Consider the following 140,784-nt stretch of genomic DNA (forward strand, 5'->3'; position numbering starts at 1 on the left):
ATATTTAGAAAAATGAACCTGGACCTGGACGCGGTGCGTAGCGCGCTGCAGACGGATTCGTTCGCACAATCCAAGATGGAGGAGGTGCGAAGAGGCACAGCGAAGGACGACGAGTTCCAGATACGCGACGGACTGCTCATCCGCAAAGGGGCTCTCTACGTACCGGGAGACGACCTCCGCGCGAAAGTCCTGCAGCAGTTACACGACGCGCCCAGCGCTGGGCATTTCGGCAAGGACAAGACGGCGGAATTAGTAACCAGAGACTTTTGGTGGCCCAAGATGAGGGGAGAAGTCGCGGATTACGTCTCTAGGTGTGACACATGCCAAAGGGCCAAACCAGTACACAGGAAGCCGGCGGGATTGCTGGAACCGCTACAGACGCCGCTCGAACCGTGGGAGAAAGTGGCCCTGGACTTTGTCACAGATCTGCCCAGCTCGCGAGGCAAAACAGCGGTACTTGTGGTCGTAGACCTGTTCACCAAGATGGCGCACTTCATTCCTTGCGCAAATGTGGCCACAGCGGAACAGACCGCCAAGCTGTTCATAGACCACGTGTTCAAAGTTCACGGCTTACCGCGGTCCATCCTGTCCGACCGGGGTCGCCAATTCGTCTCGAGCTTCTGGCAGAAGCTGCTGGGCATCCTGAACGTCAAGATCAACTTAGCGTCGGCACGACACCCGCAGACCAACGGACAAGCGGAGAGGGTCAACGCCATCATGCAGCAGTACCTGCGATGCTACGCGAATCAACAGCCCTCGACCTGGGTGGACTACCTACCGCTGGCCGAGTTTGCCTACAACAACACGAAGCACGGGTCTACAGGGGTGACACCGTTCTTCGCCAACAATGGGCGGCATCCCAGAACCTTCCCGGGGTTAGAGACGAAGGGGGAGGGGGAGCCACGGGGAGCAGAGCACTTAGCAGCAGAGTTACAGGAGGTCCACAAGCAACTCCGAAGGCACTTGGAACTAGCAAAACACGCCTACAAAATGCAGGCAGACAGGCACAGGAGAGTCGGGGAAGACATCCAGGTGGGGGACTGGGTCTGGTTAGCAGCCCAGGCAGTGCCGGCCAGAACATTAGCTAAGAAGAAGCTCAGACACAAGCAGCTGGGGCCTTACCAAGTCGCGGCACAAATCAATCCAGTGGCCTTCCGGTTGACACTCCCGGAGGGCTCCAGAATGCACCCGGTCTTTCATAGGTCAGTGCTCACACCCTACAAGGAACCCCACAGGTTTCAGGCGCCAGGGAACGCGCCAGACCCACTCAGCAAATCGCCAACAGGGGAGGGGTCACCGAGGGCGGCGCCACTCAACGAGGTCACGGAGATTTTAGACTCGAGATGGGGGGAAGAGGGAGTTGAATATCTCCTCGCCAGGGAAGGTACCCCGGCCAGCTCCAACAGGTGGGTACCGTACTATGCCGTGGAGGAGCACTACCTCAAAGACGAGTTCCATGCACTCTTCCCACACAGACCTATGCCGGCAGATTATTTTGACGACTGTCTTTTCACACCCACACTTTCAGCCAGTACGTTCCAGGGGTTCTCATCAGCTGAGGAAACGGCGCCAGAAACAAGCTCCCCGGAGGGATCACTCTCGGGGTTTGTCACAGACCGCTCTTATTGGTGGGACAATCAACCGGAGGTGGGGTGGAGCAGGGAACTGCTGAGGGGGCCCTTACACGCAGCCTCACCCGAGGTACCAGGGGGAGGGAAGGACATGGACGTGTTGGGGGAGGATCCTGGGTTCGAGCACAACTGCAGAGAGATGGAAGCAGAGGAGATCGACGTCGACGAGCCCATTGCGGGCTGGCCGGATCCCGCTGGCCGGCTGCACACCAGGGGGAAAGAACGGTATCCCGCACTCACCCCCACAGCACTGGAGCACCCGGAACCCGCACCCGAAGAGGGGGAGGGGGGAAGGGGGGCTTCGAGGGGGGGATGGATGTCAGGGGCGCAGGAGCAGAAGCACAGGGGAGAGAGGAAATGGAGAGCGAAGGGGAAGAATCCGAGGGCAGCGTAGGGGAGTATGACAGTGACCCGAGAGATTCCATGAGCTTCTCCAGCGAATCAGAAGATTCCCAGAAGGGGGCGCCGATGGTCAGGGCAAGGGGGGTCCCAGGGGGGACGCACCAGAAACAAGGGGCCAGCGGGGACTCCCAAAGCAGCAGCGGGAGATCAGGACCAGCTTCCCCACCAGAGCGTAGTGGGGGGGGGGAACAGTCCCATGTGTCAGGACCAGCCTCTCCTCCAGCGGGGAGAGAAGATGAGTCAGGGCTGACCACGCCTCTATCGGAGAGTGGGGGAACGGAGGGGAGGTCAGGTCCAGCTAGCCTCCCCGAAGGGGGAAGCAGTGACAGGAGCAGTGTAACGGTCAGGAGGAAGGTTGCCAGCTGGGCGCGCGCGCCAAGTTCGAATGTACAGGCGCGCGGGACAGCAGAAAACCCGGATTGGGAACCAGGTCCTAAAGCCCGCCAGAGGCAGGGGGAAGACTCAGGGGACTCAGCGTCAGAAGAGTCTAGGAAGGGCGAGACCCCGACGGACAGGCGGAACCAGAGGAGGAAAGAGCAAAGGAAGAGGTGGAGCAAGGCTAGAGTCTTAAACTGGTGTCTGGGGGGAGGAGATTCAGACGGAGCTTCAGCGGTCTAGAGTTTGAGACGTAGAGCTGCACGCTGCGGCTGTGAAAGCGAAACTGAACTTCAATAAAGACTTTCGTACATAACAACAAACCGGCGTTGGTCCTTTGTGAGCTGGGACCTCGGGCAGCTCTGACAAGCGCCATCAAGTTTTTAAATTGAAAAAGCATTCTACTAGGTTCAGAGATGTGGGATTCAGAATCTGCCCCCACAAACTCTCCCATATACAGTTCCAGCTCCCAGCCGTGCCCTCTTCCCCTCATGTATAAACTTGTCTGTTGTGTGTTGCCATATTTTGAATTGCTGAGGCATAATTACAATTGGCAACACTGGAAGAGAAATAAAAAGCTCAGTTGGTTCTCTTCTTTGGTAACACCCCTGAATCATTTTCCTCCTCTGTTCCACCAATCTTTGTGGGAATAATAAATACTGTAAGGATTTCTGAGATAATGCACGTGAAAGCTCAATACAGTAAATGTATGCCTTTTTTTCTGTCATGGTGGAGCACAGACATTTTGATTTCATTTAAAAAAAATGTTTCTGGTTGCTTGGTGTTAATTTTTAATTTTTTCCTTTCTGTGGTTGCTCTGTTTAGTTGCATCACGTCAGCTAGTCTTTAGGATTCAAGACATAAACCTATACATGCTTACTCAGAAGTGTCTTACTATGTTCAGTTGGGCTTACTCACAGGTGAGTGTGCATAGGTTTGAAGACTTAGCTGCCATCCCAGGTTATCTGTAAAATTCATATCCAGACTGGATATTGAATGCATCTTCTCTCTGTCAACATGAACACATGTTGATGTGTGCACACTGCAAGTCCCCATGCAATACAGAGGTGGCCTTTTTGCATACTAAGGGAGGAAAGCTTGTTTCGAACTGTATATTGTAAGGCAATAATGTTTCTCCCAACCATATCTATTTTAAACTTTATTTCATTCCATTTATCTGTTGGAGATAAATGGGTTGTACCTAATCCCTTTCCTCACACGTTTTTCCCTCACAACAAGCCTGTAAGGTAGGTTTGGCTGAGAGGTTGTAATTGGCTCAAGGTGACCATGTAAGCTTCATGGGGAAGCCAATATCTGAGTGTGTTATTATGTAGGGGGCAACACAGAGCTCACACAACGATCCTTGGTATCAGAACAGGTAACCTCTTGAAAGTTCCAGAGGGCACAAAACACCACAGCTTGATTTTTGTGTGCTTCATTGCATGAGGGCTACAAAGTGGTTGTATTTAGAAGTCAGACTTTGCACTTTTCCCAGATAAAGCAAAATTTTGCCCACACCACCACCTCCATCTCACTAAACCGGTGGCAAAGTGGGGTGCCAATCTGTGGCTCATCTCAGGTACCCAAATGTCTTGTTCTAGCCCTGACAGCTGGTGCACGCACTGTGCAAAGAGGTGAGTTTTCTTTGGGCAGTAAATAACAGCAGAATGCGATCAGGACATTCTCAACACTTACTCAACATTAGATACAGTTACAGAAAGGTAGCCGTGTTGGTCTGCCATAGTCAAAACAAAAAAAATTTTCCCCTTCTAGTAGCACCTTAAAGACCAACTAAGTTAGTTCTTGGTATGAGCTTTCGTGTGCAGAAGTGTGCATGCACACGAAAGTTCATACCAAGAACTAACTTAGTTGGTCTTTAAGGTGCTACTGGAAGGAAAAAAAATTTTTTGTTTCAACATTAGATAGACTGTGAGCAGATGTTTCAGCAAGTCATGCACACGGTCAGGGTTCTATTGGGAGAGCACTTCACATCCCCAAACAACAATTTTTAGAGGCTTTTCTCGAAATGCCCGCCTTTGGTGTCTCCTGTCTCCATGGCTCAGGTGATTCTCAAGGCATTATGAATACTACAGGCATTGTACACATTCAAAATGAAAAGTATATGCTTACTTTTTATATACTAGAACCTCTGTAGGGCAGCTTGAATATTCAGTGTATCTGATGTTGCATTTTGAATCTGACAAGGACCAAGGTAACTGAACAACTTCCAGATATGTAAAGTTATTACTTGGCTAGTTATATTGCATGCCCATCCATCCAGGGTCTATTTTTATTTCTTATCTAACTTTATGAAGTTGTATCACAGTTGATTGTTAACCATTCAGGCATGTTGTAGTAGTGAAAGTAATAGTGTCGTTGGCATATAGTAAACAAAGGGATTTCTGCTACCGGATAATCTCAAACATATGGTTTGGGGAGAGACATATGGTGTTCTTCAGATAAAGAACACATCCTTGTCTTACCCTTGCCTTTATTAGAATGAAGTTGGTAAGATTTACCTTGGGATTACATGTAATATCTGTTTTTGGTGTTTGTTTGTTTTTTAAAAGCTGTCCCTAGAGTTAATCTCTTTTGAATCAAAAACAGACTTAAGATATACAGTAGAGAGAATATAGTTTTCCTGTTTGATGTTAGAAAATACAGGCTGAAAAATATTTCAGCCCTCTGCTTCCTGGCACAGAAACATGAATCTTACCATATTGGCCCAAATATAAGCCACACCCAAATATAAGCTGCACCTTTAAAATTCAGGGGGGGGAGGGGAGAGAGAATACCCAAATATAAGCCGCTCCCTTAAAATTCTGTGGGCACTCACACCCATTCTGTTTTACCGTATGTCTGTTTCAGCAGCGGTATCATAAAACCCAATTTTTGTAGGGTCGCAAAACTTTTCACGGTCGAAATTTGGAAAAAAAGTGAGGCTTATATTCAGACCAATACAGTAATAGTTTTTATAGAGAATTCCCTGATAACCACTGCCATGTCATGGATCACATCCATGTCCACACACCCCTGTCCACCCAGTGCTTTTTGGAGTCCTGCCTTTCAATACTAGGAGGCCTTGGAGCTGAGATTCTTGCGCAATGGGGTTGGACCTTTGAGTTGAGGGTAGTGAAGGTTTTTGGAAACACCATCGGAAAATCTAGAGGACGTTTATTTCTTATCATTGCCTTTGGTCCATCCTGGCAGGGAAGTGATGTGGTCTGTAACTGTGTACTGGGTAGTTTGCAGCTGTAATTCTTGTAAAAGTTATGTTTAATGTGCATAAAAAGCTATGTTTGTGTGCCTCATGTATGAAACTTAATAGTTTACATTTGCAGAGAACTGTAGCAAGTGCAAAAGGCGCATGCACAAAGCTGTGAAAAAAGGGTGGAGTCTTTTTTTCAATATTATGTAAACTGAACTCATCCCTGGATCTCTCTCTGAGGCTGCCAGCATACTGAAGAAGCAAGTTGCTTATCTGAATCTCTCTCTGGGGCCAGAGAGAATAAGTAAGAACCCTAAATAAAACTGGGCTGCATTGCTGGTTGCTTAACAGCAGCCTATTGATTTGTATTTGCAACTTTTTTTGGTAACAAGCTTCAAGATAGTTTGCAGTAAACCCTCGAACTCCTTCCTTGGTGTGGAGCTTAGTGATGCCGACTCGGCACAAGCTCCAGAGCAGGGGATTCCGGATCTGGAGGGAATGCTCCACCAAATCCAGAGAGGGCATCCCCCAGAACCCCCGTTCTCCACGGCGGCGCCAGGAAGCCACGGACCTGGGACTTTGGCAGGGCAGCCCGCGCCCAGGCGCGCCGCCGAAGGCTTGCAAAGGAAGACTATTCAAGCGCAGCCTTCTTTTCGATCCAGCTAGCCCCGACTTTTGGAGAGCGTGCGCACAGCGGAGCGGGGCTGGCTCGCCCTTAATAAGCATGCACACGATCGGGCTACACCTCTTTCTCCCCACCTCCCGCCGAGAGGCCGGCAACTCCCCCCGCGGCCGCCTGTCTCTCCGCCGGGAAGCGGCCCTGGCAGTCCTGCGCGGCGAGCGCTCCTTCCGAGGGAAGCGCGCGTCCAGGCCAGGCTCGCCTTCGCTCCGAGCAGGCCGAGGCAGGCAGGGCTAGGGCGGGCGGGGCGCTGCCGCCGCTGTCCTGGGCACAGGAAGCGGAAAGCGCCGCTGCAGCCGCCGAGTCGGAGCCTGGAGCTGAGCCGGAGCCGGAGGCGGCGGGCGGGCTGGGAGGCTGGCGCGTTGCGCGCTCCGTCCACCGGGAGCTGCAGGATGGCGCGGCGGCGGGCGAGAGGTCAGTCGCCTTCTTCCTTCTCTTCCTCCTCCTCCTCCTCCTCCTCCTCCAGGGCGCGGCTTCTCCCACTCCTTCGCCCCGGGCAGGGACCCGTCCGCCAGCCAGGCGCGATCCTCCTGGCAGAGCCCCGGAGCTTCTTTCGCCCTCTGCGCGCCCGGGAGCCGAGACCCTCTTGCCTCTGCCTCTCCAGCTCCCCCCGCCGCCCTCAGCCCGACTGTACTTTCGGGCACCCGGGAGGGAAAGTGCCGGTCTGTGCGCCAGCCTCTCCCTTTCGCTGGAGGAGCAGGCCTGACTGCCGCTTCCCGTTGAGCCCGGGGCTGGTGGGGGGCCCTGTTCCAAACCGGGGCGGCCGGGAACCGCAGCTTCTGAATTTGTGTGGCTTGAGCTCTGGGCTAGAACAAGTTGTCATCCGCTTTGCAGAGTAACCCACTGGGCTACTTTTTCTGCTAGCTTGGACGCATCCTTGCCATTGCATCTGGGCATGGCTTGCTTTTACCCCATGCTACAGACTGGTGCCAACTCTGGGGGTGCAAGCAGCATTAGCTGACGCACCCTGTTTAATGAGTGGAGATGTACCCTGATCTGCAGGGATCTGTAGGGAGAAGGGCAGCGATGAGTGCCTTCTGGTTGGGGCACTGTTGCTTGAAATTGCCTTGGGCACCTCGTGGCAATGGACCCCCAGCCCCAGGGGCCTTTTGCAAGGCCAGCAGGAAGCATGCAGGGCTGAGCGTCGCTACACCCACCCACCCTTGTCCACCCTTCCTGGGACAGTTGGGACCCTCTCCTGGAAAGTGAGAGCACTTTCAGGGAGCAGCATCCATCTGCTGTTTTTGCTTTCAAGCTGGAAAGCTGGCAGGGGTGGGCAGGCAACAGTTTGGTCGGCTTGGCCAAGGCTATTCAGCTGCCTTTGCCATGCAGCTGCCAAACAACCTCCAGCCGTCTTCCCAACTTTGGAAGCTGGCAAGGACAGGGAGCGTGACTAACTGGGTGCTGCTGGCATGGGAGGTCTCCAGGTTGACCCTTTGCGCCACCATGGCCAGGTTGCTGGCAACCACTTCCTACCCTTGGAGCTTTGGACGGGAGGATTCCTTCCCACTTTCAGCAGGGACAACTATGATCTCCACCCAGCTCTGCAGCCCCAGAGTTGGGAGGAATGCTGGCTGCTTGTCGCGCTTACCAGGAGGTGCCACCGCAAGTTGCCATAGTGAGCCTGGCGAGGGGAATTGTTGAAGGCTGGTTCCTCCCACATTCCTTCCTTTACAGGCACAGTTACTGCAAAGTGAATGGTGTTTTAGGGAGTCATTAACCAAAATAGGCTAATTCCAGGCAAAAGCCTTGAGCAACACCCTATCCTGGAGGTTGCTTGGAAACTTGGGCAGACGTCTAGTGCTGGTTATGATTTGGGATTGCAAGATTTCTTGCAGTAATGCTAGGTACTTTCTAAAGCCTTTGTTTGATTGTATGAGTGAGTTCCATGTAGGAAATGCAAAAATATCAGCATGAAAAGACAATGTAAGAAATCAATCCATTGCACAAATACTTAGCTACACTGTGGGTTCTGGCTTATACACCAGTGTGTCTCAGAATCTGCTTAGATATTATGCATAGAATTAGGTTGCATGCAACCAGTGATTCAACAGGTCTTTCCTACAGTAGAGAAAATATTCCCTTGATGAATGGAAAGTGTGTTGCCCCGTAAAACTCTGGTGTTAAGTAAAAACAAGCTGTTTGATGCAAGTTCGAAAATACTGCATCTATAAGGTAGCCCTGTGTGCCAATTTAATAGTCTCAGTTCAGACTGTTTAGCTGGAAAAGACTGTAAAGCCTTAAGGAGAAATCAGTTATGTTCAATTTTATGAAGGGAATATCCTTCAAAAACCTCTGAGCTTGTGCTGTTGGGTGCCTTTAGTAATGTATTGTTGTGAGTTACATCTGCCTAAGAAGAATATTATTAGACTTTATTTTCATTTATTTGCATAACTTATTTACACAGTACCCTTAGTTAAAAGTAATGTCATGGTGGTTGACAAAATATACAGCTATAGCACCCAGGGTTTGGGAAGGAAGGTGGAAAAACCTTACAAATGCCTAGGTGAGTTGATGTTTTGCCTCTTGCTGTAAATCTGCTGAAATAGCTGGTGCCTGATGGAACTCGGAAGGGAGATCATTCCTCAAGGTGGGCGCCATCACAGCTGCTGTCTGGACCACTTAGATAATAAACTAAATTGGGTATCATCAAGATGAAGCTTGTCTCGTTTTACCAGCTGACTACAGAAATGGTGGTAGAAGAGATACCTCGTTCCATTTCATTCAAAAGCTTATAACAGAAACAGCTCCAGAGAGGTTGATATGTTAGTCTGTTAAAGCAATCAGGGGGAAAATGTCTTGTGTGACTTCAAAGACCAACTGAAAATTTATTGTGCCATAAGCTTTCATGGAGAAGAGCGATTCAGCTCTAGTGCTCAGTGTTTAATTCTTGAGGGTGCAAAACAATTCTGCTTTTCAGCAGAGGGCAGCAGCTGCAGGATAGTCCAGCATTACACACACAAGTTGCAGGTGGATGTTAATAATTGGTGGCAAAACACACTCGGGTTTGGTTAGGGTGCTTTTGCGTATAGAATAGAGACTGGAATAAGCAGCGCAAACACTTTTTTTCAGAAGTTCTTTATGAAAGCACTAATGTCAGCGCTGCCCAAGGTCCCAGCTCACACAAGACCAACGCTGCTTCTTCCTCAAGTAAAAAAGTCTTTATTGAAGTTCAGTTTCATTTCCAGACGCGCAGCGCGCAACGCTACGTCTATACCTTAGACCGTCGAAGTTCCATCTGAATCTCCTCCCCCCTGACACCAGTTTAAGATTCTAGCCTTACTCCACCTCTTCCTCTGTTCCTTCCTTCTCTGGGTCCTCCTGCTAGTCGGAGTCTCAGCCCTCCTAGACTCCTCTGACGCTGAGTCCCCTGACTCTTCCCCCTCCCTCCTTCGGGCTTTCGGACCTGGCTCCCAATCCGGGTCTTCTGCTGTCCCGCGCTCCTCCACATTTGAACTTGGTGCGCGCGGGCAGCCTCCCACTTTCCTTCTGACCGTTACACTTGTGTCACTGCTCCCTCTTTCGGGGAGGCTAGCTGGACCTGGCCTTCCCTCCGTTTCCCCACTTCCCGATGGGGGCGTGGTTACCCCTGACTCATCTTCTCTCCCCGCTGGAGGAGAAGCTGGTCCTGACTCATGTGACTCTTCCCCCCCAGTGTGCTCTGGTGGGGGAACTGGTCCTGATCCTCCGCTGCTCCCTTGGGAATCCCCTCTGGTCCCTTGTTTATGGAGCGTCCCCCCTGGGACCCCCCTCGCCCTTACCATAGGCGCCCCCTTCTGGGAATCTTCTGATTCGCTGGAGAAGCTCATGGAATCTCTCGGGTCACTGTCATATTCCCCTACGCTCCCCTCTGATTCCTCTCCTCCGCTCTCTATTTGCTCTCTCCCCTGCTCTTCTGCTCCTGAGCCTCTGACAACTAATATTAACAATGTTAGAATCTTAAGCAACATTAATGCATCTGATGTCCATGAAACCTTATAGTAACAGTGCAGTCCTTTACTCAGAAATAGAATCATAGAATTGTAGATTTGGAAGGTAGGCAAAGGGTCATCCAGTCTAACCCTCTGCAATGCAGGAATCAAGATACTAGATACATTAGTTCACGTACTGCTTCTTTGCTGAGTGAATTGCAGGTGACCACCCAGTGTGAGAATAAGCAGCACTTGAACCCATGGCCTTCAGAGATGCTGGCAAGCTCTTTAACCGCCAGACCACTTTGCCTCTCATAGTTTTCACTATATTCATTGACACCAAATGTCACAAGATTATTTGTTGTTCTAATAAATATTTGTAATGCTTCCCAACCAATTTAACTCCTAAACTTTATATTTTTAGATTTTTAGTTAAGCTTCCAGCTTCCCTCTCCAATGCAGACCAAGGTGATTTCAGCGCTTTCTGTCATTGCCTACACTGAATCATATATTGGCTTAATAAACTAAGATATGAATGAGCCTTTTGCTTCTTACATGTAGCTCCTTTGCCCCTCCCTTTGCGATGTGAGCTGTCAAGTCAGGAAGCGTCTAAAGAACTACAGTTCCCCATTTAATCTGAACCGGGGGACTGCAGTTTCCAGCCATGAAACAAGGCAAGATATAGAACCAAATTTAAACCATGGTTTACGGTGCAATTATATATGATAAGCAGCTTAGCTCAGTTGGTTAGAGCATGGTGCAGACGTGTTCACTCAAAAGTAAGTCTCACTGAGTTGAGTAGAGCTTACTCCCAGAATAGTGAGTCTCGGATAATAGCCTGGCTTGTTCCAAATCATGCTTCAGACAAAATGGTAATTATGGCTAATTATAGACTTCTTGTTTTGATTGTTCATGACACAAAGGGAGGACCATAAGAGCTATTTGCTTGGGCAGAAGTCTTGTTGGTTCGTATCTCAGCTTACTGAGCAGAGATGATTATCCAAACCATTGTGGTCTGGTTCACACAGAATGCTGGTTCAGAGATGGTTTAGGTTGACATGCATAGACCACAGTGAACCTTAAATTAGTTTGACATTTTACTTTTAGTTCTACCAGGTGATCAATAAGAAAGGCTTTGCTGCATTGCCTTAGCAGGTCCTGAGTGATACAGCAGGGTTGTGTTTTGATTAGTGTCTCCAGAGTCCTGGCTGCAGCATTCTGATAACAGACTCTTCTCTTGGTTGTGACCCTCACTCTAAATGTATCCTGACTTTATACTGTCTCAGTGATATTTTTTTTAAAAAAAGTTTATCCACCTTGTATGCAGTTTCTTTGCCCGCTACATGGTCATTTCATTTTTTGGTCTTATTTTATGTATGGGCCATTGTAAAACACAACCTTCCTTCAGTCGTCTCCCCCCCCCCCCCCTTCAGTCATCTTTTGAACACATTAAACAAAACCAAAAGCTTTCGAAAATCGCAATGATTACTTCCTAAATTCAGATGCCGCCCTTCCAGTGTGCAAGGTAAAAATCACCAATCCAAGATTAAGAAAATGCACAAGAGAAACCTCAAATTGAACAACAGCATGTTGCATGGTATAGTGCTATACTGATCAGAGTACAGCAGATCTAGGTGTGACTTCATCCTCTTTATTCATATGTTCAGATAGTTAAGGGCCAAATTGCATGGAAACTTCAGCAGATGTAACAATCGTCCTCTCATCGTGAGAAAAAATTCTGAGAAATTCTACCTGGACAGCATTTTCAAGCCCGTTTCCCGGCTCTGTCTGGGAAAATCCAGACGTATGGCAGCCCTATTTTCAACACACAACTATTAAAGGCACCCCAGGTTCAGAGTGTTTGAATATTAATCCCCAAAAGCAGGAAAAGCACCACTGCAGGAGAACCTAGTATTTGTTTGTGTTTAATAGTCCATCTCATTATTAATATTTACTTTCCTAGGTTTATGTTGAAGATGCTTCCCTAGAACTGAAGACTGAAATTACTGTTCTCTCAAAATTTTGGGCGGATTATCAAAAATCGGAGTCAACCACCAAAACACTTTCTTCGGACTTAGTGGCCTGCTTGGGTGCCTTTGTCTTCTGTTCCCCGGCTTCTCTTCCACCATGGATACTGAGTCAACCTACTCTGGATATTCCCACTATTCAGGTCACTCCAAAAAGGCCCAGAGACAAGGGTATGAATACTTTTTATTGCAGATCTGGTCTAGAATCTGCCTTCTTCCTTCAGTTGTGTAATGAAACTTTTGTACTGCTTGACACTTGTTTGTCTTGGTGAATGCTCCAGCACAAATCCACAAAAAGAGAGCACGGTCTATGGGAGAGCCCTGAATGCTTTCTTTGGGGCTTATTGTGTCTCTGCTTCCACACAGGACTGGAATGGGGATAGCTGTGGCCCTTCAGATGTTCTTGGGAGTCCAGCACCCATCAGTACCAGCCAGCATGGCCAATGGTCCGGGTAATGAGAATTATAGTCCAGTGTGATATAGGGGATAGGATGTTGCCTTTTCATTATAATGCTTTTGACCCACATAGTCAGGATACCTCATTCCCTTTGCCATCTTCCATCATATTGCCACTTTCTGCAATACCTAAGGCCCCAGCTACACAATTCCCAGAGTTCCCTAGGAAGAGGGATTGACTGTTAGTGGAATTAGGTATCCCCTTAAGGTTGTGGCCCTGCAAAACATTGCCCCCTGCTCCCAACTCAGTCTCCTCAGACAAATACCATGGTGAGGGGGATTCAAAGGCACCAAGAGATCAAGGCGAACCAACAGAGGCTTATTAACCTCTCCTTTCCCCAACATAGGTCATTATGCAAGTGACCAAGGCTGTCTCATTGCCAAAAGTTGGCCTGAATCTCACTTGTAACAGAGCTAGAAAAGTCTCCTCCTCCAAGGGTGCCTGGAGTTGTCTTATAAATATTCCCTTTTTTAAATTATATTTTATTCCATTTCACCATTTTAAACAATTTTGTATTTTCCCTTATTTTTGTCGACTTCCTACCCCATTTTCCAAGGAGTTGTTGTTTCTCCCCTTCTGCTGCACCCTGTATTCTATAATCAGATCATAACCACAATATTATAATCTAATTACTTCTGCTGCTCATAGCTCAAATCCTGCTCACGAGTTCATCATGCTGTAATCTTTGTTTAAATAGTCCAAAAAGGCATCCGTTCTTCCATAAGGCCTATAAATCTTCCTGTTTGCTGCAGAAGTTTGAAGTAGCCCAGTAGTTCCCAGTTAGGGGTCCACCCATCTTGTATTTGTGCACTTGCGCAAAAAAAAATGAGAGGCACAAATACAAGATGGGTGACACCTGGCTTGAGAGCAGTACATGTGAAAAGGATCTAGGAGTCTTGGTTGACCACAAACTTGACATGAGCCAACAGTGTGACGCGGCAGCTAAAAAAGCCAATGCAATTCTGGGCTGCATCAATAGGAGTATAGCATCTAGATCAAGGGAAGTAATAGTGCCACTGTATTCTGCTCTGGTCAGACCTCACCTGGAGTACTGTGTCCAGTTCTGGGCACCACAGTTCAAGAAGGACACTGACAAACTGGAACGTGTCCAGAGGAGGGCAACCAAAATGGTCAAAGGCCTGGAAACGATGCCTTATGAGGAATGGCTAAGGGAGCTGGGCATGTTTAGCCTGGAGAAGAGGAGGTTAAGGGGTGATATGATAGCCATGTTCAAATATATAAAAGGATGTCACATAGAGGAGGGAGAAAGGTTGTTTTCTGCTGCTCCAGAGAAGCGGACACGGAGCAATGGATCCAAACTGCAGGAAAGAAGATTCCACCTAAACATTAGGAAGAACTTCCTGACAGTAAGAGCTGTTTGACAGTGGAATTTGCTACCAAGGAGTGTGGTGGAGTCTCCTTCTTTGAAGCAGAGGCTTGACAACCATATGTCAGGAGTGCTCCGATGGTGTTTCCTGCTTGGCAGGGGGTTGGACTCGATGGCCCTTGTGGTCTCTTCCAACTCTATGAGTCTATGAGTCTATGACCCTGGGGGTCTGTGGAATGCACCCAGGGGGGTCTGCGGCCCCATCCCTTGCCTCCCCCCAACTGATTTTTTTGTCATTTTTTGCATGGTAATATCAAATTTTTATGTTTGTTTTAGCACTGTTTATGTCTGTTTTGGCACTGTTCGATTTTTCAATATATTGGCCAAAATCGGTTTTGAAATCGCACTGCGATAACAATTTTGACCTGGCAATATGCAGCAATATATCACTTCTCACGCAAGGGAGAGCAGGGCAGCTGATGCCAAGGCACTGCCGGTGTCACACAATGATCTCAGCACGCTGCTGATCTGAGCTGCCTTCCTTCACGCTGACGGAGAACAGGGCAGCTGATCGCCCTCACTTCAAGGCACCGTGGCACTTCCTTCCCCTGGCACTGAGGCGGAGCAGCTTTCCTTCGTCAGCCCCTAATAAGGAAACAGATTAGGGATGAGCGACATCTGGTTTTCAACATCGTGCTATATCAGCAGCTAAACATCGTGATATTCTGCTACATCGCTGGACATATATACAGTGGATGCTCGGGTTGTGAATGTGATCCAGGCGGGATGCATGTTCGCAACCCGCAGCGTCCGCAACCTCAGCGGCACGTCTGCGCATGCGCGGGTTGCAATTTGGCGCTTCTGCACATGCACAAAGTGTGCTTTTGCGCATGTGCGACCACCAAAACCCAGACGTAACCCATTTCAGTACTTCTGGTACTGCCAAGGTAACTACCATAGAGTTATCAAAATTTTCAAAAAGTTTTGGGGGGAGTGTCCGTGGCTTGGCTTTTGAAAAATCGGGGGTCCTCAGTAATTAGCTAATTGGGAATCACAGACGTAGCATAATTCCCTGCCCCAGATTTTCTATAAAACGTATTTCCAAAGGGGCTTGCTGTAACTGGTGCTTGTTGGTTTGAGTGATTCCTTTTAAAGTCCGTTTGAAGTTTGCAGAGGAAGAAACCGCTCTGTTTTCAGCAAGTGGTTTGAATTCAATCGGATTCCTGTAAAACTGGCTTCAGCTGCCCATCGGCTGATCTGTGCTTAGAACATGCCCCTTTGGAGACAGGCTTCCAGCCCCAGTGGGGGTCCCTGTAAGGAACATTCCTGATAGCCCCTTCGTAGACGCCTCTGCACCTTCCCCACGGCTGACGTCACATAGAACGTTAGGAGTGCGGCAATTGGACATGGTGTGGCCTTGCAGGCCAAACTGGGACTTGTGCCAGGTTTAATTAAGCTTGTCCAGTCCACACTACATCTAACAATCTGTGGGGGTGGGAAATCCCAGAAGTGTCATTCTTTCAAGTGGTGTCCGTTATCAATGCATATCAAAATGACTATGTATTATAAAACAACTATTTAAACAAATTTTTCAGTCACATGTCCAACGTACCACATAAAAACAAGATTCCAAAGAATCTCTTTGACTTCCCTCCTCCCCTTTGTGGGTCCTATTGTTAATCATTTCCTCCTGCATCTTTTATGATAATCCAACTTCTTTTAACTCTCCATTATGTCTAAAATTCACCATTAAACTACAAGTGGTATTCCAATCCTACTAATGATTTTAACTGTTTACAATGGTTTTTAAGATAAGTTACAAATTTCCCCCATTCCTTATTAAATTTTTGGTCTTCCTGATTTCTGATTCTTCCAGTCATTTTGGCGTAATCCATCAACTTGATCTGCCATTCTTCTCTGCTAGGAGCTTTATCTTCTTTCCATCTCTAAACAAGCTTTTTTTCAACTCCTCACTCTCTCTGATCCACCTGGTCTCTCTCTATACTTTTTGTGCAGAATCACTTCCCAATGGCTTTTCTCGTAATCTGCGCCCTTCCCTCCATTTCACTAAGTTTCTCTCCCTACTCTCTTACTTGGTTCCACGTCCATTGATCCATTTTTCCTTTTTCAACTTTTACAAAAGAAAAAAAAATGACAGTTAACTATATAGTTTCAGAAGTCCATAGGCCCCCTTGAATTTAGACATAGTCTCTCAGGGGATGGGGTTTCTGTGCTACTTGACTTGCCTGAGTCTTTATCTGTTTTACTACAGGAGGCGTAATTCTTTACAGGTGGGTAACAAGATACTTTTTTCAAGTGGTGTTGATTATCATTAAGGATCGAGCAGGAGTATTCTGAAACAAAAAAATTTCTTTTCTGCCAGCTCTCTCTGACCCTCCTCTCTCTTTACCTTTTGTGCAGAATCACTTCCCAGTAGCTGTTCCCTTAACTTGTACCTTCCCTCTATGTCACTTAAGTTTCTCTCTTTGAGTGCTGTCCTAGCTCTCTTACTTTGTTCCCCATCCCTTAATAATCTCTACCAAGCAGTGGCATAGCATGGGGGGGGCTGAGGGGGCCATCGCCCTAGGCCCAGTATTTTTTGGGGGGAGGGCACATCATGGCGCCTTGCCGTGTCTCGAGCTGTTGTGTCCTTGAAGCAACAGGCGTGCAGCCTGGCCCCTGCGAGCCCAGCACTGCTTTTGGGAGCGGCGCTGCTTGCAGGGAGGGCACTGTGAGCTATTGTGTTCTTTTCGCGGCTCCCTCCAGCTGGGAAGGGGAGCTGAGAAGAATGCCCAGCATCATTTTTGTGACTCTTGCAAAACAACGCTGGACTCACGGGGCGCCGTCAGTGTGTCTGTTTTGCAGCACTGGGCAGGGCAGGGGTCGCTCCGGTGGCATGCCCTGCCCCCATAGCCCTCCCCACCCACGGCACATTTTTTTGAGGGGGCACAATGCCCACACACCCTTCCCCACGCCCCTGCCTGTCCCTGGTGGCAATCAGGGATGCAGTGCCCCTGCTACCAAGAAAACGCCCTAACCCTGAGCCTTGCTCGGAAGAAATGTTAAATGGAAAATACATATCCTTTGAAATGCAAGCTACCAAATAATGCAGTACACAGACACCATCAGTCAAAAGATCTGAATTTGTATTGGCCATCATTATATACCCGGAATAAGTGTTCTGGAATCTGTTCCTTCAGTGCTAGAGAGGAACACTTTCTTGCTTCTTCTAACCACCATGGTTAACTGCTAGTCACAGGGATGCCCAAGTGAGGAAGATAAATTAAGTCAACAGCTGCTTTCAGTAAGTTACTGGCCAAAACCATAGTCAATCAAGTAAATGTTGGACTTGTAGGGTATTAGCTATTCTGCCTAATACTAAGGCTTCAGTATCTGAAGAAGCTGCATACACACGAAAGCTCATACCAATAACAAACTTAGTTGGTCTCTAAGGTGCTACTGGAAGGAATTTTTTTATTTTGTTTCAAAAAAGGCCTCAGGCAGTTCTGAGGGAGGGAAAAGTTACTTTGTCATACGTAAATTTGTCAGCTCAAGCAACTAAAGAAAAGTTTTTTAAAAGAAATGAAATTATACCATTGAATGCTGGGCTTTCCCCAGACTGACAGCCCCAGTGCAGTACAACTTACTGCCTGACCAGAAGTTCTCTGTCTTGGATATGTTTTGAACCTTGGACAAGAGAGAAATTTAAGATTTGGCTGCCAGCGATGGTTAGCGTATGTGTGGGTTGGTGTGAGATTCCAGTTCTGTACAGATGGGAGAATTTGAGCCTGCCAAGACTCTCATCCTGCTGCGGCTTCCCTTGTGGGGGGTGTGTGTGTGTTTGTGTATATAGACTCCTAAGTGAGAGCTGTCAACCAGATTCCAGAATATTTGAAGGGCTTGCCATGCAATGTCCTCAGAAGCGCTTGTTGGAGGCAGCAGATTATGGATGACCTGTTGCCAGTGAGGTCACCAAAGGTTAATGAAATAAGATCTCCTCAGATCTTCCTTACTGAGGTGATACTTCGCAGCAATGCTATACTGCACTTCCTTCATAATCTTCTTAGACCTCCTGAGGAATTGGGTGGCTATGCAACGTGGCCCTTTCTCTTCTTGGGAACACTTGAAAAGCCTTTGCATGCCAATTTATTTTATTTCATTGACATTTGTGTGTGTGTGTGTGTGTGTAGTGCTATTTCTCTAGAAAAAGAGGTGCCGGAACTCACCATGAACTCATTCTCTTAGAATATCAAGAGGTACTGGAACTGAGTTCTGACAAGTTCTGTCTGAAAAAATGCCCTGTGTATAAGTATAAATATGCATGTCTGCTTTTATACTGTTCATTGAAGGACAGAACAATCAGCATGTGAAACATTTTCTCCTTTTTATTTTTTAAATGGAAAAAGAAGTCGGGACAGGCACAAATCACCACGAAGTAAAGATGGAAGCCGATCAGAGAAATCTGTTACCATTCAAGCGCCAACAGCAGAGCCATTGCTGGGGAATGATTCTTCTCGGGCAGAAGAAGCTCAGGTAAGAGCAGCAGAAGATGGGCTGCAGGTGCAGGATTTTGTGGGCAGTGAATATCTTGGCACCTTGCTATTATTACTGTTGCTGTAAATGTGTTTTTCAGGCTAATGTCATTTCAGGTGTGGCAGCAATATGCTTAGATTAACTCTTGATTTTGTTGCTGACATGCTCCTGATACGACATTTTTATGGCAAAGGCTGTCACAGAATTGCCTTGGAAGCTTTAGAAGCTATCAGCTGATCATGCCTACCTTCAAAGGTTGCAGACTGGGAATATTTAAATGTGCCTAAATGCTTTTGACCAATGCTCCAGTGTCCGGTTGTAATCTGAGTTATTCTTGACACAGGATGCTGCACTATAAATAGCACATATTTGAAAAATATTTTTCAACTGATATGTCTGGGTGGACTGACTGCTAATGGCTTCCATAGGATCTGATGCTTTCTGACTGCAAACAAAAATAGCACAACTCATTTCTCCTGTACCACTCACTAGGGACTTCAGAACTCATTCACATTCTCTCTCTGTCTCTCTCTTTCTCTCTTACACACACTCTTCTGCCTTGTTGCAGAAATCTCTGGTGAGGCCCACTTGGGTGGGAATCTTGTTATTTGAATCTAACAGATGTTCAGTTTCTTTGCCACTCCTGGTAAACCTGACTTTTAGACAAACAAGCCAACCAGGCCCTTAGGAGAGTAGTCAAACAACCAAATGTGTCTTGGACTTGACAGCCAAGGTAATTCAGTTCAGAGTTGGACATGCATTTGAGAGATTGCCTCACCTCTGCCTCAGACTGCCTTGAACTTGCCTTGGGCGAGTCTTTTGCCATCTTTAAAAATAAGACTTCCAATGGCTTGCCTTAAAGAAAATGTGCTTTTCAGTTTTGGAAGGGCTGTGGAAAAGTTTACCAGTATGCAAGATTCACCTTGCATATGGTACCTTGCAAAAGTTCTCTAATCCAAAAATGTTTTGCAAATTGCTGAAGGGCAATGGGGAAGCAGTGGCTGGCTTATTGCCATCTTTCTGTGTACCGTATTTTTCGCTCTATAACACGCACCTGACCATAACACGCACATCGTTTTTAGAGGAGTAAAACAAGGGGGGAAAATTCTGAATGAAACAGTGGATGTATCATTTTTGTGCCTCATGCTGTGGCCACAGACATGTGATCTGATGGTGAGCTTGGGGTAGCCCAATGCAAAAATCCTGAGGATCCATGTGGATCCATGCTTTGTAACCACATTTTTGCTCCACTGCAGCCCCAGGCAACAGTGGGTGCGTGATTTGTTTGGTGCAGGCTGCAGCCATGGACATGCTATGTGATCTGATGGTGAATTTGGGGTGACCCAATGCAAAGATCCTGAGGATCCATGTGGATCCATGCTTTGTAACCACGTTTTTGCACCACTGCAGCCCCAGGCAACAGTGGGTGTGTGATTTGTTTGGTGCAGGCTGCAGCCATGGACATGCTATGTGATCTGATGGTGAATTTGGGGTGACCCAATGCAAAGATCCTGAGGATCCATGTGGATCCATGCTTTGTAACCACGTTTTTGCACCACTGCAGCCCCAGGCAACAGTGGGTGTGTGATTTGTTTGGTGCAGGCTGCAGCCATGGACATGCTATGTGATCTGATGGTGAATTTGGGGTGACCCAATGCAAAGATCCTGAGGATCCATGTGGATCCATGCTTTGTAACCACGTTTTTGCACCACTGCAGCCCCAGGCAACAGTGGGTGTGTGATTTGTTTGGTGCAGGCTGCAGCCATGGACATGCTATGTGATCTGATGGTGAATTTGGGGTGACCCAATGCAAAGATCCTGAGGATCCATGTGGATCCATGCTTTGTAACCACGTTTTTGCACCACTGCAGCCCCAGGCAACAGTGGGTGTGTGATTTGTTTGGTGCAGGCTGCAGCCATGGACATGCTATGTGATCTGATGGTGAATTTGGGGTGACCCAATGCAAAGATCCTGAGGATCCATGTGGATCCATGCTTTGTAACCACGTATTTGCACCAGTGTGCAGAGAAGCAGCTGGCTAAGAATGCAGGAGAGGGGTATAACGGGAGGGAGGAAAGGAAGGCAAAAGTCCCCCACACACACCCAAGCCAGCCCCCCCCTCTCCCACCTCCATGTTTTCCCTAAAATGCTTCCCTGGACGCAGCACCACCGGAGGACGGAGATCCTTTCCTTTCCCCTCTGCTTGCCTGGAGGGAAGGGGTTGCCTGGAGGAGAGGGGATTTGCCTGCTCTTTGTTCCGTTTGAGCAAACAGCAACCGAAACAGAAGAGGGTGGGCAGTAGGACCCTGAGGCAGAATGCAGGAAAGCAACAGCTTCCTCTCTCACGGAGCTCCCTCCTCCCTTCTCCCTGACGCGCGCGATTGGATTTTTGTCTGATTTTTCCTCTGCGCTTGGGAGGGTCGGCTCCAGGGACCCCCCACATTCGCTCAATAACACGCACAGACATTTCCCCTTACTTTTTAGGAGAAAAAATCTGCGTGTTATAGAGAGAAAAGTACGGTAGTTTCATTGGCCTTTGGCTAAGATGACGTGGGGAGAAAGATCTACCAATTATATGTACCATTAGAAGTTTACTGCAATTTGCAGCGCACTGGAGTAAGCGAAAGACCTTTGGCAATCTAATTTCCTAAATGGCAGCTCTATTTCAGATCCATACTTGGCAGACTAAATGTCTTGACACCTAGAACAGGAGTACATGGGCACAGCGCAACATTGGTGATGATACCTGACACTATATTTGGTAAACATTGCAAGATAAAAAGCTTCTGCCACTGGCTACTTGTGATGTCTACAGTGGCCAAGGAAACTTCCCAGGGAGTAGAGTGTTGGATGATCCAGGTTTAAATCCTCAGCCATGAAAATCCTTAGGGATGTTGATTAGCCCAAAGCTAATTATGCCCTATCTCAGAACTAGCTGATAGGATAAAATGGATGAGGGACCGAAACAATGGCAGCGTTTGCACATCCTAAAAAACTAGACTGTCTATGAATAAGTCTGATGCCTCCTTCCCTGGAGAGAATGGAATAAACAAACAGAACTCTTGGATTCCCATTTTGTGGCTCCCTAAGCCACAAACTTGAGCCATAGTTTGGTGTTGACTTGTTGATCATGGCTTGTTGGGGAGCAGCAAACCATGGTCCATGGTTCAGATGTAATGGAAGGCCAAGACTTCCTGGTTTGTGTATCCTGCTCACACTACAGGAGGAACAAAGTGCTGTATGAGCTATCAGGCAATGTGTGCTCTGCTTGCTCTTAGTAAAAAGCTAAAGGGACCCCTGACCATTAATCCAGTCGTGGCCGACTCTGGGGTTGCGACGCTCATCTTGTTTATTGGCCAAGGGAGCCAGCGTACAGCTTCTGGGTCATGTGGCCAGCATGACTAAGCCGCTTCTGGCGAACCAGAGCAGCGCACAGAAATGCCATTTACCTTCCTGCCAGAGCGGTACCTATTTATCTACTTGCACTTTGACATGCTTTTGAACTGCTAGGTTGGCAGGAGCAGGGAGCGAGCAACGGGAGCTCACCCTGTCGCGGGGATTCGAACCGCCGACCTTCTGATCGGCAAGTCCTAGGCTCTGTGGTTTAACCCACAGCGCCACCCGCGTCCCTTCTTAGTAAACCATGCTAAACCCAAAAGATTGGCTTTATTGTGATGTGCAAACATGTATGTTCTCCAAGGAGGAATGCAGGAATAATTATTTTTAACAATAGTGTATAATGATGACATCTCACAGGTTTTTTTGGTAATTAGTGTATTAGGCCTATTACAGTGGTACCTTGGGTTACAGATGCTTCAGGTTACAGACACTTCAGGTTACAGACTCTGCTAACCCACAAATAGTACCTCAGGTTAAGAACTTTGCTTCAGGATGAGAACAGAAATCGTGCGACGGCAGCGGGAAGCCCCATTAGCTAAAGTGGTACCTCAGGTCAAGAACAGTTTCAGGTTAAGAACGGACCTCCGGAACGAATTAAGTTCTTAACCCGAGGTACTACTGTAATTGTTCTTCCTCGTAACAATATCTTTTAACTATGTGACTCGTCAACTGACCAAATCTTTTTTGACCACTTAGATGTCAAGTATAACTACTGAGGGATGAGTAACTGGCTGAGATGTTTCCCCCCATTTTAAAGTGAAGTATGCTCTTCACAAAAGTAAAGCTAACAGTGAGAGTATGGGAGGGAAGCTGTGTGGTTTACTGTTTTCCCAGGTGGCTATGAGGACAGTCAACTGAGGAAATCGGGAAACATCCTATGGAAAGGCTTTTGCCTATTTCTCCAGGGCATCCTATTCAGTGTGGGGAAGCCATAAATGCAGAGGGCATAGCTTGCTCTGGTCTCTTGTCGGCTGTGTAGGTTCATAGGCCCATGCATCTTGACTGGGGGATTGGAGGCCCTGAACTAGCCCTCTTCGCCTGCAAAACGAGGGCCATCTGAAAGTGTCCTGACTATAGGAGTTACAGATAGGTAGCCGTGGCAGTGTATCTGAAGAAGTGTGCATGCACTCGAAAGCTCATACCAAGAACTAACTTAGTTGGTCTTTAAGGTGCTACTGGAAGGAAAAAAAAATTTGTTCTGACTATAGGAGTTGCTTATGAACGTGTTCTCTTCTTTTCTGCTTAGGATGACAACTGGGGTGAGACCACAACTGCCATCACAGGTACCTCTGAACATAGCATGTCCCAGGAGGACATTTCCAGGATCAGCAAGGACTTGGAGGACAGCGTTGGCGTAGAGTGCAAGCGCTATTTTCTCTTGACGTTGGCTGCTGTTCTGGGACTCCTCGTCTTCCTCACCCCTGTTGCCTTCATTCTGCTCCCGCAGATCCTGCGGAGGACTGAGTTAGAGCCATGTGGCACTGCTTGTGAGGGACTCTTCATCTCTGTGGCTTTCAAACTCCTCATCCTCTTGATTGGCACCTGGGCTCTCTTCTTCCGCCAGCCCAAGGCTGACCTCCCCAGGGTGTTTGTCTTTCGCACCCTCATTTTGGTCCTCTTATTTCTGCTGGTGTTTTCTTACTGGCTCTTTTATGGCGTCCGCATTTTGGAATCCAAGGACATCAGTTACCAGGGGATTGTACAGTTTGCTGTGTCGCTGGTGGACGCTCTTCTTTTTGTCCACTATCTCGCCATTGTGGTGCTGGAACTGAGGCAGCTGCAACCAATGTTCACGGTCAAGGTGGTTCGATCGACAGACGGAGAATCACGCTATTATAGCCTGGGACACTTGAGGTAGGTCAAAGCAGATTTGGGAAGCCAGAGCAGCAATTTGCATTTAATCTCTACTTCCTGCTTTATTTTTTAAAGGTGGAGGTTTTTTTATTTAATAGATACAAAATTTAAACTGAAGCCAGAAGAGAAACAGAATTCATCAAGCTGAATGAATCTCCCCTTTTTAATTTTGGTCTTTAGCTCAGTTTCTGCAGCCCATTTACATGTACAGTCATACCTCGGAAGTCGAATGGAATCAGTTCCGGAAGTCCGTTCAACTTCCAAAATATTCGGAAACCAACACACAGCTTCCGATTGGCTGCAGGAAGCTCCTGCAGCCAATCGAAAGCAGCAGAAGTTGCATCGGACGTTCGGGTTCCAAAGAACGTTTGCAAACCGGAACACTCACTTCCAGGTTTGCGGCGTTCGGGAGCCAAAACGTTCAACTTGTAAGGCGTTCGGGATCCAAGATACGACTGTAGTTCCTTCACAAGTTTTGCTGGTGTTTGTTGAAAACAGCTTCAGCTTGTTTTAAGTTGTGTAAGAACCCCATTTTTAGGCTCCCCACCTTGCCTCTGTGTGGGATCTAGCCCTGGTCACAGATTTGCGTCCGTGTGTGGGATTAAATGCAGGAGTAGGACTGGACCTCCTGGCCCTGCCCCCCACGTCATGAACCCCCCAGCTGCGTAGTGACCCATGCATATAGCACCAATGTCCGAAAAAAGAGAGCCCTTCCCTCATTGGTTTCCATGCAGTTTGGGACTACCTACTGCACAAGCTCCTTCTTCCTTCTCTGGTGGGGGCAGGGTACCATTGAAAGCACTGGGCAGTCTCTTACCTGAGGAGAACTTTGAAAGTGTGGTTGTCAGCTATCTCTCTCACTCTCAGCCAGCACTGCAAACAAGGTGGCATTAGCTGGTGAAGTTCTCTGTCCTTTACAGTTTCGCAGCTGTACAATCTAAAGGTAGTAAAGGAGGTGTGGCAGCAACATGGAGCCGCAACCCGATGGTGCTGCTTAGTAAGCATGCAGGGCTAGAAGCTTCATATCTGTTCTGAATGGAAGGCGCACCAGTTGGTGAGGAACAAAAATGCCATGTTCTGTCAGTTTGGTTAGATAGGGAAGGGAACAGTTGGCTTTCCAGATGTTGGATTCCATCTCCCTTCAGCCCCAGCTTGCAAGGCCAATTGTCAGAGATAGTGGGGCTTAGAGTCCAAAAACATCTGGAGGAAGAGCCCCATGTCACTGGACAGCAGCTGTGGTGTTGAATGTTTAAATACTCACCTGGATAAAATGCTGTCTCCGTATCCAAAGCCTGGCATGTTGAGGAAAAGGTTAACCTAGAACCTTCTCTGTGATTTTGTGTGTGTTATGTTTTAGCACTATTTTATTGCATTTTGTTCCTATGTTTTACACCCACCCACCCACACACACACACACACACCCCACACACAGGGTTTGCATATAACAGTTCTTAACAGCTTTGGACTTCTGGGCTCTCCCCCCCCCCCCATATTAAGACATGATCTGCAGATTATGCTGATTACATACCTGGACTGTACCATTTCAGATTGTAGGATGTATGGGGTTAAGCATCCCATGTAAAATATTTTATTTATGTAGTAAACTAGCACATTAGAACGAGTGCTATAGTTGTAGCCCTTGCTGTGATGTGTTCACTTTATTACATCTGGGAAGTCTATACGTGAGGAAACACTCAGAAAGTTGTCTTCCCCCAAGCTCGCACACATGCCACCTGAAATGGAATTGCCCAAATTCCGCCGCCACACTTCATGCAGTAATATGTAACATCAGCATTTAGATGAATCTGTTTAAACGAAAAGCAAAAAACTGGCAAAGGATGAATCAGTCTAAACTCTGGGTGGCTACCATACCAGCTGGGGTGAAATTGAGCTGAAGCTGTGCTCTTCTTTGTGTGTGTCCTCGTTTTCTTCTCTTTTTCCCCCAAAGTGGGTTGCTCCAGAGAAGCACATCAGGTGTCGAGAGGCATAGTAAGGCTTGAATCAGATTTGCTGTAGCTCAGGAGTTTGAAATCATAAGCTGCAGTTGGCAATGGGGAACAAAAGGGACAGAGGGAAAATCTCATTCTTTGAATGAGCAATGGAGGGTGTTGTAACAAGAGGTTGCATGAACCGTAAAATTGCATTTGGCTTCAGAACATTTTCACACAAGGTTTTTCAGGTATACACCTAAAACCACGTAACAGGCACATGTATAATCCAAGTACACATGAGCGAGCCAGGATTGGCTGGAGTTTTCTGTTGTCTGTACGTTTGCCGACAAACCTGTCTATGCCTCTACTTATTCTGGACTATGACTTTGGTACATTACCAACCTTCAAGAGGGTGTACCTTTGTTTTCTAGTCTTTCAGTCCGTCATTTTCTCCTCTGCCCGTTGTCCATTCATGATAGTCTAGATGCCTCAGAGGAATAATGGGTTAGAGAGATGCACAGTATATTTGTCTGTAAACACGAATGACTAAAGTTCCCTTCAGGTATTACTGTCTTGGAAACTGGGCTGTGTGCTTAAGCCCTGACCCAGAGGTACACATTACAGTGGTACCTCGGGTTACAGACGCTTCAGGTTACATACTCTTCAGGTTACAGACTCTGCTAACCCAGAAATAGTGCTTCAGGTTAAGAACTTTGCTTCAGGATAAGAACAGAAATTGGGCTCTGGTGGCGCGGCAGCAGCAGAAGGCCCCATTAGCTAAAGTGGTCTTCAGGTTAAGAACAGTTTCAGGTTAAGAACGAACCTCTGGAACGAATTAAGTACTTAACCCAAGGTACCACTGTAGTGTCTCAGCCCCTCACACGATGAGAGTGGTGTGCCTTTTGTGTCTATGAAGGCTTCCAGTACAATTGAGAACCTTGATCTTGTGAGGTTCTCAATTATGTGGGCTAAATGCGTGGCCCCACTGTGCTTCTGTTGCCTCTTCAGGTCAGTAATTCCTGAAAAGAGCTACACTTTCAGGCAGTGTATGAAATTCCCCAGGTGCCATGCACGGGTCCAATTGCACCTGTGTGGAGATTTTTGGGCACCAGGTTGCAACTGACATCTCCGTCAAGCCAGCAAAAGACACACGCCTGGGTGTCCTCCATCATTACATCAAGGAAAGTAAGTTCAGGGCTGAGTACAGATCTATTTCACTGTGCTGTAGCCTTTCCACAGGCCACCCAAACGGAACTCACAGACCACAATTTACAAACCTCTACCTTAGTCCATCGTTAATGCCATTTCCCCTGTGTGTGTTTCTCCGCCTTGCACACTGACAAGTGAATTGTTGCAAGAGAAGCTGCAGTCAGGCAATGCAGTTACCGGTAAGATCCTAGAACCGTTGCATTGGGAGGATCCCGAGGGCCATCTAGTCAACCCCCAAGCAGATAGACATTGCTTTGTGGCAGCCGCAGTCCAGGTATAAGGTTGCATTTGGCACCTAGCTTATATATCTGAGTTTCTAATTCTGCCCTCAAGGTGCCTGTGGAATGCTGTGGCTTGGTGCCACTTTCTTCATTCCTTGGAAGGGACATGAGATTGCTGAGAATGTGAAGCATTTGTTGTTGGTTCTCTTAGGGTGGCTGCTGTTTGGTCTTCACTTTGTATTTGTTGTACATTGCTGGATCTCTCTAGTACAGGAATCCCCACCAGGGCATCCACAGGCCCTTGTGCAATTTTTATGCTATTTTTTCTTTTAATTGCAGGCACTTCCTCCACCTGTGGAGGGGCTTTTCTTTTTTTCTTTTTTTGGTGGGGTGGTCAATTATGCTGTGTATGTGTGTGCCTGAGAGAGATGCTCTTGGGCAAAAAGAGAGGGAAAGATGTATATGCAACTGTATAGTGTATGACGGAGAGATGCATGTGCTGCTAGTAAGCTTTTCCCTAAGCAATAGGGAAGTTTTACAATTTTCCTCTCCCTGCAATTGCCCTTGCGCTGAGAGTGGTAAAAAGGGGGCTGGACTGAAGAACCAAGTGAATCTTTATATGGTGCCCCCTTTCCTACTGCTTGACTGATCAATAGGAGGGTTCATTGTTGGCCATGTAAGCGGAGGCAGCAGGCCAGAACTAGCCCAGGCAGAAGATCACACAAGAAATAGGGGAAAGGCATGTTTCTTGGACACTGTACATGCTGCCCAGAGAATGTGCATACTGCTAGAACAGGGATGTCCAACAGGTCGATCGTGATCAACTGGTCGATCCCTGGGAGGTTTTGGTCGATTGCTGGCTTCTCCATCCAGCCCTGGCCCCTCGCCCCATCCTCTAGATAGCCAGAACGGAAGTTGGCCTTGCTGCGAGGCTTACTGTTTCATTAGCGATTTCTAGGTGAGTGACTTTATTCATTTATTCCTTTGCCCTGCTCCCCCCCAAAAGGGACGTTCCCCCCTAAAAAAAAAAGCTCAAAAAAGGGGTAGATCACTGCCAGTTTTTAATTGTAGATCGCAGTCTCTTGGAAGTTGGACGTCCTTGTGCTAGGAGAATCTACAAAATGCATTGCAAATACGTACTTTCCCTAAGGCCTGTTTGGAATTACAGCATATGTGATGTCAGGTGTGGGAAAACTGAGACGTAATTGCCAGTGTGCAGTCAGGAGACTTTTGCATTGGCAAGACAGCGCAGGTTTTGGCTCTACTCAATCAGCTAAGGGGCAGTAGGGCCTAAAGCTTAAGGCACTTTAGAGCACCTCACAGGGCTCTTTACCAGCCCTGCATAGTGCTTTAAAGTACCTGGCTTTGGGACTTCAAGGGTGCTCAATCTTGCTGGATCAGAAACAGTGCTTTCAACAGCAGTATGCTTTTTCTCTGTTTCTCCTATTCAGTGTCCCTGCAGCCCACACTGTTCAAAGCCCAGCATGTGCCGAGTGCAAATGAAACTCTATAGGATCTCGATAAGGTGCTGCTCCTGGAGTAATGAATGATCTGGCTGTTCACTGGCATTGCTGTGTGAATATGAGTGGGCTTTTAATTCCCTCCAGTTCCAACAAGATCTTATTCTCAAAGGTTCATAGGGTTGCAGCCCCGAGTTCAACTTTTCTTGAAAAATTGCTTAAGCTCATCTGAACTTTTGTGTATTCTTGCCTCTTACTATATATCAACACCAGTTTGGCTCAGAATAAAGCATCTACTCTTCTAGGTTTGTGGATAAGCACTGCCACTGAGAGCAAAGTAAGTTGGCTACTAGAGCCTGATTTTCACCTAAGCATTTTATCTGTTCATTTTCCTCCTTGGTGCTTCTTCTTCTTGTCTCCCCTGTATTGACCTCTCAGGATTATCAATAGAAAATACTTCTAGTTCAGCACTGTCAGTTGGTGGTTGGGGAAGAGCAGTTGAAATAACAGCTGACTTAGTTCAGCTTGTTCTCCTTCCTTGTGTGCAAGTGTAGGGCAAAAAGAGGTTTGGCACGCTGGCTGCACTCTTTGGAAGCCTTTCAAGATCAGGAGTTGGAAATGGTTTCTGTGGCCCAGCGGTTTCCTGAGGAATTCGGGCTGCGTTAACTAGTGCGCTAAAATGTTTAAAACTAAATAAATAAAAAGCTTAACTGTGGAAGTTGTTTGATCAGTCTGTTAAGAAAGATGCATCCTCAAAACTAAAGGATTAAGAATATCAGACCTCTTTTTTGCATTCTTTTTGAAAATATAAGAGCTTCAAGATCCTTTCACAACCCCCTGAACATTTCACGTACCTCATGCTTACCCTGAGAAGTGTAAAGCATTTTGCCTTAGGATTAGTTTCTCCTTTCTAAGCCCCTCCTGATGACCAGATCACTAGTCATGCCTGATTTATAAACAGTGTAACTTGAGGACCACCACAACAGATACTCTGGCGAGACTTAAGAAGACTGCTTAATCTTGAAAATATTATTTGAAAGATTAATGGCCCCATCTCCTTCCTGGTCCTTTCTGTGTGTCAGAGGGAGATCTGGCAGATTCTGCTTCTCTCAGCAGAGTAGTGGCAGAAACTGCACCTGCCAACCTCCTCTCTTCCTGCCTGCAGGCAAACAGTGAGGGCTCGTCCACCCAGGGCCGGATTTAGGTTTGATGAGACCCTAAGCTACTGAAGGTAATGGGGCCCTTTATATGTCCAGCTGTTCTTTGTCAACAACAAATTGTCACTGTTTTTTTGTGTTGAATATATGCTATGGTAATTTGTGGACCTAACAGGTATCTAAAGCCATTTACACATAACAAAATACAGCGGTACCTCGGGATGCGAACGGGATCCGTTCCGGAGCCCCGTTTGTATCCTGAATGAAACGTAAGACGCGACGGCGCACGTGCACAGGGCGCGTTTTGCCGCTTCCACACATGCATGTGACGTCATTTTGAGCGTTTGTGCATGCACGAGTGGCGAAACCCGGAAGTATCACACTCCGTTACTTCTGGGTTGCCGCAGAGCGCAATCCGAAAGCACTCAACGTGAAGCACATTCAACCCGAGGTATGACTGTATGTATTTCATCAAAGTAATTGTTAAAAAGTCCATGCAGAATGCAAAGTCCATGCAGAATGTAGGCACCCTATATATAGAAATGAGCAAACGAGTGATATTTTAGGGAGCGAGCTAGCAGGAGGGGACCATGACTTACATCATAGGAGCCTACACAACACAAAACATTGTTGCTGTATGTAGGTTTTATTTTATTTGTTTTTTATCTTATATTTTGGAAATGTACATCCAGTTTTTCCCCTTTAATTTTTTGGGGGCCCCCCAAGCGAGTGGGGCGCTACGCTTGTTTAGCTTATACATACCTCCGGCACTGTGTCTACCCCTCTGTTTGCCCTGCTGCTTCCCCCCAAGGAAACCTGCAATTTACCGCTGAATCGGACCAAATGGCCATTAGGTTTTCCATGGATTGCATTCAGTGGTAGACAGCATGTTTTTCTGGGGGGAGCTGCGGGGCAAACACAGAACTGCTCAGACCCATGCTTTCTAGGCATGGGGCGATGGGAAGTGTGGATGAGCCCTGGCTGTTACTTCTATCCAAATAGCCGATCCATCAAGCTCATTTCTGCTCAATGCACTCTTGTCTTTTTGCACATATAGAGTTGCTCTGGAAGTGTCTCTCCTCTATGCCTGAAACTTTTGAATATCAATATGTTTGGGATTCCTTCCATTCTTTTTGAGAAAGTGAGTGGATTTGCCCTTAGTAAACTGTCTTTCAAAAAATGCTCTCTCTGTGCTTCTCATGGAAAGCGGGGAGGGGTGAATAAAACAAATGCAAGGTGTATATATATTTTTAAAAGGTGGAATAAATTTGTATGCACAAGACTTTCCAGCACTCCTGGCACCTGATGAAGTTTTAGAACAGCACATACTACTATAGCTGCCGCCTTACTTGCCAGATCATGCTCTGACATGACCCACTTGCTGAGTTCACTGCAAGAAGGGGAGTGCTGATGCTGGAGTCTACTAGCACAGCAGAAGGCTAGACAAGACTGAAGCAAGTTGTTGCAACGTCAAAGTGAAATTGCATGCCTGCTTCTGAAACACCCCATAAAAAAATCAAAAGATTTATAGCCCAGCAAGCCTGGTTTTCTACAACCATTATGCATGGTATCATAAGTTTTTCCTTCTTAATTACTGTGGAAGGGCAATTCGTTGGTGGCCAGGGAGTTTTAAAAAGAACCTTGCAGAACAATTCTGTATGGGTCTATTCAGAAGTAAACCTTATTGGGTTCAATATAGCTTAAAGGTAAAGGTAAAGGTACCCCTGACCGTTAGGTCCAGTCGTGGACAGCTCTGGGGTTGCGACGCTCATCTCGCTCTATAGGCTGAGGGAGCCAGCATTGGTCTGCAGACAGCGGACTTGTGGGTCATGTGGGCAGCATGACTAAGCCGCTTCTGGCGAACCAGAGCAGTGCACGGAAACACCGTTTACCTTCCCGCCAGAGCGGTACCTGTTTATCTACTTGCACTTTGATGTGCTTTTGAACTGCTAGGTGGGCAGGAGCTGGGACCGAACAATGAGAGCTCACCCCGTTGCAGAGATTCGAACCGCTGACCTTCTGATTAGCAAGCCTAGGCTCTGTGGTTTAGACCACAGCGCCACCCGCGTCCCCACTCAATATAGCTTACTCCCAATTAAGTCGGTATAGGATTGCAATCCTAACATGTCAGGGCTGGGGAAGTCTTCCCAATGGCCTGTGGTTTTTCTCCAGCCTGCTGAAGTCAACATCATCTAGCTATGGAGGGAGAGAAGATGAATAACACAAGGGCTCTCCTTGCATAAGTGCCCTGGGGAGCCGCCATAGATCAGTCCTACCCAGGAGAGGAAAGCCATTCAGACAGCACACATTTCCTTGCCCTTATCAAAGCTTCTTCTTTCAAATGCAGTAGTTGGCATAGTGGGACAACTATCTTACAAAATTGCTTCCAGCAGCACATATTTTGATGCCTGAGGTGGAAAATCCAAGATGTGTCCCCTTCTTTCACTTCATCCCCATGCTGGGGAACCAGCCCCCCCCAATACATTTAATAACACTGCCTGTGATGTTCTCTCCAATGCACCAGTATAATGTGGTGTTCCTTAACAATCACAGGGTAGTTTCCATATTTACTTTATCGTGGTCCTGTTCTGTTCTAGGTGCCTCACACATAGCTGCTATGTGCAGTCTCTTTGCTTTCCTTGCATGCTGCTGAGGCGCATAAACCCCTGACATAAACCTCTCAGGTGGTTTCCCTATGAAGCATAGCAAACCTCTTAAAGGGATATCACCACATCTCCCTCTTTTTTTAATAATAATACTAAAAACTGATAAACAAAAAATGTAATGCAGGAATAGTAACACATAATCACTTTCAGTGAGTCCTTCTGGCTTTCTTATGGCTCTGTTGGACCTCCCTTAGCTGTACAGTATTCCAGTTCCTGGTGCCTATTTGCCATGTCCAGGGCAGCTGTTTACCAGCTCCATCTGGTACGCAGGCTGAGACCCTACCTGCCCGCAGACTGCCTCGCCAGAGTGGTGCTTGGACTACTGCAATGCGCTCTACGTGGGACTACCTTTGAAGGTGACCCGGAAACTACAACTAATCCAGAACCCGGCATCTAGACTGGTGACTGGGAGCGGCCGCCGAGACCACATAACACCAGTCTTGAAAGACCTACATTGGCTCCCAGTACGTTTCCGAGCACAATTCAAAGTGCTGGTGCTGACCTTTAAAGCCCTAAACGGCCTCGGTCCAGTATATCTCAAGGAGCGTCTCCACCCCCATCATTTTACCCGGACACTGAAGTCCAGCACTGAGGGCCTTCTGTCGGTTCCCTTACTGCGAGAAGCCAAGTTACAGGGAACCAGGCAGAGGGCCTTCTCGGCAGTGGCGCCCTCCCTGTGGAACGCCCTCCCACTAGATGTCAAAGAGAACAACAACTTCCAGACTTTCAGAAGACATCTGAAGGCAGCCCTGTTTAGGGAAGCTTTTAATGTTTGATGTATTACAGTATTTTAATATTTTTTTGGAAGCTGCCCAGAGTGGCTGGGGAAGCCCAGCCAGATGGGCGGGGCATAAATAAATTATTATTATTATTATTATTATTATTATTATTATTATTATTATTATTATTATTATACTGTTTTGTTTTGCTGAGTTTTGGGGAGTTGTTTCTCTGCCTTCTTCCCCTGTCATGGATTTGAGTCCCTCATTTGGTGCAGAGTGGTGTTGGTTGTCCATCATTGTTTCTGAGTGAATAATAATAATAATAATAACAACAATAATAACAATAATAATAATAATATTGAATCAGTAGGAGATGCCTTCTCTTCCATCGTGTGATCGCTTCATATGATATTGAAGCCACTTAGGGGTGGAACACTGTCTGTTCCCCTTTTGGATTTCCATTCCTACAGTGGTACCTTGGGTTACAAACGCTTCAGCTTACAAACGCTTCAGGTTACAGACTCCGCTAACCCGGAAGTAGTACCTCGGGTTAAGAACTTTACCTCAGGATGAGAACAGAAATCATGTGGTGGCAGCGGGAGGCCCCATTAGCTAAAGTGGTACCTCAGGTTAAGAACAGTTTCACCTTAAGAACGGACCTCCGGAATGAATTAAGTTCTTAACCAGAGGTACCACTGTATTGGAACTCAGCACATAATTTTCTTGAAGTGATGGCAAGTCTTTGGTACCCTTATCGTATTACCATTTCCCCTCAGCCTTGCACAGATTTTTGCATGGGTAGATGTCAGCATCACATTGACCTTGCAGTGCAAATTGTTTCGCAGGCATAAGCCAAATGGAAGCCCCTTGAAACAGCAGCTTCCACAGAGTGAGTTAAAAGTGCACAGCTTTGCCCTTTCCCTAACTAGGAGCACCTGTCCAAACCCTGCAGATGCATCCCAAGTGGAGAAACACCTGGCACCTGCCGTATCCCCAGAGTTCATCCCTTGTGGGGATGAGAAAGTGACATACTTGTTCAGTTGTTTGGGATCCAGGCATAACAGCAGGCAGCTTTTTCTCACAATTACTAAAGGATGCAGCCCGGGAGCTGGCTCTTCTGCCTTTCAACAGTGCCCAGTGCGGTTAGTCTGCCTAGCTCCTCTTTCAACCTTTTTCTTACGGCTAGGGGCACATTTCTTGAGACAGGAATGGTAGGTGTGTAACCTTTTTCTCTGTGGTGTTTGCTGTCTTAATCAGGTTTAGGTCTCAGCATGCTTTTAACCCTATGATGGGCACTGGTGATGTTGGCACGGTTACAAGCTGCACTTGCATGGCATTGCCCTTGTGTTTAATTACTAGTTCACACATGCCCTTGTCTGGAATGGGGGCTATCTTCAAAGTTTTTAGATTAAACTTCTTGTACTCTAAATAGAGGGGCTTGACTTGCATTTTGTAACTTTATTGTGTGGCCCCATGTCTACCTTAAATGTTACCGTGTCGAGGGAAATGATCTGGTCTTGTGATGTTTCATCCTCTTGCAGCTTGCCAGTGCAGAAATCTTCCCCACACTCACCCGTGCAGTTGCTAACTTCACCATGCAGAGCATGAACTCTCCGTTGGTGATACTGCGTCTTGTGGCTTTAATTGCAGACCCTTGAAAATAGGGCAGCTGCTTGCGTATGTTGCAACGTATGCTGGGCACTTCAGCCACATTTGGTGCACAGCTTTTTCCTGTTTTCTTCTTTGTGTCTTGCTCCAGTTGCTTGCTTCCACTTGGAGCTCTCAGTTTTGTTTGGTTTCTGCGTGGACTTGTGGGCTGGTGCTTTCCAAATTCCTAGGCCTTCTCTAGGGTCCTGCTTGCCTTGTAATGTTTTGCATTCCCTGCACTGTTGCTTCAGCTGTTTTGCAAATTCTGAATGCCTTTTCTAATGCGGGATCAGCATTTTCCAGCAGCCTTTTCTGGATGCTGTTGTCTTGGATTCCCAGTACATACTAGCTGCTCTCTCAGGCAGGTTTCAGTTAACTCTCCATAATTGCATGTTTCCATAGCAGGCTGAGAACAGCCACAAAAGCCTCAACCGTTTCTCTCTCTCCGTCTCATTTTGAATGTACAATGTTCAAAGGTATCATTCCTTTTAGGGAGGCAGTTTTCCTCAAACCTTTCCTGTGCCAACTTGTAGTTAAGTTTTTTTCAGTGGCAGAACGTTGTAAGCCATTGCATAGATACATTGCTTCTTTGTCCACTACATTGAGAAAGAAAGGGAACTGTCTTCTGACTGTGCATCATCCATTTCTGTTTTTACCCAGCATCACATAGAAGTCAAAGGCTTGTTTAAAATGTTGCCAGCCTTCTGCTTCATTGCTGGAGAGGCTCAGTATAGTTGGTAGTCCTAAATCAACATTCTTACTTTCCTTGACTTCTCTTCTCTTCTAACCAGACAGGTTTTTCTGGAGACATCCCACACCTGCTACCGTTTTCTTAGATGCACCTATAAAGTCTGATACCAGATTTCTTCAATATAATGTTGCTTCGTTTATTTAACTATTGGGGGGGGGTCATGTCACAATTTACCTTCTCGTGGTTCTGTTCTAGGTGTCTCTCACACAGCTCCCACCTACAGTCTCCCTTCACCCCACCTGCCCCCAAAATATAACAGACCTCTTAAAGGGGACATTGCCACACTTGCTTTTAATGGCACTGACACTCAGTTATATGAAGTGGATGCCTCAGTTTGACTTCTTTTAGACCTGGCCAGCGGGGAAAGGGTTTGTGTGTTACATTAGAGATGTTATCCTATAGAATTGTAGAGTTGGAAGGGACCCTGAGGGTCATCTAGTCTAGGAATATGCAGCTGCCCCATATGGGGATCAAACCTGCAACCTTGGCGTTAACAGCACCTTGCTCTGACCAACTGAGCTATCCCTGTTGCTTTTAGCAACAGAAATTAGTCTGGAAATTAGCATGGAAAGAGAGGGCTAATGTGTCCCTTTCTGTGGCATTAATAACCCACAGTTTAATCTGGCCAGTAGCCAAATAACTTTGGGAGCACCTTCTCACTGTTTCATTCATTAGCTGAACGCCTTTGCAAGCTTTTCTCTCTGCTGAGATGGTTTCCATTCTTTGCTGCCTCTTGGTAGTGTTTGCTCATAGAAGTGAATACCTGTGTGGGAAGAGAAGGGTGTGTACATGCGCTAACGTTGGGTGGGGGGTGGTTCCCATTCCTTTATGGCTCGTAACATGCAGCTGAGTTACAAAGGGTGGTGCGTCTCCTTGATGTGGGCAGGAAGGTTTAAGCAATGCAGCCCCAGGGGGCTGTTTCAGGCATGTGCTCATTCTGCAAATGATTGTGACCTTTCTGGTTTTCTTGTTGGTGCCATCCATGTAATTAAGGTCTGCTCCTCCTTGCATTTCAGCTGCCGCCTCTCTTTAGTGGGCAAAGGAGCAAGTAAAAAAAGGAAGGGGGTTAGAAAACCAGAAGCCTCATTGGACCCAGCCAATGATGCTTCTTTTGTATGTAGATGGTTCAGCAAAAAAAGGAACACAAAGAACTTACGTATTTCTCCTTAGTTGACAGCCACAAGATGGTTATATGCATGCAAGTAGAGATTACAAATAACACCAACAATAAATGAATGGAGTGGGGTGAAATGGGACATTTCTTTAATGGCCAAATTGAGCCATTTTATCGGGGGTGGGGGGAGAGAGCAACAGTATATTTTTGATAAAACTTGAAACCCATTTACTTCGAGAATCAAAGGAGAAATAGAAATTATTTTAAATGATACTATTATGAGAAACAATAATATTTGTAATGGAATAGCTTGGTAACGGTGTCTGTTTTATAAGATGTTAAATTAATAGAGAAGTAAAATCATTTCATGTGTTAGGAGTTTAAGATACCGGAATAATACATATAAATGTGTATATACTATGGGCTGTGACCCCATTTGCTTCTCTTGCCAGCCATACCTTCCCGTCAAAAGAAAGTATTTCTTTACACATAGTGCATAGTTGAACTATGGAATTTGCTCCTGTAGGGGACAATGATGGCCACCAACTTATTTGGCTTTAAAAGAGGATTGGAGAAGCCCATGGAGGAGAGGGCTCTCAGTGGTTACTAGCTGGGATGGCTATGTTTTGCCTGCACAGCTGGAGGCAATAGTTCTTCCGAATACCAGTTGCTGGAAAGCACAGGACAGGAGAGTGTTCTTATGCTCAGATTTCTCACAGGTATCTCGTAGGTCACCGTGAGAACAGCATGCTGGACTAGATAGATGGCCATTGAGCTGAGCCAGCAGGCTCTTCTTACGTTCTAACCCTCTGCCCCCCTGGCCAACCCCTTCCCCTAACCCCTAACCCACCATATTTCCATTGCTCACCTGAACTGCTTACCTGCCCACATCTCTGTCCTCTGGTTCCCTCCTCCTTACCTTGCCTGGGCTGCTTGCCTGGGTAGCCTGCACAGTCACATCTCCATCCTCCAGAACCCTCCTCCTTGCCTCGCCTACCACCCTGATCACCTGCCTGCGTCTCCCTCCTTCAGATTGCTCTGCCTCACCCAGACTCCTTGCCTGATCCACTTGCTTGCTTGCTTCACACATCTCCATCCTCAGGCTCCCTCCACTCCTCACCTGTGCCTTCATGTTCGTCCTCCAGATACCCTCTCCTCTCCTCACCTGGGCTGCCCTCCAATGGACCAGCAGCTCCCCATATTGAAGGTCCCTTCCAATTCTACTCTTCTAGGATTCTATTATTTTATCATCCAGTATCAGCTGTCTGTGGCCAAGCAAACTGCAGCATGATTATATCCTTATAGTTTTATTAGAGAGAAAGCTCTCATAGTAATTAATATAGAATAGATAATATATGTATCAATGCAATAAAAATAAAAAGCAACCAATACAAAAATATTAGGACTTATTAAGTTGCAAATGGTGTTACCAAGCTTTGTTATCAATGCTTGTATAAACAAATGATTTGATTTGCCTCTGAAGTTTTAAAATAAAGGAAAAGGGAGAACTATGAGCCAAAATAGATGGTGGTGAACGATCACCAATAATAATAAAATTATTATTACTTGATCTCTCAGTAATTATAGCTTAAAACAGCTGCACGTAATCCCCCTCCCTGCCCCCAAATTAGGTTGGTGTTGAGATGCTGGGAGAGGGAAGGTTTAACCCATGGGTAGGCGAAGTAAGGCCCGGGGGCCGGATCCGGCCCAATCGCCTTCTCAATCCGGCCCGCGGACGGTCCGGGAATCAGCGTGTTTTTACATGAGTAGAATGTGTCCTTTTATTTAAAATGCACCTCTGGGTTATTTGTGGGGCAGAGGATTTCATTCTTCTTTTTCCAAAATATAGTCCGGCCTCCCACAAGGTCTGAGGGACAGTGGACCGGCCTCCTGCTGAAAAAGTTTGCTGACCCCTGGTTTAACCTTTCTCCTGAACACTTTTCCTGATCTAAATCATACGTGATACCTATATGGGGCTCCTCTGGGAAACACATAACTTTTGATCAGGGAAATTGTAGTGTACTTATGTGTAGGGGGAAGGGTTAAAAAGAAAATTTCCCCTGCTACTGCAGCCCCACCCAAACCCTCCCACTAACGTACAGAGAGAATTTCTTAAAAGTTTTAAAACAGCGGCAACAACACAGCCCTGTCCTCTAATTACAATAAGCTGGAGAAAAACCAGTGTTGGCGGAGGCTTCTGAGAAGCATTGCAGATGGGTTCTCTTGCGCATACACTCAAGAGCATTGCAGTTACATGGTGGGGGGTGGAACATGGTTCTTGGAAGGCTGAGTCTTTCTTTCTTTCTTCTTAAACTTTTTTATTTCATTTTAATACATCACATACAAAAAAGAAATATAGAAATAAACAAAGGCTGAGTCTTTCACTGAACCAGTTTGGTGGTGAGAAATTAAAAGGCACAATAGTGGCTCTTCAGACACAATGCATAAACAAGTTAAAAACAGCTGCTTTATTTTCCTGGCACTATAATGAGTAGACCTGAGGTGACCTAGGCAGCTTTCGCCAACCTTGGGTCCCCAGATTTTGCTCCCATCATCCCTGACCCCTGGTTCTGCTGGCTAGGGATGAAGGGCATTGTAATCTAACAACAGAAAGTCTTTATGTGAGTTAGGCTTTCCTTGGGTTTGTGCTTGCCAAAATACAGAGAGACTATGGAAGTTGTTCTCATATATTGTGGTTTTCATGAACTACATTTTTGATAGATATATATATATATTTCTTCCCATTTCTCTTTCCAGTATCCAGCGTGCTGCTTTAGTCGTTCTGGAAAATTACCACAGAGACTTTTCTGTCTACAACCCACTGTTGTTAACAGCTTCCAAAGCACGTGCAGAGAAGCACATGGCGGGTCTGAAGGTCTACAATGTCGATGGTAGGTTGAGAGAGGGCAGATTAATTGGTGGTAATGTGTGGAAGCTGCTCTATGTCTTTCCCCCTTTTGCTTGACCTGGACTGCAGGAAAGTCAGGCTGCCATCCCAACCCTTCCCTTGCCTCTGTTAGGATCCAAGGTTGAAGCTTTCAGCTTATTTTTCACATGCTGAGAGATAGATTTTGGATGATGGACACAGAGCATCATTACCCCTCCTTGAGGATAATTGAGCCCCCAAAGACTGCCTGGTGCCGCCTATAGATGTCCACACATTGGCATGACTATCTGGAGGGAAGAGCTATTCACACATAGGCTTCTACCTGCAAAATATCACACCAATGCGTGGACCTCTGTAGCTGAGACTGGACAGCATGCCCAGAGACGTGCAAAGTCTCCAGTAATCATCTGGTGCTCCTATCACATGAGTAATGAATGATGAGGGTCTTGTATTTCTCCGCCTTGCCCAAATGTAATGTTTCCAGGTGGGGACCCTTGAACAAAAAGTGTTAAACAGCTCAGAGTCACCTGAGCACTTAACTTCATGGTACACATTTCTCTCTCTCTCTCCCTGCCCCGTCTCAACATTAACACTCACTTCCTTGATACCGTAAGGCAGATTGGGGGAAGCCATGGTCCTTCAGATGCTGTTAGACTAATAATTCCCATCGCCCTTGGCCACTTCCCACACTGGCTGGCGTTGATGGTAGTTGAGTCAAACAATGTCTGGAGGGCACCAAATCAGCTACTTCTGCTCCAAGATGTGGTTATAGGCAAGCTCGTTTCCCTTAAAGATGCTGGTGAACTTCTCCACACTTGGACTTGTTGAAGAATGTGGAGCTTGCCTTAGAGCAGTGAGCAGCTCAGCTCAACATCTGAATCAGAGATGAAATCCTTGCTTTTGTCCCACCAGCCACTGGCCCCAAACCCCCTCTCCCTTTCCGAACAAGCAGTTGTGGAAACAGCCAGTGCACAGGGAAAGGGGGACCTTTCCCCATTCCCTCCAATCACTTCTTCACTCTTGGGTGCTAGGTGTCAAGACCAGGGAACTATGCAAGCTTGGGAGACTTGCCCATCTTCCATTCCCCTTTCTTGCCTTAATTTTGCTTTTTGTTTTTATTTTCCAGCTCAATCATAGCCATCATTTCTAGGCTTGCAAAAGGGATCCTTTTAACTAGGTGTTGACTAGCCTATAGGCAATATTCATACACACCCCAGTAATTTCTAGTGCCCCCCCAGGCCCGCAACAACTTGGCTTCATTTTATTTTGTGTGTGTGCCAAGCAGCAGAGGACATTGTTGAGCAAAGTGGTTTCGACCCCTCCATCAAGACCAGCACAGTGATGTGTGTATGGGGTGCATGCCTGTTTGCAGGTCCCCCCGCCACTCTGCTGAGTGTGTGTATGTCTCTGCCTGCCTTCTTGCCTTCCTGTCTGTACACCCCCTGCCCCTGCTGCGTGGAAGTGAATGTGTGGACATCTGCCTGTGCATATGGGTGGTGAGTGTGTGCTGGTCACACCCACTGCTGGCATGCAGACCTTGGGTGCATGGTCAGTGGAGTCCTCAAACGGTTAGCCAATGCAGCTTTGACCTCTTTTCCCCTTCTCTCTGGAGTGAAAATGAGACAATCCCATAAAAAACTGGGCAAATCCAGGACTCTTGCGTAGCTGTGATTAGGAAGCAACATGCTTCTCTCTCCACCCCCAAGCAAATGCAAGGAGGAGACAACAGTTCTTGTCTTTGGCATTCAGTATGAGCCCAGAAGTACTTTCTCCAGATTAATGAGATGAGTTCATTTCTTACATCTCTGCCCTCAGCAGTTTGCTAGTCAAGGAAACTCACACGGCCATTTTGACCTTTGAAAAGCATACTGTTCTTTTAGTTTACAGAATGTCTACTTTTTATGTACTTCTGCACATTGCGTCTTTTGTTAAAAATGAGATGATGGTGCTCATATAATGATAAACATTCTGTGGGTGGCGGCACAAAATGGCTGCCACGGGCAGCAAAAGAAGAGGTGTCAGGACTCTGTACCATTGAGTCCTGTCACAAAAAGCCCTGCTTCTTCTGTATGGCCAGGGAGCCTTCTCAGTCCATGGAAAACATGATCTTATTTTGGGGTGGGCCCATTTTGCTTCCAAACTAATTGGTGCATACCAACCAGAGCTCGCTCTCAAAAGGGGTCTGTCCCTCCTATCACCTCCCCCACCCCAATGGGGAGATGTGAAAGCTCCCAGGACAAAAACAGCTTGTAACCCCCCCTTCCCTATTTAGGATGAGAGCCAAACTATAGATGTGATGGGAGACCTGGACACATTTGGGGAGGGACCATAGCCCTTCCCAGAGAGCTGGACAGCACATTCCTTGCATACAGAGTATCTTGGGTTCAGGCCCTGGCATTAAAAAGAAAAAGGATTCCAAGGCTTGGAATATCCTTGGAGAGCCATTGAAGGTTGGAGCAGACAAGTAGAGAAACCCAGGGGCCAACGGCAGCATCCCATGTCCTGCTTGTCTGGTAGGGGCCATCTTGCTTTACTGTGCCTGTTTCTGCCTAAAGAATCTTTCACCGGTTTTGAGAAGTTTATTTTATTTTGTCTGGCACTGCTTCGCTTTGTTTTTTGTCCGTCTTATGTCACTTGATGTTCTTATTTTCTGTCTTTGTTTTTTTCCTTTTGAATCTCTCCCCTCCCATTTCCCCTTTCACATTCCCTCTTTCTTGTCGCTGAATTGCCATGTGCTCCAGCTGCCCTTGTGGCCAAACTGAAAATGCATTTAGCAGATGGTAAGTAGCATCTTTGGTGTATGTGTCCTCTGTCTAAGTGTATTCACTCAGTTCCGGTTCTGTGCTGCTGCTGTATCTTTCTGTAAAAGTTGGTTATACGGAGGTTACATCTTAAGTTCCCTTTCCTGGTTTACATTTTGTTCTGCTGATTTCAGTACATGAGGGGAAAAACATCCCTTTACTGCACTTCTGCACCCCAAGGGAATATTTGTGGTCGGAAAGTATTTTTCCTTTTAGGAATAAGGGGGGAAATGAAAGGTGGTGTTAGGTTATCACCGTTGTTGGCAAGCTGACGGGCTTTTCTTTCTTAATTCTCAGTCTTTCTGCTCTCTTTCAAGGGCCAGATAACAGTGCAGCGGGGCAGTCCAGGGCCATGATTGCTGCTGCAGCGCACCGCAGAGACTCCAGTCACAATGAGCTCTATTACGAAGAAGCAGACCACGAGCGCAGGGTCCGAAAACGTCGAGCAAGGCAAGAATTTTATCTGCAGGCCAACCACGGGAGATGATACAATTCTTCCTTAGTCTGGAATGGGAGTGGGGATGATACAGAGTTCCTATTTATTTATTAAATTTTTATACCACCCTTCATCAAAAGATCTCAGGGCGGTTCACAGAAGAAAATACAAGATAAAACTCAAGTAAATAATTACAACAAAGCAATAACGCCTTCCCCCTTCCCACAGATACATTTAAAAGGCTGTAGGATATTAATCAGCCAAAGGCCTGGTTGGATAGGAACGCTTTTGCCTGGCACCTAAAAATATATAATGAAGGAGGCGAACCCTCCTGAGGAGAGGGTTCCACAAATGGGGAGCCACTACAGAAAAGGCCCGTTCTCATGTTGCCACCCTCCGAACCTCACATGGAAGACACACACAAAGAAGGGCCTCGGATGATGAATGCAGAGTCCAGGATGGTTTATATGGGGAGAAGCAGTCCCTGAGGAATTGCTGCAGTCCTGAGCCGTTCAAGGCTTTTATAGGTCAAAATCAACACTTTGAATTGGGCCTGGAAACTAATTGGTAGCTAGTGCAGTCGGGCCAGGATTGGTGTGCTATGCTCAAACCACTTACACCCATCCCAATAGATGTGTGCTGCGCCCTTAACTGGGGAAGATAAATGAGAGAGACCGGTGCCAAGCAAGATGAAATGGCAAAAGCCATTGCATGTTCAGAGAGGCAACTGAGACTAGAGTGGAGTGCATGGCTCAGCACAGCTGGCTGGATTGGGAAAGGACAACACACACCCGAGTTTCCCTGGCTTAGGCAAAAAGGAATGTCTTTCCTTGCGGACTGGACTCACAACTTCTCCGGTACATCTCCAAGATGTAGCCAATGTGCTGCAAAGCAAGAATGGAGGGATGGAGCAGAGCTGGGGTTAGACATAGTTCCTAGCTAAAGTGGAGGTAGTGGGATGGGCTGTTCTCATCATGCTATCTTCCCAGAGCATTCTGATTTCTCTCTGGGGGCTTTCTGACAACCTCCTTAGCAAACGCAGGCTAGTGTGGTGTAGTGGTTAAGTGCGGTAGATTCATAATCTGGTGAACCAGGTTCACGTCTCCACTCCTCCACATGCAGCTGCTGGGTGACCTTGGGCCAGTCACACTTCTCTGAAGTCTCTCAGCCTCACTCACCTCACAGAGTGTTTGTTGTGGGGGAGGAAGGGAAAGGAGAATGTGAGCCGCTTTGAGACTCCTTCGGGTAGTGATAAAGTGGGATATCAAATCCAAACTCCTCCTCCTCCTCCTCCTCCTCCTCCTCCTCCTCCTCCTCCTCCTCTTCTTCTTCTTCTTCTTCTTCTTCTTCTTCTTCTTCTTCTATTGCAGTTTGCCATGTACTTGTTAACCTTCCTGCTTTTCGCAATCCAGGACAAGCAGCAACACTAGGAAGTGTCTAGTGGCCCACCAAGGGCTTAAATCACAGCTAATGGGCTGTGTTTGGCCTGGCTGATCACAAGTACTGTGTGTCTTACTCTCAGTAAATCCTTCCCATTTTTTGACGTGCTCACTGCCCCTTCCTACAGCTATTCAGGTGTTTCTAGCAGCACATTCAACCTTGCTAAGAGCTTGTGTGAAAGCTCTTGGCTGAAAGAGTGGAGCTATGTTTAACTGTCAGCTCTGCCTCTAACTAGATGGCCTCAGGCTGTCTCTCTTAGACCTTACCCTAGTCTACTACAGTTGCACCTCAGAAGTTGAACGGAATCTGTTCTGGAGGTCCGCTCGACTTCCAAAACGTTCAGAAACCAAGGCACAACTCCCATTGGCTGCAGGAAGCTCCGGAAGCTTCATCAGACTTTGGGGTTCTAAAGAATGTTGCAGACCGGAACACTCACTTCTGGGTTTGCAGCGTTTGGGAGGCAAAACGTTTGACTCACAAGGCGTTCGACTTCTGAGGTCGACTGTATGGGTTTTTATAAGGCTTACAACACAGTAATGCGTTCACAGCACTTTGAACACAAAGCGGTCGGAGAGTGTTAAGTGTTCTTCAGTTGTTTGTGATAACCAACCTGTCTTTGCTGCATACGCGTCATTCACTCACAAAACGCAGGGTCCAAAACGCAGAGTCCAAGTACCACAGGATACTACAGTGCCACAAGGAACTTGGGGTCCATCTCCTCCACAGAGGCTCCAGAAATGAAATCCTGCGATTGCCAAGCTCAGGTTGTTCTTTAAAAGGCAGGATCTGCCTTGAGATGCATACAGTGAAGCTCCCTGATGGTGAAATTATTTTCTATCACAAGAATATATATTTAAGCATGTGCATTGTGCAAACAGAAAAGGGGGGCTGGGAAATGAAAAGGTTGGGGATTCTAGAGCAGGAGGGCATTCGCAGAGGCGGCCAATCATCAGAGCCTTTAGTGCTTCAAATTGGTACCAAAGCATTAAACTTCAACATTTGTGCCAAAGAGAATTGGGATTGGGAGGATCCTGTTCTCTCAGCCGTTGCTTCATACGGCTGCCTGGTATCATGGAGCTGAGTCACTTGCTTTTTGGAAATAGAACATCATTGCAACCAGGGAGGTAACAGAGCGAGAAGATCTTGATCCGTCTTTAGTTTATGTCTATGCCTCAGTTTATACGCTCAGCCAGGGTGACAAAGATATTGCCTGCGGAGGATAATGAAGCAGAACCCACCCTTTTGCCACACTGACAACATGTATGTAGCAAGCCACCCACCACAGTCTTTTTCCAACTCAGTTAATTTTGTGAACTGGGACTGTGCCCTTGTGTCAAGAGTTCATGCTGGAGGCCATCTGCGTAGGGGAGGAGAAGGGCTTGCCCCAGTCCTCCACCGCTGTGCTGTTTTCAGTGCCAAATCCTGCTGAACATTTACTGACTATCAGCAACTGACATTCCTTCTCAGACCCATTAACTAGCTCCCCCTCTAGACAGCCACAAGTTCCTTCTGCCCAGCGGTGTACTCAGTTCGTGTGTCAGTATTTTGCTGGCTTCAAATAAGCATACAGTATATATATTAAAAACCTTCCCGGAGAGAGTTTGAATTCATCAGTAAACAATATTTGATTATGTGTTTAGGCGGGGCAGATTCAAGCAGAGGCCAAAGAGTGGGAAAGACCGGATGAATTACACGCAAAGATTTCCTGAAGGGATCCCTTGCTGGTTTTTGTTTTTGTTTTTATCTCTCTGAGTGGAGCTTCCGGTCATCTCCGAGTCTTCTATATTTACAGCCTGTCAGGCTGACAAGATTTACTCCTGGCTTCATTCTTTCACAGGAAATTTAGTAATGGGATTCTTATGGCCAAACTACACGTGACATTAATCACACCTCCTTGTTCTTTTTAAAGCATGCATGACACTTCTGCTGTTGTATTGAAGGGAAGGCAGTTGGGCCCAGTCCCTAATCCAATGTCATGCTCTCTATCTAAACAGGAAGCCTGGGTCAGTTTCCCAGAATGCCCGCCCTGGGCTGCAGATAGCAGGGGTTGGGGCAGGAAGCTGCTGGCGCAGGGTCTTGATTGGGTATCTGTGCCACTGCTTTCCTGCCGAAATAAAAGTGGCTGGGATGAACGCCCTTTAAAAAAATGTGAACTGCAGTTTACCTTTTTGTGATCTGAAGGCCAAGCTAGGAGAGATGGAGATTATTGTGTACTGTTTAAACTGTTTCCAAAGCAGCTGTAGGTAGCGATCAGGGTGGCCACACAGGGAAGGAGCTCAATAGCAAATAACAAGGAGGCAGTTCAGTCAGGAAAATGCATGACATAGGAAGCTACTGTATACAGAGTTGGACCATCTAGCTCTGTACAGTTGGCACTGAGCAGCAACAGCTCTCCAGGGATTCATGCAGGATTCCCAGCCCCTCCTGGAGATGCCAGGGATCAAATATGGGACCTTCTGCATGCAAATGAGATGCTCTGCCACTGAGCTATGACCATTCCCTGCTGTCCCCTGAGAAGGAGATGCCAGGGATCAAATATGGGACCTTCTGCATGCAAATGAGATGCTCTGCCACTGAGCTATGACCATTCCCTGCTGTCCCCTGAGAAGGAGATGCCAGGGATCAAATATGGGACCTTCTGCATGCAAATGAGATGCTCTGCCACTGAGCTATGACCATTCCCTGCTGTCCCCTGAGAAGGGTCAGATCCCCCCCACCCTGCAGTTCTGTTCTAATGCAATTTCCTTCACTTAAAAAAAATGAAAAGGGATGGGAAATTAATTATTCACCTCTAACTATGATGAGGTGTAAAAAGAAAAAAATGAGCTGCTTCTTTATTTAGCATCATATATGCATGCAAGTCTTTGCAAAGAACAAGAGGACAGGATTAACAGTCTTCCTTTGAGTTCTGCTGTCCTTCCTTCCTCCAGTTTCCTGGCAGCTCTGGTTGCTTGCAGATCTTCCTTGCATTTGCTAGGCACTGTCCGGAGTTTGTTTGCTCAGCTGCACAAAACCAGGGGGTGTTTAGCAAAGGTTCCTGCCCTGCAGATTAAGAGAGCTGAACATAGTCACTCGAGCAAGCTGCCTGGAGTGCAAGGGAAGGGGCCCACCCTGGCTCCAGTCTTCTCCAATGGAGGCAACAGCTGTGGAAACCACAGACCTAAAGATATCGGGTGGTTTTCAGGGCTGCCCGATTATAAGTCTGGAATTTTCATCACAGAGCCACAATATTCTCTGTTTTTGCTTAGAGCTCTTGCAGGTGGAGAAAAGAACCCAGTTGTATCCATGCTTGGCACTCAACCTCTTCTCTCTCTCACAGCCACGCCACCACCACAGGGAAAGGCCCAGAGTGGCAGAGTCCGTGTCCTAGATTCAGTTCCCAGCTTCCCAGTGGGTACCTGGGAAAGATATTTCTCTGTTAACTTAGGCAGCTGCTACCAGACAGTGTGAAGTAGATGGCACAGAGCTAGATCGATTGATTGATTATATTTCTATGCCATTTTTCATTCACATGAATCGCAAACTGGCTTACAAGCAATAAATAACATAATACAACATCACAAATAATACAGAAATCATATATGATAATGGAAAAATCATCAGTTAACCAATTACAAATGCTATTCACAAAACAACTTTAAAAAAGCTAAATAGCACAATTACAACAAAAGTTATATTTTAGGATTCACTGCATAATCTATAAAACAACATTAACAAAATAGCAACCAAAAAATAAATAAGGCCCTGTTGATTTCATACACACACTTCCCCACCTGTGTGACTTACAATCTTCCACTCCATGCAGTTCATTGAAAGACACACACACCCAATGCCCATGGCAGCAACTCCATTCTGAAGGCTCCCAGGGCAGGAGGGTGGGGCAAGGCAGGTGGAAGAAGCCGTTGCCTGGTGGGCAGCACAGAGTTTCACCCCCTTCACTGTTCTTCCTCTGGAAACAGCTCCATTATGGAGACTGGAGGGCCTCAAGTCTTCACAGGCCACTTTTTCTCAAATACCCCAGGGACGTGATTGCTGTGTGGCTTAGCAGTTTTCCTCTCTTGCCTAGCAAAACTCGGCATCTCTGCAGTCTCTCATGCCCTCCCTAATTTCGAGGGGTCTGCTCTCTTCTCCACCCTTCAGGCGAAGGGGAAGTTGCAGCATGAACCTGCACAGAGGTTGGTGCACTTGAGCCAGCCAGAATCAGTGGGCATGCGTAACTTTTGCATGCAATTGTCCCTGGCTGGGACAACAACAGAGAGGACCTGGCCACCCTGCTTGGACCTCCCTACTCATGTCGTGTTGGAATGTTATATTAAATATACTTTTCATATCATTTGGATGAGGTTAGCTGTCCATACAGATAAGCATCAGATGAAAGTACTGCTGTGGATGGGCAGCCCCTATAATGTTGGGAACATTATGCAAAGCAAGCTGGACCACATTGCTTTAGTTCAGTTTACCCTGAATGTTAATCCTTGTTCATGTCCTTTGGCATGCAGGCTTGTGGTAGCAGTTGAAGAAGCTTTCACCCACATTAAGCGCCTTCAGACAGAGGAGCAGCCGAAAGCCCCAGGTGACGTGATGGATCCCCGCGAGGCAGCTCAAGCCATCTTCCCCTCCATGGCAAGAGTGCTGCAGAAGTACCTCCGCACTACAAGGCAGCAGCACTACCATACCATGGAGAGCATCCTGCAACATCTGGCCTTCTGCATTGCCAACAACATGACACCAAAGGTACTGCAGGAAGGCCACTATTGGCACAGAATTCAGCTGTCTGAGCATCTCAGCTTTCTTTTACACATTGCTAACCATTGCCACAGGTTGCAAGGATATGCTTGAAAGTGTGTAGACACCCAGTAGGGACAGGGTTGCTGAATTCTACTTTTTTTGTGTGCAAAAGTCTTCATTTATTCATTTTATGAAATTCAGTGTTACGGGATAATTGGCCATCCCTTGCTCTGCTCACTTAGGAACACCCTTTTCCCTTTGCTGACCACATCCCCACACTTGGTACCCTACTCCCCCCCCTTGGGTTTGTTTCTAGAGAACAAGAAGGGAGTCACAAAGGGGGTTGCAAACATTAGGATTCTGCTGCCTTGCACAGTGCCAAGCTGTGCACGTCCTTGTTTTGCCTGCTGGCAGTCCCCGTGTCAGCTGGGTTGTGTTGAGCCTGAAGCGAAGGCCTTCCTGCTCCATAGGGAGACAATGTCCAAAAGTGTGGGTTCCTCTGCTCTTGGGCCTTCTTCGCTGCAAGAGAGCCCCTCAAACTGCTTCCAGGAGGTTTCTCTGCCAAGTGAGAGAGCACCTCCTGATTCCTTCCTCCTTTCTTTGTGTGAAGAATACGGAAGGAGTCAGGCTTTCTCACTTGGAAGCCCCAAACTTTGTATAGCATCTCTAAGGCAGTGTTAGAAGCTCAGAGATATAAGCTAGGGGCCAAATCACTTCATAAACCAGGGTTGCAGTTGCCAAAACTGAATGTCTGGTTGGCGTTTTGGGGCAATACGGCTCTAAAATCTTATTTTTCAAATGATGGACTGACTGTGATTAATTGTCAGTTAAACATTTGGCTCGTTCAGATGACTCCCTTGAGCTAGGTTAAGAACTTTGAGAACTTTATCCAGTGACTGTCCATATATATATTGGCATATTCCTATGTCTTTTTCTTAATGGTGACATGGAACATTCTTAATGTAAGAACATTATTCACAACTGTGAACAGAGCAGTGGAGTGGAGTAAGGGAAAACAAGCTACAACAATTAACTGTAATATTGTTCACTGCTGCTGCTCAGGCTGCACAGAAGCAGCATTTTGGTTCTTGAAATTCATTCTGATTGTGCAGATAGAATGTAACTGATAGAATTCCACAGGATGTGGTATTGGTGTGTGAAAACAAGTCAAGATTAAATGACCCCCAGGCATGCACCTCCAGATGGTGGAGATAGGTTGCAAGTGGCCAATAGTCAAACTGTGCCTGGTGTCTGGCTAATTTCAAACACTGCTCTAGGGCTACATGCTAGATAGCGTTGGTGTTTGCTGGAGCTTTTGGTTTTTGGGAAAGGAGGGAAGAAAACATGGTTGTGCTGTGAAACTTCCTGTGGAACGGTATCTCTTCCTCTTTTTTTGTGCCCCTCCCAATTTCCCAGAGATGGTTCCTTCATTCTGCCATCAGAATATCTCCTGAATATCAACCCCCCCCCGCTTCCCATTTTAAGAAAAGATGCTACTGGGTGCTAAAGATAGCACACGAGGGCTGCTCTCAGCCTGCCCTCTGAAAAGGCAGATGAGAAGATAAGACAGTTCCACAGGTAGCTTTTGGAACACAGCCCTGAGGGCAGCATGGGAGGGGCTGCTCCCTTCTCTTTTCGTAGGAGGGAGAGTAGGCGCTCATCTGGGAACAATTCATATTCACAGGTGAGTGGTTATCAGCCACCCTGGCTTATAGAGATTGAGCAAATGGCACGGAAGATTGAAGCACAGCTGAACAGTGCAGTCACAAATTTCCCTTTGCTTGCTTGCAGCGTTTTCTGCCTTCCATCTTGCCTCATTACAGAGCGTCATCTGCACATGGGCAAACGCCTTATCACTCCTAGAAATCTCCAGATTCTGCTGCCATTATGGACAGGTGCATTTCCAGGTGTCTCTGTAGGCACACAGAACCACAAGTTCTAGATAGCAACCCTGATATTAATGTCCTCTTTACAGTTTTGCCCTTGGGCTCTACATTCACAATGGAGTGGCTATTCTTCAGCTTCCTGTCTTGAGTCCGTCCATCTGCTAAGTGATCTAACCAGGATAATTACCAGGAGTTTTAGTGTGCATGGGAACAGTTTATTGGCTCTGCTCTTCACAGCAGTGAGTTCTCAACAAGCTTCTGGCAGAGTTTCTCTGCCACACCCCAGTGTTTGCACTGAATAAAATAGAAATGGTATCGAGCAAGCACCTGAAAGCATAACTTGTTCTTCCAGGTGTGTAAGCCAATGCCCTTTGCTTCCCAGCCGGTATTTTGTCAGCTGTCTTTGCTTTTGCTCAACAGAGTTCTGCAAGTCAAGGATAGGGCCCTTCAGTAAAGAGTTGGAAGGGCGAGGGGCTGCTGGTCACATGGATCTGGTGTGGAGAAAATGACCTCGATCCTGCGCTGTTGGCAGAGCAGCTCATTTCATTGGGCCTGAGTGATACTGCTTTTGTAGTTCCTCTAAAACTTCAAAGTCTTCCTTTGCTTATGGCAGATAACATAGAGACCTGGAAAGGGGACTAGACGAAACTACAAGGGACATTGTCCTGTATAATCAAATTAAATTGGCAGTTGTATTTTTTGAGCTGAAAAGTTACTGGACAACACTGGACCTCATTTTCCCTTCTTTCTTTTCCCAACTGCTTTTCTCTAGGCTTTTCTGGAACGATACCTCAGTCCAGGCCCAACCCTGCAGTACAACAAAGATCGTTGGGTCTCCAAACATTGGACGCTGATTAGTGAGGAAGCTGTTACAAAAGGATTAAGAGATGGTATTGTGTTCGTCCTCAAGTGCTTGGACTTCAGCCTTGTTGTTAATGTGAAGAAAATTCCATTTATCAAACTCTCAGAGGAGTTTGTAGACCCCAAATGTCATAAGTTTGCCCTTCGCTTGCAGTCTGAAACATCAGTCTAGCTTAGAGGCCATAAACATGTCTAGATGATGAGAAGGTAATTTCTGACTTCATGCTTTCAGGTGTGTGGTTTTTTTGGGGGGGGGTGTTGCTTCATTTTTGTTCAGCTTGAAACGCAACAGACGATGGACCGTCCACACTTATCTGGAAAGAGAGTGGAGGAGGGTCTCTTTTGACAGATCTGAAGAGCTCACGGATTGGGCTGGGCATGTTCATTGGTTCATGTACACTGCAGAGGCCTGTAAGCCCATGTAGTGTTCTGCTTCTGCCTGCCACCCTGCCTTAGATCTCCTGGTGTGTATGTGGTACTTCTGTTCCACCCCAGACTGCCTCTGTATGCCTCAACAAACAGCTTTTCACAAACTCTCATAAGCTTGCTTGGCTCTTGGCAGTCATCTCTGTGGCTCAGTTCAAACCTTATACAAAGCCATGGTTTACGGAACTGAAAACTGTGGTTTGAACTTCCAAACATATGGTAGGCAGTTCACGGTTTGAAGCAGCCCACTTGCCTTCGCTTTCAGTTCTCCAGCATTCAGTATATAAATTCATTCCCATGTTGCATATACTGCCCCAGCTTCTGGAAGGGAAGAGATGCCTTCAATTGTGATTTGTCAATGCAGACATTGCATTGTATTAAAATGGTTAAAGCTTCCTTCCCATGGTTTGTTAGGATGCCAGAACTGAGCTTCTGTGAATGGGATTTTCAGTTATTGCTGTTGGGCACTATCTGATGTGGGAAGAACATTCTGCTTCTGAAATAAGGTAATTTATGTATTTTGAAGGGAATTGCATCTACATAACTCTACCTTTCCAATGATTGACAAAGTTAGTTTCCCCCCACCAGCACCCTGTTTTGTAGCTGTTTGAATAATGACCAATGGTGTGTGTCTGGTACATAAATAGGTTTGTCATAATGGCTTTCATTCCTTTCAGCCTCCTAAAGCTATACACCTGCCCTACTGGGTTAAGCACCCCTCTTCTTTCCTTGTGTGTAGATCTCTCTTAATCTATTTTTCTAACCTTTCAAGGGTTTGTTCATTACTCCCTCTCCCTTATATATATTTATGCAGTTGCAGAATGTTTGAGAAGAGTGTGGAGTTTACTGGAGTCTGACCAATTTGATTGTGTGGGGGGGCGTATTTCCTATTTAAAAGGGTTTTCTATTCCCCCGGAGAAGAATAAGAATTTCAAGTCTCTTTACCAGCACATGCCTACAGGGGAGGGGAATCTTAGATTCAGAGCAGGGAATACTTTCCGAGATGCAGACAGTTACTTGGCATTTGAAACCAAGCTGCATTGAACGTTTCCAGGAGCCCCATCACTCAGCTGACGGTGGGAGTCAGCTGCGGTTGCCACTGATGCTTTTATCCTGGTAAGTCCTCAGTCATACCCCAACCTCTCACTTCATTTTCGAAAGCAGCAATTTTCTTACTGTTTCTGAGTATCTCCAGTGCCTGAAGCAAGTGAAAAACCCCACAAGCCTTCATCCACTCGGCAAGGCAGAAGGACTTCATGCATTTGCCACTCTGCTGTCTTTTCCCCTGCACTGGAGTTGCTGTTCTCAGCCATGGAGAATGGGTGGGAGGTGACTGGTTTTTGCACCAGCCCTGTCACTCTGCATGTAGGAGAGGGCAAGCCCTGGCTCTCCAGTGTGTGGAAAACCCGGGGAAGGGGAAGGGGAGTGGGGGCAACTTGGTTGTCATTCTGGTTATTTCACAGCTCCATTTTGGTGGATCCCTGAATGTTTCCTTGGCCATTGTGGTACTGTTGGTACTACTCCATCCTAGTTTCCAGGTTTGCTGGCATCTGCTCTTGTTTGATGAGGGTTTCTTCTAATCTTAGTTTATTTTCTACGGATATGCAAATAGATAATCAGATAAACCCTAACACTTAACAGAAGGAGTAGTCCTGTAAACATAATACTACCACAAATTGTTCACTCCAGATAGATCCTTCATAATGGTGAGCCGTAGCTAACACCGCTTGGCATGTGTCTTCTTCAGGTGTTCCAATAATTAAGAAAATGAGGCCAATGCTTGCTTGCTTATTCAAAAACTCATACACACTCTCAAGTTCAGTGTATTTTCCCATTCCACCAATGCCTACAACATGTTAATTAATTATTTGAGGCTCCCTGCCACACTTTCCTCAACTTTTCATTCACATCAGGAAGCAGACTGTTTTTTTCTAAAACTTTGGTAAAAATACTATATCTAGCAATAACAAATCGGCCAATTAATCTTTGATTCTTCCTCACAGTACCTGTTAGATAACTACTAATTTCTTAACATTTCTTTAATTATTAAAACATGTTTCCAGTACGGATTTACTGATCTATACTGCTCCACACTGCCATTTGTGGGGGTTTTTGGTCTCTGTTAATGCTCTGTACAAATAGCACACACATTTCTTAATCTGGCAGATTTGTTTTCCAACATGCACAGTTGTGTAAAAAACATTGCCGGTGACACATTGCATATAATTTTTAGAAGCCTTTTTGAATCGGTCTGTAAATTCTTGGTCTAAATCTGAATATCCTAGATGGCACATTAAATTGAGCAGAGCCGGAAGGTGGTATTCCAAGCTGAGGACTTCCTGGCTGGCTGAAACATAGCAAAGGATCCAAACTTCCCATGCCGAGGCAGAATAATAGAGTGTGAGTAGAAAGAACAGACTCATATCCCAAGCTAACAAGGCCCTAATCACACCTTCAAGGCCTTATTTGAATTTGGAGCCATAGCTAAATAGTTTGGTTTGAACTCCGTGTTTGGGGCTTCAAGCCATGAATGACATCTATGCATTGTGACACTTGTCCTTCTCAAAGCTGAAAAAGAGCTTTCTGCTGTGGATGTGTGTTTGATAACCTCTTCAATTTCTGCAGGGGCTTTAAATGAGGTAGCCAAGTCATTCAAAGGGGGTGGGAATAGCAGGGGGGTACACCAATGAGATTTCTTCTTAATAAGATTGATTTCATGCTTCTACTTCTTCAGCTGAGTGTCATGCTAATCAGTTTAGCTTGTGTGTGTTTTATTTAAGGAGCGGTAGTGCTTTCTGTCTCTTTAAATTGGAACATACCTAATGGTTTTTAATGAAGGAAATGACAGCCCTGTCTGGTGTCTTCATTGCTACAAACTCATTTTATGGAAACTGCTGAAGCTGGGTGACCACTTCCTAAAAATGAATTCCATTAAACTGTTTAGGGTTGGGGGGGGGTTGCCTGATACCATCTTAACTGGAAGGGAATGTCACATTGACGTGTGAGTGTGAATTCAGAGCCAAAGAGGTCTGTAGCTTGCTTGCTGCAGAGGAGTTTATTTCAAGCACTAGTTACCTTATATTTTCCCCCTTCTCCAGTTCCCTAAAGTTTGGAGGTTATTTGCTCAGGAAATGTTGACATTCTTAACCTTCTTTTGTACTCTTAGGTGACAAATGCTTGTGAAATGTAAAAAATGTATGAAAGAACCAAATAGAAGCAACATTAGTTGCTTTGGAATTGGGGTTTTCCTTTAGCTCTAATCTGCACCCTCTGATTTAGAATGCTATAACTTTTGTTGTTGTTGAAAGGAACTCTCCAGTATGTGCTCAGTTGAAAGTTATTGCCTGTTCTAACACCTTAGCTGCTTGAACCTGGATGAGAGGACAAACCTCTCCTTATTTGCTGGGTATATTTACTTTTGCATTCTTTTGAGATCTGCAAAGTTTGAAAGAATGTGGGTGGCTGGGGGCTCTCTGGTTGTCTTTTTTCCGTCTGCCAGAGCTGAGTGTGTGTTTCACTAGACAAACCACTTCACTCTCTCATTTTCTTGGTGCCTCCATCCCTTGTTTGTAACACCAAAAGGACATTGTTGCAACAAAGTTGTGATCAATCCTTGCAAAAAAAAAAGTGTGTTTTAGACATCAAATATGCCATACCGACAGTAATACAGTAGCAGTAAAATTACAGAGCTTTTCTGGAAGGGAGACTTATCATATTGCTGCTTTGTGATGTCCATTTAAACCATGCAGTTTTTACGAATATGAACTTCATGCAGTTGAATCCCAGAGGGCTAGAGCGAATAGAAAACTCCTCTTCCAGTTTCACTTAAAAATCCTTTTCTTTAAAAATAATTCTTGGTCATAAGTGTAGCTGGTATGTTTTTCAATGTTGTGTAAAGCTTTTGGGGCTTTTTGACTCTGGGCTGATGTAATGTTACCACTGTGAGCTTTGGTGTGGTCACGTTCCTCCTTAAACCAGTAAAATCTATATCCAGGAACCTGGTGGGCTGGTGGATGGCATGCTACCTTCCCTTGGGAGATGGCAACTTTGCCATGGGAAGTGGCCCTGCCACTCGCTTCTTTGACGTGGGCATGGATGCAGTCGTTCACAAGTGCTGCGTAAGACTTGACCACTCGTAAGCAGTTCCCATGCTGCAACTGTAATTCCACATTGGCCCTTGTTCGCTTCCACTGTGATTTGGGTGCCTTCTTACCTAAGACCAGCTGGTCAGTTTGCAGCCGACAACTTGCTTTCTGCTGCATAGTGCAGACTGCCCAAAGGCTGGATCCCTGTTTCATTGATACGTGCTGACAAAGCAAATGTGATGGGTTGTTTTTCTGTGTGGGAACACCACTGTCCATTGTCAGTGATTTGCTTGTGCTGCTTTTCATATGTTAAAACTTAGGGCTGTACCCCCGATAGTGTTTTCCTTCTGTGGCTGTCTTTATACCTGCTGTGGTGACCTCTCTGACCATGAATCTGATTTGGTATTGGGGGTGTTGGGGGTGGGGAGATCATGTGGTGGAAATTACATGCATCTATGGGGAGGTGTGCATAGCCAGTGAGCCCACAGATCTATGTGTTGCTTTGTAGGGTTATGTGACTGAGTCCATAACCGTTACAAAAAAATGTTCTGTCTGAGTTAGTTCTTGTGTGAACAGATTAGTGTAACCACCCTCATCCCACCTATGAAAAACCAAATATAGCTGACACTGAAAACTGACTTTGAGCAGGGAACTGTAGTCTGAATTCCCAAAACGATTTGGGCATCCTGTCCATTTGGCATACAAGGTGTTTGCCTGGACAGGAAAATGAATGTACAGATTGGAGGGAGACATGGAGGAGGGGAAGGTTTTGTTTCATATGGTGTTGACATTTATTCCTTAATTTCTACGTCACACCTGCCGCAGTTCCCTACACTGTCCTTTCTTTCCACTTAGAAACACCACACATGTATTCGGGGCTGCAACCCTATTTACTTTGCCACAGGATCTCACAAGTTGGGGAGTAGCAACAATTCATGTGCTTGTTGTAGAAGAGAGATATATAGGAAATTAACTTAAGCGAAACAGCCATATGCATTCTGAATAATGCTCAAAATTGGGACCAGGACAAACACACACAACTGGGATCCCAATAATATGGTCATCTTGAGCGATGGCCAGCAGTCAAGCAATGTTTTGTGGCAGACATTATCTGTGTGAATCGGTGCCTTCACGCAGAGTGCTGTATATGCCAACACAGCGATTTCTGCTGTGTTAGTGGCACTTCTTGGAAACAGCACTATCACAGAAATTGGTGCAGAACCCATGTGGAAGTTTACACACCTCCATGTGAACATGCCCTGCATCTTCCTGAGGTGACTGCATGCATGTCCCTTGGTGGTTTCAGGTTTCCCTGTCACAAAAGACTCCATGAGTTCCCTTTCATGGAAGTTAGACTTCACACCCAACCACCAGCCTCTTTGAGGCTCATCATTTACATTAATGGCATGAGAAACAATGGCTTTGAAATGATGGGATCAACTCCATTAATATGCTGCTTAAATGGCAGCCGATGGCAGCCGTTAACACACGGTCACCGATTTCACAAATTACACCAAATTACCAAGCAGCAACTACTGTGTGAATAATGTCATGCCATAAGCCTATCCATATTGTTCATAAAATAGCTATTATCAGATGTGGGTCAGATACAGGGGTTCTTAAAGTATGCTCAAACACACTGGCTGCTGTGGTAACCAAAAACTCGCTTTGCTGGTGCTGACCAGTCCTTGGGGGAGACAGACAATGTCAGCTTCTCCAGATGTTTTGACGTGAGGCCACCAGCTTTTCCCCAACTGCAACAAACATGTGGAAACCACACTTGACTCACTTGGCTGCTTTGGTCTGCTGCTTACACAGACCTAACTGTGAAGTATTGTAATTCTCCTCAGTGCCTGTTGTTACCTAATTTAATCCAGCATTATTGTGTATTGGGAGCAGGTATTTTCTGCTGAACACTCCCCTCCCTTGATCACTGTGCACTGTTCAGCCTGACAACCTTTTTCTGTACAAATTGTATTAAGTATGACAGTCTATTTGTCCCTGGTATTTTTTTTTAAGACAGCTTCTCTGCACACGTAACTTTAATGTCAAATATATATACGGTGTGATCTTCCTTTTTTTTGTTTTCTAATTGTGGATTGAAGTAAATTAAGTGGAATTCCTAATTGCCTGTAACACTGAATGTACTGTGTGTCAAACATGAACAAGTGTTTGTAATGAAACTGGTTCTTGATAGCTGTTTTTAAAATTGAAACCCTTTTACACTTTGCATATTTGTACAGTTAATTTGAAATAAACCGGAATTGGAAATTTTAATGTTTGTGGCGTTGGCATTTCCTTTGTTCAGTAGATGGAGCTTGTTTTCCTTCTGGAAAGTTAGTGTTGTGCTGGGCTCAACAAACACCAAAAGCAAAGTAGCTGTTATTGCTGTTCCATGAACAATTGCGCAAGAGAGATTAGAGGAGTGCACAAGTGCTGCACTTGTGCAAATTATTGGGGCAGGATTAAGCTCATAGGACCTGCTAGCAGAAGCCTGCACAAGGACTTCTGCTACTGCTTCCCCACACCTCCTCCTGCGTCCCTGCAGTTGGCTTGGGGGGTGTCAGAAGGAAACCCCCCCTAGAACAGCACACAGAGGGAGGAGAGGCCAGCTTGTTCTCAGAGGCGGAGCAAACCGATGGGGCTCCTGGAGCGGTGTGCATGCCCTGTGCCCGGGGTGGGGCCAGTGGCCTATGGGGACAGGATGCTCCGCAAGGCCTCCGAGGAGTCTGCCTGCCTCCTCCCACTCAGCCGCCCTACAGCGGAGGGGGAGGCAACGGGCGGACCGTTTGGGGCAGCGCGGAGCCTGCAGGCGCCCAAGCCACCGCGTCACTCTCAGGAGATCCGTGTGCACTGCAGGCCCTGCAGTGAGTGCCACCCGGCATTTTGTCACCCCTCTCAGAGGTGACACCCAGGGCGGACCCCCCCACCGCACCCCCTTCCTCCGCCCCTGCTTGTTCCATCAGACAAGTAGAAATGTTTGTGCTGAATTCTTCCTCTGGCGTTTAGTTTTACTTTCCTTGTGCAATGCTCTAGGTGAGGTATAAAATGGATCTTTGATCACCCTCCTTATTTGGGGTGTTAAACCAGCCACAACATTGGGTCTGTATCCATCACTTTGGAAAGCAACTGTTTGAAGTCTGTCCAATCTGACTCATGTTTTGGTCTAAAGCGGTTTTGTAAAAAAATGTAGTTGTTTCACCTCATTCCCTATAATGGGAAATAAAAAATGCAGCAGTCAATCCCTGGCCCCGTTTTGAAATAGGCAGGCATAGCAGTCCCTCCAGAGTGGATTAAGCATGACAAGTAATGAACAAACATGTCCAGGGGCTTGGGGACTGAACACCTTCAACTCTTTTTTTCATTTAAGAAAAAAGAAACATTTATCATTTAATTTTGGAGACAATTTGATGAAACCTGTGCCTTCTGAGCCATGGACCCTACCAGATTTCAGAAGAGCAGATCATAGCTGCAGTGGTTTTCTTCAAGGGTAGCTTTGGGGTGGGTAGAAAAGACTCCCTTAATTTCTCCATGTGTTCCATGGGCAATTAATATGAGAATTGCTGAAATGCTGCATATTGCAGTGTCACACCATGTGCTTGGGAGAGACTGATGCCCTCTTAGGCTGTCTCTCTTATTTACCAGGAAAGGGCAGCAACCTGAGCACACTCACATTTCAGGCCAAGATAAATGCCGGCCAGTCTTTCAGCACCCTCTCAGTCACTCCCCTGGTCGACGCCCAAAAGCTTTTCCTTCCTGCATTTTATGGTGCGATGTTACGTTCAGTTTGGAGCAATCAAATTGCAACAGCAAAAGGCTGTTACAATCAGAATCACAGCCCTCCATAGCAGCAAGTCAGTACGAAAAAGCAGCATTGAGAAACTGAGTTTGCATCTTGCAGAGTATTGTCTAGCTTGGCCCCCTGTTATTTTTTATTTATTTAACTTGTATACTGCCTCATACTTCAGGCTGTTTACAGTACTGCGGGTTGCTATGTTTGTCAAGCAGCAAATGATATTAAAAGGTGATATATCAACAGCAGTCAACAATCAATGAGGTTTTTTGGGGGGGGCAAATAAAGGGCATCATGGCCCATGGGCCTCAAAAGGACAGGATTGCAATAAGGAAGACACCTTAAATCAGTATTGCATTGCCTGTAAATTCACCCACACAGGTGGGTTTTCCCCCCTTGTCTTTTTCAATTGTTCTGCACAACCACATTGTGAGTTCAGTCCTTTTTAATAGGTTAAGGATCAGAAAGCTCTTCCTACTGTTCAGTTGGAATCTGGTTTTTCCTTAACAAATTGCAGGAGTGGCAGAGCCCAATTCTGACTCTGAAGGCCATGAAGGGGAGACTTGTATCTTCTCACTCCCCCACCAAGATCAGAATGGAGGTCACTCCCACCTGCTTCACTAGGAACCTTATGGGAAAAGTCCCCAACGGAGCCAGGGGACTCCTGCCCATGCCAAAGGTTCCTAGCTTGCAGGGAGCCCAGTATATTTTCCGATTTTGGTGGAGGAGCAAAACCAGAGCCGGCCCACGCATGAGGCAAGAGGAAGTGACCGCTTCAGGTGGCCAAATCCACACGGGCAACAGATAAATCCACCTAGAAATGCACAACCTGCTGCTGCCGTGATGGCAGTCAGGGGTGCCATCTTGTGACGCCCCTGACTATGTTGGGCCCCCCCATTTTTTGGGGGGGGAAGGCCTCCCCAATGTTCCAAGCCATCAGGGGTGGAGGAGGCTGAGCGTGGAGAGGTTTCCACGGCCACTGCCTCCTGTGGCTGCCATGGAAACAGGCCCCAGCTGCTTCTGACATTGTGATGTGACACCACGTGGGTGACATCACGCCCCCCCTTCTGCTTCGTAAGTTGGCGCCTCTGGTGGCAGTGACAACTGTGGCACACTCCTCGAAGGCCGGGTCTGCTATCTCCTTGGCAGCACACAGATCCGCATTCTACCTCTTGGTGAATAGGAGGTGTTGCTCATCTCTTCCAATGTACAGTGGTGCCCTGCAAGACGAATGCCTCGCAAGACGGAAAACCCGCTAGACGAAAGGGTTTTCCATTTTGGAGGTGCTTTGCAAAGCGAATTTCCTATGGGCTTGTTTCGCAAGACGAAAATGTCTTGCGAGTTCCTGCAGGTTTTTCCCCCTCCCCCCCCCCTTTTCCCCAAGCCGCTAAGCCACTTAACAGCTGATCCGCTAAGCCGCTTATCAGCTGATCTGCTAAGCCGCTTATCAGCTGATCCGCTAAGCCGCTTATCAGCTGATCCGCTAAGCCGCTAATAGCGCTAATCCACTAAGCCGCTAATGGGCTTGCTTCGCAAGACGAAAAAACCGCAAGACGAAGAGACTCGCCGAACGGATTCTTTTCGTCTTGCGAGGCACCACTGTAGATCTTTATTCCCCTTTTGTCCTGATGAAGCTATTCACGCACCACTTCTTCCCTGGCAGAGGGTGCCATTTTGTGGTTTGCCTCAGGTGCCATAATGTTTTGGGCTCTCCTTTCCATGCGCTGTCTATGCAGTGAGAATCAGGCTTATAGATTTATAAGAAAAACAAGGTGCATAGCTTTGCATCTAAGCACAATGACTTTATCCTTATGTGTCTCTTATTCATTCTTCACTTACTTTAACTCATTTTATGCTTAGCTAGTAGACAAAGCTGCTTTTTAAATTTTCAGAGCTTCGTTTTAATCTGCAGTTGGCTCAGTACAGCTAACAATACAGATAACGGCAGAACTGATAATACTAACAATACAGTGTAAATAGCCTGATAATAATAATAATAATAATAATAATAATTATTATTATTATTATTATTATTATTATTTATTATTTGTACCCCGCCCATCTGGCTGGGTTTCCCCAGCCACTCTGGGCGGCTTCCATAGAAACCAAAGATACAGTAAAATATCACAGATTAAAAACTTCCCTGAACAGGGCTGCCTTAAGATGTCTTCTGAATGTCAGGTAGTTATTTATCGCTTTGACATCTGATGGGAGGGCGTTCCACAGGGCGGGCGCCACCACCAAGAAGGCCCTCTGCCTGGTTCCCTGTAGCTTTGCTTCTCGCAATGAGGGAACCGCCAGAAGTTCTAATCATTCAAATCAGGAGAATTACAATGAAGTAAGGGGGACGCGGGTGGTGCTGTGGGTTAAACTACAGAACCTCTTGGGCTTGTGATCAGAAGGTCAGCAGTTCGAATCCCCGCAATGGGGTCAGCTCCCGTTTCTGGGTCCGTGCTCCTGCCAACCTAGCAGTTCGAAAGCACGTCAAAGTGCAAGTAGATAAATAGGTACTGCTCCGGCGGGAAGGTAAACGGCGTTTCCGTGCGCTGCTCTAGTTCGCCAGAAGCGGCTTAGTCATGCTGGCCACATGACCCGGAAGCTGTACGCCGGCTCCCACGGCCAATAAAGCGAGATGAGCGCCGCAACCCCAGAGTGGTCCATGTCTGGACCTAATGGTCAGGGGTCCCTTTACCTTTACCTAAGGGGGCCATAGCAGTGGTTTCTTAAAAAGGTATCCTACAAAGTCTGCTTGATTATTCTCCTTGGGTTCACCCTGAGAGCTTGTTTTAAAAATACAAGTTGAGCAAAGCTCAACCCAAAACATTAAGATCTTTTTGCAATAATCCAAGAAGCTCTCAGCCCCTTGTAAATAATTATCCTTCTTGCCACTGGGATAATTCCATGCTTTTTTCTGCTGCTATTACAAATAAACAGATCCGCAGAGAGCAAAAATGCCATGCAGTCACCTTTTTTATTGTCTTATGCTTGGGAAACAGCTTTTGGAAGTTAGAATAGGAAATATGTTGGAGATGGGTACAAAGGAAAGAAAACAAGGCAGCAAGCCTTCAGTGACCCTTAGAAACAGACTTTGGAAGTCCTAAATACAAATGTCTTCCCTTTAAGGGAGAACACTGGGAGGCATAACATCTTGAGGAATATAAATTTAATGTCCGGATGCTTTCAAAGTGCCATAACCTAGTCGTCGTCATCGTCGTCGTCATCATCATCTTCATCTTCATCATCTTCATCAACATCATCGTCTTCAGTGTTTATCTTCCCAGAAAGCACATCCTCTATCCAATCTTCCAATTCCTCAGCTGTTGGGAGGTCATCATCATCTCTGATATCCATCCAGACACTATCAGCCTAAAAGAAAAGGCAGTATAGAAAGAAAAATGAAGATTTGCTTCATGTAAAATAGCAGGAGATTGGGCCAAACATTTAAATCCTGATCTGTCCAATTATGTGTATAATGAGAGGTGTTAAAAGGTAAAGGGACCCTTGACTATTAGGCCCAGTCGTGGATGACTGGGGTTTTGGAGCTCATCTCACTTTATTGGCCAAGTCAGCTGGCGTTTGTCCACAGACAGTTTCCGGGTCATGTGGCCAGCATGACTAAGCCGCTTCTGGCGAACCAGAGCAGCGCACGGAAACGCCGTTTACCTTTCCGCTGGAGCGATACCTATTTATTTACTTGCACTTGATGTGCTTTCAAACTGCTAGGTTGGCAGGAACTGGGACCAAGCAATGGGAGCTCACCCAATCGCAGGGATTCGAGCCGCTGACCTTCTGATCGGCAAGCCCAAGAGGCTCAGTGGTTTAGACCACGGCGTACCACCTTCCAATTCCTTTAGTTGTTTTCTCCTCAGCTGAGGGAAGGGTAAGCAGTGAGAGTCCAACTTTCCTTTTGGCTATCTGTCATAGATGCTTTAGCTGAGATTCCTGCATTGCAGGGGGTTGGACTAGATAACCCTTGAGATCCCTTCCAACTCTACAATTCTACCATTCTATGACTCCTCCCCCTTGCACTGCTTTTGCTCTAAGCACTGGCCCTTAAACTGTTCTGAAGTAAGCCCAGTTCATCCTCACTGGACTTTTGCTATGATAAGTACCGTATTTGCAGAATCAGCCCTCTGAGATGTGCATGGAACAATACATAGCAATACATACATAGAAAGTTACAATGAATAGAAATAAAAGTTGAATTTCCCTCCGCACCACATTCCTTTTTGTAGTTGTCACAGGACCCCAGCCACACCCCTGCCCATGTGAGCACCTCACCACACTCCTTTGCTCTCCCCTTCCCCAGACTTTCCCACTGTCCCCAGGTGGAAATTCTTCATTTAACCCCCCCGACAGCCTCCATGAAACAATCTATGCTTTGCTGGACCTCGAGAACACCTTAGTAGATTGGCGTTTCAAAAGTTTACTTAAAAAATAAGAAGATATTTCTTAGCGGGGGGGTAGCATGGTTATATGCACATAAAATGGGACGCGGGTGGTGCTGTGGGTTAAACCACAGAGCCTAGGACTTGCCGATCAGAAGGTTGGTGGTTCGAATCCCCGCAGCGGGGTGAGCTCCCGTCATTCGGTCCCAGCTCCTGCCCACCTAGCAGTTCGAAAGCACCCTTAAGTGCAAGTAGATAAATAGGTACCGCTTTATAAGCGGGAAGGTAAACGGCATTTCCGTGTGCTGCGCTGGTGCCGGCTCGCCAGAGCAGCTTCGTCACGCTGGCCACGTGACCTGGAAGTGTCTTCGGACAGCGCCGGCTCCCGGCCTCTAGAGGGAGATGAGCGCGCAACCCTAGAGTCGGACACGACTGGCCCATACGGGCAGGGGTACCTTTACCGTTACCTTTAAAAATTTAGCAGGTGTAAGAACACAATTTGCAAACAGAAATACAAGACTGCCCTCTTTAGTTTGGTGGTTCCTATAGTCAGTTATAATAGTTTGAACAAGATATCTCACTCCTGACAGAACAGTGCTCTGCCAAATTGCTGAAATAAATGTTTGCTTTTCAAATTAAGAGCAATTGACAGAATCAAGCAGATAACGCTTTTTCTGGGCTGCTCCTCTTCAGACTGCATGCATACTCATGACAGCACTGAGTTTTCTGTGCCTCCCTCATGTCTTCCACTTGAACCGGGGAACACCTATGGGCAGTTTGCTAATCTCACTGCTAGTGCTTCTCTAAGGGGCAGAGGCTGACTGCAATACAGAATGTTTTACAATATTCAGCCAGTTTTATTTCTGTCCTTAAGAGATTTCAAAGCTCAAATTTAGCTCTTAGAATCAATTACGCAAGGCAAGAATCTTGTCTAACTTATTCTGAAGTTCGACTTGTGAAACGTTTGACTTCCAAAGCACGGCTTCTGATTGGCTGCATGAAGCTCCTGCAGCCAATCAGAAGCCGCAGAAGCCCCATCGGACATTCGGCTTCTGAAAGAACGTTTGAAAACCAAAACACTCCAAGTTTCTGATGGTTCGGGAGCCAAAACGTTCAACTCCCAAGGCGTACAGGAGCCGAGGGACAACTGTATCTGAATTTTTGTACCACTTTATTGACTTCATGAATCAAAGGAAAGATGCCATAACTGGGAATTAGCAGGCTTTCCTCCTCCCCCCACTTGCTACTGAACTGACTTACAAGCTATCAAAGATGGATCAGGGTTGGCGCCACCACAACCATAAGTGGGACACCACTTCTGAGTCTGAATATGTATATGATCATCCTCAGCACGCAACTATAGTTCTGTCTCTGAAATAAGCAAGACTTAAGTTGGCAGAGGACTTCCTAGTAGTATACTGCAGTGGGATACCTGGAAGAAGAGAAGAGTATGGGTGGGCCAAACGAAGAAATCCAGTTTTTGGACTTTGGATAGGCCCCATGTCAGTTTGTCTCTTCCTTGAACCTAAAGCTACCAGGTACGTGAACTTGCTGATACTCACATCTGTGACATTGACCACACCAATCTGTGGCTTGAATAGGTCGATCTTGAAGGTCTTTTCCCAGTACACAATGAGCTGTAGGAGCAAAAGAAAAGGGAAGCATTTCATATAAATATGGTGATTTATTAAGCGGTGCACAAATCCAAGTTCACCCAAATAAATAATGGGGCCTGACAAGGGGGAGACTAGAGGGAAAGAAGTGAGGTTGCCATCCAAATGTGTGTGTTATTTTTGTAAGACTTGGGCTGTTGTTCTCCATTTCTCGTTCAATATTTTCTTTCCCTTTCCTCCTTTGTCTCCACCAACACATTCCCGAAAGTAAGGGTTAATTTGAGCCAAGTACAGCAGGCAGAATGGTACTTTCCGTGCCAGAGTTCATCTCTAGGAGATTTGCCGTTGTAGAAGTAGATAGGAGAGGGCCTATGAATCTATCTGGAGCACTGGGAAAATTACAACAAAATGACAATAACGCCAGGCCATCGTACTCACCAGAGGAAAGTCGTCTGGGTCAATCCACACAATGCTCAATTCAGGGTTGTCGGTATTGTCTTTAGCAACCTGCTTGACAATTTCCAGGAATTCAAAGCCATCTGAAAAGAAATAGGGTTTAAGTTCCTCTCATGCATAGATGTCAGAAGAATCCACTAAGCTATCATAGTCGTCGTCGTCGTCGTCAGGGTGAGAACAGGATGTCCCAAGCAACCCTGCCAGTGGCAGAAGAGAATAAATAAAAAATATTGGCCCTTTGCATTTTCTCATTGCCATTCAACTGTCCTTTCTGTTCTGGACATGGGGAGTAGCCCGATAATCTCTTCATTTCTTTGCCCATCTTCTCCTCTGCATGAAGAACCCGCCTCATGACTTAGATGGCATGTAAACAAAACATTCCTGGAGCAACAAAGTCATGTTGGAAGCCCCCTGCAAACAAAGGAGCTGAGCTGCGGGGAAAGGGTTCCTGTGAGCAGCAGCAGTTGGCTGTCCAAAGTGCAGATTAGCCTCTGATATCACTGGCCCCCTTCCTCCAAATCCCTGAGGTAGTTTTGCAACTCAGGAAAAGCTGTACACTAATAATAATAATAATAATAATAATAATAATAATAATAATAATATTGAAATGAAGCAACATATTTACACTGTTCGTAGCCATGAAATGGAAGAACTGTAGTCTCCGATAGATTTACACACTCTCACATAAAGGAAAGGTGTGTTCACAACAATTCTTTCAAACAGTAGTAGCTTGTTCTTGCATTTACGTCAGCAGTAAATTACTTCACATTTGTGCAGTTCAAACACAGCCAAAGCATGAGGGAGCAAATTACTGCTGCCTTTACTTTGTCCCCAAGGTGAGTAGAAAAGTATCACTGACCAAGTATGAATCCTACAGGCGTAGGAGGGTTAGAGATATCCAAGCAAATGGTTTTATTCCATGATCTGCTCTCTTGTGTTCTTGCACGTAGGAAGGGATATGTTGTAATTTCCACTGGTCTCTGAGCTCCAGAAAGGTAGACAAAGAAAGATCCCTTACCTGGGTCATCTTCTTCAGCAAATGCCACAATGTGAATGCCATCGAGGTCATCCTCCTGTGGACAAGAAACATGGGATTGGTGAGCGGAAAGTTAGGGGCGACAGTGCGCTGGGCATGGGGAGATGGACCTGAAGATCGGTCAACCAGAGAATGTCAAGAAAAATCTATGATTAGAAGTGTTTCTAGAAATTAACAGAAAGATAAATATGAACAGAATCAACAACAAAAAAATAGGCAAAGTTCAGTGGGGGTCTGAAAATAAATGAGCAGACACAAGATGGAGATACACTGGAAAGGCTTCTAAATGACTTGCCTCAATATGCTAATTCCGCATTTTACACTCATGGCTCCTACCAATAAAATGTCGTCCTTGTTTGGGTCCAACAGCAGCCAATACTGACAACCTTACAATGAATTCCAGTCTTCATTGTAGACTGTCTCACCAGAGTGGTGCGTGCTCTGGGCATCTCCTGCTTGGACTACTGCAATGCACTCTACGTGGGGCTACCTTTGAAGGTGACCCGGAAACTACAACTAATGCGGCAGCTAGACTGGTGACTAGGAGCATCTGCCAAGACCACATAACACCAGTCTTGAAAGACCTACACTGGCTCCCAGTACATTTCCAAGCACAATTCAAAGTGTTGGTGCTGACCTTGAAAGCCCTAAACGGCCTCAAAGGCCCAGTATACCTGAAGGAGCGTCTCCACCCCCATCGTTCTGCCTTGACACTGAGGTCCAGCTCTGAGGGCCTTCTAGCGGCTCCCTCATTGCGAGAAGTGAGGTTACAGGGAACCAGACAGAGGGCCTTCTCAGTAGTGGCGCCCGCCCGAGGAATACCCTCCCTTCAGATGTAAAGGAAATAAACAACTATCTGACTTTTAGAAGACATCTGAAGGCAGCCCTGTTTAGGGAAGTTTTTGATGCTTGATTGTGTTTTTAGTATTCTGTTGGAAGCTGTCCAGAGTGGCTGGGGAGGCACAGCCAGATGGGCAGGGTATAAGTAATAAATTATTATTATTATTCCTGTGATTGATCGGCAGGTTCCATGGTCCATAAGGCTCTTCCCCCACAAGTTATTTTTCTTGCAGAGGGACAAAGTGTCCCAGAACATATATGGCAAGCCACTTATTTATAATGACTCAAGCAGAAGACTTGGGGAGTACATAGATTCTGTCTAAGACATGTAGCACAGTTACTAATCTGAACTGCACCTGAACAACCGTTGACTAAATATTGTATTTAGTCAATTCACCAGCTCTCTCCTGTGCAATCGAAAACTCCCAACTGAAAACTCCAGCCTTTTTCACACAACTCCATCATGTGGTCAGTGAATGTATGAATGGCAAGCAGGAACACATCAGATAGTGAAGATCAGCAAATCACTCTGCCCAACCCTGATTGCTCCACATTGTTGTCGTTTAGTTGTGTCCGACTCTTCGTGACCCCCTGGACCAGAGCACTCCAGGCACTCCTGTCTTCCACTGCCTCCCGCAGTTTGGTCAGGCTCATGTTGGTAGCTTCGAGAACACTGTCCCACCATCTCATCCTCTGTCGTCCCCTTCTGCTTGTGCCTTCCATCTTTCCCAACATCAGGGTCTTTTCCAGGGAGTCTTCTCTTCTCATGAGGTGGCCAAAGTCTTGGAGCCTCAGCTTCAGGATCTGGCCTTCCACGAAGCACTCAGGGCTGATTTCCTTCAGAATGGAGAGGTTTGATCTTCTTGCAGTCCATGGGACTCTCAAGAGTCTCCTTCAGCACCAGAATTCAAAAGCACCCATTCTTTGGCGATCAGCCTTCTTTATGGTCCAGCTCTCACTTCCATACATCACTACTGTACTTAAACCATAGCTTTAACTATACGGACCTTTGTCGGCAAGGTGACGTCTCTGCTTTTTAAGATGCTGTCTAGGTTTGTCATCGCTTTTCGGAGCTAAATATGTATGGCTGAACACAAATGTTGGGCTTCCACACCATCAGGGATCTGCACCATCAGGGTTTTCAATTATTTGAAGAACAAAAGAAGCCTTCTGTATATGCAGTTGCATGCATGTAAGGACTCCTTTTATGCATTCAACTTTATACGGCAAGATGGAAAGGCCATGCTTCTCCTGTAACTTAGTATGGGGAATGCTTACGAAGTTAAGAGGGCTCCCACCTTTCTACAAAATTCTGATGGCTATAACATTTCAAAGACTGTAGAGGGACTCCAAGTCATTAAGGACCATTAAAGTGGTTTCGTACAGGTCGTGATCACCCATAAAGTTTGTAAGGCAACCAAACAATCACAGAAGGTTCATTCTGGTGCTGTCCAAAAGTGAGAATTGAAGGGGACAGTTGGGGCATAGGAATGGGAGAAAGGAACAAAAAGATTCTGGCAGGGGTGTCTGTAAAATCTAATAAGAGGAAAAGAGAATTGAGAAAGGTTAGCATTTTAAAAAAAAAATCTGGGATGGTTTTCTTCCTAAAAGCCACAAGGTTGGCAGCAAGGCCTTGGGTATCTGGGCACAATGAAAATTATATTGGCAAAGGCCATCTGAGTTGGCAGTCAGGTTGTTTATTGTGCACCTGCTATGAATGTCATCTTGGAATTATACCATGGAAAACCCTCATGTTCCTTGTCTTCCACCAATCCCAGCTTTCAATTTCAATTGGTATTAATGCAAGAGGAAAAAAATCCATCTAAATGCTAATTTCTTTCCCCTCTGAGCCCACCAGTTACAGAACCCCCATAAAATGAAGAGCTAAAAGAATAAGTGGAAAACATCTCTGGGGGAAGGTGGGGGAGTGTAAGAACGAGGCTTTAGAGATGTTTGGAGCAGATTTACTACTGAAATGAGAGCAAAAATAGTCCACTGTAATGTGTGGTTTGTGTGTTTCTTTTCTTCCAACCCCCCCCCTCGCCCCACAAGACAATTCAAACTGTCTTAGCACAAACACAATTCCAAAGTCGATAACTCATTAAACAAGTGGCAAAGGCTCATCTCTGATGCAGTGGAAGAAACCCGGGCTTCATTTTCCTAGCATCTCCCAGTGTGTTAGAGAACAGAGGCTGCCATTCAACTACCAATGGATGGATCTGTCCATTTTGGTTTATCTGTGCTTCAAAATCCCCCCCCCCCGCTTGATTTCGCTTCACCCTATCTCTGCATCAGTTTAGAATTAGTATTATTTTTTGAAGTCATCTGTATTCATCTTCATGTGCCTTTCTCCTAATGCAGGCATGTCCAAAGTCCGTTCGGGGGGGCAGTTTATTCCAAAAAGCTCAACAACTTTAATCCTAAAAAAAGCTCAACAACTTTCAACTTTGGTTGGCCCTCTTTGAAAAAAGTTTGGGGCCCCCTATAATGCATGCATTTTCTCATGATTTTGCCATATATACATATGACAAATTCTCTTATATTTGTGTACACTATTTTCATGAATACTGCCTTTGACTGGGGGGGGGGTTGGTCCTTGAGGGTGCCCCCCTGGTGAGTGCTGGATAGCAGAGCTACACGAGTCCCAGGTTCACATACCCAAGCTTCAAGTAGCAAGTGTGTGTGTGTGTGTGGGGGGGTAATTTCTTCCCAGTTCTTTGCTGCATGGCTGCGGTTTGCAGCTGTTAACATGCCCAGGAGATCCAAGGGCTGTGATTCTTCCTTATGACATAATTCACCTTCCCAGATGCCTTGGATTTGGTTGTAGCAAGCATAACAATTTTACCATATACTTTGCATTCTGAGTCTTCTTTACAGGCGTGCTTGACAATGCAGCTAGACTAGATACTTTCTCACGAAAATATCCCCATCCCTATAGCTCCCAGTGCTCCCAATTTGTTTCACTTACCCAGGTCTCAAACATATCTTCTGGGCGCAGCTTGCGCAGTGTGGCTCTGAAAAGAAAGAATAGAGACCTCAGTTTTATGGGTGAATCTGCATGGTGATTATGATTGTGAGATTCTGTGTAACAAAAGTAGACTCAGAAGACAGGAACTTCCACTGGCAGGCCTAAACCAGATTGACACAGTGGTCCATCTTTTTTTGGTCCATTGGCCACTGGTCCCATCACCTCCTGGCAAATAGGAGAAGAAATGGAGGCAGTGAGAGATTTTACTTTCTTGGGCTCCATGATCACTGCAGATGGTGACAGCAGCCACGAAGTTAAAAGACGCCTGCTTCTTGGGAGGAAAGCAATGACCAACCTAGACAGCATCTTAAAAAGCAGAGACATCACCTTGCCAACAAAGGTCCGTATAGTAAAAGCTATGGTTTTCCCAGTAGTGATGTATGGAAGTGAGAGCTGGACCATAAAGAAGGCTGATCGTCGAAGAATGGATGCTTTTGAATTCTGGTGCTGGAGGAGACTCTTGAGAGTCCCATGGACTGCAAGAAGATCAAACCACTCCATTCTGAAGGAAATCAGCCCTGAGTGCTCACTGGAAGGACAGATCCTGAAGCTGAGGCTCCAATACTTTGGCCACCTCATGAGAAGAGAAGACTCCCTGGGAAAGACCCTGATGTTGGGAAAGATGGAGGGCACAAGGAGAAGGGGAAGACAGAAGAGATGGTTGGACAGTGTTCTTGAAGCTACCAGCATGAGTCTGACCCAACTGCGGGAGGCAGTGGAAGACAGGAGTGCCTGGCGTGCTCTGGTGCAGGGGGTCACCAAGAGGCGGACACGACTAAACGACTAAACAACAACAACAAGTCTGATTCCAAACCATACGCGAGCACCAGCAATTTCCATTAACACAAACAGCAACAACGTGGGAGCAAGGAGGAATAGACTCTATCCAGGCACAACATATCATGTACAGTGGTACCTCGGGTTAAGAACTTAATTTGTTCTGGAGGTCCGTTCTTAACCTGAAACTGTTCTTAACCTGAGGTACCACTTTAGCTAATGGGGCCTCCCACTGCCACCGTGCCACTGGCACGTGATTTCGGTTCTCAAAGTTCTTAACCTGAGGTACTATTTCTGGGTTAGTGGAGTCTGTAACCTGAAGCGTATGTAACCCGAGGTACCACTGAATTTTTTTCTTTTGTGAGTCGAGGCCCCACCCCCGCTTGGAGAGAAAATAATACACATGGACACAAGTACTTAGGTTAGTGGGCTAAGAAGGCCACAAATTTATTGGTTACAGAATGTGAGTGGCATTGGCTTAGGCATTGGATCGGACAGACTATACTTGACTCCTGCCCGCTCTGCCGGGAGTCACACAAGGGTTAACAACCAGTAGGGGGAACTGGTTGATGCAAATCAACTGGAAGCTTTCCCCTAGACTCACCGGGGGTCAAGCCATGGCCCTAGCCACCCCCAGGGCATAGGACAGGAACCACAACCGCAGGCTTCCTTTAACAGAATACCCTTCAAGGGGAGTGGTAGGCGATGGCCACAACCTCCCCTCCAACACACAACGCGTTTGCCTAACTACCAAACCTGGATTTGCTATGAGGCAGGCGAATAAACCCAGTGGCTGGTGCCAATCTGCCAAGTGGAAAAAAATTCCTACCAGGCCCCCTGGACAACCAAGGCAGTGGCGTAGCGTGGGTTGTCAGCACCCGGGGCAAGGCAAGTAATTTGCGCCCCCTAACTCGTGGATTTGCGCCCCCTAACCCTAACCCCCAGATGTTGCGCCCGGTGCGGCTGGCCCCCCCTGCACCCCCCACACTACGCCACTGAACCAAGGTGACCAACCGAAGTCCATAGCAAGGTCAAGAAAAGAAGGAAGAAACCTAAAGGAGGGTGGGCGGGTGATCCGAGGAAGCCAGGAACAAGAAGGGAGAGTCCGTGTGCCCGCGGTCATTCAAACACAGCTAAGCCACGCACCCACCCAGCCTTATAGGCTGGCTGGTGAGCGTCACACGGGCACAAGACTCTGAGATGCAGGGGGCTGAGTTATGCCCCCTGCCAGCGCGGAAAGTGGTTCCCGCTCACAACACCTCCCCTCCGTGAAGAGGAGAGGCCTTTTCTGATAATTTTTATTTATGATTTTCAATTTTATGCATTTCAATAATTTTACAATCATTTTAATGTTTTGAAACTCAACTTCCTTCCCCCTCTTTCTGCGGTTCCTTCAATTAATTTTTTAAATATTTTCTGCATATTCCAAATTAACTTAATCATTTATTCATCTACTTTAAATGCAAACTCTTATAAAACTGCAGGTTATTACAATAATCCTGCCAATGTTCTTATCTGTTTACAGTTTGTTTGTATTCAATAAACCATTTCCATTCTTTTATCAAAAGTTTGTTATCTTGATTTCTTATTTTTTCTGGTAAGTTTCGCCATTCCTGCATATTCCACAGATTTTTGTATCCATTCTTCTTCCGTCAGGACTTCTTCTGATTTCCATTTTTGGGCAAGTAAAATGTATCTTTTTCTATCCACCTACTATTTGCATACGTTTAAAGGGTTAGCATCAATGGTGACCACCAACATCCAGAAGGATTGATGGTATTTTATGCCACCAAAGAATTTGGCAGAATCAACAGGAATGCGCTCCCTTTCCCTGTGAAAGTCGTCTACTAAGGCAGCAAAGTTCATGTCTGTTCCATGACCAGACTTGAAGCCAGATTGAAATGGGCCTAGGAAATCAATTTCATCTAGGGAAACCTGGAACCAAGACACCACCACCTGTTTCTGTTTGGGCAACACTTTGCCCCCTAAGGAACTATTTCAGACTGACCAATAGTTGTGTAATGCTGTCAAGTCCAGTGACAACTTTTCAAAAAGTGGCCTTACCTCCTCTTACTTGAAGCCAGATGGCATTATACCTTGCTAAAAAGAGAAATTGGGCACAACACAAACCTATGTGGCCAGACCTTCTCTGGCAGCTTTTATTAGCCAGGATGGGCAAGGATCTAAAGCACAGGTGGTGGGCCCATATCTCCACAAATCCTAGCTACATCCCTGGGCAACACAAGCTGCAAATAATTCTTCATTGCAATCCATGTACTGTATGTGTGTGGATGCAAACATGGCCATGCAGATTATAATGTTGTGTGCCACTCAGTAACCTTCCATTCTATTGTTCTTTTCACAAATAAATAAACCCTGCAGGATTTCCAAATTATTGGTCTATTGATACACCCCCATTTTGAGTTACCAAATATCTGCAAATCACTCATGAAGAGGTTTTTGTGCAGGCTGTGAGAAGGAGAAGAAGAAGAGGAGGAGGAGGAGGTGGTGGAGGAGGAGGAAGAAGAGTTTGGATTTGATATCCCACTTTATCACTACCCGAAGGAGTCTCAAAGCGGCTAACATTCTCCTTTCCCTTCCTCCCCCACAACAAACACTCTGTGAGGTGAGTGGGGCTGAGAGACTTCAGAGAAGTGTGACTAGCCCAAGGTCACCCAGCAGCTGCATGTGGAGGAGCAGGGAAGCGAACCCGGTTCACTAGATTACGAGTCCACCGCTCTGAACCACTACACCACAATAATCAATAATCACCACAATAATCACCACAAAGCAGGGCCTGTAAAACACAAGCCTTCAATAGGACGTTTGCCACTCTCAGATGAGAGACAGATTGGGAAGACAGACACCTGAACTCATACCCTCCAACATTTCTCTGATGAAAAAAGGGACGTCCTATTCCATTATTATTATTATTATTATTATTATTATTATTATTATTATTATTACCCCACCCATCTGACTGGGTTGCTCCAGCCACTCTGGGCAGCTTCCAACATCTATAAAAACAGTAAAACTATTACAGGGGTGCTTTCAGATGTTTTCTAAAGTTTATAGTGTTACTAATCTCCTTGGCTTGGGAGTCGCACAACTCCATATCCGTCAACATTTCTCCGTTTAAATTGGGATGGCCTTAGGAAAAGGTAGATGTTCTAGGATCAAATCAGAAACCAGGACGGCTTCTGTAAATCTGGGACGGTCCCTGGAAAATAGGGACACTTGGGGGTCTGCACTGCAACTGGGATGCCCTGACCCTATAGGACAAGGGGTACTATTCTGAGTTGCATGATTGATACCTTCTGTGCTCATTCACAAAATCAACCAGTTCTTCTTCTGTATATGGCTTGTCAGGGACATGGACCGGCTCATCCATAAAAGGCTCATAGAAATCCACCTCATTTAGCTTCAGGCCCAGTTTCTTTGCAACCTATAAACAAGCAAAGGAACTGGTAAATTATGGGCATTTCTCTTGCTGAAAAACATTTCTCTCTAATATATTGTCAGCTCACACTGAACACTTTCTGAATGATAGAATTATTCAACATGTAAGTATGTGGAAAGTTAAAATACCGCAACAAAGAAATATAGCACTACATACTTTCATAACAACAAAAAAACTGCTTTCATCAGAATCAGCAATGCTCTTCTGAAAACTAACAAAGCAAAATTGAATCTAGCAAGGTTGAATGGCAGATTTTGTTTGCTTGTTCTTTAATCCCACATGCACAGTTTAAAAATCCCCTTTCTATATGCATATACAATAATTTATTATGATAATTTACATCTAGTCCAAATATTTTAAGCGGCTTGCAGCTAACAACATAAATAACAACATTAATAAGTTAAAGGAAGAACATCCACAGTTGCTAGGAAAAGATCTAAAACAAGTTAGCATTAAAAGCATCAGGCAATAAAAAATGTTTATCTGGTGCAGAACAGACATCAGGATCGGCAGCACTGAGTGAGTCTCCTTAGGGACAGTATCCCACAGCCAAGATGCCAGAACAAAAATACAATTTCACTGGTCACCATCCACCTGACTTCAAAAAATGTGGGAACTGAGAAAAGTGGAAACTTGGATGGCAAGGATACTGTTACATGTGGGCAGATTATAGGAGTGAATGATTATTTCACATGAATAAAGAAATACACAAGACCTTTATATGCCCCTTAACAACTATGAAACACTGTACATAAAAAAGAAGCAAGCTAAGAAAATGCAAAAGAAATCAAATACACTCCTCATCTTCTTTTGAATTTCATTCCAAGTCATCAAGGTTTGAGTATCAAGTCCCAATATAAACGGCAAGAAAAACTGTGGCCCACACCCCACTTCATCAGATGAATGAAGTGTTATCCTGAGTTGCAGGTACACAGATAGGGTGCGAGATTGTAAAAAGTAAGGTCAGAGGGAGATTAATTTTTGAAAACTACAGATAATGATAATTACATTCTCAGCAGCGGTAATTCACAAAACAATTTTGATAACACAGACATCAGCTCAACCACCCGGCTCTCATAAGCCATTCTTGAGTTAAAAGGTAAAGGTACCCCTGCCCGTACGGGCCAGTCGTGTCCGACTCTAGGGTTGTGCGCCCATCTCACTTAAGAGGCCGGGGGCCAGTGCTGTCCGCAGACACTTCCAGGTCACGTGGCCAGCGTGACAAGCTGCACCTGGCGAGCCAGCGCAGCACACGGAAACGCCGTTTACCTTCCCGCTAGTAAGCGGTCCCTATTTATCTACTTGCACCCGGGGGTGCTTTCGAACTGCTAGGTTGGCAGGCATTCTTGAGTTACTATACCAATAATTTAGGAACTTTCATCACTTTGTAACTAAGCTAAGTGCTACTGCCTCTGCAACTTTTCTGACTGATGTATGGTAAAGCACATGACTCTGACCTTTGGAGAGTTTGTAAGTAAACTCTAAACGTGTTTACTAAACGTGGTCTTTTTCCTGTGCTGGGGGGAATGGGAAAGTTTGGAAAGAAACTTTTGAAGTGGACATTCTGGAATTTACTTGGTAGGGGATATTTAAAATGTCTAAGAGCCTATGTTTCCACACATTACTTTGCTGCATATTTTGTGACTTTAAACCTCTGCTAAGGTTGTCTCTCCAAAGAGTACTTGCCCCAAAATTGAATCTTGGCATTCAAGAATTCTCCTTTACACACACACATACACACTTGCACCAACACCTAGGACCCTGTACAGTAGTTCTTGCAAGCGACACAGTGAACAACTGGCAAACTCGCTTGCCATGGGAGTATTGCATGACTTGGGGGCCAGCAACCTTTTTCAGCCATGGGGCGGTTCACCGTCCCTCAGACCATGTGGTGGGCCGAACTATATTTTTTTGGGGGGGGATTGAACAAATTCCTGTGCCCCACAAATAACCCACAGATGCATTTTAAATAAAAGCACACATTCTGCTCATGTAAAAACATGCTGATTCCCGGACCGTCCTCTGGCTGGATTGAGAAAGTGATTGGGCCACATCCAGCCTCCAGACCTTAGGCTGCCTACCCCTGACATGACTCATATTTAACCACCACCAGATTTAGCCATTGCTAAAAGCAATGCTAAAAAAAAGCATTGCTAAAAGCCATTGTAGGCCAGTGTGGTGTAGTGGTTAAGAGCGGTAGTCTCATAATCTGGGGAACCGGGTTCGCTTCCCCACTCCTCCACCTGCAGCTGCTGGGTGACCTTGGGCCAGTCACACTTCTTTGAAGTCTCTCAGCCCCACTCACCTCACAGAGTGTTTGTGGGGGAGGAAGGGAAAGGAGAATGTTAGCTGCTTTGAGACTCCTGAAGGGGAGTGAAAGGCGGGATATCAAATCCAAACTCTATTGCTGCAATCCTTCCTAACAGCTCTTATGTGGAATTTGCGGGGTTCCAGCTGCTTACCCCTTTGTCAAAGGTGGCAAAGAACTTGACGTAGGGCTGGAAGTGTTCCGCTGCCTCCTCAAATGCTTTGTAATCTGAGAAGCAGAAAGGAAGGAGAAGATTATTTCCCATTTGGTCATCTTAAATGAAGATTAACACATGCACTGGCATCAGTTTCTGAAAGCTGGATGAAAAATAACTCCCACGGTAGTCAGTCTAGAAACCAACCCTGCATTTCCAGCCTTGCTGCTGCTGCTGTGCTATGCAGCCTGGCCTGATTCTGCCATTACGGAGCCCCTCTTTCCTCACAGAATAAGTGGGAAAGAGGGGAAAACACAAAATCAAGCTATTCTCATAATATGAAACGGGACATGAGTTAAAATATCACTTTTCAAAAGCACAGAGAACCCTTTAAAATGAGATTTATTTGTCTATATTATTCTCATTTGAAAACCACATGCATCCAGCTCCAAAGTTTAAGGAATCCATGTTGTGGATTTGCAAGAGCTCACATGCGTTTTCTCTCTCTAGCTTTTGCAGTGAATGGGAAAGTGAAAATATTACGTAGTTAGGAGAGGTTCATGGAGGTGGCAACCTAGCTGCAGCTTGAACTGAAAAGTTTAATAATAATAACAATAACAATAACAACAACAACAATAATAATAATAATAATAATAATAATAATAATAATAATAATAATATTACTATTTATAGCCCGCCCATCTGGGCAGCTCCCAGCATAATATTAAAAACTTCCCTAAACAGGGCTGCCCAGCTATGGCTTGAACTGAAAAGTTAAATGCCTCACGAGGGTGAGAGACGCTCTCCCGAAAAACGTATAAAGGGGCACAAGGGGCTACTTATACAGAGGGCGTGGCTCTAATCACCCCAAATTAAGCTTGGAGACTAAGAATGGTTCAGGAAGTTCATGTAAGGACAGCCCCTGCCCTGCACTCCATCCCACATTCTTCAGAAGGACCCCATCCTTCTGGGATGTCTTCTTGAGGGATGCAGGAGTCTGCGGAGGCAGGAGGGGATGAGAAACTTTCCTTCTGTGTGTAAGCCTGCACGCTTAGGATCTGCTCAGACTTTTGGATGTGCTGAGGGAGCAAGAGCACCGCCCACCCCCTTGCATTCCATCTCCACTGCACACATTTTGTGACCTCTTTCGGTTTTCCGTTAACATGCTGAACAGAACACGGGAATTGTATCACAAGACCAATTCAGTAGCAAGGCGGACAGAGCTCCCTTAAGCAAGTCTGTCTATCTTGCTGCAGAATTTGGATTGGAAACGCCAAGATCTATGAATCCCCCAACCAAACCTACGTTCTGAGTCTTCTCCTTTGAAGTAGCCAATGAGTTTGGTCTCTTCTTCCATGTGGTCAAAGGCCTGCAGCTCCAATTTGCTGTTGATGATCTCTACTGGGTCTTCCATCAGCTGCCATGAAGAAAGAATTTGGTCAACAACTTATTAGCAATGTAAATGGGGTGCTTACTGCCTGATATGAAACAAAGGGTGGATCTACAAACAGGGGAAAAAACACACTATAAATAAGTCAGAAATTAAATCATTATAACAAAAGGGGAAAAACACTATGGAAAATAACATAGTTGTTTTATTTTTGCTCCCCAGCACCATCTGGTGTTGCATGTTTGTAAAGCATTCAAAATGCTGTTTTCTTTTACTAATGTAATTTTTGTAGTAAAAAGTGTCTCATCAAGTGGGACTATTTCTCCATATGCCATCTGGGATTATTCACTCGGCTCCATAGTATTGAGTACTGGCCGGATATTTTAGACTATAATGCCCATCTGTCTGGCCAGTTATGCTGGCTTGGAGTGATGGGCATTATAGTCCAAAACAGATCAGGGAAGATTGCTGTATACAAACTAGGTACTGAGGATGTGGCTCTACAAGAGCTGATTCAATGGCATTGTCTGCATATTAAAATCTTCAGAATCAGCATTTAGGGAATATGTCAGAAATAACAGGTATTATTGCATCATAATCCTAAACAAGTTCACTCAGGAGTAACCGTGTGTGGGCTAACTTTCTAGTGTTACAATTTGTGGCCATGCAGTCCAATCTAATGCACAACTATTAAAAAATAAGTCCTATGATATATAGTGAAGTTTACTCCCAATTAAATGTGCATAGGATTGCAGTCTTGGGTAGTGGTCATGCTTGGAACAAAACAAGAGTTCAAAATTTCCACTTGAATAGTATTGGAGAAAAAAGGAGACAGCGTTGAGAACAGTCCTTTTTAGACAAAGCGTGTTTCCATTCGCAATTTATGGCTTATATATTACATTTGCCCGGAGACCAAGAATAAGGTACCACATAAGTTGCAAAGAGCACTAACACCAATACATTATTTCAACTATAAATGTGGGAGAATTTATTGGGCCAGTTCTGGTTTTGTTTGTACTTACATCTAGGAGGAATTCAACCAAGACGTCTGCAGCCATTTGCCCATCAAACTCGATGATGTGATCCTCCTTAAAGATGTACAGGCTCCCTTCTTCATCCAGACCTGGAGAACGGGCATACAGAGAGAGCAACGACTTTGCAGTTAGACTAAATGGGCTGGTGAGGTTCCTTCCAGCCCTGTGATTTTATAGCTGTAAAACTGGATGATGTAGAAAAAGAGCCTGCTAAAATGGTCACACTGGGTCTATTAAGAATCTGCTGTGTGATGTTAGCTGGAGACCATTCTAGAAGGTGAACAGCCTTCCTTGGCTGGAGGTGGTGTCAGCAATATCTGCATCTGAAACAGAACAAAGGACAGTCGGGGCTCATCCACACTGCCATTTGTCCCACAATTTCTCCTATTTGTCCTGTGACTTCTAAGTTCTTTTCTTCTCCTGCTGCTCTGCCCGGCAAAATAAATCATAGGACAAACAAAAGTTTGGATGAGCCCTCAGTCCTGAGACTGGAGTTGAAAAGATTCAGACAGCATACCCTCCAACAGTTCCATTTTCTCCAGGGTCACCGTATACAGCAAATATTCCTTTTAACTGTTTAAATATTTCAGAGTGTTGCACTCAGTTCCTCCTGGTCCTTTCCCTCTTGCTAGACAATAAAACATCTCTGGGCGGTCTGAAGCTATCTCATTCTATCAGCACAAGGATTTCCACTTGTGCAATGAAACTGTCAGGAGCTTGTCCTACACTCGAGTAGGACCCTGGAAGAGACACATGCTTGACTGGCAGCCTTATCTCCCTCCCGATCGCTTGCCAATCAGCGGCTTTGTTTCAACACCCCCTTCCCTCTTTCAAAAAAAAAGAGCGTGATCTGCTTTTCACGCCTGGGCAATTCGGCTCCAGGGACCACGCATTCGCTCCATAAGACGCACAGACATTTCCCCTTACTTTTTAGGAAGAAAAAAGTGTGTCTTATGGAGCGAAAAATATGGTAGTTTCTTACAGGTCCTGCTCCAAGCCTTTCCAACAATCTCCGTCTTCTGCCTCCTCTCCATCACTTTCTGTTCCTCCTTCAGGCTTTGTCCCCTGCTACTGGCGGCTCTCACCTTTGAGTGCCGTACCTATTTTTAAGTACCCGCACAGTCCTTATAAACTACCACAGAAGTGCAGCAGCTTTAACTTTGCTCCAGCGTAGTCATGTCATTGTTGTCAAGGGCTGTTTCGTTCACGCTGGTATCATTGGAACAATTGCATATGAAAGACTGAATTCATCAACTGCTCTAGAGTGAAATTTGGGCAAGGGCCTCATTGCAGCCAGCCTGAGGCCAGATGGCCCCTGCAGTGCATCTTGTTGGATCAGGGCCCTGGCAAGGTAAACCTAGGCGCTGGTGGTAATGTGTAAAAACCCAGCAGAACATTGGCTGCTCTGCGAATCGTAATTTGACTTTGGTCACTGGATATGTGACACTGTAATCCCCTCAACATTCACTCATGATTATCTTCAGCATTATAAACAGATCACACTTACCCAGCTTTTTGGCAAGTTTGGCATCTTTCTTGGAATCCACTAATCCAAAACCAATGCCTTTCTCTTCTAGGACCTGTGCAGCGAGCTGAAGGAAAACACAGACAAGGTTGTCAGTCCAAACTTCCTCAGGCCAGTATCCCACAGATAACATTTGATGGAGCAGAAGACAGAGCTGGCCATTTTGAGAGCCAGTGTGGTGTAGTGGTTAAGAGCGGTGGACTCGTAATCTGGGGAACCGGGTTTGTGTCTCCGTTGGGCGGGGTATAATAATAATGATGATAATAATAATAATAATAATAATAATAATAATAATAATAATAATTGAATAGGACATACCTATTTTCATTGGAGAAGTGTTGGAGGGTATGTAGAAGTTCTAAGTACAGGGCAATGCAAGGGAGTGATTCCCTCACCTTTCAATTTTGATATACTCTTAGTGGCCTGACCAACTTGTCATGGGTTACAGAGGGAAGCAGGGGAAACACTGGCTATGTTGAGAGGTCAGTTTTATTGGGCTTCTCTTCTCCTTCAGTTGTTTCCATTAAAGCTGCCCATTTATAAGAAGTCTGCAATTCTAAGAACTATTGCCTGAGTTTGCTTGTTTTCTTCTGTCCTCCTCATCCCTTTTCCATTGTGTCTTGCAGATTAAACCTGAGGGCAGAGGCAGTCGGGCTTCTTATTGATCTTCCATGAGCTGCCCTGAGAGCCAGATGAAGAATGGGGTAAACATGCTTTCACTACATAAGCAAACTTGTTCTTGCTGTCAGATCTTTTGAGCCCTTTCCCCATGGTTCTCATAATTCCCCTCTTTTCTACATTTTCCCGTTTTGAGGCAAGGTGACACCCAAATTGCTCTTACCCCAGACCCAGAACTAGGGGGGTTATCGATGCTTTATAATAGTGTCCCTTTGATATTCTATACCCCGTTTTATATTTTCAACATAGTTCCCAGTGTTTTATTGTGTTTGAGGCATTTTGAGCAAATGCTACCTGAAAACTACCTAATTTGGTTCCAAGATCTCTAGTGAAGTTTTACTATAATAGATGGAAATATCCAAATGATATCCAAAATAATGCCAGAGGTATTATTATGGTTTTATTAATTGACGAATCGCCTTTCGTATAAGATTCAAGGTAATTTACAATCATGCAATAAAAACAGCTAAAATAGCCTTTAAAACAATATAAATACACATCGAAAGCACCATTAAAATGTTTTTCTTATCCAGCTGGGAAGGCTTGGTATAATATGGGTTGAAATAAAATGGGAACCAGGGACCCTGTCAATGCCCAATAACCTGTGCTTTGCAGCTGACATGACCTGTGAGGGTTACGAAGTGGAGCTTGTGTAACTTTCATTTTTGTGCAGAAGGAGAAAATTTGCAGCTAAGCTTTTCTCACCTTTGCACTTGCTGAAATTCTGCATATCTGCTGAAGGTATAGGGCTCTTACTCTCCTTTGTATCTGGATACCCATTGCCAGACTCCACCTCTTTGGTTCAGTGTAACAATTGGGGTCATCAACAGGACACGTTGATCCCACTGAGAACCCACAGATTTTCAGTTTGAATTTGATCTCAGCGATTCTGATTTGTGCACATTTGCAATTGAGCCCTTCAGTGGGGTTGCCATATTTGAAAAGCAAAAAAAGAGGATGCTGTGAGGGCCATTCAAAGCAAATAAATGGAATTTGTCTCAAATGGAAAAAGAGGACGTGTCCTGGAAAAAGAGGACACATGGCAACCCTACCTTCAGCGCAAATTTGGACTTTCACATCCACACCATGTCTGCTCCGTTGTGGGAAGTATACCCAACTGCCACCAAAGAGATGTGAGACAAAACGGAAGTAGAGGTCATGGAAAGAAGAGTTGGAAAGAGTTGGAAAAATAACCAGATCTACCCAGAGGGAAAAAATAAGTGCATATCATCTGATCTCGACACTGATGCAATTCCCCTGCTGTTGTTGTTGTTGTTTTGATTATCTGTGAATCCAGTAAAAAAAAAAAAAGATTGTTGATTGAGAGTGATGTTATGTAGACAAAGCCCCATAAATGGAGACTTAGGGATTGTTCACATTCACCTTTTGCCCTGCTTTTTCCAGGCACATGTCCACACTTAAAAGCTCCGTGTCCCAGGGTCTTTACTTTTGCTCCATGCTTTCCCCACAACAGCACATTTGTTAGCACTGGATCGGAATAAACATCAATTCGGGTTTCCCACGGATTCGGGTTTGCTCTGTTTGAGCTTTAAGGTGCAAGTTTTCATGGGGGACAGCTCCAGGGCAAGAAAAAAAGTGCTTGACACAGACCTTGCCTGGAAAGAGCAGAAGAAAAGTAATATGCATAAGCCCACAGGCAGATTTTAATCCACATTAAACTCCAATGTGGACAAGCCCTTACTCGGCATTTAAAAAGTGTTTCAAGAATTTAAAAAGTTCCACATATATTATTGTCAGCGCTGCCCAAGGTCCCAGCTCACACAAGACCAACGCTGCTTCTTGCTCAAGTTCAAAAGTCTTTATTGAAGTTCAATCTCATTTCCAGACGCGCAGCGCGCAACGCTACATCTATCCATCAGACCGTAGAAGTCCCATCTGAATCTCCTCCCCCCTGACACCAGCTTAAGATTCTAGCCTTACTCCACCTCTTCCTCTGTTCCTTCTTTCTCTGGGTCCTTCTGCTAGTCGGAGTCTCAGCCCTCCGAGATTCTTCTGACTCTGATTCTCCCGACTCTTCCCCCCCCCCTCTTTCGGGCTTTAGGACCTGGCTCCCAATCCGGGTTTTCTGCTGTCCCGCGCTCCTCCACATTTGAACTTGGCGCGCGCGCGCAGCCTCCCACTTTCCTTCTGACCGTTACACTTGTGTCACTGCTCCCCCTTTCGGGGAGGCTAGCTGGACCTGGCCTTCCCTCCGTCTCCCCACTCCCCGATGGAGGAGAAGCTGGTCCTGACTCACGTGACTCTTCCCCCCCACTGTGCTCTGGTGGGGGAACTGGCCCTACTCCTCCGCTACTCCTTTGGGACTCCCCTCTGGTTCCTTGTTTATGGATCGTCCCCCCTGGGACTCGCCTCGCCCTTACCATAGGCGCCCCCTCCTGGGAATCTTCTGATTCGCTGGAGAAGCTCATGGAATCTCTCGGTCCACTGTCATATTCCCCTACGCTCCCCTCTGATTCCTCTCCTCCGCTCTCTATTTGCTCTCTCCCCTGCTCTTCTGCTCCTGAGCCTCTGACAATTATGAAGTTTGTTATGTATTCAGTGGTCTGTGTTTGCCTGAGCTTGAGTCTGGACTAAGGATTCTGAGCTCCTGTGTTCTGATTCGATACATGATATCCAATCACAGAACATTTCAGGATTTGGGCCTCTGCCATTGGCCCTTAAACTCTGAGTTGTGATTCGAAGCTTGGAAGTTCAGACAGCCAATCACGTTGGGAGTGGGAGTGGCCCAGGCCTTCAGAAATGTATATAAGCAGTTGTTTTGCCTCTGTTGTCCAGTTCTGTTAGTTCAAAAATGGTTCTTGCTGTTATCACTGTGTCTTGCCTTGTGGGAACCCACCTACACTTCAAAACTGTAATTTTTACAACAGGTAAATCTACTAACTGCTCCTTGTTTTGTTGTAAAGTCAAACCTCTCTTTTGCTCCTGCAGTTGGAATCTGTTCTCTTGCTATTTCTCCTCTGTTACTGGCGTGCAAGGCAACTCAGCAGCCTGCAACTCCAGGCCCAAGAGCCTGGGAAGGCTTCTTCTTTTGGTGACACATGTACAACATATCCCCCCTTCAATGCATCAGCATTTGAACATGGCAACTGGCCTTGCAAAATTGGCAAAGGGCCACACTTGCAGGCAGATAGGCCGATTTTTAAAATTCCGCCCACATTAAGCACAACACCTGGGAAGTCTGAGCATAAACTCAGGACTTGGGGCAGGTTGCTGTCTTAGCACATGCCAAGACACATTCCCAAAGTGGCAGCTCCCGGAAAGGGGTTTGCCTGACAGCTTGCTTTCACCTTCCCATTGTGTTCAAGTGACACACCTCTGCCTGGAATGGAAGCATTCAGGTCAGGCAATGAGGCAGAGGAGAAAAACAAAAGTCAAGCCCTGCTGAATTTCACCAGAAAGGCCTGTCTCTCTTTCGCTCCTCTGCTGTCCATCTGCTCCCTTGTTTGGCAACACTTGGTTTCAAGTGTTTTCCTTGCAATTGATTAAAGAAGAAAAAAGACATTTTGTCAACCAGAGCCAGGGCTTTTTTGGCCGTGGCCCCGATCTGGTGGAATGCTCTGTCACAAGAGAATAGGGCCCTGCGGGACTTGACATCTTTCCACAGGGCCTGCAAGACAGAGCTGTTCCACCAGGCCTTTGGCCTTTGGTAATCCTCATGGAACTCTAGCCCAATGGTTGCCATTAATTTGACTCTAAATTGATTTTAGAATGAATTGATTTTAGAATGTATTTCAATTAATTGATTGTGAACACCCAAGGTCACTTTTCCACTCACAAGAAAGAGGAAGGCGGCGTATATGCTAAAGATGGCCCTGCCCTCACTCTATCAGATCCTTCTCTTTGGGATTACTGAAATGTCATACAATAGCATGGCTCTTGTGAAAGTGCAGCATGCCCTAAATCTTTGTTATAAATAGCCCGAGCCCAAGTGTGCTCTGAAAGCACCAGGAGGCTGAAGAAGATAACAACTGCCAGCTGGAAGCCTCTTGGGGGGGGGTCTACCACTAAATCTGCTCATGGCGCTCACTGACAGCAGTTCAGGCTTTTGTTGTAATGTTAGAAGCAAGGGCAGCGCAGCCAGGTTTAATCTGAGAGCTCTTTCCGAGGAGAATTAGGCTATTAATTTGCAGGCACAACTTGGAAGAGCGGTGTGGGCTATTTGCAAAATGGATTTTGAGCAGTCCGTTGGTGTGCTTTGAAGTCCCAGCAACTGGGGAAGGTGGCAATTGGTTAGCTTGGAAAGTTACGTGCATATCGCATGCAACGGAATCTCTCCTTATGCGTTCTGACATGAAAATTAGGATTTATGTGAGGAAAGGATATAAAACAGAATGTGTGGTTGGTTGTGCCTAACGCAGTGTCCGCTGAAATGATGATGTCCTAAGTCCAGCAAAACATGCCTCTCCTGTATTGGTCTCTACAGACACAGCAGGCAATGCAACCTTCCAATAGTTTGACTTCATTCCCAAAGACCCACTCCTCCATTGTCTTCTGAGAGCAATGGAATGTCCAATGAGATTAGGAGGTCAGTGGAAGATAGTTTATATTAAACTCTACGTATCTGATGCACCACTCTGCCTGCGTCATATAGGTAGCATGATCCTATTCACGTTTACTCAAAAGTATGCCCTGCTGTGCTCACTGGAAGGACCTGAAGCTGAGGCGCCAATATTGTGGCCACCTCATGAGAAGAGAAGACTCCCTGGAAAAGACCCTGATGTTGGGAAAGATGGAGGGCACAAGGAGAAGGGGATGACAGAGGATGAGATGGTTGGACAGTGTTCTCAAAGCTCCTAACATGAGTTTGACCAAAATGCAGGAGGCAGTGGAAGACAGGAGTGCCTGGCATGCTCTGGTCCAGGGGTCACAAAGAGTCGGACACAACTGAACGACTAAACAACAATGCCCTGCTGAGTTTAATGGAACTGCATCCCGCAACCATGTGCAAAAGATTGCAGCCCTAGCCAAAAATCCTATACCAGTTACAAATGCCAGCAAGGAAACCGAAATCGGAAAGACTGCAATTGCTGCAACCCATCCAATTTGTTTCTTTTACCAGACTTGTAACAGGGCGTAGGAATAAGTTCTGGAGTTCAACATGGCCTCACCCTAGGTTCACAGGGCTGCAGGATGCCTTTCGCTTAAGGTCACTAAAATTAGGAACACCCAGCCCAGCTAAAAATATGACCTAGTAAGACTATATGAAACCTTTTGTGAGGCAGTGTGCAGATCAGCCCACCATTGTGTGTCCCAGATGCCTGTAAACTGAATTCCTGGAGCGTGAGCAGAGAAACCTCTCTCCTGTTGGTGAGGTAACTGGAGAAGATACTCTCCGAGGGAGATTTAACAGACACCTCTGCCTCCCTGGAAATGGGGGGAAAGTCAAAGATGTGCATCTCTCTCTCTCTCTCTCTCTCTCCCCACCCCTCACCCCATAACCTATCATCTCAAAACTGAGATGGGAAACTTATTCTATGCTGAAGGCCTTGGTGGGTAATCTGGTGGGGGCCACATACTGTGGGTGGGTGGGGCAGAAGCCAGCTGTGGGTCAGGTCACAAATGGGTGAAGCCACTCCTTTCCTGTTTTTCTCTGCTTGCATTTTGTGTGCTGGGTAGGAAGAAAGGGACTTCTTTTCCTCTCCACCCAGTACAGGAACACAGGACTTATCCACGCTTACTTACTTTTTGCCTTGCTCTTTCCAGGTGCAGATATGCATTTAAAAGAGCCACGTCCAAGTGTGGGTTTTTTTTGGGGGGGTGGAGATGCCCCGGAGCTTTCCCTGCCAAAAACCAAAACCAAAACACTCTTTAGCACTCAATCAGAGCAAACATCAATTTGGGTTTTCTATGGATTGATGTTTGCTCCGAATGAGCGCTAAAGAGCCAGTTTTCATAGGGAAAGCTCTGGAGCAAAATAAAAGGGTGCTTGGACGCAGAGCTTTGAAGTGCGGATTGTGCCTGGAATTTGCAGAGGAAAGGCAAGTGTGGATGAGCCCTGACATGAAGGATGTCAGGGCAGAGTCAGTTTGTAGTCTGTACCCAGATTTGGCCAAAGGAATTAATTGAGGAAAGCTTTGCTCTGCTCTTCACACCATTTGCCTAGAGCGGGTCAAATCAGAGTGATCTACGCTGGCATCAGGGGCAGACGTCGGTAATCTTTCGTAATATGGCGCCCTGCGCTAGGTCAACATTTGGCACCCCCAAATCCATCTTCTCAATTATCAATCGTCTCAATTTTATGCCCATTTGGCTCGGTGCCTTGTGCAGGTGAACCAAACGCACCGTCCTAAATCTGGCACTGCTGGCATCTGGGTCAAGCTTGCTAGTGAGCCCAAGGAAATCTGTTCCCTCTGCCTTAGCACACCCTCATCCAACAGATGCTGGTCTTCCGCTCTCCTCAGTTGTTCTCATTATACCTGAAGTATACCTGAAGGAGCGTCTCCACCCCCATCATTCTGCCCGGACACTGAGGTCCAGCTCTGAGGGCCTTCTGGTGGTTCCCTCCCTGTGAGAAGTGGAACCAGGCAGAGGGCCTTTTCGGTAGTGGCACCCGCCCTGTGGAACACCCTCCCATCAGATGTCAAGGAAATAAACAACTATCTCACTTTTAGAAGACATCTGAAGGCAGCCCTGTTTAGGGAAGTTTTTAATGTTTAATGTTTTATTGTATTTTTAATTGGGAGCCACCCAGAGTGGCTGGAGTAACTCAGCCATATGAGCGGGGTATGATGATGATGATGATGATGATGATGATGATGATGTTGATGCCATGGACTGATTGCCAGGCCTAGCGAGACCTGTAATTGCACAAAGGCCACCCAAGAACCTGCTTCAAAAAAAGAACAACACAATGTCGAAAAGTAGCCCTGTGAGCCAAGAATGGAGCATCCCTTAGAATGGGACAGAGCTTTAAAGGGCAGGTTTTCGTTCAGAAAGCTCCGGAGCGAAAACAAGGGTCCTCAGACTATGCCCCGAAACAGCAGGGGAAAGGTAAATGTGGATAAGCCCACAGTCTGTCTTTCGCTGGTTGAGATGCACCATGGGCTCATTCCTCACCCCTCTTTACGGAAACAATTTGCTACAATTCGTCAAACAAGTCTCTCCACGGCTAGCAACACTGTGGCACACTCAAGTCCCTTCGCCATAACTATTTCCGTGAACAAATTTCCCAACTCTCTCTGTGATTCGGCCCCTGTCTCTGCCATGCTTCTTGGCCCCCTATTTTTGCCTATTGGGCTGCCATATTAAAAGGTTTGGCAATGTGATTTCTTTGGGGATGTGCCAGGGCTCTCGTTCCCCTGCTATTAAATCTCCGAGGGGAGAGGATGCAACTTGTTTCTGGCATGCAAGCCTGCAAAGGCATCTGCGTGGACATGAAGGCAACATGCAGCCGTGGCAGGAAGATGACCTGGTTGCAGCAGGTGGGAGATGCTAAAAGTTGCCACTGTCAACATGAATTTGCTCTACCTGTGATTAGTAGGGGAACAGGCTAGGAGAAGACTTCCTTCCTTCTCATATCATACAGTTGCCTTGCTCTGAGACACCCACAGAAGTTCACAAGACGCAGCACTAGGAGGAGGCCACAGTAGGGATTTTAGCTGGGAACAGGGCAATGTAGGACGGCTGCATCTCTTCCTCCCAACTAATATTCTTAGCTTGGCAATTTCAGGAGAATCAGATTGCCAAAAGGTATCCCTCCACTATGCCTTGCAGTCCTTTACATGTTTTCCAGTGGACGCTCGGCTTGCAAATGTGATCTGTGCGGGAGGCACATTCACAACCGGCAGCATTTGCAACCCGCAGCGCCGCGTCTGCGCACACGAGGGTTGCGATTCAGCACTTCTGCACATGCACAAAGCGCGATTTAGCACTTCTGCGCATGCATGAGTGCCAAAACCTGGAAGTAACCCGTTCCGGTACTTCTGGGTTCTGTGCGGTGCGCAACCCGAAAGCACACAACCTGAAGCATCTGTAACCCGAGGTATGACTGTACTTATAGGATTCCTCTGGCAGCCAGTATAGCATTTTGTTTTGCTCCCTGATAGTGGAACCTTCTCACCACCAGAGCATTAAACACATTCTTGGCTCAGAAATAGGTTTTGACAATAAATAAACATGAACAGCAAACGGTGAAGAGATCTGAAAGCAGGCAGCAGAGAACAAACCGGCGTCTAGCACAGACTGAGGCTTTCTAAGTAATGGAATATTTTTTTTCCAGCTTGATTTAGCAGAGGCTTGCTTGGGTCGGATTCCTGACAGGGGCAGAACAATGGCTTTGATACTGGAATGCAGATGGAAGAAACACTTGGATTAAACATAAGTGACTGGGAAATTCGTTCCGAGAGTTTGGCTAGTGGATGAAAGCCTATCAAGCTTGCATTTGTGATCTTGTTGAATTGCTCTGATGTTCCCCACTTACTGCAACTCAGAGGCAGCGCCCTTGCCCCACAGAAACATTGACAGCTTTGAGGAGGTTCATTGGCACAAGCCTTCCAGACCGGAAAAGTTAAGATTTAGGTGCAAATCTACACTCAAGCATATTTCAAAGGCCTCTTTAGAGGTCCCCAATTGGGTGTGTCCCCCCCCCCCGCCAAGGTGCAGAGTGTGACCGTGACATGCAATCCACACTTACCTCCAGCACCAACTCAGTCATTTGAAAACGCCTCTGCGAAATTTTGTCGGATGCCACAGGCTCATGAAGGAGCACGCCGACCATGTCATACTTCTTGAAGGCCTGCTTGTAGTTTTTCTCGCTCAGGTCAATCACCCGATCTTTCCCATCGTAGGTAGGGAATTCCAGTCCTTCTTCTGCCCTGCAGCAAGTGAGCACGTAAAAAACTGCCAGGAGCCAGCAAGCTGTTTTCATCTCTGGGTGTTTCTTGTTTATCTTGGGGGAAGGAAGAGGAATTCCAGAGCCTGTGGAGGTCCAGCTCTCGGGGTGCCAGCTTGATCTGCTCCCCTCCTGCCACCTCAGCTTCCCCTATGAATCCGTCTAGATAGATTGAGGTCACTGAGAAGCAAACTAGCAACCCTGGTTGGAAGACAAAGGCGAAAAGACAGACAGGAGAAGCTGGGAGACCAAACCCTGGATACCTTACATAGCTTGGCCCGGCTTCTGGGTCATTAAGAACTCCATTTTTAGGAAGCAGTTGTTTCGGGCTATAAATAGACCCTGCAATGAATAAAAAGGACAGATATGACACGATTGAGGGACTTCGCTGGCACTCTGCTTTGCCTCAGAGAGAGAAAGGGAATAGCGGAGGGGGGGAGGGGCAGGAATGCGCAGAGATGCCTCTGCTGTACAGAAAACGCACGCATCTCCCTTGGAGTTTCAGAAGGGGACAAGCAACTACATGGACTTTGTGGGTAACTGGCCTTAAAATACCTCCATTATTTATCGGGAGGCAATTAGGGGTTTTCCAAAGAGATGTTTTATTTTCTGCATTCTAATTTGCCTCCATGAAGGAGAATTCCCCTAGACATGTTTGGCTGCTGTTAGGTGCTGAACTAAATACAAACTTGGACTCTCCCTCTCCCTATGTTCTTATGAAGAAGAACCCAACCCCCAAAGTGATGCAACCAAGAGGATTTGTCGCACTCCCCACCCCCGCTTTTTTGTGGGACTGAACCAAAGAGACACATTTTAAGTGACATGGGCTGTATTTGTTTATTACATTTCTAGCCTGCCTTTCCAGACAATGGAGCTTAGGGTGGGTGCTTGTCCATAAACAGATCTATTTATTTCAAAGCTACACTGCTAGTAGCCCTACCAGCTTTTGAAGTGGTTCGCTGATTAAAATAACAATGCTATACAGACCCTCCAAGTGTCCCTATTTCCAGAAGCAGTCCTGCATTTACAGAAGCCATCCCGGTTTCTGATTTGATCCCAGGATGCCCCGCTTTTCCTTAGGACTTTCCTATTTTCATCAGAGAAATGTTGGCGGTTATGGAGTTATGTGACACACATACACACACAGCCAAGGAGATAAGTACCTTAACTATGGAACCTTTAGAAGACATCTGAAGGCAGCCCTGTATAGGGAAGTTTTTTTAAAATGTTTAATTATGTTTTTATATATGTTGGAAGCTGCCCAGAGTGGTGGGACAAGCAGGTTTCAGGCTGCAGCTCAGATTTATCCCACACCTGAAATGAAACACGCAGACCCCTGGCTAGCAGAGCACAGGAGTACAGAAGAACATGCTAATCTTTCTCTGGTTGTAGATTCTGCCCCAAACAGCTAGATTTTGGTATTTTTCAAGGCACACAAATCTCCACAAGACTTTAAAAGGTTTGGTTGAAACAAATCTCCATTTCTTGCATCTAGAAATTATGCCCAGATGGGCTTGCTGAAAAACTGCTGCTTTTCATTTGATCTGAACAAAGTGTTTCCAGGAGAAAAGTTATGGGCAGTTTTATTGACAGACACTTACTCACTTCACCCCCTGGTTCAAGATGATTCAAGTCACCAGGTGGTAAATCGGGGAGGGGGGGGAATGTAAAGAAGATGCAATTGCTTCTGTCTGTCACTAGATAGAGATGTTGCACAAAACATTTAGAGTTAACTGCTCAAGCTGAAGGGACCACAAAGTTTGTTACAGGGAAAGTTTATTCAGCTAAGGAGGAGTTTTGCAAAAACCAAATACCCAGCTTGAGAAAATCCATGGCATTTTTCAGCTACCTGGTGGTGAATTAGCCTCCAGGTTCTTCTGTCAGGTAGGTAATCCAGTTGCTGTTCAACTCTGCTATATGAATAAACGCAATTCACATTGAAATCTCATATTGCTACTACAATAACATATAAACACGGAAAGTTAAGGGTGTGCAAGATTATTATTTTTTCAATTTGGGATTACATTCATTACTGAAAACCCAATTTGTTTCATGTTTATATGTTAGAATCTCGTTTCACAAAATTATTTGTTTGTTTGTATGTTTATTTATTTATTTAATGTCTATACCTCCTTTCTGTGAATATCACAGGGCGGTTTACAGCATAAAAACACAAAAATACATACCATAATAACAAAAACAATACCCCCAGTTTAAAACATCGTGGATTTACTATAATCATTTATCACTCTTTCCATTCCCCCCCGCCGCCCCACTTGTGTTTTCCTGCTGCCTGCAGGGGAACAGGCATTTTATTTTACCAAGGGGCATTTTGGGGACAACAAAATGGTAGTCACCCAGAGCCTCCATCGAAGGCAGATGTAGCCACAGCCCGTGCTGCCATAGAAGGTAGTCCTCGCCTATTCACAAATGGGAACCCATTAATTTCCCTCTGTGTCAGCTTCTGTATGAATGGAAAATGAACTGAATGGGCCCTTCTTGATTCAATTGTCCTGAAATTTGTCCTGAAATGAGAGTAGACTCCTACAGGAAATTTGTTATAGTAGGTATCTCTGGGATGAATTCAACATCACTCTCTCCTGATCATTTCGTCAGCACAAGCATTTGAGCTTGTTAGATTCAACTATTTGCCTCTTCTTCCCCTGCACACTGTTCTGGGGGGTTGTCCCCCCCCAAGCCAATTATGGGAGCACGTGGGGGGAAAGGGCAGAGCCCCACTATGCAAGACGAAGTCCTTCTGTATGGCTTCTGCTGGTTGGACTCCTCAGGTGAATCCCCACCCTATATATTTTTTTCCTTTTCAGGAAATATTTTTTTACTGCTTCTGGCAAGTGGTCTGAGCCGATCAGCTCATGTCCCTAAAGCAATTTTAAAAGACAGCTGTGGAAATTAACAAGATCACCAATAATTAGAGTGCCAAAGTCATTTCTCCAATCAAAGGCAAATGTATGGGTCAAGCAATGTAAAAGAATATTGAAAACTAATGTTATGAGTTTGAGTGAAGATCTAGGAGCTCCTGATTCAAATCTATAAATTGCTATGAACACAGTAGGTGGCCTTTGGAAAGTCATTCTCTCAGTCTCAGCCCCCTCCTCATATTATTGCCCCTGTATGGGGCAACAACAACATTGACCTGTCCTGCTTGTTGGTAAGGATCACTATGCTAATGTATCAGAAGTGCTTTGAACCGTCCAAAGCACTATGGACATGCTTATTACCGATCTGATAATTCTTTTAGAAATAATTTACTGGATTCCCAACTACTATCCCTGGAGCATTACTGAGAAATGTCTCAGGGCCTGGACCGTACCAAACACCTTTTCCTCTAAAATTGTATACTTTGACATCCTTGCTTACACAGACAGCGTTTGTGTAAATGCTAAAGGGTTTTACAAGGAATCCATTTTGCTGCTCTTCAGCATGCAAATTCAACCATGAGGTTAAACAACAGATCAGGAACATAATTGCTCAGGTCGGCCTGACGTATTCCTATTTTGACATTTTCCTGCCGCTGAAAATATTTTTGAAAGGGAGCCCTATATAAATCAAATTAGCAGTTGCATTGGCCACAAGTCCTGAGAAGACAAGATTCAAGCATTGTCATTGGCATCAAGAAGCCCTTTGAAGAACATGAACTATCGGAGAGCAGTTCAGCTAACTGATACCAGCTGGGCCATTAACACATCACAATCAATGATATAAGAAGGATCCTTGAAGACTAAAAGGCCATAATGTCCCTCTGTTCAGTTTCATTGGGGTGGCTGGGCAGAGAACTAGCAGAAGGAAATACTGTATTTTCCCGTGTATAATATTATATTTCCCCCAAAAAATTTTTAAGTTTAAAATTGGGTGTCGTCTTATACACGGAATGTTGCAATTAATTATTTCTTCATTTTGGGCTAAAAAAAGTATGGGTCATTTTATACGTGGTGGGATCTTATACACAGGAAAATACGGTAGCTAGGAACCTCAGGAGTGCCTTCCTGGATCAGATTAAAGGCCTATCTAGCTTAGCATCCAACCAAATGCCTCCAGAAAGCCCCACAACGCCACATAAGGGCAATAACCCTCCTGCGGTCTTGCTGCCTAACAACCTGTAGTGCCATCATGGATATACAATTTAGCAGCCATGCAGCTAAGAGCAATGGATGTTGTTGTTTAGTCGTGACCGACTCTTCATGACCCCCTGGACCAGAGCACGCCAGGCACTCCTGTCTTCGACTGCCTCCCGCAGTTTGGTCAAACTCATGCTGGTAGCTTCGAGAACACTGTCCCACCATCTCGTCCTCTGTCGCCCCCTTCTCCTTGTGCCCTCCATCTTTCCCAACACCAGGGTCTTTTCCAGGGAGTCTTCTCTTCTCGTGAGGTGGCCAAAGTATTGGAGCCTCAGCTTCAGGATCTGTCCTTCCAGTGAGCGCTCAGGGCTGATGGATAGACCTCATGAATTATCTGAAAAGCCGTCTAAACTAGTGGCTGTCACCAAACCTGGCAGTGAATTCCGTAAGTGAGCTATGCACAACATACTACTTTCTGAATCCTTGCAAGACACAGACTCTGTGGGTGAGGACTTCAGGAAGTTGATAAGTTGCCCGCCCTGGGTGATGTCACCCTCTCCCTGAAGGAGCAGGTTCATGATCTGGGGGTGCCCCTAAATCCAGCCCTGTTCCTGGAGGCCCCGATGTCTTCCATTGCTGGCCGTGCCTTTTACCAGCTTTGGCTGGCAAGTCAGCTACAGCCATTCCTGGATTTGTATAGCTGGACCACAGTTTTCCTTGCATTGGTAACCTCAGAGTTGGATTACTGCTTTCTGTGGGGCTACTCTTGAGGTTGATACGGAGGCTGCAGCTGGTACAGAGCACAGCAGCTTGTGGGGCAAACTGCCATTGTTTGTGGGATTTGCATTTGCTGCCAATCTGCTGCTGGGCCAAGGTCAAGATTTTAGTACGGGCCTATAGGGCCCTGTGTAACTCAGGACTAGGTTACCCAAGAGATCAACCGATCCCTTATATGCCCAGCGGGTCACTGCATTCTGCAGGAGAGGTTTTCCTTCAAGTCCCAGAAACATCAGAATCTGCTCCGCAGGAACTCAGAAGAGGGATTTCAGCATTCCTGTTGCAATACAACAGCCGCTTTGCTATCTCATCTTAACGGAAACAATTAAAGGCATTTTTCTTTTGACCAGCTTTAACTTAACAGATGGATGGGAAGGTCATTGCCTTAGATGTTCATTTTGCAATGTTTTTGAACCTGTTGGGTTACTTTTTTATTTACTTTTAAAAAACTGTTTCTAGCTGTTTGCATTACATTTGCAAATAACCTTGACACACATGTAATGGATGATTCATAAACTGCTACTGCTAATAATAATCAAAGTGTAATGAAAAATTCACATCGTCACTGAGAGCTAACATACATGTGACCTGTCTCTCACCTACATTTCCTTTCTCTGCTGAGTACAAATCTCCTCGCTTCATTAACTATGAACCCTGAAATTTTGGAATCTCCTTCAAACCTGTGCCAAAGTTTTGAAGTCATTTTGCAGCAAAAACCCCTGTATTTTGCAGTGTCACCCATGCTGAGTATTCTTCAGAGGAGTTCCCAAATTTTGGGATTTTTAGTTAATGAAGCTCCACTAGTCTATCTGTTGCACAGGGTGGAGGTGATCTGCATCTTACTGCTAATTATAAATGTAAACAGGGGCTGGATCTCTAGACACATCAAAAAAGCGTTTCAGGAAAACACATAAACTTCATAATCAGAAATCACATTGGTGAAAGACGGGACTCCACAGCGCTCTCTGGTGTCACAGTGTTACAATGCATATAAAACACTTTTTCTTTATTAATGTAGCTGAGTCCTTTGTCAAGCTATGTAGAACTGCCAATGCTCCTTCTTAATTATAAGTCCTCTGAGAATATGTTCCTACCTAAAATAGTATTTCTGCGATTAAAGGGTTCGTCCTAATTAGCTGAAGGCAGGGGACACCTTTTGGAAACTCCTGCAGCCAATCGAATGGACTCCCGGAACAGATTAAATTTGAGAAGCAAGGTATGACTGTATTATTATTATTATTATTATTATTATTATTATTATTATTAGTGCTCCAGTCACTCTGGGTGACTTCCGACATATATAAAAACAATAAAACATTAAACATTAAAAAATTTCCCTATGCAGGGCTGCCTTCAGATGTCTTCTAAAGGTTGTACTTATCTCCTTGGCTCAGGGGTCGCATAACTCCATACCCTCCAACATTTTCTCTGCTGAAAGCAGGGACGTCCTAAGAAAAAGCGGGACATTCCAGGATCAAATGAGAAACCAGGACAGCTTCTGTAAATCCAGGACACTTGGAGGGTCTGAAATATGCTTCAGGGCAGGCTATTGTCCACAATCTCATGGGTACTAGTGTTCATCTGGGAAGAAGCTGGAACTGGTCACATTTGGAGAGAAGGAAGGTAACCTGGATGAATAGTCTGTCCATAATTTCTGACATTCTTCTTTTGGTTGGGCAAGTCCTCCTGATACAGCTCTGAATGTTTAACACACTCGTCAAGAAATCATTTGAGTCCATAGTTTAGGACTTTCTCCAGCTAAGGTTCGATAAAAACAAGATGGTCTTGTTGTTTTTTGAGTTATAGGGCTGAATAACATGAATGAAATTAATGGTTATTATTTGATATCAAAATAGAGAGGGCCCCTTAGGTAAATGTCTATTTTTTGTGCATCTTGTGTCTTCCTTTTGTACACGGGTGCATATGGCCACAATTTGTGTGTGGAGTGAAAGCCGGCCTGTTTCCCGGGTCCCCAGTGCTCAGCTCTCTGTTTGTGTACTGGGAGAGTTAATGAGAAGAGACTGCTATTCTTTCCCTCTGTTCCCCAATCCCATCTGTTCAAACAAAAGGCTGAAAGGGAGAGAGAGCCGAGACCCTGCTGGTCAAGAGGGGAGGGATAATAACACATATCCTTGGGCTACATTTCAGCACATGCAGCCCTTTCAAGCTGTGCTGCCGCTTTTATCCAGGCAAGAGAAAGAACAACTTGTATACAGAGCATATTAAAAACACAAATAATAAAAAATATGCACCAGACACGGGACAAAGCATCATTCCTCTCCTTCCTCACAGAAAGCTTGGGCAAGCAGCTGGGAGAGGAAAAGAGAGGGGCCGTTCGTGTCATACCACGCAGAAATATTGCACATGGAAAATCTGACCTCCAAACAGGGTATGCCTAAACCCTGGTGAGGTCAGTACACTGAAAGCAACTAAAATCTTGTGTTCTACCGCCAGCCGATTTGCGGCTTGTTGAATTGTTGTTGTGGTGATACTGTCAGGATGCACAGCAGATCGCTGTCCCCAGGAGTTGACAATCCAAATGTCAAGAGCAGGAGAGAGAGCAAAGGGAGGAGACAGAGGCATGTGATCAAGCGCCCTTACACACATGACACACCTTTCAGGTGTATCGGCAGCAAAGAACAAAGCTGGGGGCACCTGAAAAAATGACTAGCTCTCTTGTGAGCATGCAAACCTGCACTGAGTTTGAGGACAAGGAAATATCTCAATCTGGGCTGCTTCCGGATCTGTCATTGTTGCTGGAGGCACAATGGACCTCAGCCGCAAGGAGCATCTTTTCCCTGTTTCAGATCCTACTACACCATTCCTGAATATATATAGTTTAGCTGATGTGGTCCATACACTAGTATGGCTGCAAGTTCTGGAAGACCTGCTCCCTGCCTTGCAGGCTTTTCCCCACCAGTCCTGGGAGGGCAGGATCCAGATTGACTCCAGCTATAGAAGCTGAGGCTGCTGAGAAGAACCAGAGACCATCTTGGCAGACCCAGGTCATTGAGCCTGAGCTTCCACATCCGTCGACCTGCCATGAACCACCCAATTGGCACCACCAGCTTATATGCTTACTGTAGAATGTTAAAAGGTAAAGGGACCCCTGACCATTAGGTCCAGTCGCGAATGACTCTGGGGTTGCGGCGCTCATCTCACTTTACTGGCCGAGGGAGCCGGCGTACAGCTTCTGGGTCATGTGGCCAGCATGACTAAGCCGCTTCTGGCGAACCAGAGCAGCGCACGGAAACGCCGTTTACCTTCCCGCCGGAGCGGTACCGATTTATCTACTTGCACTTTGACGTGCTTTCCAACTGCTAGGTTGGCAGGAGCAGGGACCGAGCAACGGGAGCTCACCCCGTCGCGGGGATTTGAACCGCCAACCTTCTGATTGGCAAGCCCTAGGCTCTGTGGTTTAACCCACAGTGCCTCTACCTTGCTAATTGTGCTGTTTTAAATGTGCATCATATTTTTGCCTTCCGTTAGCAATGTTTTTTTTGAAATGTAAAGATAATTGTTTTGGTTAACTTTGCTGCATTAAATGTACATTCTGTGCTTGGCCTCCTTTGTAATGTTTTGTTTGGAAATCTTTTAAGGTAACATTTTAGTTTCCTGTTAATTATGTTGCTTTGCACGTATACTTAACATTGGACTTTCTTCTGCAATGTTTTATTCTGGAGCCAGTGTGGTGTAGTGGTTAAGAGCTGTAGTCTCGTAATCTGGTGAACCGGGTTCGTGTCTCCGCTCCTCCACATGCAGCTGCTGGGTGACCTTGGGCTAGTCACACTTCTTTGAAATCTCTCAGCCTCAATCACCTCACAGAGTGTTTGTTGTGGGGGAGGAAGGGAAAGGAGATTGTTAGCCGCTTTGAGACTCCTTAAAGGGAGTGAAAGGCGGGATATCAAATCCAAACTCTTCTTCTTATTATTATTATTTGATGTTTTAATGTGCATTGTAAACCACTTTGCCATTTTTTCATTTAAAATGTAAACAAGAATAGAATTGAAATTAATCATAAGAATAAGAATAGTAAGAGTAGATTATTGTACTTCACTTTATTTGGGGCAGCCTTGGTTCAGAAGCTGTAGCTAGTGTAGAATAGGACAGTTGGTGCAGTTTCCTGCCACACGACACACACAAAAAACCCCATTTGGCTGGATTGCCCGATATAATACCCAAGTTCAGGGGTCTGCAAGGCTTACCGGGCCAGATTACTTCCGCGGAAATCCTCCGTGGGCCAGACCAGCGCAGCACAACGCCGGAAATTGTGTCTGTGCAAGTCCGCGGTGCCAAAAATCACTTCTGTACATGCCCAGATGCCGGAAATCGTGCCTGCGCAGAAGCAATTTCCAGAGCCGCGGAAGAGAGTCGCCATGCCGTGCTGCGCCAGTTTAGTGCAGCGCATGGGGACTCGCTGAGTGGGTGGCTCGGTTCGGGGGCGACTCGTGGGCCGGTTAAGCAGCCTCCGTGGGCCACTTCTGGCCCATGGGCCTTAGGTTGCCGACTCCTGTCCACGTTGCAGGAGCTGCAGCTGAGCTAAGTTTAAAGTTTCAGAAACCTGATATTTCCCCTTAATTTGTGCCCACCATTCTCACCAATTCACCACGGATAGATTTGTCATTATAAAGCGGAACGCCCATTCTGAGGTTGATTTTTCCGCTGGTGAAAGTACAACTGCAGCATCCTGCAGTGGAGACCCGAATGCAGAGTCAGGAGCCTGGGTCGGCAAACTAAAGTCTGTGGGCCAGATCAGGCCCAATTGCCTTCTGGATCCAGCCCACGGACAGTCCGGGAACCGCTGCATGGATCGCCAGCGCGTCCGTTCTTTCCCTCTCCTTCACGTGGCGGTGGCGGCGCCTCCTCCCTCCCTCCCTCCTCCTGGCTTCTCCCTGCCCTGCCTAGAGGAGGAAGGGGGCTGGGCTTTGTTGGTGCCAGCAGCAGCAGCAGCAGCAGCAGCAGCGCTTCAGTGGCCGCCATTTTAAGCAGCCCCTCTCCAGAGCCCTTTTGCGCGCCGCTCATTGTCCCGCCGCCACTGCCAGCCTCTGCCGCTTGCAGGACACAGGTAAGCAGCTACTGGGGCTCATGACGCTTTTGCATCATTTATTTATTTTTCAAAATATAGCCTGGCCCCCCACAAGGTCTGAGGGACAGTGGACCAGCCCCCTACTGAAAAAGTTTGCTGACCCCGGTCAGGAGAAATCTGTACGACTTTTTCCTTGGCAGGAAACTTAGCCAAGGGGAAGGGAGAGAGACTTCAAAGATGAGAGGTCCTAATATGAAGGGGAAGCCAGGACAACAGTATCAAGAAACTTGGAGAAAAACCCGAGTAGCTCACTTCTGATTTGGCTAGCAGGCAAAGCATATCATGACTGTTGTCACTCAGCACTGTGGAATAAGCCAATGAATATGTGCTAGCGTAGGGATATTTGCATTGTTGCATCATAACCAGTGGATTGCTGCATAGACAAGATGTGTCAAGGCAATCGGTAGTGAAACTTTGCAGGTAATCACATTGTTACACGCCGCCCCAATCTCTGAGCGGTGGGATATTCTACACTGTGTAAGATAAACAGATTTCAAAAAGTTACCTTTCAGAGGTGTGCTTATTAACATTTTAGGTATTACCTTAAAAATCCAAGTCCACACTATCCAGGTTATCATATTTCAGATCTTTCCCCATTTTCTTTTACCATATTGGCCTGAATATAAGCCTCACTCCCCCCACCCCAAAAAAAATTCTGGCCATGAAAAGTTAAAGTGTGGCTTAAATTTATGACCTTACGAAAATGGGCTTTTACGATATCACTGCTGAAACAGGCATAGAGTAAACCGGAACAGGTGTGAGTGCCTGCGGAATTTTGAGGGAGTGGCTTATTTTCGGGTATTTTCTTTTTTCTCTCCCCCCCCCCTTGAATTTTTAAGGTGTGGCTTATATTCGGGCCAATATGGTATATGTGAATTTCAGCAGAATGGATGATATCAGAAATTAATCTGTTTCTTAGATAAGGACTTAACATTACACTTGTGAGAGCCATGTCTGTCATACTGTAACGCTGCAGTTGTTACTGTTTGATTTGTTCATTTGTTGATTTCAGTTTCGCTCTTCTACTGTTTGATAACCTTACAGCTCTGTATTGGTGATAGCAAGCACTGTCTCAGCGGCTGTAGTCTTTTTGTGAATATCAAATCTTAATTTAAAATATAAGTTAAAAGCAAAAGAAATCAGTATATTCTACTGAATACCCTCACTGGATTAGCACTAACCAGTATATTTTAAAATGTAGTGTTCTGATGGGGTATTTAGCTATTATTCACTCTATAACATGACTAAATTGAATATATTGAAATAATTCAGGTTTTATTTTGATTCATTAATATAGTTACTTGGGTATATGAAACGATATAACCATCTTTTAGCTGAAATGCATAATCTTTAGTTGAGACCAAATAGATGAGTTTATAGCCCGGTAGAATTGCTTAACTGTAAATGTTCCTATGGATGTCAAGATTGAGAGACCCAGTGCCAGTTTTGGTGAGAGATTATTTCATACTTTCAAAATAAATTTAGTAGGGGGGAGGCATTTGAGATCAGAGATAAACATTGCTGGTCTGTGCCACAATATTTCCCACAGCTGTCAACCATATAGATCTTTCTCTGCTGTTGTCAAACTATCTATTTCAAACCATTTAGTAGCAGCGGCTAATTCTGTGGCTTGATAATAGCTAATAATATTAGAAACTCCGAAACCTCCCTTGTCTGTTTTTCGATATAGATTTTTGTTTGCAGTTCTATGCAGTTTGTCCATACAGATGTATTTCATAATGACATTCTGCTAACCTGCAATTTTCTATTCCCAATGGGAGCGTGCTTAATAAAAATAATATTTTAGGTAAGGTGATCTTGATATCACTTCTATTCTGCCCAGCCAAGATAATGCATAGCGTCTTCATTTTTCCAGATATTTCTCCATTTCTGTTGCCATTTCTTTACAATTAGGTTCTTGTATTAGTTTTATTTCTGGATGTAACCATATTGCCAGAAACTTGATGGGAGTCTTACATCTGTCTGCCCTGATAAGTCTCCACATAGCCTAGCAGAAATATTGATCCCAAAATATTCTGACTTGGAGGTGAAAGTTAGTTTAGGCACATGGATCTGCCCTGTATTTTCCACTGTGAAGAGAGATGGAATGAATTTATCCAGCTTCTCTGCAATCTCCTTTTCCTCCTTTAGAACATCATTGACTTCCTTGTCACACAAGATAGCAGGTGCACCAATGGCGTCCATTACTGCTCTACAACTAATGCGTTTAAATAATTTGTCGCTTTTGTCTTGATGTTTTTAGCAATGTGTTCCTCAGATTCTTTTCTCTTGCCTCTCCCATCCTATCCCTGCCACATCCCTTTTTGAGGTTTGTGCAGGCTTCAGTTCTGCCAGCTTAATTTCTGCTGGTGCAACCTAGCTCAGCCACAACAGCCCACTGGATCCAAACTTCCCCATTGTGGCAGATCTGGGGTTTAAATTGTGCAATAAATTGGTACATGGTCAAAGTTCCAGATTAATATAATTAACAGCACAACAAAAGGGTGTGAAGAAAGATATAGTCTTGTCCCTTTGGGATCCAGAACATTCTCTTACTCATCACCACCCCCTCTGAACTGACCGCTTTTAAATAGCTTACTTTTGTCATCACGCCAAACCGCTTACTTGAACATCAACCCTGCTTTATGCAAGGACTCTTAATAGGAAGATGAAGGGAGAAGGGACTCCAAGATACTGCAGCATTGCTGCTAAGGCAAGGCCTCTTAGCGAAGGCATTAATGGTTTCTGGGAGGGCATGGCCGCTGTGTCATTAATTGAATGCCTCCTAAAGTTATTGTATTTGTTTTAAGTGTGCTTGCAGAACTCTGGGGATGCCACAATTAAAATAAGAAAAAGGTATCCCCATAAATACCATTGAGAAAAACCAGGTTGTAGGATTCCTAGTGTAGATCCTAATTTCTTCTTCAATTCGTAAGCACATTTGCAAACTAGGGAACTGGAATTTGAATGGCTGTACATCTAAATGGGCAGGGACCCTGCAGGCAATTTTCCTCAAGGCTCCCTCCACCCCTCCTCCTCCTGACATAATATATAAATCAGATGTGGGGCAGACACAGCTGCAACGGAGCAACCAGGAGCCTTGAAATGTGTTCCTGGCTGTTCCTTGGGAAATGGTGCTTGCATTAAATCTGTCCCAAATGGATTGGCAGCTCCTGGCTGCAGCTCCCAAGCATAGCTGACCCCTGATCAAAGCCCTGCTGGGATTGGCTGCACTCTACAGTTTTCAAGTGGGGTTTGATGAGAGCGCTGAACAACTGATCAGCAGTGTCTTCAACTTGGATCAGCTGGGATCTTCCTTCAACTCAAGCCAAGCTGCACAGGAAAAATAGGTTTCCTGGTGTCATGGTGATGCAAGTTGATTGACAGAGCCATCCACCTGTCAAACTGGCCTGTGGAGGGTGGGGGCAGAGCTAAGCATCTGACCCATTGCGCTGAAAAGTTCCCCCACCCCACTTAGTTCAAGATACTGTAAAAAAAAAATGCAAATGGTAATCTTCATTTTAGAAGAGGCATTTCTCATCTTCAATTAACTGGATGGCAATGTATTTTTGCAATGCATTTTAAAAATAATAAAGTGAGGGTTTTTGTTTTGTTTTTACATGACACTCTTCCAGACAAGGGAATATCCCCTTCTTGGTGATACCGACTAAAAGATGCCAGCATCATCTAAAATAAATAAATAAATCTGCTCTGAACTATTCAATTTAATTGATGGATCCATCAGTTAAAACGCACAAAATTAATTCGCCGTATTTATTTACATTATGTGACAGTTTAGATCATGGGTAGGCAACCTAAGACCCGGGGGCCGGATCCAGCCCAATCACCTTCTCAATCCGGCCTGCAGACAGTCCGGGAATCAGCGTATTTTTACATGAGTAGAATGTGTGCTTTTATTTAAAATGCATCTCTGGGTTATTTGTGGGGCATAGGAATTCGTTCATTCCCCCCCCCCAATATAGTCTGGCCCCCCACAAGGTCTGAGGGACAGTGGACCGGCCCCCTCCTGAAAAAGTTTGCTGACCCCTGCTCAAATGCAGTGTGGAATCAATTGCTGTGTGGATGCATGCTAGAATCCTTTGTTTCTCCTGGCTTTTTCCACCTAAAGATGCTCAGGCCCTGTTCCCAGCCCCACTGCCCTTGACGTAGACCATTTTTCAAAACCTTCCTGGTGGTTTATAAAGCATCACAGTTAAAGCAGAGAAGCACACTCCAGACTATTTCCTCGTTGTCCCATGTTGCACTTTGTGTGTTTTGGTTTTTGTTTTAAAAGAGCTTTCCTCTCTCTTACTGTCTAATTAGGATCTTGTATGCTGGTTAAGTATTGGCACATTCTGCAGCGCAGCTGTGTCTATTTGATGGTCATATTTTGGCGACTTCCTGGCACATTTGCCCCTTATTTGTTGCTGGCTTACTCAGTTCTCTAAACTAAAGTGTTGTATGCTACATTTGTCTGGCCCAAAATATACATACTTGCGGTGTTTGAAGTATGCTTTTAAGAATGCTTAAAATTGCCTGTTGGTTGTGTTTTGCTTTTCTTTAATTTATACTTTTAACTCCTGTTTTGGGAGGCGATATAATAGCAGTTAAATTAACCCTTTACATGTGAGTTAGTACCATTGAATTTAATAGGACTTATTTCAGGTTAGACATAGTGAGGATTGCTGCCACCTGCGTCCCTATCCCACACATTGTACTGGGCACATGCAGACTTGGATATTGCCAACATAACAACTAGGAATGAATGCAATCCTGTGTTTTGCAGGATTGTTGACTTACCCTTTAGTTATATATATCCATGAAGATGTCTACAGGGTTAGTGACAAACCTTGATTTCTAAATTTACTGAATATTTTAAATGCATGATGATTAGAGAACTCTAGAGCACTCACTCTCTCACATCAGCATCTCTGAGACCATTCCTCGTGAGCAGGCCTTGCTCCTGTGCCAGTGGGTGCCCAGGGCGTGCCGACACTGAGGCCACCTGAGCCTCAAGCGACAGCAAAGGATCCAGGAGTAATAGAATTGGCTTGCTCATGTTGCTAATTTCTCATGACCAGCTCTTCTGTGTTGAACCACTCAAAACAAGTAAGCCCAGTTTCCTTTAACACATGTAAAAAAGTTCTGTCAGGTGTGTATGTTTATCAAGAGTGACATTCAGAACACTTGGTGCTCTGCCTACTGATATTTGTTCTGTTGCAGCTATCTTTGTTGTCTTTCATGATTTAAATCTCCCCCCATTAAAACATTTCATTTCTGTCTTAACAGGAACTTATGGTGGCATTCGTGATTCTCCTCGACTACAATTTATCTTCACAGTGGATGGATGGGATGGTACCTGCTCTTGGTGGGGTCACACTCCCTCACAAGGAGCAGGTGTGAAGCTTGAGGATACTCCTGGATCCTTTGCTGTCGCTTGAGGCTCAGGTGGCCTCAGTGTCGGCACGCCCTGGGCACCCACTGGCACAGGAGCAAGGCCTGCTCACGAGGAATGGTCTCAGAGATGCTGATGTGAGAGAGTGAGTGCTCTAGAGTTCTCTAATCATCATGCATTTAAAATATTCAGTAAATTTAGAAATCAAGGTTTGTCACTAACCCTGTAGACATCTTCATGGATATATATAACTAAAGGGTAAGTCAACAATCCTGCAAAACACAGGATTGCATTCATTCCTAGTTGTTATGTTGGCAATATCCAAGTCTGCATGTGCCCAGTACAATGTGTGGGATAGGGACGCAGGTGGCGCTGTGGTCTAAACCACTGAACCTCTTGGGCTTGCCGATCAGAAGGTCGGCGGTTCGAATCCCCATGATGAAGTGAGCTCCCATTGCTCTGTCCCAGCTCCTGCCAACCTAGTGGTTTGAAAGCACGGCAGTTCAAGTGGATAAATAGGTACTGCTGTGGTGCGAAGGTAAGTGGTGTTTCCGTGTGCTCTGGCTTCCGTCACAGTGTCCCGTTGTGCCAGAAGCGGTTTAGTCATGCTGGCCACATGATCCGGAAAGCTGTCTGTGGACAAACGCCAACTCCTTCGGCCTGAAAGCAAGATGAGCGCTGCAACCCCACAGTCGCCTTTGACTGGACTTAACTGCCCAGGGCTGGGCGATACCTGGCTTTCAACATCATGATATATCACCAGCTAAACATCGTGATATACTGATATATCACAATGTCTGAAATAAGGATGGAGCTATGCAGATGCATTTGCTGGCCTCATGGTTTTTCCTGCATAGTGATTTTTGCATAGCACAGACACCATGATTTGTGATATATTGGTAAGTCAAAAACTGAATCTCAGATAAAAGGGTGAAATATCATTTTATAAAGGCAATAGTCCGATGCGTTTTAATGTTAAGTTTCTTAGAAACACCAACCCCACCCACATTTTAAGGGCTTAAAAAAACACCCACAAATGCCGAAGTATCACAGAAAGTCACCATTAGGCTGTGCATACAAGACTTGCCTGAATTTATGCTGATGAACCCACAAGCTGATTGCACAAAAAGGTGCCGCTAAAAACTGTTTTCTTTTGCCATTTATCAGGGTCAGTCAGAATAGAATTCTTGCCTAGGTCAGATTTATTATTTAACAGGGCCTTTTTCTCAGTCGGAACTCGCCAAAACTTAGTTCTGACCCTCTCAGGTGGGCGCCATTGCCATTATGAGAGAACAAGGGAGGTGTTCATGGAGAGTTCTGGCACCTCTTTTTCTAGAAAAAATAGCACTGATATTTAGCCATCCAGCATAGATGTCACAAGTCTTATAGCACCTCAATGGATTTATTACAGCATAAGCGTTCATGGACAACATACAGAGATATTCAAAGGTGAAGGAAAGGAAGATATGGAGCTAACCTAATAGCATTGAGAGCAGCTTCTGAATTTTCTTCTCTCTCTATACTAATGATGTTTCTATTTCCGAGGACGATCCCTGTTTTAGGGTGGAAAGCTGGCCAGGGACTGGAGTGACTCATGTTTTCATTCTCCCATCCGCACCATGAGGAAGCTTTTCTTCTCTGTCGTGTGGCCTCCCCCTCCCCCTCCATCTCCCAAAGGAGGTGACAGACGGGCCCGTAATTTGGTTGCATGCGCTCGACTGAAGCAACACCTGCCTCCATCCCAAGGGGCTCAGAGGGGCTCATCCCAAACCAGCAAAGAGCCAAAGACAAATCTGAAGCCCCCATCCTGGGGAGGGAGGAGAAGGAGAGAGGTTTATCCTGCTCTTAATGGAAGGAAACGCAGAAGGGGCTTCCAGTTGACAGAGAATAAAAGAGCAGAGGGAAATGTGCCTGGTATTTAAACGACACAAAAGGGTTATATTAATTGGGTACAGGGTTATACAGTTCGGCAAAGGAAGGAAGGAAGGAAGGAAGGAGGAAGGAAGGGATAGGAAGATGCAAAACCTATTGAAGGGACAGTAAGAAACCTAGACTGTAATAGAGGAGATAATCTGAAATATCTATTCATAGATATGCACTGGGGAAACCCCTCGTCAGGGTAGCTCCCAGATGAAACTCAACTGGCCCATTTCTCCTCCACGTGAGCAGAAATAAGAAAAAGCCACCAAAGCCCATGGAAATCCTTTTCAGTATTTTCCCAAACTATCTGAAGAACTTTGTTGAATTATTCTTCCCTTCATCCCAACAAAGCCATACTTAAGAGGGGAAAGACTGGAGGCATGTCCTGTTTATGGGGGTCCCTATCCCCCTGCAGGAGAGACACTGCTTGACACCCAGGGCTCTCTAGTCAATAAAAATGGTAAGTTGTCACAGACAAATCATGATAGACACTTTGGGGGGGGGAATAAAAATAAAATTAAAGGACAAAGTCCAGTTATGTAACCCAAATTTCTGCTGTCCGTGGCTGACTTGTATTTTGACACATCTGATGCACTGGCATATGAAATAAAGTTCTGTCATATAGTACTGAATGTTTACGGTTTGAGTTTGGCAGGAGAGAGAGGTTGAAAATGATATGTTAAAAAAACTAATTATACACACACACACACACACACACACACACACACACACACACACCGTATATATGATGACCTTTGATAAATGAGTAGTTTGGGATAGGAGCAAAAGCTGAGCAGGGACTGGATATATTATGTCTCATATTGTATGTCCTCATATTGTATGTCCTCAGCCTGAGCTGGGAGCCAGGAAGTCGCCCGTTCAAATCCTTCTTCAGTCACTGAAAAAGGTAAAGGACCCCTGATGGTTAAGTCCAGTCACAGAGTCTGGGGTTGCGGTGCTCATCTCGCTTTACAGGCTGAGGGAGCCAGCGTTTGTCTGCAGAGCTTTTCCTGGTCATGTGGCCAGCATGACTAAGCGGCTTCTGGCGCAATGGAACACTGAACCCAGAGCAGCACATGGAAACGCTGTTTACCTTCCTGCCACAGCAGTACCTACCTATTTATCTACTTGCACTGCTGTATTTATTTATCTACTTGCACTGGCTGTGATGTTAGTGGCTACAGGGTTTCTCCTGCTGCCCAGTGGCTGCCATTTTATGTGAATAAAATGAGGCTCCAGTGCCTTGGGGGGCGGAGGGGAGAAATGATATCCTCCAAATACAAAATGGCAGCCTGTACTTGGCAGCAACCATTTTTGGTGGCATTTTTCATTTTATCTATTCGCTGTGCCTTGGAATAATGTAGCATCTAGCATATTGTGGGTACACACAATGGTAGTTGCCAGGAGAAAGCTGCCAAGCAGGCACCTGAGGCAGGCAAGGCTATTCACCCCGATGGCACAACTGGGTATCAATGGAAGTCCTGAATGGGATTCCTGTTCATATCATTCATGCTTTACATTTGTTTTGGAACGGTTGATAACTGACCAAGTGGACCCCATTCAGTATAATTTTACATTTGATCTGGAAATAATAATAATAATAATAATAATAATAATAATAATAATAATAATAATTTATACCCCGCCCACCTGGCTGGGTTTCCCCATCCACTCTGGACAGCTGCCAACAGAATATTAAAAACACAATAAAACGTCAAACATAAAAAACTTAAACAGGGTTGCCTTCAGATGTCTTCTAAAAGACAGATAGTTGCTTATTTCCTTGACATCTGGTGGGAGGGCGTTCCACAGAGCGGGTGCCACTACCAAAAAGGCCCTCTGCCTGGTTCCCTGTAACCTCACTTCTCGCATGGAGGGAATCGTCAGAAGGGCCTTGGAGCTGGACCTCAGTGTCTGGGCTGAACGATGGGGGTGGAGACGCTCCTTCAGGTATATAATGCAATGGTCACACTCCTAGTGAGTGACACAGAGAGAAATTTGTCCTCCTATAAGCTGCCAGTCTCTTGGGATAAGTCTCCTTAGCAGGAATCATCAACCCAGTGCCCAGGGGCACCACGCAAACCACGATGGCCTTCACTGGTGCCTCTGGAGTCCCAGGCTGTAAACTTCCATGGTTTCCTGTTTTGTTTTTTTTAAAAGTCTCTAGCCCTCCAAGAAAGAAAGTTATAAAGCAAAATGTGCAGCTACCCTTCCAAGCAACTTCTGTGAAATGAGCAAGCTTGGTCACTGCTGCCCATCACTGTTTTTAACCAATGAGTGAAGTCAGAACTGCAAATGGTAAGTGTGTTGTCCAGACCACAGAAGGAATCCTTAGGGTCCAAAAGAGGTGCTGTTTTCCCCTCCGCTTTCTGTGATTTCCTGTTATTTCAAGCCCCCATGGCAGCCATTTTGCGACTGGCACTCCAAGCAAAAAGGTTGGCAACCCCTGCCTTACAAAATATAGGGAGTAGGCAGATCGAGAGGTACTGATACATCTGGCTTTGTGACATCCACAAGGCCATTTAGGATGCTGTAGCTCTCGTGTGCGTCTGTCCCAATAGGCATGGTTTTGAACCGCCCATCCGTTGCCCCATGGTACCCTATGCCATGCTGGCACAAATGCACCTCACGAGTATGCACAGGGTTGAAAGCATGATAAATCAATGGAAGGTCCCCAAAGACTTCACATGCAATGAGCCCCAAACCTAACCTAGTCACAACTCTACATTTTTCACAACTGGGTCTATATCACTATAGCATACTGCTATTTTACTTTTTGACTTTTCATCCTAGTCTTTGGTGGCTTCGCAGCAATTTACAGAACAAGAATTTGGCAGCAGCAAACCTTCATTCGGCTGCCATTGCCTGAGCCCTTTGACTGTATCACTGCAGTTATGCATGAAACCACTAACTTTGTCCTGCCAGATGTTTCTTTATTTATTATTTCGCCAACTTATATAGGCTGCTCGGCATGTATGAAAGTATCTCAGAGCCGTTTACAATGAGGAGACAAAGACTCTAAGTGAACAAAGAGTCAAGGACACTAAAACATGGGAAATAAATGTGCGTATGCAGAGAACAAACAACCAAGAGATAAAAGCATCAAAAGAGATGGGGCTGGGGAATCAAATACTCAAGATTACTCCTCAGGTCTTGAGAGGCCACCGTTGTGCTCCCGCTAAGAAGGAGTCCATGCAGTTCAGTACCATTCACACATGCACTCAGAAACCAAGAAGTGGATTAAGTACACATCCATTTTCCAAATCACAATCTGTATGTACTCAAAATAATACAGTAATAATAATATTACATAGAGTTGGTCTAGCAGGGAGATGCAAGCTCTGCAGGAGGGCAAAAACCTTTAGTGCAACCAACCAGAATCACACAAAACAGTCAGCAAACTCTCCTTTAAGAAAAATAAGGAAAAAATGCATGACTGGAAGAGAATGAGAGTGGCGCCATACTTTGCCCCTTAAAGGCTTAGTTGATTTTATTGTGGCATTGCTTTTGTGGACTGGAGCCTCTTTCAACAGATGCAAGAAGTGTCATCTTCAGCTGCCCGATATAAACTCTATGACATATCTCTTGCATTTCCTCCTGGGGTCCTGTTTACATCCGCATAGCTCAACTGCTGGAGCATGAGACCCTTAATCTCAAGGTCGTGGGTTTGAGCCCATGTTGGGCAAAAGCTTCCTGCATTACAGAGCGTTGGACCAGATGACACTGGTGGTCCCGACTCTACGACCCCCAACCACCACTGTATCCAAGAGGCATTATTGAGGCACAACACTAAAAATCACTCGCAGCATTGCATTAGTGGGCCATTTTCCAGATAATGTTCTGTCCCGCTGAAGGAGCTCTGGCCTGCCTGTGAGAGGCTCCAGGAAGACCCTGGTCTCACATAGCAAAGTGGACTAAGTTCATTACATTTCACAGGCACTTCATAAGTAATGTGTTCCCTATGTGGAGATAGTCTCTATAGCAAAGAGAGGGAAAAGTGTATTTGAAGCACTGCATGGGATGGGAACACAATTCACAGTAGCCCGGTCCAAACAGATGTAGCAAAAGAAAAACAGCATATCATACATGACAATCTACATGGTTTTTTTTTCTTCCTGGCTTTCTGCTATATTATCCACCCTTAATCCCTTTTATTTCTGCCTTGATCTGCTCAGTTCATTGTTTGGAGGTTTCAAGTCAATAACACCATGAGATCCATGGAACATTTATGCAAAATTGAAATCCATTTGTCTTTAAATTCTTCATTTGATGAAAACATCCCTGTTTCTTTAAGAATTTGCAAGCCCCCGGGATACTATTGTTTTCTCAGTCATCTCTCAATGCTTTCCCTGAGTTTCTAATTTCATGTTCTTCATAAATGTTGCTATTTATCCCAAAGAACTGAGTCACTAGGTGTATTCCTCATAGAACGGTGGAGTTGGAAGGGACCCCGAAGGTCATTAGTCCAACTCCCTGCCCTGCCCTATATTTAAAAATGAAAACACATTCACATGTGTGGGCGCATGCGTACATTGGCTTAATATTTTTTGCTATTTAATAACACTATAATCACAAGATCTTTAATGCTTGCTGGTGTTGTTAAACAGATTTAACTTTATTTTTTTCCTTTTGTTCTAATAATGTGGAGTATTTTGAATTGGTGCTGTCTTTGTACTTGTTATATGTCTGTATACATTATGTCTATGACAGACCACTATAGTAAAAAAGAGTTTGGTTTAGTTATATTTAGGCTACTATATACATTACCATTCTGTTTCGTGTAATCATATCCCCAGCTGAAGGTGTGGTTTTTTTAATGTAGGAAAAATCTAACACATGAAATGACCTTGAAGAGTTTTCCCCAGTGCATTAGACTCAGGGCAGACAAAGATTTGCACAATCCAAGATGGAGTGGTGGTCATTAGCTTAGACACCTTTAAAGGGAAATGTGACAAATTCGCAGAGGACAGGCTATCAAGTTAGCCATGAACACTAAATGAAACCTCCACAAGCAGCAAACCTCTCGGCATCAGTTGCTGGTAATAGTGGGATTGGGCTGTGGCCTTCAGACCCTCTTTGCAGGCTTCCTGACAGGCCAGCTTCTGACCCCCAGATATAATAAATGCATCCACGAAAAACAATGACATACAAAACCAAACTAAGGCATGCATACATACTGAGACGAATGAGATGTAATTTGATTTTATTTTTTCTTCGAAGGAACAGAGATGTATTTACAGCAGTCTGACTAGTTCCTCCGCACTGGGCGCTGAGCCAAGGGGGCATTGCAGGGTACCACAACTATGGCGGAACAGAAGGCAAGAGACGGGGGCTGCAAAATTTGGGCCCTGCTCAGGCCACCGCCAAAATTTGAAAGACCAAAGTCCATCCTAGAAGAAACCATCCCTTGAGTTTCTGCTAGCCAACTGGTACAAACTCTCTTCCTGAGCCTGAATCCTCTAATTGCTCTTTTAATAAGCCTTCTCTTTCTTTATCACCTCCTGGTCTTCTCCCTTCTTTTCTGCTTCCAGTTATCTTCATCTCTTTCCACGCTTGGATCACCACACCTCATTTCCCCGACATGCAAAATCCCTGCCAATTGATCTTCTACTCCTGCATTTGGTCTTCAATAAACTCTTCCTCCTAGCAGCACACTCTTGAAATTTCCTGTGACATCCCCCATTTTCCTTTCTACCAGCCTATTGGTCTTCAGACATCCTTTTTAAGCTACACAACTAACACACCTCGAGTTACTGCCCCGCTTCTTGAGTTGTTCTCTCACAACCCACTCCAGCTTTCCATCCTCTCTGCACATCTAAAATTACACTTTGTAAATTGCTTTCTTCTCTCACTCCTCTTGGCTCCCTTGCAACCTTTGATATGGCTGATCTCTCCACATCAGTTGCTCCCCAGCTTTTGTTCTTAGTCCTTCACTTTGCACTCTTCCTCATAGTCATTTAGTCAGTTCATACTTTCTGCCCTTCTGGGTCGTCTAACAACTCCAGATGTCTTCCCAATGCTACTTTTTTCCTATATACCTGATCACCACCTCGATACAGGGGGAAACAAACAAATCCATGTCTTCCAATTTAAGTATTCCCTATGCTATTTTATTTCTCTCTCCATCAATATTCTCAATTCTCACTCTTCTCAACAGGCTGATCTTTGATTTCACTCTTTTCTGTCCCTGCACTTGTTTTCAAGCTAAATTTTTCATTTGTTTTAAACTTATTGAAATCCCTTCCTCTCCCCCTAACGACTTGCCCTACCAAAAACTGTAATTTATGGTATTTAACCATTTCATATGTAAACTGCTTTTGTTTTCCCATTTCACTTCTTGAGCTCATCTCAGAGCTGCACGTGGATCTAATTTTGCCTCTTCTCTTCGCTTCCTCCTTCTGTTTCAAAGTTCTTATTTGCTTCTTCTTACCTTTAAAGGTAACCATGGACTTGGGACTTTTTTACTTTCTCTTTAGTTGCCTTCTCACTACCCTTCTAATGCCTAGCAGGTAAAAATGGGAGGGCTTTGCTGAGTATTGCAATCCCCTAGAGCAGCGCTTTTTTCTGGGGGGGGGGATGCAGGGGGACGCACACCCCTAAACATTTTATGAATCTAAGTTTGGCCTCATTGAGGGGCAGTATTTCAATATGAATAGGAAAATGACAGCACCCCTAAGCATTTTTTTAGGGGGGGAAGCACTGCCCTAGCCCATGGCTTTGTACCACCCCAGCTCTACTCTGTTTATTTGTAAGGTTTCCAGCAGATAGACAGCAGCCAAAGATAAAAATAAAAAAGTCTGTCAGATGCCCCAGTCTCTTCCCAGTGTGTACCATCTTTCGAACCTCTACTGTTCCTGAATTATAACACTCAACATTTCTATAATGCACTTTACATACATTATCCTAGTAATCTTTATAAGCGCTTGTTAAACCTATTATCCCGACAGGGTTCTCATAGGACAGGCTGCTGCCTCCTGGGACTGAGCTGAACCAAGGACATCCCATCCCTCTCTTCGCCAACAAGACCAGAATAAAACTAGTGCTCTCCGGGTCACACACAATGCCAAATATGTCCAAATTCTTATTGTTCAGCTGCCTGCGCACCATCCTCATGTGCTCAAGCATGTATGGTTTGGCTTGAGGATTTATTGCAATCTGCTCCCCAAGATCCAGCTCAACACTACCAGATTCTTACCAAACCCTTTAAAGCTCCATGGACTCCATGCAATTTGAAGCCAGAGCAATGGCAGCCCAGGTAGCTGCTAGACTGTGGCTAAAGTCCTGGAACGCTGATGCTGCCTCTAAAGTTAGCCTTTCCACTGAACCTTTTTCAGGCGGTCAGCTTTTTGGAGAAGCGGCGTTGAAAGATGTCCTTGCAGAATCAAAAGATAAGAGGAAAATCTTGCTGACCCAAAGAGATGACAAGCGCCCTACCAGGCGTTTCTCTTCCTACTCTTCTCACTTTTGTACCTTTCGCTCCCAGAACAGGCAAATGGACATCAGACTCAGACCTCAATTCTTTAGAGCAGCAGCAGCAGTCAAGTGTCCCATTTTATTCTATCTAGTTTTCACTCTTTTGCGTTTTTCTCTACAGATCAAAATTGCAATCTGACTTACCTGGGAGTAAGTCCCATAGAACTCCATTGGACTTACTTCTCAGTAGATGTGCACACTACTGCACTGCAAAAGGGTATTAATAATAATCAAATAAGAGGACAATCTAATTTCCAACGGATCATACATATATATATATACAGTGGGAAGGAATAAACTATTTTATATGCATAATACTTATGCAGTATTATAGGGCTACCCATCTAAACACAGACAAACAAGAGTGATTTCCTGTTTCTCTGTGCAGAGTGCAGTGGGACTATCTATTATAGAGGTTACTGCAAAAGTTCCACACATTTCAGGTGGCTTAGAAGGAAGGTACTCTTAATGAATTGTATGCTTGGAATAGCTGATGTGTTGTTTTTGTTTCGCCTTAAGGGGAGGGGGAAACAAACCAAAATTAAAAACATTGGGGGGAAACCAGTTTTGCTTTATAATTTTATTTATATGCAAAACAGTGCACCATTCATGAGAGATATGAAAAACGCTTCCGATAGAAACCAGATTTTCTATTTTCACTACAAAATATTGCCTTATACAAAGCAACACACACACACCAAAAAACCCTGAAAAAGACTAAAATCTTTGGATAACAGATGGTTTTTTTTCTTTCTTTCTCTAAAACATACTTTTGTTTTAAGAGATTCACAGCAAAAGAGCATGAAACATTTTCTGGTTGTCAACTTTTTTGGTTGTCATAAAGGAAAGTAGTCCTGTTTCTTCCCTTAAAAAGAACAAAACAAAAAAGTCTGTAAAAAACACACTTACATATACACACGCTCACAAAAGGACAGACGTACGGACAAACAAACAAAAACTACTTCCCTTATAAATGGTTTGCAAAATACCTTTTAGACAGAATTACAAGTCAGAATAACCATACACATTAAAAAAAAAAACTTCAAGTGAAGTGCTAGTTTTGATTCCACACACAAAATAAATTTTCAAGGACAAAGTCTGAATATATAAAATACGCTTAGAAACAGGGGAAGTGGTGCAATAAACCCAGAGCAAAACGAAACCCACAATCTGGTTCCCAACAAACACTTCCAAAGTCAGACAATTATTCCACAGAAGAAGAAAATGTAAACACTTGACTATAGAAAACCAGTTGGCACAAAAGTCTTCAACGCAAAACCTTTACCACTCCCAAAAATTTAAAAAATAATCTCGGGGGAAAATACTCTACTTCTGCTAACCCAAAATAAAAAATAAATAGTTACTTTTGAACTGCACTCCTGGATCACATGTTTTAAGGTCGCAAGCAGTCGAGACTTTTTGGATCTAGAGAAAGGGGCACTTGGACAGTTCAGGGTCTTTTGTGGGTTTTGTTTCCTCCCGCCCCCCAAAAGAAGATCTCCACTTTCTGCAGTGGGAGCTGCCCGGTGGGTAGGGGGAAACTGGCACGCGGCAACCCACCCTGGGAACCCCCTCGGGTGAAGGGACCCGTTCCATTTCAAGTTTCTCTGTTAGGGCCCGATTCAGGAAAGCCCTTTAAGGCACGAGCTTAAAGCCAAGGGATCTCCCGCCAAGCTGCCGTCGGGATCTTAAACACTTTGCTGAATTGGGACCCTGCCACGGAGCGGGGGAGTTGCTTCAGGGCGGGGATCAGAAGGAAGAGGCGCGCCCTCGGGGCGCAGGAAGCCGCGCGGAGCGCACGGTGCGCTTGGCTTCCAGCGCGGGCAGCGCCTCTGCAAAGCGCCGGGGGAGCCTGGGACGGGCCCTCGGGCCTTCGGGGGACCCCTACCGGCTTGCCACCGCCGTCAACCCCACCCCGGGCCCTGGGTTTCTTGCCCTCTCGGCCCCGCCTGGCGCCGCCCCTGGAGGGAGGCGCGCGCCTGTCCTACACGTCGAGGACGTGGTTGAGATAGGAGATGTAGCAGATGGCCAGGCGCAGGATCTCGATCTTGGAGAGCTTCTTGTCGGGCGGCAGCGTGGGCAGCAGCTTGCGCAGCTCGGCGAAGGCCAGGTTGAAGGCCTCGACGCGGATGCGCTCCCGGGTGGCGTGCGCCGAGCGGTACTTGGCGGTGGCGCGGCGCCGGCGGCGCTTCTCCTCGCGGCTCAGCGGCTGCTGAGGGTGCGGCCCCGGGCGACCCTCGCCGCCGCCTCCCGCCCCGTCGCCGTCGGGCGCCTCCAAGTCCGAGGCGCAGCAGCTGCGAAGCCCTTTGGCCTCCAGGGACTCCGGGTCCGACGGCGCCGACGACGGGTGGTCCGAGTCCAGCGCCTGGTCCGGGCTCAGCATCATCTGGCAAAAAGAGAAGGCACCGTCAGCAGCGACGCCGAGAAAGAAGAGGACCTCCAGCCCCTCACCCTCGACGGCAGCCTGGGGAGCCAAAGCGTCAACCAGGGTTTCTCAGACTTATGGTGAAGAAATACATTGGTAAGCAAAAGGAAATAATTCCCAGCAATGCTTGATTTATAAGATAGAAGACAACTGCTTTATAACACAATTGTGGGGCGTCCAGAAAGTAGAAAGCGAGGCAGCTTCATAAGAACTTGAAGAACATTCCCAAAGTATAATTAGAAACGAGCCTCTTCCATGTGCACCTAAAGTATGTATACAAACTCAATGAGAGGTGTGAGCTTTCTTTTGCTAGACAATCTCATTTATACTACGAGATGGTCATCAGTATCTCTTGAAGCTTTTGCTCTCGTTTTGAGAACAGATCTATCCATATTCTGCAAATAAAATTTCTTTTGATACCATACCATGCTACACTGAAATGTTTGAATGTTTATTTGATTGTCCTTCAATCTCCCGGCCAAACCAGTGGGGCGCGCCAACACCCCTTGAAAGCCACGGGGTTGGGCTCTGCCCTCACTGCGACTGGCGCAAGCTTTGCAGTGCAAGCTTTGCATTGGAGGAATCCCGTTTCCATCAACTGTGACTCCAAAGTAGCTGGAGAGGGACCAGGCAAAGAGACCCAGGAAGCTCTGGGCGAGGGCAGCTGGGAGGCAGAAGACTTAACGCGGGCATAGAAGTACTTCCAAGTGGGCGAAGCACTTCGCCATGGCAGCCCTTGCCATATTTGTTTGTTAAATTTGTAGAGCGCCCTTCACCCGAAGATCTCAGGGTGGCTCCCAATAGAGAAATACAAGATCAAATTACAAAGCGTGAAAAAACATGCCAAGAATTCTCTCCCTCCCCCTCGCGCAAGTGCATTTAAAAGCATATAGGCTGTAAATCAGCCCAAGGTTTGGTTGAAGAGGAACGTTTTTGCTGGTGCCTAAAGGTGAACAGGGCAGACTTCGGTAATTTTTCGTAATATGGCGCCAGGTGTGAAGCCGACATTTGGTGTCCCCAAATAGGTCTTCGCAACTATGAATCGTCTCAATCTTGTGCCCTCTTGGCTGGGCACCCTGTGCGGGAGAACCACCTGCGCCACCGTAAATCTGGCGCTGAGTAAGGAAGGCGCCAGGCGAGCCTTCTTGGGGGTGAGCTTTGCACAAACGAGGACCCACCTCAGAAAAGGCCCCTTCTGGTGTTGCTACCGGTGGGGTCTCAAATTTCAGCCGTACCCTGTGGGGTGCCAAAATTTAGCGCCCCTCACCCGCCTCTCACCTTCCATTCTACCTCTTCCTTGCGGCGCCACTGAGGACCCGCAGTGGTCGCGCCCCCCTAAATCTGCCTCTGTTGCCCCCCTCTGGACCTCTCACAGAGGGGGCACACGAAGAAGGGCCTCCGATGGGGAGACCGGTCTTGTTATCGCTACTCTTCCACGGTCTCCTGAGACAGACGGTGCCAACCAAGAGAACAGCATGTAGATATGGGCAGCGTTTTGGGCGGTGCAGAGGGCTGCGTAACGACCCTTGAGCCATTCTCCTTCCAGGGGGCTGCTAGGACCCCCGACTGGTCCATAGGCAGTTACAAACGGGGCGGGCGACGTGGGGGGGGCCTTGTCTAGGCCACCTATCTAAGTCCAAAGGAGAAGCGAGATTCAAAGCAGGGACCTGCTTTGAGCCAGAGTCAGAGCTATGTCTCTTTAGCCACCACGGCCGCGCTGCCCAAACTCCCAAAGAACTGACCATAACGCACGCGCTCTCTGTCTCTCTCTCTTTCACACACAAGCAATATTATTGCCGTTTTTACTTTGCTTTTCTTTTACAATTGCGTTTACATCACTATGCTATCGATACCGATCTGCCAGCGCAACATTTTCAGCAATTCAGGCAACACATCGAGGGCGGGCGGGATGGAACCTTATCCAGCTTCTTGATCAACGGGTGCTTATTAACAATATCATAGAATCATAGAATTCCACAGAATCGGGAGGGACCCCGAGGGTCATCCAGTCCAACCCCCTGCAATGCAGGAACATTTCATAGGCGGGAGGGCGGAGGAAAGGACAGAAAGCTTAAAGGAAGGGCTCTGTAGCCCCTTTTGCTGGGCCCACTATGTAACAGGGCAGTTAATCGTGCTTATCTATTCTGATTTATACACTTTGTCTTAATTTATAGCTGCGCGGGCACGCTCAAAAAAGCCCGCTGCTCCGTTTATGTTTCGTTTGCAAAAGAAAAATAACAATAGCCTTAGCAATCCAATCCATAGATCCCTGGCCGCTCCCAAACCACGGAATCGACATTAAATGTTTCGAGGTGCGCTAGCCTACCAAGGTTTATTCGGAAGTAATAGAAACTGTCTTAAAGAGGGACTCGCTCCCACGTAAAGGGTGTGTGGGAGGGACGCAAGTAAGACTGGTTTTGTGTTCCCGCTTTCTAAATCCAAATCCAAAAGTTACGTTGCCGTTGCTAAGGAGAGACCCCTTCTGAACTCAAAAGGCCGCCCCGCTCCCAGCCTCGATTCCGACCTCGGGGTGAAATACGGAAAGTCAGACTATTTGGGGAGCTCTTTGGGGTTTGTTGCGCCTCGTAGCGGATGCCAACGCCGTGAACGTCGAGGAATGTGGTTTTTAGGTCGGCGAAGGCCCCCCTGCTGGACATGGGAGTGTTCAAATGCCAACGTGGGGCACTATTAGTTAGGCATCGGAAGGAGGGAGTGCCCTCCTCTCCTGGCGAGAATCTCAGCTCCCGAAGGCGATCCGTTTTCGAGTCACCGCCTAACAGTGGACCGGACAATGCAAGGTCCGAGATCAAGATTTCGACCGTCGGGAATAGTTGCAGCCCGGCGACGCGAGGATCCAACCACATTAAAAACAGCAACCTTGAGGAGAAAGCGCCGGGTGTCGTTTTTGTTTAAGGATCCTGTTCGTTTTAGTGTCCGGTGGTTTTCCTTGCAGGCGTAGGAGCAGGCGGGGGGAGGGACTGTTCAAAGGATGTTAACATGTTGCAAAGAAGGGGGGGCCTGTTTTGCAATCTGTGCCCCCCCGCGGCAAAGCAGCACCCCGCCCCGCCGCTTTCAAATGCATATACCACAACAATGTTGTAAACCGCCCTGTGACCTTCAGATGAAAGGCGGTATACAAATACGTATAATTCAGGGGCACTTTAACTCTCTCGGCTCCGGTAGATTTAGTTTGCTTAGCAGGTGAGCGAAGTGCGGGGCAGCAATCAGGTGCACTTGCGAAGCTAAGCAGGGTCCGCTCAAATGGACCACAAGTGGAGCTTCCTGCCTTGCCGGGGGTGGAGTAGATGGCCCTCGGCGCCCCTTTCCATCCCAAGACCCGTTAATGAGAGGCTGGAGTCGGAGGAGGAGGGAGAGCGGCCCCCAGCGGCCCCGAGCCCTCCTCCTCGAACCCACAAGTGGCTCCCCGGCCACCTCGGTTGCCCGAGCAAGCGCCTTTCCGGAGCCGCCCTCGCTCGGGATCGGAGCGCGCCCCCGGGCGAGGATCCTGAAGGGCCCTCGCCACCCATCGCCCCGTCGGTTCTGGGATGCGCCTTTGCCAAGGGAATGAGCGCGCCTTGCCATCTGTCAGGGAGAACTTCCAGGGACACGCGGGCATCTCAGAAAACAACACAGTGGCAAGCAGGAGAGAATGACCCGGGGGGCACTTGGGGGGAGGGGAGGGGTCACTGCAAACGGGAGGGACAGGGTGAAGTTCCTGAGTAGCTGGAAAGGTGATGGGGAGGGGACAGGGTCTCTGAGGACGAGGACAAGCATAAATTAAATTGTTTTTGTTTGTTTGTTTGTTTTTTAATTATTATTATTATTATTATTATTATTATTATTATTATTATTATTATTATTATTATTGCCAAGGCTTTGCAAAGCTCAGTGTTTTCGTTTGATTACCAAAAATGACACACCGCCCTGGGATCTCTGGTTTAAAGGCGGCATATAAATCGAAATCATCATCATCATCATCATCATCTAAAAGGTCCCCCTCCCGTTTAATGCCAGAGGAAATCATTATTATTACAAAGGATTTAAAGGAGAGCAGTAGAAATAAATATCGGGGAGCGATGGGAAACAGCCTGCCCTGGAAACCTGGCGCTGCGTAGGATCTCCAAAGCCCGCCGGTGTTGTTTGGCAAACAATGAGCCAATTACGGAAGTGTTGCTTTTGTCCCCGGTTCCGGGGGTTGAACCTGGAGAAGATCTCGGGGACAGGGGAGGCGACGCCTTTCTCTCCGAAGTTGCTACCGGGTGTTTTTTAAAAAATATATAAGACAGGGGAAAATGCGTTTAAGATTTAAAAATAATAATACTAATATTCACAAGGAAATAATAGTCCAGCTGAAAAGCAAACGAACAACGCGAATGGAAAATAATGTTTTTGGAACGCTAGTGACAAGTCGAGGGTGTTCGGCTCCGCTTCGGAGCCGAAGTTCTGCGCTGGAAGCCTTGTTTGCCCGACTCGTCGCCTGGAAGGAAGGGCGAGCCTTGGATTTCGAAGGCATTTATTTCTGCTTGCCAAGTAAATCTATATACTTAGGCTGGCGACTCGAGGGAAGGTGCCTCCCTGGAACGCGGGTCTTCAGACCCTTTTTAAAATAATAATAATCATCATTTTTGAATTTATTTTTAAGGCATCGTCTTACGCAAATCCCTACGGCCTAACCGAGCCATCGCCCTGTTTTCCGTTCCTGCCCAGCAAGCCTCACCTGGTGCGCGTGAACATTTTTTTAAAGGACTTTACCTTGCAGGAGCCTTGACGACACCCTTTCTTGCAACGCCTCCGACCCCCTTTTTCCCGCGCCTCAAATAAAATTCCAGAAGGGGTTCATCTTAGTCTTTGGACATGAAACAATACAAAAGGAGAAACGGGGAGAGAGAGAGAGAGGAGGGGGGGGGGAGTGATCCACATATGAAAAATAAATAAAAAATAAATCCTATCGCTAGACCGGAATCGTTTTCATCGCCTCGCAGAAATGGAGGAAGAGAGCGCAACTGTCAACAAACGAGAAATAAAATGCACTGGGGGAAGAAAACAAAAACATCCGGGCTGGGGGGGAGATGCGGGGGGGGAGAACGACACCTCCGCAGGTCTCTAAGCAGGTCTCTCTGAGGCCAGAGGACGCCGAATTGTGGCTCGAGGCTTCCAGTGGGGCTGCTCAGCCGGCGCCTCCTGCCATAACCGGGGCGCGCAACAAAAGAGATGGTGCGCTAAGGAGGAAGGAGAGCGCGGTCCTCTCCGCGGGCGCGCAAGGCGACGGGCCCGACGGGGCTTTTGTTCAGACGACGCCTCTTCGTGCTCCTTCCTCCCCTCGCCGCCTTGGCCCTTCTGCGGGAGGAAGGAGGGAGCCCAGGCCGGCTGCGGGGCCCCTTGCTGCCCATCAAGGTCTGGGGCGCATCGCTCCCGGGCTCCGGATGGAGGGAGCCCACCAAGCAGACAGGGCCCCCCGGAGCCGAGGGCCGGGCCTCTCCGGTAAGGGGGCTGGGGGTGGGCCGGGGGTGGAGAGATGCGTCGGGATCCCCTGCAGGTTCCGGCGGATTCGTGTCCCGGAGAAGCGGCGAGCTATAAAGGCGCAGGAGGGAGGAGGCGCCGGCATGTCCCCCCCCAGCCGCGTCGAAGTTGCTACCCAATGGGCGATCCCATTGGACTGCCAGCGAGAGGCGCGTCGCTTAATTGGACTTGACATCTGTCACCGGGTGGGAGTTTCAGGGCCCCGAGATTGCCAGCCGGCCAGCCGCTCGGAGGGCAGCATCCGCGGGAGAGGAGAGATGGAGATGCGCGAACCGAGGAGGATTCACACGTGCACCTTCGGCTTCCGCTGGGCGCTCGCGTGTGTGGAGCTGTCACCCGCCTTGCTGCTAGAGCTGCCCAACCCCGCAGTCCAGCATCCTCTGCAAGAAGAAGCAGAACCCTCGCCACCCCTGACCTTAAGCACTACGTTGTTGCTGATGTAGATTCAGAACGGGTCCCAGGGTCATCTAGTCCAACCCCTGCTAAAGAATCCAATGAAAGATGGCCACCCAAGCTCTGTTGGAAAACCTCCAACGAAGGAGAGCCTAACGCCTTCGGAAGGAATCCGTTCCACATTTCTTGCTATAAGAAATTCATCATTTGTTGTCATTTGAATCCACTGGTTCAGGTCGTGCCCTCTAGTGCCTTCTTCCTCTTCCTCTTCCTCTTCCTCTTCTCCTTCTTCGGCAAGCATGCAGGACCATCCATTCTGGCGAAATGTGTCTGTTGTATTTGTTTTTATTTCCTAAGATTTATAACCTCTTGATTGCAACCCCCCCCACCCAACCACCTCCCAGTGGATTACAAAAAGATAACACTGCAAAATCAACAAGAATTTGCAATCGTACTTTAAAACATACACAAGTAAAAATACCAAAACTCATTAAAATGAGCTCAACTTTGTAAGCGTTTGGATGGGCTCCTCTAAACAAGACTGTTTTTAGCAGGCAATAAAAAGAGTACAGTGAAGGCACCTGCTTGATCTCAACAGAGTTCCGATGTGCAGGTGCTGCCACACTAAATGGTTGCATGCTGACCAATGTGGCTGTTATGTGGCACCTGCAGGAGTGCCAGTTCCGCTGGCAAAGTGGCTGAGTGGGCACAGGTGGGGCAAGGTGATCTCGCAGGTAAACTGATCCCAAGTTGCTACGGGCTTTATATGCTAATAGTAACACCTTGAACTTGTTGTTGTTTAGTCGTTTAGTCGTGTCCGACTCTTCGTGACCCCATGGACCAGAGCACGCCAGGCACCTCTGTCCTCCACTACCTCCCGCAGTTTGGTCAAACTCATGCTGGTAACCTTGAAAACACTATCCAACCATCTCGTCCTCTGTCGCCCCCTTCTCCTTGTGCCCTCCATCTTTCCCAGCATCAGTGTCTTCTCCAGGGAGTCTTCTCTTCTCATGAGGTGGCCAAAGTACTGGAGCCTCAGCTTCACGATCTGTCCTTCCAGTGAGCACTCAGGGCTGATTTCCTTCAGAATGGATGCGTTTGATCTTCTTGCAGTCCATGGGACTCTCAAGAGTCTTCTCCAGCACCATAATTCAAAAGCATCAATTCTTCGGCGATCAGCCTTCTTTATGGTCCAGCTCTCACTTCCATACATCACTACTGGGAAAACCATGGCTTTAACTATACGGACCTTTGTTGTCAAGGTGACGTCTCTACTTCTCAAGATGCTATCTAGGCCTGTCATTGCCCTTCTCCCAAGAAGCAGGCGTCTTTTAATTTCGTGGCTGCTGTCACCATCTGCAGTGATCTGGTAGCAAATCAACAACCACTGCAGGTCTCTAGCATTAGTCAGGGTGAGGCCTCTGCCTTGGGATGTAGAAGGCAGGGCTGGCAGTCCCTGAGGCCATTCCTCTCTGTTAGAGGGCAGAAAAGTTTTGTGCAGCCCTGAAGTCTGGTCGGGAAAAAGAAAAGAAAAGCACAAAACTTGAAACTGCTAAAAAAAAATTAAATTGCAATAATAAGTAATACGACGATCTTTGGTTATCTTTCTCAAATACAAAAGAAAATGTTTTAGCACACAAATCATTCTGAATAATTTTGTAAATTGTGATGTTAAAATTTAAGTCTCTTAAAAGTTTTAATTTCAGGTACATCACCATCTCACTTCCTTTGCAATTTTTGCCACCAATTCCTTTGGGTCAAGAGCTGATACTTGGGTGGGCATGTTCCATTGAGATAGCTGTCAAGCCAACTTGTCTCTTTTGCAACATTGTTGAGCATATGTAAGTTTTTTATAAGTCTGAGCTTGAGAAATTGAGTTCACCATTTGCCACTGACACTGGAGGTGTGAAAAGGATCCTTAGAGCAACAGAAACATTAGGAACATTATCCTTGAGTTACTGTTGCAGTATGAAGAGAAGTATTCCTTGTGGTTGCATAGACTTTGGAAGTCTTCACGCTATTGCTAGAAGTTCACAGCACAGATCTTCAGCATCAGTTTCATTGCTTCCATTGTGCATCAAAGGTTTTTCCAAATTCAAGTACATCTTCAGTAGATTTTTGTTGTTATTAAAATTTATATACAGCCCTATGCCTGTAGGTCTCATACAGATCTAGATCTAGATCGATCTGTCTGTTTGTCTATCATCTATCTATCATCTATCTATCTATGTATCTATCTATCTATCTATCTATCTATCTATCTATCTATCTATCTATCATCTATCTATCTATCTAATCTATCATACAGGAAGCCTGACAGGGAATTATATTGTTGTAGCTGTTGGAATATCTCTTCAACAGATGGTATGGCCATGTCTAAGACAGCATAGTAGAAACCTCCTTGCAGTGCCTCTTCTCATACTCAGACTGCCATTTCTTTCTCTCTTTTTCTCGCTTGCTCTCAGAAGTCTGGCAGTATTTCTAGCTCCTTTGCAATCTCAGTGGCATCTCTCAAAACTTGTTGAAAACCCTCAGCATACCTGCAGCCCACACAATGTAATTCTTGGTCACCTGCAGTTGGCTTGTAGCTGAATTTAAATTAGCTTCCTTATTTTGTAGTAGCTAGCTTGTAAGATTGTCTTCAAAAAGGGTGTTGTAGCATCTAACAAGGGATACCACAGACTTGAATTTCCAAATTGCATCAGCAAGAGCCTTAGCTTCAATTTGGGAAGTGTTTTCAAATAAACGCTTTACGTTTGTGTCGTCAAAGATTTCTATTAAAGCAGCATATATGCAACAAAGGTAATATCTGAGTGGTTTCAAAGCATCTTTGAACCGGTTTCTGGTACGGCTGATGCTCTCTTTCTTTTGCCAAACAACTTAGAGCAAAAACAAAAAGCCACATATTTTGAGGTTGAATATATCAAACCATTGGCAGCACACTTCTTTACCATTTGCTAGTATTCTCTTGTAGTGTATAGGAGAAAATCTTCTGTTTTTTTGAGTCTTTGGGAAAATTATGTGATGCAATCTGCTCTGGTCCTTATTCTAAGATGCTTAAAATTGTCACTGGAGTGAGCAGGATCACTGCAATTCAAATCTGGTACAATGGCATCTTCTTTTGCAGACTTTGCAGTATTTTCACTTTTGTTGACATCCTCTTCTTCCTCTGTGTGGTTTCCAGAAATATCTCCCATGAGTGAAATGTATGTCTTAGAGTTTATATAATTCGTAGCAGGAGCACCACATCCAGATCCCTATTTTCAGCAAGAGTATAGCCACATATTCTTGTGCTTTCAAGTGCTTTCTGTGTACAAAGGTAATTCAGGGAAGAAACCCCCCCCCCCCGGTTTGCTTGCCCCTTAGCCTTTTCTGCCTTTCTGCACTCAGCTCCAGACGGTCCTTTTTTAATCAGCTGTAGCTCACTAGAAAAATGAATTCATTTTCTACATAAGATTAAGATCTGACTGTAAGGTTTAAAATTAAGTGCCTTTTCACTTTCCATGTGCATATATATTACATAACCTCCCATCAACTCTGTGGTCTTTCCATTTCAAATATGCATTAAAAAAAAACAATTCTAATGCACAAAGTACTTCAGAACTGATAAAATTATTCAGAATATAAAGTAAAATATTATCAGAAAGTTGTAACCAGTGTTAGAAACTGAGATATGAAAACTAGGAGCTAAATGGACCTTAGACCGAGGTTATGGGCGCAACAACGGAATGTCTAGGCGCACTTTTTTTTATAACAAGAATACAAAGCTGAAAATGAATGAACTGCAGCTAAAATATTATGTTCACTTTTCACATGGTCTAGTGTTTCCCCTGCCCACCCCCCTAATATTCTCAAGAGGGTCTCTTCTCCAGTCTTCAGAGAGCAGCTGGAAGTGGGCAGGCAGGAAAAGCTCCTCCTTTCCTTCCACTCTGCAGTTTTAATCTGAAATTGTAGGCGCAGTACTACGATTTCAGAGCTCAGGTACTGCTTGCGCTAATGAAATGCAAAATGCGCCTAGAACAATGGGAGCTTCGAACACTGCATATTACACAAAGTAATCTGTATAAAACTGTGCCTCTCAAAGGTCAGTACAGTGGTACCTCAGGTTACAAACACCTCGGGTTACAAACACATCGGGTTACAGACTCTGCTAACCCGGAAGTAGTACCTCGGGATAAGAACTTTACCTCAGGATGAGAACAGAAACCGTGCCATGTTGGTGTAGCAGCAGTGGGAGGCCCCATTAGCTTAAGCGGTTCTTCAGGTTAAGAACGGTTTCAGGTCAAGAACGAATGTACCACTGTGCTACACCTTTGAGGTTTGTGCCCAAGGTGGCTGCCTAGTTCACCTAAGGATAGCACCAGCCCTGATCACAGGCATCCTATTTTAGTTCCTTTAACTAAACAAACCATCTTTGTACTGCACAGGGTCTTGCTTGTCCTGTCCCCGCTCTGCCCAAGTAAAAAAAATAAAAATAAAAGGAACAGTTTAGAAATATTGCTGCATGAGGACTGACTGTTTTTGTCCTTTGTTTATGTGTATTGCTGGCCTGCCTTGGCACTCAAGGCAGTCGGTAAGCTTTTCAAATATTGCCAATTACATTCTCACCCCACCCTCTCTCGGGACAGCCGACTTAGAAGCCTCTGCTGAAATGGGAGGTGGAAGCCCTTGAAATAAACGGCTAGCCTCACAACAACTTTGTGAGGTAGGCCAGGTTGAAAAATAGCAACAGGCCCAAGCTTACTCAGCAGATTTGCAGCTGAGCGGGAATGTAAACATGATCTCTGTAGTTTAAACCTAGCACTGCCGCCCAATCTCCCTCAAACTGGTGCCTTCTGGATGTTTTGGCTACAGCTCTCATCAGCTCTGACCATTGGGCATGATGGCTGGGGCTTATGCACCCAGTTGGGCTGGCTGTGGGTTGGGCTTGGTCCCTTGCATGGGTGTATTTCTTGGTCCTTGTCAAAGTTGCATGTGTTTCTTGTGCCTTGTTCTGATTCCTTCCTTCCCTCTTCCTTCCCCTTTCTCTCCTTTCTCTCCAGCCGCCCAAAGTAAACCAGCAGCCCTCCTTCTGCTCTGGCGTTGGCTGGCTGAGGCTTAAGATGGGCACAAACGCAATTTTTCTGTGCTCGTATCTTAGCCCAAAGGGCAGCTGCTACCAACTGTCCACATTTCTAGTTCCAAGAGGGGACAACTCGGGGTCCAGATCCAACAGATTCAGATCACGTGCACCTCTAAAAAGAAAGAAATGGCCAAATTATCATGTGTGCCCACCTTTCTCCAGTCGCCAGACCCGGCAAGTTCACATGTGGCATCTAGCCTGCTGCCAGCCCCCAGGGGCTGCTCCAGACTCTTGCTGCCCAGGCCCACAGCTGAGCATCAGGAGCTGCTCCTGAGCCATCTGGCAACCCCATCTCAGCCCCACCACCATCACTGGGGAAATGCCCCAGAGGCCTCGACTCTGGTGCCTCTCCATTGACAGAGGTTCTGCCAGCCACACCGGACGGCATGTGCAACTCTGAGGCTATAACAATGGACCACATACAGCAGTGGAACAGCAACAACGTACTCCATGATATTTGAGACACTGCCAGTTTTGTGCAGGTCAAAACCAACTGCTAATGGAAGGGTTAGAAATAAAATTTTAAAAAGCAAAACTGAACAACTGAGCAGCAGTATTTCTGTGCTGTGGTGTGAGGTAATAGCAGAAAGCCTCTCCAGTTAAGACAGGGTGGTGTGTAGTGTTATGAGTTTGTGGGTGCCAGGCTCCCCAAAATTCCTGTGTCCAGGAAGTGTTAGAATTTAACCAAGGCTTGGAGAGTTAAACTGGTGCCTGGGTCCTAATCCCTGGACACAGTTTATTGTGTTCAGGAAATCGCCTGAGGTGATGGGCCATTGGGAGAAGAAAAGGAAGGTGATGAACCATTAGGAAAGCCAAAAAGAGGGATCTCTGTGCCAGACAGCCCCTCCCTTAATTCAGGGTTAGTTAGAAGAAAAAGGCAGAATTTGAAGTAGAGTTCAGAGTTAGGTGGGATGTGAGGTAGAGAAAAAAAGGTTGCAGGCTGGTAAATGTGGCAGGCTGGAGAAAGAGAGCACAAAGGTTGATTTCTGTTTGAACTTAAGCCTGCAGCTATGGGAGAAACGAGACTCTCTTGGGGGTGATTATGCAGTGAAACCCTCCATCGAAGGCTTAGGTTGTAGATATGTGTAAATGAACCATATATCATAAAGACACCACAGTCTCCAATGTGCCTCATTTCCCAAAGGAAACATGAACCCTGGGTAAAGCTCCTGGTGTCCCTGGAATCTCACCCCTCTCAGAGATTGGGGTCGTATGCAACAGTATGAAACATCTGCATTTGAAAGTAATTTTGTATTTTGCCTCAGGTGCCAAAATGTATTGGGCCGGCCCTGCCTGGCAGCTATTGCTAGTGTGTAATAAGTTTTGTTTGAGAGGGATCCCTTCCAGCTTCAGGGCTGAGTGCAGGCGTGCCAACTTGAATAAAATATTGGGGGGGGGTACGCCAGGTAAGCCCTGCCCTGCATAATCAATCACAAAATGCTGCGCACGCACACCATTTGAGTGGCAATGCCCATCAACTTCGGGGGCGGCCCCCTCAAAATATTTTGTTGGGGGAGCCAAAGGGACCTCGGTCCCTAGGAGTTAGCTCCTATGGCTGAATGGAAGCGAGTAAGTTCTCAGGTTGTCTTGTTTCCAGCTAGGGAACATTCTTGATGTGGAGAATTGTGCCAGACCATCCCGTGATTGATAGCTTTTCCCTTTCTCTGCCTGCTTCCACAAGGCATCATGAACTGTAGCAGAGATTGATTTGCACAACTGGACTCTCAGTTCACACAACCACATGCTTCACACAGCGGTAAAGACAAGGAGTAATCAGATCACAGGTGAGTCCGGATGAAGTCTTCAAGGTGCAATCTCCCTTTACCTCCTTTTGTGAAACTGTATGAAGGGTCCATAATACATTGGCATCAATTTGTGACATTTCCCAACTATTTCTTCCATCTGCTTTTCTAACAGCAGTAAATCTGCTAAGGATTTAAGGGGCAGAATAGCAGCACAATCATTTTTCAGGCAAGGCTAGGAAGATGCACTACTGAGGCATCACAGTGGAGGAGTTGTCCTTGAAGATAGTGGATGATGCTTCCTTTCTCTGTTATGAACCTTGCATTTCCAGTCGCAGGGCCATTTTGTGTTGGGCTTGCAACTCAACTCTTTCCCCTCAAGTGTTTGCCTTGGCTTTTTTTAAAAAGCCCCAGTCCTACTTCTGTTTCTGACTCTATTATCAGCCACTTAATTAATTGCTTCCTGAACCTCTTTGTTTCTAGAAGAGATGTCCTCAACCCCAGAACTGCAACTGCCCAATGTACAGTTTGCTTGTTCTCTCCACCCTACCCTTTCCACAATTCTGATTTAATAAAATCATGTAAGAACTGTAATTGCTTTTACATATGCAGTTGTCTGGTTTTTATGTATGCAATTGTTTTTATGTGTGCAATTGTTTTTATTGTTTTTATACATATATGGAATTGTTATTGTTTCTACACACACACACACACACACATTTCTATTGGTTTTTACATTTGGATTGTTTTTATTTTTTTTAAAAAGTTGAGAGATTCCATTTTACACAGCCACATTTGGAATATGCATAGGTTCTGGCTGCAGGTTGCAATCTTCATCTCCCTCCACCCCCCAAATTGTTATTGCAATAACAATGTATCAAATGCTAGTCAAATGCTTATTATTATTATTATTATTATTATTATTATTATAGATAAGCAATTATACAACCTTCCATAGACATCTGAAGGCAACCCTGGTTTGGGAAGCTTTTAATGTCTGATGAATTGTGTAGTTTTTAATAATCTGTCAGTACAAGAAATAAATTATTATTATTATAGACTCATTAGTGTTCATTGGCATAATTTATGTTTAGCTGTGGTTCCTGCATTGCAGGAGGGTTGGTCGAGATGACCCTTCCAACTCTACATGAGTCTATGATTCTGTAACAACTATAATAACGTAGGTGACTTAAATATTTGGTGGTGTCCGGGTAAAAAAGAGAGAAAGGCAGCACGACTGCAAGCCAGGAGGCTGCCTTACTTGGGGAGGTGGCCTGAAGGCCGGCCCAGTGGGCTGGTTTTACCCCTGAGCCACGGTGCCTATTTCTCCAAGGATGTGCGCTGCTATGTAAGGAAAGGAGCCAATAGGTGTATTTCTGCACCTGCACACATTGCTTGGGTGCAGAGAAGAAGGTGGTAGGAGCCAGCAGACAAGGCAAGGGAGGGAGGGAGGGACTGTCAGGAGTCCAGCCTACACTCAAGTAGGACCCTGGCAGAGACACATGCCCAACTGGCATGTTCTCTCCCTCCTAGTCATTCGTTCGGGAGCTTCAAAAGCTTTCTTCAGCCCGAACATCACAACGACCGATGCCAACAGACACCGGCACACTTAGGGATCCGCAGAGTTTGCACAGTTGCGTAACAGCAACTCAGCATTTTGGCTAATCTACTTTATTTACATCTAAACACACACGGAGCACTGCAACATGGCTCCCTCTCTCTCTAGCATCAGACAGCAAAGAGAAAAGAACAAAGGACAATAGTCCCACTTCACAGAACACAGGAACACAAACACCCTGTCTCCATCACTTCCCACTCTGTGAAGTCAAAACATACACCGTCTTGCAATAGACAACAATCCCATGACTGCAATCATGGAGCAGGACGTCTAACAGGGACAATGAAGCTCATCCCCGGCTTACATCCCATTCCTGCAGCACCTGACATGGAGAGAACATAGCAGGATGTACACAGAGATAAATGGCATTGTTGCCCAACAGTGTGGGAAGTCAACAGCAATTATGCATGTAGCTCCCCCTGGGGAAATGATGACTGGAGAGTGCTAGGAGCTGTTCCTCTCTAGAGGCACCTAGCAGTTTGGGCTGCATCCCTAGTCCAGCATCTACCACTAGTGACATTTTTGACACAGTTGCAGACAGGCTTCCGGGAGGATTGTAATAGCTTCTGACATCAAAGCTTTCCAGTGTTTCATGACACTTCTCCCGTATCATCTGAATATATTACCGCATGGTTAATGTGAAATGGAGGCGCCCTGTTAAAATAAAATGTTACCAGAACTAATCCTTTTGTCCCTGCGGGGTTTCTATTTTCATTCTGTGCTAGTTTGCTTTGCCTCTTCATTAGACTGGTGAAAACTTTGTTGACGTGTCTGTTTGTTTAGCTATGAAATGGAATGAGATATTTTGCAAAGCATCGGCATCTGTTTAATTCCTAAAGACAGTATAATTGAGCTGGAAATATAAGAACAACAACAACAACTAGGGGCCGTGCACCTGCTTGTCGAGCCCCCTGCCATTTGCCCCAGAGTTTCACATTCCCATTCCCACCCCAGGCAACTACAGTCATACCTCGGGTTACAGATGCTTCAGGTTGCGTTTTTTGGGGTTACGGACTGCCAAAACCCAGAAGTACCAGAACGGGTTACTTCCGGGTTTTGGTGGTCGCACATGTGCAGAAGCCCTAAATCGCGCTTTGCGCATGCACAGAAGTGCCGAATTGCAACCCATGGGTGCGCAGAGGCGCCGCTGCGGGTTGCGAACGTGCATCCCACACGGATCACGTTTGCAACCCGAGTGTCCCCTGTACGGAGCTCGCTTTTCACCTAACCAGCCCCATTTCTGAAGCCACCTCTCTTCTATTCTGCAGCCCATGTTGCACCCCTATTTTCGCCTCCACCCTCCTCCTTCTGTGCAATTCCCCCTTGCACACAAACAACCCCTATGGCAACTTGCTGAATCTTCCTCCTCCCACACATTGCAGCTGCTCAGCGCTAGGGCTGGGCAATACAGTATCTGGTTTTCAACATTGCGATAACTTCCTGACGTCTGAAACAAGGTTGGAGCTATGTGGCGTCATGGTTTTTCCTGCATTGTGATTTTTGCATAGCACACACACACATCATGATTCGCAATATATTGCCAGGTGACAAATTATGAAACCTATATCACAAAATGGACTTCAAAGTGATTTCGCACAATATATCAATGTATTGCCCATCCCCAGGGCCGGATTTAGGTTTGATGAGGCCCTAAGCTCCTGAAGGTAATGGGGCCCTTTCTATGTCCAGCTGTCCTTTGTCAACAACAAATTGTCACTGTTTTTTGTGTTGAATATATGCTATAAGGTAATTTATGGACCTAATAGGTATCGAAAGCCCTTTGCACATGTTGCCATGCAACCAGTCCATGCAGAATGTAGGCACCCTATATATAGAAATGAGCAAACCAGTGATATTTGAGGGAGCAGGCTAGCAGGCGGGGCCCATTACTTACACCATAGGAGCCAACACAACACAAAACACTGTTGCTGTATGTAGGTTTTATTCTATTTGCTTTTTATCTTATATTTTGGAAATGTACATCGCAAGGGGTTAGATTGGTCTCAGCTAGGGCCAGGGCCTTTTCAGCACTGGCCCTGACTTGGTAGAACACTCTGTCACAAGAGACTAGGGCCCTGCGGGACTTGACATCTTTCCCCAGGGCCTGCAAGACAGAGCTGTTCAGATCCTTTCATGCCCCTGCTTTCATCTTCACCCTCATTCCATCTTTGCAACCTCATTTGCACCCCCATTTTCATCTCACTCCTTCCCCCCCTTCCTTACTTTTATCAGCCCTCCCTTGCACACAGGCAGTATTGGGGGACTGCCAAGGAGGGGACGGATCCAGCCTTCAAAGAGAATGCCCCAGCTGTCAATGGTACCACTACAGCAGTGCGGATGAGGCTTCCCTTGGAGCCAGATCTGCTGCCCCTGTGGGTCCTGCCGCCTGAGACAGTTGCCTCAGCTTGCCTCATGGGTGAGCCGGCCCTGCTTCTGGGCCACCTTTTTTCCAACTATGCTTTTTCTCCATGTGCTTTTGATATGGGATTCTGAGCAATATATTTTTTATTTAAATTGAAATCTTAAGGCTATGTCAGATCTTGGAAGCCTAGATCCTTCTTGATAATCTATACCTCCTGACATGTCTTACATTTCTATTTTGGGTTCTGTTGTTTATTCTGACCTATGAAAGGCAGCCTATAAACCTGTTAAACAAACAAATAATAAATGAGAGGAATCATGAGAAGAATGACTTTTGCCCAAAGAAAAATGACCCAAATGATCACAAGTCTCATGGCAGCAATCCGGCTTGTTTTGGAAATATATTGATTGGACCCTCTTGAACAAAGTTCCAAATTGCTGTAACTGAAAATCCACTTGAAATGGAATAAAATAATTACATCAAGAATTAAAAACGTGCTGGAAGGAAAAGGAACAGCTGTTTTATGCCATAATGACATCTGCATTCCAGATGTTCTTGCCAAGCACCAGTGTTTGCAAGTATCCATCGTATCCATGCTTAGCCCACCCTTCTTCTGCTACCTGCTGCCCACCGAACTTTTCCAGGTGCCTCTCTTGGCTTTATAAACTTGGGACTGGCAGCTAAGAGAGCCACCAGCCACTGTTCTTTCCAGCTGGGAAACAATGCACAGTTGTAGCTCTGCATGCATTCTCTTCGTCTTGCCCGTGGGAAATACGCGCTGTGTTTATCAGCGGATGGATACCAATGTATATAATCTGAGCAGTGGGACTCCTGTGCAAGTGCACACACCTCATTTTGCCCAGTTGTACAACATTCTCTTCAGGTTTGTTTGGGCTCTGGGGAAATTGGTTCCAGCATCGAGGTGATGTCAGGAAGCTGCCTCTCTCTTCCCTCCCGGAGCAAGTTTTCCACTCAGGAAGTGTCATGATGACAACTGTGTAGCTTGCATGCAAGCCTGGCATTCTCAACATGCAATTCCCAGACACTCTTCTGGGGAACTTTTGATGCCGAAAGCTGGAAGCACTCCAGAATTTGGCCCCCCCAAGGATCAACATACCCAGAGATCCAGAAAAATTATTATATCAAAAAGGGAGCTAGCGTATGTATTAAATATCTTGAACAGAATCTGTAAAGGAGTTTAACAGAGCAAAGGGTTTAAAGCCAATTATTCGAAACTTTCCTTGGAAGACAGGAAAACAAGTAGGTGATCAGGGAAAGGGTGTTTGTGAATGTGCTGTTGGCTGAAGGAGGAGAAGGAGGAGATGGAGCCAAAGATCTCCTTATGCTTACATTATCCGCTTTAGCATCATGTACATTTATGCTTGAGTAAAAAATAAAAGACATAGTACTCTATGATATAACAACAACAGCAACAACAACGGCTGTCAACTGAGTAAAGAAATCTTACTACTAATTGTATCAGTTTTAGTTAATAAATAGATGGCATCTGCATGCATGTTCTTTTGAATACAAAAGTTCTAAAGCGAGAAAAAACAGTATTTCATCTGTTGTAACTATGCTAGCAAGCACCATCTTAGAACAGGCATTCCCCACTATGGGCAAGAGAAGGAGCGATGCCTCTTCCACGATGTCACCTGTTTCCTACAGTTTTTGTAATGAGTTTAATAGAAAATCATTTGTCTGTTGTCTGATTAATTGGGGTACCTTTGAAAATGTTAAATCTAAATACTGTCGTTTTTAACCAAGTAACCAAAAATTAATGGAACATTGCTGCCATTAGTATTATTATGCACCTAAACTGAACCCAGCAGGTGTTTTAGAAAGAAAATAATAAAACAGAAAAAGTACCCTACATACATTAAAAAAACTGTATAGAAATATTCTTTTTCCGAAATGATTTGCACCTCAAAGGGAGGAGAGTTAACCTGAATTCTGTAAAACTGTCAAGTTTCATTAGGCGTTTTGCCTGTAACCCCATGAAGCCTGAGGATCTTGAGATGTGGGGTGGCGAGCTGTGTTCTTCCTCTGGACACAGCTGGACATGACACCACTCACACAATTAGCATTTGCATTTTTAAAAAGTATTTTTAGAGTAAATAGCAGGCATGGGACCCTGGACCTGGGACCTTGGAGAGGAGTAGTGGAGAATTATCTGCCATCTACAGCAATCCTGATTCAGATCGCAGGAGGGCGGGGGTGGGGCGACATCTGTTATCTGCAATGGAAAGAAAGATGATGTCTACTTTGTGTTTTTTAAAATAATAATTTTTATGTGGTTTTACAAATATAAAATTATAACAATACAACCATATACATCCATATTTAAAGATTCCTCCGAATCTCTGGACTTACCCCTTCCTTTCCCAGGGTCCTATTATTAACCTTTTCAACTGCATATTGTTCAATAGCCCATATTTCAGGTCACTCCATTTTCTCCATAATATTTGGTACATTACAAGTGTTACTGCAGTCCTGCTAATGTTTTCATCTGCTTACAGTGGTCTCCAAGATAAATTATAAATTTTTCCCATTCTTTGTTAAAGTTCTGTTCTTCTTGGTTCCTGAGCTTTCCGTTCAGTTTTGCCATTTCAGCATGGTCCAACTGTTTAATTTGCCCTTCTTCTCTGGTAGGGACTTTGTCTTCTTTCCATCTCTGGGCTAGTAGCATCCGTGAGGCTGTCATCACATACATAAAATGTATTTTCTGCTCCCTTGGAATACCCACACCTAGAATTCCTCACAGAAAAGCCTTGAGATGATGTCCACTTTGGCCCCTAGATTAAAGAAAGCTCACTAAGAGTGAAGGCACACATTCCAGATGTGGTGGAAGTTTTTCAGTATTTTATGCATTTTTAAAAAATCACTATGGTATTTAACAATAATATCTTATGTCCTTTAGAAGAGAAATTATGAATTGTATAATTTTAAATACCCACCCTCCCTCATCCTTGGCTTCACTCAGTTTTGTTTATAACACTCTTCCATTTTCTTCTACTTGTGAGGGTGAGGGGCCTCACAAGTGGAGGAACCGAGGGCCACTCTTCATCGAAATCCGGCCCTGCCTGAGACATTAGCCTGCTTCTCCTTTAGTGTTTTACTTTGCACATGGCCAAATTCCTGTGGACAGAGGTTTTCACCCTATTATGTGCATTGGCCCAGATTGAAAAGTGCCAGATAACCTGCAGTGATGTACGCATACCAGAGACGTCTTCTTCTTTTACTTTTACCTGGGGTCCTTCTATCCTGGGGTGCATAACCTTTTTTAGCTGGGTGTGCTAGACCTTTCTCTCTCCTTCCCCCACAGGCCAACTTTATTTATTTTATTTTTTAGCGTATTTTTTATTAAAGATTTATTTGTTTACAAAAGTATGTGCAATATCTCTTTTTAAAGTTACATTTTCCACAGATCAGTTTCATTTGCTGAGACACTAGTGTTACATTAGGAAGAATAGGGGGAAAGAGATGGAGGGGGCATGGTGAGTTGGGGGTGGGGTGGGGTGGCAATGCTTCTCTTCTACATAGTCTATGTGTGGGGTTCACAGGCCAACTTTAGTGGCAGCAACGCCACTCACTTGCCAATCGTCTGACATCACAAGTGGAGGGACAGCCATAAGGCACATGCTGGTGGAGCAGCACCCAGCTTATATAATTAATAATAATAATAATAATAATAATAATAATAATAATAATTTATACCCCGCCCATCTGGCTGAGTTTCCCCAGCCACTCTGGGCGGCTTCCAATTGAATGTTAAAAACAATACAGCATTATAAACGTCCCTAAGCAGGGCTGCCTTCAGATGTCTTCTAAAAGTCAGGTAGTTGTTTATTTCCTTGACATCTGACAGGAGGGCGTTCCACAGGGCGGGTGCCACTACCGAGAAGGCCCTCTGCCTTTCGGTTCCCTATAACCTCACTTCTCGCAGGGAGGGAACCGCCAAAAGGCCCTCAGAGCTGGACCTCAGTGTCCGGGCTGAATGATGGAGGTGGAGACGCTCCTTCAGGTATACAGGACCGAGGCCATTTAGGGTTTTAAAGGTCAGCACCAACACTTTGAATTGTGCTCAGAAACGTCCTGGGAGCCAACGCAGATCTCTCAGGACCGGTGTTATGTGGTTGCACCCTCTTCCTGCCACCCTTCAGCTGGCATCACCCAGTGGGCGTGGTTGTGTGTGGATAAACCAGCTTTGCAGGCCAAACTGGGCACCCTGGCAGACCATGGCTGGCCTGAGACCCGGGTGCTCCCCGCCCTCTTCTCTCCTAATCTTCCTTTGTGGTTGTTTCTTCTCCCTCCCCTCCACCCTTCTCTTTGTTCTCTGCTCCTTTCTCCTTCTCCTCCTCTTCCCTTCTCCCTGCCACAGGCTCATGATCTTTGCTTCTCCCCATCTCCCCCTCCCGCCTCCGTCTCTGGAGATGGGCCTGTGGCCTGGCTGCCATCTGCTGCCTGTTTTGTGTGTGCATGTGGCTTGTCTTCTTTTTTTTTTACGAGGCCGAGATCAGATGGCATCTAATCGATCGTCATGGTCTCCATGGTTACCAGGGTGACAGAGTAGTTGGGAAGAGAGACACATGCTCAGGCCTGGGGCTGTCAGACGGTTCCTGGGAGGAATGAAGAGAAATCAAACCTCTGCCATCACATTTTTACCCATTAATGTCTTCCTCAAAATCACAGGCGCGGAGCTGTGACAATGGCCAAGGGTTTGAAACGCACGCTTCTACCGATGTTCCACATCCTTTGCCATTGTCGTGGCTCCAGGAGATGTACGAAAATGGAGCCACAAGGGACACAGAGCCCTCAGGACAAGAGAATAATCTGCCGTATTTTCCTGACCTGGTGGATCATTTTCATGCCTCCATATTAAGAGAGCAGAATCTTAGAATGATTAGACGATTAGACATTAGAGGGAAATTATCAACATTGGGAAGGGGGGGGGGAAACCTAGCACTTCCTATTGCCCTTCATTAACTACTAGCAAATTGTCCATGGGACAGATCAGAGGGAGGGGGCCATTTTTCAACACTGTCCCGTCCCCCCCGCCCAACCCCAGCTTCTCAGGTGGGAGCCTGAAGGCAAGAGAATGACTAGACCACACAATGAAAGGATTCCTCTGCTAATTTGTGCGCTCTGACATTCGTACAACAGCAGCTTGACAAGATTGCAACTGCAATTGCATCTCTTAGGAAAGCTCGCTGCTTGACCCGACGTTTCAAAGATTTCGCTTCCTTGCACTTTTCAGGAGAAGGAATTAAATCTCAAGATGAGAAGCTAGAAGCCAACGGGGGCAGTCTTG

General features: G+C 45.8%; 3 protein-coding genes across 6 annotated transcripts; 1 reads left to right on the forward strand and 2 right to left on the reverse strand.

The window, feature by feature from the left end:
* The first annotated feature begins 6,692 nt into the window (after positions 1 to 6,692).
* VANGL1 (VANGL planar cell polarity protein 1) lies at positions 6,693 to 58,510 on the forward strand. 4 transcript variants are annotated; one of them, XR_008328153.1, is made up of 10 exons: positions 6,693 to 6,709; positions 12,170 to 12,404; positions 18,424 to 18,550; positions 23,198 to 23,805; positions 39,441 to 39,574; positions 42,312 to 42,350; positions 42,689 to 42,821; positions 48,747 to 48,981; positions 51,634 to 57,539; positions 57,588 to 58,510. XR_008328153.1 is itself a non-coding variant. In XM_053370517.1 (9 exons), the coding sequence occupies exons 2-9, from the start codon at positions 12,334 to 12,336 to the stop codon at positions 51,892 to 51,894; spliced, it is 1,608 nt and encodes a 535-aa protein (XP_053226492.1). In that variant the 5' UTR covers positions 6,693 to 6,709; positions 12,170 to 12,333; the 3' UTR covers positions 51,895 to 58,510. The 4 variants fall into 4 exon arrangements, 3 of the variants coding, with proteins under 3 accessions (XP_053226492.1, XP_053226493.1, XP_053226495.1); XM_053370517.1 differs by having other exon boundaries at positions 51,634 to 58,510; XM_053370518.1 differs by having other exon boundaries at positions 18,427 to 18,550; positions 51,634 to 58,510.
* A 4,468-nt stretch (positions 58,511 to 62,978) lies between these two features.
* Positions 62,979 to 91,972, reverse strand: CASQ2 (calsequestrin 2). The gene is made up of 11 exons (XM_053371050.1): positions 91,367 to 91,972; positions 82,018 to 82,102; positions 80,499 to 80,599; positions 79,392 to 79,503; positions 78,087 to 78,160; positions 75,479 to 75,609; positions 71,328 to 71,373; positions 67,502 to 67,556; positions 66,466 to 66,566; positions 65,977 to 66,051; positions 62,979 to 63,392 (listed from the first exon to the last, which is right to left on the reverse strand). The coding sequence occupies exons 1-11, from the start codon at positions 91,598 to 91,600 to the stop codon at positions 63,222 to 63,224; spliced, it is 1,185 nt and encodes a 394-aa protein (XP_053227025.1). The 5' UTR covers positions 91,601 to 91,972; the 3' UTR covers positions 62,979 to 63,221.
* Positions 91,973 to 118,057: 26,085 nt separating this feature from the next.
* Positions 118,058 to 123,791, reverse strand: NHLH2 (nescient helix-loop-helix 2). The gene is made up of 2 exons (XM_053371053.1): positions 123,469 to 123,791; positions 118,058 to 118,677 (listed from the first exon to the last, which is right to left on the reverse strand). The coding sequence occupies exon 2, from the start codon at positions 118,675 to 118,677 to the stop codon at positions 118,276 to 118,278; it is 402 nt and encodes a 133-aa protein (XP_053227028.1). The 5' UTR covers positions 123,469 to 123,791; the 3' UTR covers positions 118,058 to 118,275.
* Positions 123,792 to 140,784: the final 16,993 nt, after the last annotated feature.

Source organism: Podarcis raffonei, chromosome 17 (assembly GCF_027172205.1).
Source record: "Podarcis raffonei isolate rPodRaf1 chromosome 17, rPodRaf1.pri, whole genome shotgun sequence".
Classification (NCBI taxonomy): domain Eukaryota; kingdom Metazoa; phylum Chordata; class Lepidosauria; order Squamata; family Lacertidae; genus Podarcis; species Podarcis raffonei.

Excerpts from the sequence above, each read along its gene's own strand:
- VANGL1 (XM_053370517.1), top strand. The coding sequence starts at position 12,334 with ATGGATACTGAGTCAACCTACTCTGGATATTCCCACTATTCAGGTCAC. Across the intron at positions 23,806-39,440 it reads TATAGCCTGGGACACTTGAG|TATCCAGCGTGCTGCTTTAG; the intron begins GTAGGTCAAAGC and ends TTCTCTTTCCAG. Across the intron at positions 42,822-48,746 it reads GTCCGAAAACGTCGAGCAAG|GCTTGTGGTAGCAGTTGAAG; the intron begins GCAAGAATTTTA and ends TTTGGCATGCAG.
- CASQ2 (XM_053371050.1), bottom strand. The coding sequence starts at position 91,600 with ATGAAAACAGCTTGCTGGCTCCTGGCAGTTTTTTACGTGCTCACTTGC. Across the intron at positions 78,161-79,391 it reads CAAAGGAGAAGACTCAGAAC|ATTACAAAGCATTTGAGGAG; the intron begins GTAGGTTTGGTT and ends TCTGCTTCTCAG. Across the intron at positions 66,052-66,465 it reads ACCCAGACGACTTTCCTCTG|CTCATTGTGTACTGGGAAAA; the intron begins GTGAGTACGATG and ends TTGCTCCTACAG.
- NHLH2 (XM_053371053.1), bottom strand. The coding sequence starts at position 118,677 with ATGATGCTGAGCCCGGACCAGGCGCTGGACTCGGACCACCCGTCGTCG.